This window comes from Bufo bufo, chromosome 4 (genome assembly GCF_905171765.1).
Source record: "Bufo bufo chromosome 4, aBufBuf1.1, whole genome shotgun sequence".
Taxonomy (NCBI): Eukaryota; Metazoa; Chordata; class Amphibia; order Anura; family Bufonidae; genus Bufo; species Bufo bufo.
In genome coordinates, this window is record NC_053392.1 from 478,009,506 (window position 1) to 478,147,599 (window position 138,094).

Consider the following 138,094-nt stretch of genomic DNA (forward strand, 5'->3'; position numbering starts at 1 on the left):
TTAATACACTTTAGAAGACCTGTACTGTCATATATACCTAAATATGCTTATTGGGCCTGTCAGTGTCCCTTTAAAATTGTTGACTGTTTCCCTAGGATATTATCTTACGCTGATAAAGGGTATGCGCTTTTTTGTCACCTGACTTATTCCCATTGTGTACACACTACATAAGCAAAGTGCAGCAGAAAAGAGCTGCCAGTCCTCACCTGAACTCACACTGGTAAAAGATGACTGATTCTAAGCAAACAGGTAAAAATGATCATCAAATATTGATGGATCTGAGGCATTCAACTACCAAAACTTCAGCTGAAGACTTGCTGATGAATTACAATGGGGTTCTGTATCCAAGTGTTCTTTGCAGTGTGGAGATGTTTCAAGCAGTGGACACTTTTGAAGCCAGAGAAGATGATTTATTGATCGCGACCTATCCCAAAAATGGTAAGTGGTAGAATAGTTGTGATACTAGGAATTTGTTTCCAGCTAAAGAGCATTTTCTGATAATAACCTGTTATTGTGTGATAAGCACATGTAAGCATAAGGCCTCATGCACACGACCGTTGTTGTGTTCCGTGTCCTTTGTTCCGTTTTCCGTGATTTTCTGCGGACCCATTGACTTTCAATGGGTCCGTTGAAAACTCGACTAATGCACAGTTTGTCATCCGCGTCCGTGATCCGTGGTTCCAGTCCGTCAAAAAAATATAACCTGTCCTCTTTTTTTCACGGAAAACGGTTCGCGGACCCATTTAAGTCAATGGGACAGTGAAAAAACGCGGAGGCACACAAGATTGTCACCCGTGTCCGTGCGTCCGTGTCCGTTTTTTACATATCATTTGCATGGCAAACTTGACTTAGACTTTTTTTTACTTTCCTTCATGTCTGGTGATCCTCCAAAAATAAAGGAAGACACACGGAAATAAAAACGGAAACGGATCACGGAACAACGTAACTCCATTTTACGGAACACAACAACGGTCGTGTGCATGAGGCCTAAGTGTTATATTTACAGTAATGCCACACATATGCACTGCTCAAAAAAATAAAGGGAACACTTAAACAACACAATGTAACTCCAAGTCAATCACACTTCTGTGAAATCAAACTGTCCACTTAGGAAGCAACACTGAGTGACAATCAATTTCACATGCTGTTGTGCAAATGGGATAGACAACAGGTGGAAATTATAGGCAATTAGCAAGACACCCCCAATAAAGGAGTGGTTCTGCAGGTGGTGACCACAGACCACTTCGCAGTTCCTATGCTTCCTGGCTGATGTTTTGGTCACTTTTGAATGCTGCCGGTGCTTTCACTCTAGTGGTAGCATGAGACTGAGTCTACAACCCACACAAGTGGCTCAGGTAGTGCAGCTTATCCAGGATGGCACATCAATGCGAGCTGTGGCAAGAAGGTTTGCTGTGTCTGTCAGCGTAGTGTCCAGAGCATGGAGGCGCTACCAGGAGACAGGCCAGTACATCAGGAGACGCGGAGGAGGCCGTAGGAGGGCAACAACCCAGCAGCAGGACCGCTACCTCCGCCTTTGTGCAAGGAGGAACAGGAGGAGCACTGCCAGAGCTCTGAAAAATGACCTCCAGCAGGCCACAAATATGCATGTGTCTGCTCAAACGGTCAGAAACAGACTCCATGAGGGTGATATGAGGGCCCGACGTCCACAGGTGGGGGTTGTGCTTACAGCCCAACACCGTGCAGGACGTTTGGCATTTGCCAGGGAACACCAAGATTGGCAAATTCGCCACTGACGCCCTGTGCTCTTCACAGATGAAAGCAGGTTCACACTGAGCACATGTAACAGACGTGACAATGTCTGGAGACGCCGTGGAGAACGTTCTGCTGCCTGCAACAGCCTCCAGCATGACCGGTTTGGCATTGGGTCAGTAATGGTGTGGGGTGGCATTTCTTTGGAGGGCCGCACAGCCCTCCATGTGCTCGCCAGAGGTAGCCTGACTACCATTAGGTACCGAGATGAGATACTCAGACCCCTTGTGAGACCATATGCTGGTGCGGTTGGCCCTGGGTTCCTCCTAATGCAAGACAATGCTAGACCTCATGTGGCTGGAGTGTGTCAGCAGTTCCTGCAAGACGAAGGCATTGATGCTATGGACTTGCCCGTCCGTTCCCCAGACCTGAATCCAATTGAGCACATCTGGGACATCATGTCTCGCTCTATCCACCAACGTCACATTGCACCACATACTGTCCAGGAGTTGGCAGATGCTTTAGTCCAGGTCTGGGAGGAGATCCCTCAGGAGACCGTCCGCCACCTCATCAGGAGCATGCACAGGCGTTGTAGGGAGGTCATACAGGCAAGTGGAGGCCACACACACTACTGAGCCTCATTTTGACTTGTTTTAAGGACATTACATCAAAGTTGGATCAGCCTGTAGTGTGTTTTTCCACTTTAATTTTGAGTGTGACTCCAAATCCAGACCTCCATGGGTTAAAAAATTTGATTTCCATTTTTTTATTTTTGTGTGATTTTGTTGTCAGCACATTCAACTATGTAAAGAACAAAGAATTTCAGAAGAATATTTAATTAACTCAGATCTAGGATGTGTTATTTTTGTGTTCCCTTTATTTTTCTGAGCAGTGTATAAAGTCATTCACTGAGTTATAGTACACTAGCAGAATGGCCTGGCTTCGCACAGGTACATTTCGACTAATTAATTTAATGTTTGTGTGTATGGTTAAGAGATATCCACATGGGGGACCATAACAGTGACCTCCAAAGTGCCTTGCCCCTCCACAGAGGCCCACCCCTTTAACAGTGACATTTACAGTGGTCCGCCCCTTAACCACCTCCGGACCGCCTAACGCAGATTCGCGTTCCGGAGGTGGCAGCCCTGCGCTCAGCGACGCATATACGCGTCATCTCGCGTGAGCCGAGATTTCCTGTGAACGCGCGCACACGGGCGCGCGCTCACAGGAACGGAAGGTGAGAGAGTGGATCTCCAGCCTGCCAGCGGCGATCGTTTGCTGGCAGGCTGGAGATGTGATTTTTTTAACCCCTAACAGGTATATTAGACGCTGTTTTGATAACAGCGTCTAATATACCTGCTACCTGGTCCTCTGGTGGTCCCCTTTGTTTGGATCGAACCACCAGAGGACACAGGCAGCTCAGTAATATGTTGCACCAAGCACCACTACACTACACCCCCCCTGTCACTTATTAACCCCTTATTCACCCTTGATCACCCTTGATCACCCCTGATCACCCCATATAGACTCCCTGATCACCCCCTGTCATTGATTACCCCCCTGTCATTGATCACCCCCCTGTAAAGCTCCATTCAGATGTCCGCATGATTTTTACGGATCCACTGATAGATGGATCGGATCCGCAAAACGCATACGGACGTCTGAATGGAGCCTTACAGGGGCGTGATCAATGACTGTGGTGATCACCCCATAAAGACTCCCTGATCACCCCCCTGTCATTGATTACCCCCCTGTCATTGATCACCCCCCTGTAAAGCTCCATTCAGATGTCCGCATGATTTTTACGGATCCACTGATAGATGGATCGGATCCGCAAAACGCATACGGACGTCTGAATGGAGCCTTACAGGGGCGTGATCAATGACTGTGGTGATCACCCCATATAGACTCCCTGATCACCCCCCTGTCATTGATCACCCCCCTGTAAAGCTCCATTCAGATGTCCACATGATTTTTACGGATCCACTGATAGATGGATCGGATCCGCAAAACGCATACTGACGTCTGAATGGAGCCTTACAGGGGCGTGATCAATGACTGTGGTGATCACCCCATATAGACTCCCTGATCACCCCCCTGTCATTGATCACCCCCCCCTGTCATTGATCACCCCCCCTGTCAGGCTGCATTCAGATGTCCGTATGATTTTTACGGATCCACGGATACATGGATCGGATCCGCAAAACACATACGGACATCTGAATGGAGCCTTTTAGGGGGGTGATCAATGACAGGGGGGTGATCACCCCATATAGACTCCCTGATCACCCCCCTGTCATTGATCACCCCCCTGTCATTGATCACCCCCCTGTCATTGATCACCCCTCTGTAAGGCTCCATTCAGACATTTTTCTTTGGCCCAAGTTAGCGGAAATTATTATTTTTTTCTTACAAAGTCTCATATTCCACTAACTTGTGTCAAAAAATTAAATCTCACATGAACTCACCATACCCCTCACGGAATCCAAATGCGTAAAATTTTTTTGACATTTATATTCCAGACTTCTTCTCACGCTTTAGGGCCCCTAGAATGCCAGGGCAGTATAAATACCCCACATGTGACCCCATTTCGGAAAGAAGACACCCCCAGGTATTCCGTGAGGGGCATATTGAGTCCATGAAAGATTGAAATTTTTGTCCCAAGTTAGCGGAAAGGGAGACTTTGTGAGAAAAAAATAAATAAAATCAATTTCCGCTAACTTGTGCCAAAAAAAAAAAAATTCTATGAACTCGCGATGCCCCTCATTGAATACCTTGGGGTGTCTTCTTTCCAAAATGGGGTCACATGTGGGGTATTTATACTGCCCTGGCATTTTAGGGGCCCTAAAGCGTGAGAAGAAGTCTGGGATCCAAATGTCTAAAAATGCCCTCATAAAAGGAATGTGGGCCCCTTTGCGCATCTAGGCTGCAAAAAAGTGTCACACATCTGGTATCGCCGTACTCAGGAGAAGTTGGGCAATGTGTTTTGGGGTGTCATTTTACATATACCCATGCTGGGTGAGATAAATATCTTGGTCAAATGCCAACTTTGTATAAAAAAATGGGAAAAGTTGTCTTTTGCCGAGATATTTCTCTCACCCAGCATGAGTATATGTAAAAAGACACCCAAAAACACATTGCCCAACTTCTCCTGAATACGGCGATACCACATGTGTGACACTTTTTTGCAGCCTAGGTGGGCAAAGGGGCCTACATTCCAAAGAGCACCTTTAGGATTTCACAGGTCATTTACCTACTTACCACACATTAGGGCCCCTGGAAAATGCCAGGGCAGTATAACTACCCCACAAGTGACCCCATTTTGGAAAGAAGACACCCCAAGGTATTCCGTGAGGGGCATGGCGAGTTCCTAGAATTTTATATTTTTTGTCACAAGTTAGCGGAAAATGATGATTTTTTTTTTTTTTCCTTACAAAGTCTCATATTCCACTAACTTGTGACAAAAAATAAAAACTTCCATGAACTCACTATGCCCATCACGAAATACCTGGGGGTGTCTTCTTTCCAAAATGGGGTCACTTGTGGGGTAGTTATACTGCCCTGGCATTCTAGGGCCCCAAATGTGTGGTAAGAAGTTTGAAATCAAAATGTGTAAAAAATGACCGGTGAAATCCGAAAGGTGCTCTTTGGAATATGGGCCCCTTTGCCCACCTAGGCTGCAAAAAAGTGTCACACATGTGGTATTTCCGTACTCAGGAGAAGTTGGGGAATGTGTTTTAGGGTGTCATTTTACATATACCCATGCTGGGTGAGAGAAATATCTTGGTAAAAGACAACTTTTCCCATTTTTTTATTCAAAGTTGGCATTTGACCAAGATATTTATCTCACCCAGCATGGGTATATGTAAAATGACACCCCAAAACACATTCCCCAACTTCTCATGAGTACGGCGATACCACATGTGTGCCACTTTTTTGCAGCCTAGGTGGGCAAAGGGGCCCACATTCCAAAGAGCACCTTTCGGATTTCACCGGTCATTTTTTACACATTTTGATTTCAAACTACTTACCACACATTTGGGCCCCTAGAATGCCAGGGCAGTATAACTACCCCACAAGTGACCCCATTTTGGAAAGAAGACACCCCAAGGTATTCGCTGATGGGCATAGTGAGTTCATAGAAGTTTTTATTTTTTGTCACAAGTTAGTGGAATATGAGACTTTGTAAGAAAAAAAAATCAAAAAAAATAAATCATCATTTTCCACTAACTTGTGACAAAAAATAAAAAGTTCTAGGAACTCACTATGCCCATCAGCGAATACCTTAGGGTGTCTACTTTCCGAAATGGGGTCATTTGTGGGGTGTTTGTACTGTCTGGGCATTGTAGAACCTCAGGAAACATGACAGGTGCTCAGAAAGTCAGAGCTGCTTCAAAAAGCGGAAATTCACATTTTTGTACCATAGTTTGTAAACGCTATAACTTTTACCCAAACCATTTTTTTTTTACCCAAACATTTTTTTTTTATCAAAGACATGTAGAACAATAAATTTAGAGCAAAATTTATATATGGATGTTGTTTTTTTTGCAAAATTTTACAACTGAAAGTGAAAAATGTCATTTTTTTGCAAAAAAATCGTTAAATTTCGATTAATAACAAAAAAAGTAAAAATGTCAGCAGCAATGAAATACCACCAAATGAAAGCTCTATTAGTGAGAAGAAAAGGAGGTAAAATTCATTTGGGTGGTAAGTTGCATGACTGAGCAATAAACGGTGAAAGTAGTGTAGGTCAGAAGTGTAAAAAGTGGCCTGGTCTTTCAGGGTGTTTAAGCTATGGGGGCTAAGGTGGTTAATGCAGCGACCAGGCCGCAGGGGCCTACGTGAGTGTAGGTGGCAGGATGGATGCAGTAGTCGTACTCACGGTTTACCGAAGCTCCCTGGGCCAGCGTGCAGTGTTCTCCTTCAGGTCACGCTCTGATTCTGGAGTTCTCCTTCCTGATGACGGTTGAGGTGCCCTTGATGTTGCTGTTTTAAGGTGAGAGGCAGGGTCCCAGTTGTAGTGACACCAGCACCTTGTGGTGCAAATGTAGTGCAGTTTAATGATGAGACTGGTGTTGGTATAACAAATCCACAGTACTTTACTGAAGCAGGTGATCCACACAAGCACTATCCACATGAAATGCAGTCTTTACAGTTGAATCAAGTAGTTCCCAAAGGTTGTATATGGAGGCTAGCTTCTCTCTCTCTCTCAATCAGACTGGTCAATCTCTACTTTTCCCAGCCTAAAGGGATGCACTTTCTCTATCATCAGATATATTTCCTCAGTATCCTCAGAGGAATACAGTCTTTGAACAGGGGGCCATCCTGTCCTTGGTTATGGTGGGCAGCTTTAGCTTACAGTGTTTCCACTACATGCAGAGGAGGCTATAACTAGATTAGTGGCGATTACCTTCTTGCCAAATTCTGCAATCCCATTCTGTTGGCTACATTTTCTGTAGATCTTTCCCCTTCTGAGGGCTTGTACATAACTTTCTTGTGGGCCGTAAGGGAATGCTCCTTGCTTCTCTGATATGTCCCCCATAACTGTGACCTTCAGAGTGCTCTGCCCCCTTAACAGTGGCCTCCACTGCACCCTGCCTCCTTAACTGTGACCTTCACATCGCCCGATCCCATCACAGTAAACCCCACAATGGCCATCCCTTTAACAGTGACCTCCAAAGTTCCCCAACCACTTAACAGTGATCACTCACTGTTACTTCCAAAGTAAGTCTGTCCCCTTAACAGTGACATCCACAGAGGCCCAACCCTTTACCCTTTGACATTCACAGTGGTCCACCCCTTAAGTGACCTTTACAGTGCCCCACGTCCTTAACAATGACCTCCACAGCACTCCGACCCTTAACTATGACCTCCACAGCGCCTGCCAGCTTAACAGTGACCTCCACAGCAGCTGACCCCCTTAACAGTGACCTCAATAATAGTAACCTCCACAGCACTCTGACCCTTAAAATATGACTTCCACATAGGGTTTCCACCCGGCTGGTAACTGACAGGTCAAGCCGGTAATTTAGTGCCCTTGCCAGTGCCGGTAATTTTTTTCTACCAGCAATAATAATTGCCGGTATTTTCCTACATGGACTGTTACTAATAAGCGTTTCCATTGTGGAGCTCTCATTAGTGTATCCTATAACTCTCCCACTTGTGTTAAGAAAAAAAAACTCACCTCATCCATTTTATCATGTTGCTGTGAGCACTCACTGCTGACTGGTAGCTCAGGACATGACGCCGGTATGGGTTATCCCGCTCACTTCAGGACCTCCCCTCCCACTTCCACCATTCCCCAGAATAACGACAACTACGCCAGGTTCGATTGAATTGGCCACAGCAGCCGTTTTATTAAATACATATTTAAACTTTCCTTGAAAATGTAATAACCAACCCATATGCCACAGCATATGCCAACAACCCCCAACATATGTATAACATATATGAACATACTAACGACGAGGGAGGTCCTCGAAGCCCCAAATGAATTATTATTAAAACCTTACTCCGCAGGGTACTCCATCTTTTTGCCCCCAGCCGATGAGCGCCAGCTCGGCGGCACCACTGATGGACCTACAAACCCTGCCCCGAAAATACCAACCATGGGAGTCCAGCCCCAACCATACAGTAGAGCCCTCCCATCCTCCAGAACCTGTTATTCCACCAGCTCCGAGGACCTCCCGCCGCCTTGACTGCCGTGGCAGAAACTTTTCTCCCTCGTAAGCTGTGACCTGAAAACAAAACAACCTGTCCCACATACCATTCCAAGTTACCAACTAGAAAAAATGGGGAGGGTGGGTGGAAGCTGCCTATCGAAATTACCCCCTGCCTGCTTCTATCCCTTCTTAAAATGGCTACCTCTTCTTCTCCTGCCACCCTATTTAGGGGCCCCCTTTTACTCCACCCAGGGCCGGATTAAGAGCATCATGGGCCTGGTGCAGAAGATTTTAATGGGCCTTTTTATAGAAAATGAAAACGCAAAGCAGAGCAACTTTTTATAGCACAAATAAAGTGTGAATTTACGCAAAATTACACATGTGAAAATACGCATGCATAAAGTTTGAAGTGTGAACGGGTCTGCGTAATCCCATTCAAGTCTATTGGACTAAAGTTCATGCGTAATTTTGAAGCAGATTTACGCACCGGTTTGCGTGTGAAAAATCTGCTGTGTGAACTTAGCCTAAGTGTACATCTCTGGCCACAGTTTAAATATACAGCCATCTATATAGATGGCTGTATTATGTATAGCCACCCCCCAAGGAGTTAACTAGTGCTGCTGGATATGTCATTCAGGAGCATGAAAAAGCTATTCACGTCTAGCTTTTCTATGCTCCTGAATGGCATATGTGTTTATAAAAGCTAATCTATTATAAGCAGATATGCCATTGAGGAGCTTGGAAAAGATAGGTAGGCAAGAAATAGTCACCTAGCTTTTCCATGCTCCTGAATGGCATATCTGCTTATATGCATACATGTTTATAATAGCCAAGCTATTATATGCAGACCTGCCATTCAGGAGCATGGAGAAGCTAGGTGAGAAACAGTCACCTAGCTTTTCCATGCTCCTGAATGGCAGATCTGCCTTTAGGCATATCTGTTTGTAATAGCTGAACTATTATAAGCAGATATATCATTCAGGAGCATTGAAGAGCTAGGTGACAATTTCTCACCTAACTTTTCCATGCTATGCTCCTGAATGGCAAATCTGCCTTTAGGCATATCTGTTTATAATACCTGATCTATTATAAGCAGATATACCACTCAGGAGCATTGAAGAGCTAGGTGACTATTTCTCACTTAGCTTTTCCATGCTCCTGAATGGCATATCTGTTTATAATAGATCAGGCTTGTTAGGCCTAATTTACTTTAATTTAATTTACTCGCCTAACGTGTGTCCCTGACACATGATTTCAGTGGCCAGCTTGAATTAAGTCTTACCGGTACCGGGAGAATGAAGAAGATAGACCACATGAACACATGTCTATTTCCAATCCATTCTGGTTTATTCACAGCTGGCAAACAGTTTTAATAGAGGGGGTTGAGCTTCCTTTACATCCAATCATATGTTAGCATTAGTATTTGACCAATAGTATGGTCACACATAAGCTCTGCATTAACATCATAGCTGACTCATAGTAACAGCATTTGACCAATCAGGTATATACACATAAGCTAGCAGACACTTGAGCCAGATGTCCTTTTATGGCTAGAAGGCTGTTCATACTTTCAACATGTATGGATTTCCTGAAACAGTTTAAGGAAGTGTCTCACATTCCATAGGGGGAAGGGAGGTTTTGTAGTGCACTAACCAAATGTAATACACGTGGCTAAATGAGACAAAATGGAGTCACATATATCCCATCAAATCCCCTCTTAGAACCTTATATATATATATACTATATGGTTCTTTCTCTGCTCTTCCTTGGTTTGCTTATAAGCCTTTAGGTATTCCATGTACCCTTCAGGAGTATAATCCTCAGGCTTTGTTGAGGTTGGGTTTACCTCTTCTACCTCTACCGGAGTATAGAGGGATGTTGAGTGTACCCCTCTTTCGGCCACCTTTTTTGACATATGGTAAGAAAGGAGGGCACACACTGTAGACAACAGCAGAGACCCACTATTGCAGCGACCACGGCGAGTACCACTCCTAAAACATATCTTATTTGACCAAAGTCAGGTATTCAGCCAAAAAGCCAGTCCCACCAACCTTGGTCAACATCCTGTTTTATATGTTTTCTCATCTCCTCTAATTGGCCTATTTTATCTTTTATTCCACGGGAGTGATCTAATAAATTGAAACAGCACATCCCTGCGAACGCTGAGCATCCTATACCATGCTGGAGCAATAAATAGTCAATAGTTGCCCTATTCTGCAAGATAGCCTTTTCATACGATTGTATATCCAGCAGCATATCTTGCAGAACTGCACTAGTGACATTTATCTGTTTTATCATAAAACAGGCAAGTTTTGATATTGTCCTGTGGTTATATATGGCCAACCCTGGTACTCCTATCAAAGATACCCCTAAACTCATATATTCTGATCTAGAGAGGAGATTCACATTATAATCACAATTTTCTGGTAACTGTAGGGAAGTGTCTCTCGTGTGTCGTATCTGCATTGCTGGGAATAGTGGTATCATTGCTAATGTCAACCTAGCTATTGTACAGGGTCCCTCTGTAATATTGGCCGGTATGTATGTGTAACTAGTATTCCCACAGGCCAATACCCATCCTGCTGGTAGAGGTACATGTTTGTCTAGGGATGGTAATGTTTTAGTAATATTACATTGCATATTCTTTCCTGATATTATCTTTTTACAACTACCTAAATCTCTATCACAAATATTTGGCTTAATCTTATTCTGCATTTTTGCTTGTATGCAGGGAGGCAATAGTGTCTCATCACAGGTGAAGTTATAACATATTTCTGCTGCTGTGACAAGACCTGTAATTACTTCTATCATATTACTCTGCAGATTCTCATATGTAGGACAGTCATAACAAGCATGATAAGGATTTACATATCCATATTTAACATCATGATCCTCCAAGTCTGTGTCGTTCCATTGGGAACGTAGGAGCTCCGTCCATACGTCTAGTGGGGTGGGGACTGCTACCAGACATGTCTCCAAAATGTTAGATGCCGATAAAGTGGTTTGGAGACAAAAGTCAGTTAAGTTCAGAGTTTTGGCCAGGTACAGCCATAAGTTCTCCTTTGTCTTGCATAGACTGTCTTCCCCTCTGCATTCTGTTTCCAGGTATATCTGTCTGTTCCACAGCCATGGGACAGTAAGTAGGAGACACAAAATTACAATTATTAAGGCACTACATCTCAGCCATCTCGAGGAATTTCCCGACTGCGTCATCTTGTTGGGGGTCAAGGCTGTCTGCCTCCGTTAGTACCCCTTCTGTATCTTCTTCGAGGTCAAGGCTGTCTGCCTCCGTTAGTACCTCTGGGCCTCGTTGGAGGTCAGGGCTGTCTGCCCCCGTTAGTACCTCTCTTTTCTTCACCAACTAAATCCTTGTGGCGTGGATCCACGTGGGCGATTGTTCAGTGAGGACCGCTGTTCTGGTGATCACGACTACCTCGGTGGGTTGTCCGTAGGTGAAACTTCCTGGTTCCTTTCCCTTCTTTAAGATCTTGATCATCACCTGGTCGCCTATCCGGAATGGACGGGTTGATTCCTGTGAAAGAGAAGGAGACTTACAAGCCACTTTTTCTTCAGTTTTACTGAGGACTTTGATCAGATTAGTACTTCTCTCTGATCAGGTCCAAGTCCCCTTCCTTCACCACCAGGGGGCGTCTTGCCCATGGTGTGGGGAAAGGCCTACCCATGAGTATCTCAATGCTGTTTATGTCCTACTCTGTGGAATGTCCTACTCTGTGGAAATGTGCTACTTAAGATAGAAGCACTGTGTTGGGGAATGCATAACTTCCCCTCTTCGCAGACTAATCCTATCTCAGGATTTTTCTGCAATACTGGATAACACCAGTCTTGCTGTTCCTGTTCAGTGGCATACCACTGAAGATCAGTAAGCATGTGCAACATCTCAGGGGTTGGAGATGCCAAACATGGCATCTCCCAATGGTTATACAAACCTGTGAGGTTGCTTTTGGCAACTCATTTCGCCATCTTAACTGCCAGCGCATTGCCCTGTGAGACATGATCCTTACCATCTGCTGCCGTAAATCCTCTCCTCTGCCAGATCATACCATGGTCCCACACTACCCCATGTGTGTACCTACTCTCAGTATGAATGGTGACAGGTCTATCAGCATGTAGAATACATGTCCTAGTGAGTGCAATAAGCTCAGCTGCCTGCTGTGTTGAGTGCGGATGTCCTTGAGTAGGCCTACAACATCATGAGTGGTGTGCAAAATGGTGTAATGTCACATTGTGAAAGAATTTGCCGACTCTACCATCATAGCACAGGCTGCAAGAGAACGCAGACATGCCGGCATCCCCTGGACAGAGGTGGGCATTACCTTTGAGAAAAACACACAAGGACGCAACTTGCCTCCGTTTTCTTGTGTCAGTACACCCGCCATGGTTTTACAATTTTGGCGTGCAAACATGTGGAAGGGCATATTATAGTCAGGGAGGCCCAGCCCTGGACTCGACATGAGCGAACATTTCAGATAATCAAATGCATTGTACATTTCAGAAGACCATTTAATCAAATCTGGATTTCCATCCAGAGTGGCTTGCCTCAAAACATTGTCAATAGTGGGAGCAACCAGTAATCCATTGTCTACCGTTTATCATACCAAGGAAAGATAACATTTCTTTCTTGGTGTGCGGGGCGACCAAACCCGCAATAGACTGGACTCTTTCTGCGCTGATTCTCCGTTCACCTTTTGTGAGGACAAAGCCCAAGTATTCAACCTGCATTTTACACCATTGCATTTGCTTAAGTGTCACTTTGTGACCACATCCTGACAACCATTATAACAGTGATAAACCATCCTGAATGCTGGCCTCCGCTGACATGCTACAATGTAATAAATCATCGACATATTGCAGCAGCACAGAACCTTGGGGGGATGTACCATGACTCTAACATCGCTCGGAGGACTATGCTGTACACTACAGGTGAATCAGCATATCCCTGGGGCATCTCTGCACCAGGTCAGTTGGCGTCTGTCAAAGGAAAAAGCAAAAAGTAGTCTGGTTATCTTATCAACTGGGATAGAAAAGAAAGCATTTTTCAGATCTATCACACTGAACCAAACAGCGTCTGCTGGAATGGCAGATAATAATTAAGTGACATCAGGTACAACAGGGGCTATAGGCACAATGATGTTGTTGATGGCCCTTAAATCCTGTACAAAGCGGGCAGCACCATCTGCCTTTGTCACTGGATTCACGGGCGTGCTGTAGGGTGAAATCACCTCTGCCAGGATTCCCTTTTGTAGGAATTCCTTTATCATTGGCCTAAGTCCATCAAGTTTCTCTTTTAACAGCAGGTATTGTTTCTGGAACACTGAGATGACACCTGGTTTCACAGTAGCTTTGTAAGGTGTGCAATCTATGAATCCTGTGTCATATTCATTTGAGGACCATAATGCAAGGTTAATGTTATTCTGGGTGGTCCTGTATGTTTGCAAGAATCAGTGGCACTGGTGTAGAGACTGGAATGAGACCTGAGTGTACTCTTATGTCCTGATTCTTTGCTGATACCTGCAAGTTAAGCCTAATGAACAAATCTCTCCCTAATAGGCTGACTGGGTAATCTAGTATAATGCTAAATACATGACATGATGTATTCCCTGTCCATGGTTTCTACTGGTAAGGAATCTGTTCTGTATGTCCTTGTCAGTACCCCATTTATTCCCATAGAGGGCTCACATTTCCTTCCTGACACTCTGAGTCACCTAAGTCCGCCCCTTTTGGTGGACGCTTTGGTCTGTCTTCTGTTCTGCCATTAGTATCTTAGCTGTCCATACGAGCAGAGCTCTGATGTTAAGCACAACACTGAACATGTAACATGTAACTGCAAACATTGAAACAAACAGATCTGACAATACAGACATGAACACACAAAGGGCCCATAAAAACTTTTCATTGAAATAAAAATGTACAGCTTGATCAATGCTGTTGGTACCAATAAAAAACCAAAAAACTTCCAATAAAATAAAATTCTTAATGCGCATATTTAAAAACAAATACCGTATTCCATACGCATTCATATACATTTTCATGTACTCATCTTCACAAACCAGCTCATAACCACGCCCTTATACATAAAATATGAATTGCACACACACAGCTCTGCTACGTACATACAACTCAGAGCCACACCCATTCACATTCCACTGAATCATGTATCTTTCACCCAATCACACAATCTCTTTGTTACATCCCAAAACTTGCAGCACAGACAAACACAGCAATTGCTGATGGTCTGTCGCTGTAAAACAATATACATGTTAATCATACAGTCATTTTGTTAAAATTAACAAATCATCTTATATGCCATGTCGTTTTTTTGTTTAGTGTTACACACATCGTTACTTATTCTATATAACTAACCCTTCCCCCATTTCCTCTGCCTTGCGTCTCCTATTTCAGGAGTGTTCAAACAGGGGAAGTAAAGCAATACATCAAGACGTTCAGCTGTACCACATGTTCCTCAAACTTTTACTCACATCTGAATAAGGACTTATTGGGTGCAACCTTAGATTGATACGAGTGGACACTTCCAATTAGCATCATCACTGCAGGCACATTTTAAACCATCGGAACATACAATTGGGAAAGATCTAATCCAATACTGGAGCCCTGTCTGGAATATCTTATAGATAACACAGGTTAGTATCTTCACATTCTGCTGATGCATTCAACAATTAGCAGCCCCCCTCCCCCCTCAACCCCCATATGAAATTCCTGAGCAGAGGAGAGGGGTGAGATGGGAGGGAGTTCTCTCTGAAAACACATCTCAAACAGGACAGGAAGAAGTTTTTGTAGGACTACAAGTGACATTTTGGAATGTGGTGGGGGGGAGGGATGCCTCATGGCAACCTTTGTTCTCTATAGGATTCAAAATCCTCCATCTTGAAATAAGAAATGCTGCTCATTTCATTTCTCTAACTTCAAGTTCTCTCAGTCACTTCCATATACACTTTTTCACCATTACTCAGCTTGCACCAGGCTATTATTATCCTTTAACAACTTCTCTCTTCAACTATCAATACACTTATGCATTAACTGTCCATCTTTTAGTGCTGTAATCTCTAATTCCAGGGACTATAAATCGTCACTATTTAAACACACACAGATCATTAGGGCAACAAAACTTAACCAGTTCATTTCTGAACGTTTAACACAAGCCCTTTCTAATTGCAAACACTGAGACACTTTGTCCCTTGCCATGAATTAACTTCCTGACTCTGCTGTGTCTTGTCACTCACTATAGCCCCCCTTCACAATCACAGGAGCTCTGATGTAACCAGTCTGTAAGCTTCTAACAGCTTTTTGCAGCCTTTCATCCCTGCCAGCCTGGCATAACATTCTGTTTCACATTTTAACTGTCAATTCTCACATCTTGCCCAATTGTCTACTCATGTGTTAACTAGAAAATAATTTGTGGGACTAGACCGTGCAACAAAGTTTACATGTTGGCAGTGATGGAAACAGAATGATTTCAAAGCGGGATGCGACCGTAAACTTACCACCCGGCCAACATCTCACACAGACAGATAATCTTAATACTTCTAAAATACTTATACTATATATACATAAGAGTTAATTCAAGCTTGTATCCTTCTGTTCCCGGAACAGATATCCTTATATAGTGCACTATCTCTTAACGATACGGACTCAAATGAGCCTCTTACAATCAACATTTTATAACGATATGGACTCAATGATATGAGCCGCTTACAATCAACATTTTATAACGATATGGACTCAATGATATGAGCCGCTTACAATCAACATTTGCGTGTCCCAGACATCGCAGTCCACTGAAATCATAAATAGATGGTTCGACTTACTTGAATGGGATTTTTGGTCATTGCTCCAGGTCCAAGAGGACAAAAATTGATGTCCTTCACTGTAGACCTGAAGAGGACCCTCCCAATCCCGGAAACCGAGCCCCCAAAGCTGTTAGGCCTAATTTACTCTCTCGCCTAACGTGTGTCCCTGACACATGATTTCAGTGGCCAGCTTGAATTAAGTCTTACCGGTACCGGGAGAATGAAGAAGATAGACCACATGAACACATGTCTATTTCCAATCCATTCTGGTTTATTCACAGCTGGCAAACAGTTTTAATAGAGGGGGTTGAGCTTCCTTTACATCCAATCATATGTTAGCATTAGTATTTGACCAATAGTATGGTCACACATAAGCTCTGCATTAACATCATAGCTGACTCATAGTAACAGCATTTGACCAATCAGGTATATACACATAAGCTAGCAGACACTTGAGCCAGATGTCCTTTTATGGCTAGAAGGCTGTTCATACTTTCAACATGTATGGATTTCCTGAAACAGTTTAAGGAAGTGTCTCACATTCCATAGGGGGAAGGGAGGTTTTGTAGTGCACTAACCAAATGTAATACACGTGGCTAAATGAGACAAAATGGAGTCACATATATCCCATCAAGGCTCAGCTATTATAAAGATATATATATGCCTATAAGCAGATATGCAATTCAGGAGCATGGAAAAGCTAGGTGAAAAAAATCATCACCCAGCTTTTCCATGCTCCTGAATGACATGTATAAATTATACAGTATACAGTATAATAGGTGAGGTGAGCCAATGCTGATTTACTTACCGCCTATGAGTTGTTTCCTGGGCAGTACACGGAAGGCTGCTGAACGCGACTCACCGCTGGCAGCACCCCTGACTCCACGCAGGAAGAATTTTGAACTTCCCGCGCGCAATAGCCGTCACGGTCTTTCACTTTACGGCATGGCCTAGGCCCCAGGGGAGGAGTCTGACGTGACAACGCAGCGCGGCGTGCACAGCTGACCTGTCACCTGACCTGATCTGTCAGCTGTCACTGTCCTGGTGAGTTCTGTAAAGGGCCGGCCTGGGAGATTTCTCCTTGCGCGGCACAGTCGGCACGGTTCGGTCCTACTAAAGGGTAGCGAGGCGGCCGCCAGGCAACCTCAGCGAGGCGGCCTATGCGGGCCTAGCTCCGGTTGGCCTATGCGGGCATGGCCGGACTGGGGATAAAAACCAGCCCTGGAAAAAGTTGCACACCAGCCCCACAGCATTATGTCCTTATTTACTTGTTTATAAAAGGCGAAAGCATTCATTTTAAAACACGAATATGAACTTTGCCCCACGATAGCTCTTTTGTAGAACCCCCATTGTTTATATTATCACAGTAGACCAGCTTTTCCCAAACAGGATGCGATAACGATATGCGATGCAATATTTTAAGGGAATTGTGCTAGAGGTCTATTTGCACTGTTATGGGGGATCTGTGGATGACACTGTTATCGAGGGGATCTGTGGATGACACTGTTATCGAGGGGATCTGTGGATGGCACTGTTATGAAGGATATCTGTGGATGGCACTGTTATAGGGGATCTATGGATGACACTGTTATGGGGGATCTGTGGATGACACTGTTATGGAGGGGATCTATGGATGGCACTGTTATGGGGGATCTGTGGATGGCACTGTTATGGAGGATCTGTGGATGGCACTGTTATGGGGGATCTCTGGATGGCACTGTTATGGAGGAAATCTGTGGATGGCACTGTTATGGGGGATCTGCGGATGGCACTGTTATGAGGGATCTGTGGATGACACTGTTATGCAGATCTGTGGATGGCACTGTTATGGGGGATCTGTGGATGACACTGTTATGGAGATCTGCTGATGGCACTGTTATGAAGGATCTGTGGATGGCACTGTTATGGGGGATCTGTGGATGGCACTGTTAAACAGGATCTGTGGATGGCACTGTTATGAAGGATCTGTGGTTGGCACTGTTATGGGGATCTGTGGATGGCACTGTTATGGAGGATCTGTGGTTGGCACTGTTATGGGGATCTGTGGTTGGCACTGTTATGGGGATCTGTGGATGACACTGTTATGGAGATCTGTGGATGGCACTGTTATGGGGGACCTATGGATGATGCACTGTTATAGGGGATGTGTGCTATGACACAAAGGGCCATGAGGGGGGCCTGCATAAGATGCTATATGTGTGAATGTCACACATATAGCATATTATGCTGGCCCCTCTCATGGCCCTATGTGTCACAGCATTACTTTATTAATGTCTCCTCATGTGTCCTAAACCACACACATAACTGTCTTTGTATGCAAAGTCTTTCTTTACTGCTGAAACAATCGCTCTCCTATTGAAACTCCTATTGATATTAAAAATCACCAGCCTCTGTACTCAGCCTCCTACCTGATACACAGCCCTGAACAGCCGGATGACAGCTCTGCACAAGCAGCAGCTAGCAGGCTAAAGGACCTTCCGTGATGTCATGATCATGTGATCAGTCACATGTGTGGGAGGAGTCAGGCTCTGGGCAATGTCCGTGCTGGAGCCTGCTGTTGGGGGCGGGGCCGGGGGATGGGCTCCTCTCTCTGTCAGTCACTCTGTGTAATATACTGCATGCGGGCTGCTGGGCCTATTTTCATGCAGGGGCCTGGAGCTGCAGCTCCATCCGCCCCTACGTTAATCCGGCCCTGACTCCACCCCTCTCCTTTAAACCCACCTCTCCCTGCCTAGCAACGTTCACTGACGCCCCCTCTTCGTCATGCTGGCCTACATCCAGGCTTTGCCCTCTAGTCTGGCCACACTTGACACAAGTATGGGTTATCCGGCTCACTTCAGAACCTCCCCTCTCACTTTTACCATTCCCCAGAATAATGACACCTACCCCAGGTTGGATTGAATTGGCCACAGCAGCCGTTTTATTAAATACATATTTAAATTTTCCTTGAAAAATATAATAACCAACCCATATGCCACAGCATATGCCAACACCCCCTCAACATATGTATAACATATATGAACATACTAACGACGAGGGAGGTCCTTGAAGCCCCAGATGAATTATTATTAAAACCTTACTCTGCAGGGTACTCCATCTTTTTGCCCCCAGACGAAAAGCGCCAGCTCGGAGGCACCACTGATGGACCTACAAACCCTGCTCTGAAAATACCAACCATGGGAGTCTAGCTCCAACCATGGAGCCCCCCATCCTCCAGAACCTGTTATTCTACCAACTTTGATGACCTCCCACCGCCAAGAACGCATGTGCTTGAGCCCTTAAGCTTGTGTGTCCCTCCAAAGGCAGTCTCAATGCCCCCTTGCAATCCCAGACTCGACAAATCCATACCAATCGCATTGAGATGCACCCCATTACTCTGCCAAAATGCCCCGGAGCCTTGCTCCAACTCTGAGTGTCTCATAGCTATGGCCCCATTCCGCAACATAAATCTCCCAACTGCCCTATTCACTTTTATCCTGGCTTTGTTCAAGCGATCCACTGACCGAGCCCCACGCCACACATGCCTATAGACCACATCTGACGGTTACTAATCCTGAGAATAATGACCAAATTCACAATACATCGAATTTAATATCCCTGATCAGCTCCCTGAAAGGCCTTGCCCCTAGGTCATTACCACCTACGTGTAATACTAACACGTCGGGAGGTCTATCCAATCGCACCAGCCTGTGTATCTCTGGCAACACACTACCCCAAACTATACCTTTCTTTCCTATCCAGCAGATCACTGCAGCATCCCCTGCAAAACCTAACTGCCGCCCGTCCTGTCATACTGCTGCTTTCAAAGCTTCTCAAAAAACAAACGAGTGGCCTAGGATCCACAATAAGGCCGGTGTAATGCCCTGCTCAGGCTATGTGCGGAGGGGTCTGCCAGGTTAGCAGCACATGTGTAGCCTTTTGTTTTGTTTTGGAGTTGAGCCGTGTCCGCCTCCCTTCAGGTGCACTGGGTGGGGTCAGTGGCGTAACTACCAGGGAAGCAGGGGAAGCAGCTGCTTCGGGGCCCGTGCTGCCAAGGGGGCCCCGGAGTCCCGGCAGCGTGTGTGACAGTTTATTTTCAAGTTCGTTAAATATCGATGTCTTACTGTTCAGGGATCCCTCACTAATGTGATCTAATCTTACTGTCTCCTAAAGTCTTCTGATGTGTCTGGGATTCGAACCCACAACCTCCAAAGTATCAGTGTATCAGAGGCAAAGCATTTACCCTCACAACCATAAGGCTGCATTACAACTGATTGAAAAAAAATTAGACTTGTACTGTTATAGCTGGCTAAGTGTTCATCTATACACATGACAGCTGCCCCAACACACCCAGCACTGCTATATCTCTATATGACAGCTGTCCCAGCACACTCAGCTCTGCTATATCTCTATATATGAGCAGCTGTCATGTGTATAGATGTACACTTAGCCAGCTATAACAGTAGAAGTCTCATTTTTCTTCAACCAGCAGCCAGGCTTTTCTTATGGTCTAGAGGTTAGGTGCTTTGCCTCTGATACAGAAGGTCGTGGGTTCGAATCCCAGCAAAAACCTTTTCTGAAATACAAGCACTGACTCCATATATGGACATACAGGGCGGGACACAATACAGGGTGGGACACAGGAAGAGGCTGCATCGCATCGCATCGCTGACATGGAGGTAAGTAGAAGTGTTTATTTTTATTTTTTTTAATACCCGACTGTTACTGCCATGGGGGGAGCGGGGGGGGCACTTGATACTGGCACATGGGGGGAGGCACCTGATACTGGCACCTGGGGGGGGGGGGAAGAGAGGCACCTGATACTGGCACATGTGGGGGGGGGAGAGAGGGGTTGGCACCTGATACTGGCACATGGGGGGAGGCACCTGATACTGGCACATGGGGGGGGGAGAGGGGTTGGCACCTGATACTGGCACCTGGGGGGGAGGGGGGAGAGAGGCACCTGATACTGGCACATGGGGGGGGGGGGGGGAGAGAGGGGTTGGCACTTGATACTGGCACCTGGGGAGGGGGGGTTGGCACCTGATACTGGCACATGGGGGGGGGGGAGAGGCACCTGATACTGGCACCTGGGGGGGAGAGGGGTTGGCACCTGATACTGGCACCTGGGGGGGAGAGGGGTTGGCACCTGATACTGGCACCTGGGGGGGGGGTTGGCACCTGATACTGGCACATGGGGGGGGGAGGCACCTGATACTGGCACATGGGGGGAGGCACCTGATACTGGCACCTGGGGGGGAGAGAGACACCTGATACTGGCACATGGGGGGGAGAGGGGTTGGCACCTGATACTGGCACATGGGGGGGAGAGGCACCTGATACTGGCACATGGGGGGAGAGGCACCTGATACTGGCACATGGGGGGAGGCACCTGATACTAGCACCCGGGGGGAGGGGGGTTGGCACCTGATACTGGCACATGGGGGGGGGAGAGGGGTTGTCACCTGATACTGGCACATGGGGGGGGGGGTTGGCACCTGATACTGGCACATGATGGGGGGGCATTATGGGGGACACTAGGCCGGCAGCCTATCAGAGGCCGGACACTGAGGGGAATCTACTGGGGCACTATATATGGGGCATTTTATACTGGTACATTATGGGGGGCACTAGCAGGAAGGGGGGAGAGGAGCACTATGGAGGCATTTGCTGGGGGCACTATATAGGGGTATTTTATACTGGGACATTATGGGGGCACTATGGGGACATTAGCTCAACTGGGGGCATTACAAGGGGGTATTTTTGCACTGTCACATTATAAGGAGAATTATTACTACTTGGGGGGGGCATTATGGTGGGCTTTTTTACTCCCCCATGGTATGATCCCCTAGTAGCAGCACCAGCCTCTCCCTGCTCTGCTATCCCCCTTGCCCCTTCTCCAAATCCTTATTATGAAATCTTTCTCATTAGGATAAAACACAACATCAGCTCCGCCGAGCCCCCGGCCAAGTGTGGAAGTGGCGTCCGAGATCCCCAAGGGTCAAGTAACTGTAAGTTTTCATGTGAAATATGTTTATGTTATACACATATAGCATCCACTGTGCCCCACAATATACAGTATACCGCTACACTGTGCCAAAGGAGTGGGGTTTACACAGGAGGAGGGAGGTGCGAAGCGCGCTGGGGGGGCCCTTACAAATATTTGCTGTGGGGCCCAGTCACTTCTAGTTATGCCCCTGGGTGGGGTAGTTGGTTTGAGTTTAAATTACACCCACTCCAAGTGTCCTGTGTGGGTTATAGCTTCTGTCTGGCTCTGTGAAAGGAAGGAAGGAAGGATTTGCTGTTCCTGCTCAGAAAAGATAAGTTGTTTTTTGTTTTCTTATGGTTGGCTGTCTAGGCTGTTAGAGAGACGCCTGCCCCCTCCAGGTTCTGAGGTAGCAGGCTACCTCTATCCCCCTTTCACCATCTTAGGGATTTTAGGGAATTTTCAGCCCAGGCACGAGGACACGTTATTCCCACCTTCAGGGTCTGAACGTGGGCTTAAAAGTATAGGGAGAGCTAGTAGGGATTTGTCAGGAGGTGACCTTGATCCCTAGCTTCTCGCCTAGACACTTGTTTGTTTATTTTTTTGTGTATCTGGTATCCTGTCCGCCGTGACATTATAACCCGCCAATACTTTGACTGCCATTGCTCAGCGGTTTTGATATGGAGTCAATTGATGGGCTAGTTGATCGCATGCAGGGATTATCCCTAGAGGTTGCGGATCTGCGTAATTCGTTCACATGGTGTCAGAATGCTCTGGCATCAGGTGGAATAGGAGGAAGTCAAATTTATGGGGAGATTTCTCCCGTACTTTAGGCCTAAGGTTCCTTATTTCCAGAATATCAACCAGGTGATATCCCTCCCGGTTCTTTCTAGACCTTCTACCTCCTCCGAGGAACCTGCTATACATTATTTGGATGTCTCGAGATGCCTCCGGATCTATGTGGATAGATCAAGGAGTTCAGGAAAGATGAAAATATTCTAATCCTGTTTGCCGGTAAGTTTAAAGGCCGTAAGGCGTCTAAACCATCCATCAGTCGTTGGATTAAGGAGGCTAATGGGGAATCCTTTGTTTCCCAATCTCTAGACCCTCCGGGGTTTGTAAAAGCCCATTCTACTAGGGCTGTAGCTACTTCTTTTGCCGAGAGGAGTCTTCCTCCGCTTGACATGATTTGTAAATCTGCCTCCTGGAGCTCTGAATCAACATTTATCTCCCATTATAGACTAGATGCCAGATTAGCTGAGTACTCGACTATTCTTAGTTCTGCCAGGCATGATGGCCCTCCCTAGGGGTTCTTCTTGCTATCTCCCCATCTGTGCTGCTGGTAGGACGTAAGGGAATCGTTAATTTCTAACGATAATTTGTTTTCCCTTAGTCCTAACAGCAGCACACAAATTTCCCACCCTAGTAAGACTAGTTTTTTCTTGCTATAACACAATGGGCTGGAGGTGATTCCCTCCTTTATAGGGGAGGTTTAAGTGTTTAATTATTACTTGGGCTCATTAAAATTCCGCCGGTCCTACCAGTCCATGGGGGGTGGTTAACCCCATCTGTGCTGCTGTTAGGACTAAGGGAAAACAAATTATCGTTAGAAATTAACGATTGGCTCCATGTCCTCCCCCACAGGAAGTGCATTCGTGCTTAAACTTGCACTTCGCCCCATACTTACACCCTCCCTCATTGAACAAAAAACAGTTCCCTGGCCGATGCTAAGGTAAACGAGGAATGACCGGATCCCCCGCAAAAGGACTGAACCAATCTAACCGGCGCCGTAACTTTTAACCATAATGCAATATATTTGTGGACCCAACGAATGTCTTCCACTGGCATAATTGTTCATCATAGCGGAGCCAAGCTTGCCTGCCATAAACCCGGTATGTCTAGGTAATCGTGTCAAAGTAGCAAAAAAGTAAGCCGAGCAACATTCAGGTGCTTTTTCACCAATGACACTGGCTAAAATAGTAAAAGCTTGCAGCCAATTAACAAAAGTGTGCAGGATTAAATGGTACCTGCGCTTCTCTTCTTCCTCTTATTTCCCATCGTACTTTCTGTCCCTATACAAATTAAAACGTTCGAGGAGGAGTAGTGAAAATATATCAACATACTCCTCTTTTCCAATCCGATCCCTAACGTTTTGTTTCAAATGTGCTCCTAAAGGGCCCTCAAAGCATACATAAACTTCCCTCTTTGAAATATCATCCATCCTAACTGAGTCTTCCTCAACCGAACCCCCAGCCTGCGTCTGTATCGATACAGAACTCGCTCCCGATGTTCCCGCAGACTGTACCTGGGCTGCCCTTGCCTCCACACTATTTAAAGGGGTAAACCCGGTCCCGGTTAAACCCCATGCCGGAGCGGTGACCCCCCTCCGGTACCCCATCCCGCTGCTAATGACGTCAAACTCCCCAATACATTAACCAACCCCCGCCCTAACTCCCCAGAAGGTCCCTTACCCCCTTATCCCCCAAGAACACTGATATTAGATAGGAAAGGTCCCCAAGGGAACTCACCAGTCTGCCTGGGCGCTGTGTTCCCAGCAGCTGTCAATCCTGCCTCCCGTCCTGATGCCTCTCCTGGAAACAAATGATAAAGCCCTCCTCATTGATCCCACGCCGGGCAGCCTCCCCTGGGACCTCCAGGGGATCTGCCAAACCTGGGTATGTTTCAATAGGCTCATCATCAAGGGGAGTGTTGGTTGCCTTCGGCTGCCTGTCGGAGTCCCGCTGTGCATGTGGATTCCTCCCACAACGGGACAGCCGAGCAGAAGGCTGCTGCTCAGCTGCCCGGCGTGCAGGGTCCCTGGTGGGGCTCTGGACCCGGCGTGGACTTTAGGTATTTGTACCGGGCTAAGGTGCACCAGTGGCCGTGAGCGCCGTGGCTGGTGCTATTCCTGCTGGAGGGAACTGCTCTTAGCCTCTGTTTCCACCAGCAGTCCGTGCAGCTGAGTGCGAAGCCAATTCGGACTTTGAGCTGTGGCTCCCTCACGCAGCTGGCGAAGTAAAACTTAGATTTCAGCCATGTCAAAGGTAAGCAGAGCTGCATATCAAAATTACCCCCTGCCTGCTTCTGTCCTTTCTTGAAATGGTTACCTCTTCTTCTCCTGCTTCGTCATGCTGGTCTCCCCCCAGACTTTTCCTTCTAGTCTGGCCACACTGGACCTGAGCTCCAGCATGATGACGTTTCGCAGGTCCTGCTGCTTCCAGTCAGCAGTGAGTGTTCACAGGGAAACGATCAAATAGATAAGGTGAGTTTTTTTTTATTTTTGTGCACAAGCAGAGAAGGCGGCATTATTCATTATGGGGTGCACTAATGGGGGAATTAGTAGTTATGGGGGGCACTAATGATGGCATTACTATAACTGGGGATGCTAATGGGGGCATTATTAATTCTTGCGTGTTAACAGCATTTGTGGTCGTGCTCATTACCACGATTAAGTAAAATACAGTTTTGGCAAAAACTTGTGTTGGGGTTGCTTTCCACGTTCGTGACTTTGCAGTATCCTGGGGAGCCCACCCTGGTACATGGCTTAGAATTTGGCATAGTCGGCAGGATACAGCGACCATTATGGATGGGAACGCGGCGGGAGACCTCCCCCAGGACCCAGCCCAGGGTGCACCAGTGCAAGGCCAGCTTACCCCAACACTGCTGGAACAACCGGCCGCTGTGCCGCCAATACAGCCTGTCCCCACCATGCCATACGTCCCCATGGGTGCGCTATTGCGTCATCTGTCCAAATTTGACTGTAAAACATGACGTTGTAGGACTGGACTAAAAACTTACAGAGTGCAGTTAAAATGTGTAATCTGACCACGAGCTGTGGGCACAGGTTGTTTTAGGGGCTCTAGAGGGTGACGTCAGATGGACAGTGATGGTAAGGCTCGAATCTGAGAGGGACACCCTAGAGAATATATTCTCCCGCTGAAGGGAGCCCAGAGGGGACGTGCTAAAGTAGTACAGTTGCGGAGCCACTTCTTCAACCGACCACAGCGAGAGGGCGAGACCCTAATGCAATACTCCAACACCCTACAAGAGATGTTAAATGAAATACAGCGGCGAGACCCAGAGGTCATGGGAGCCTTCCGGCTGGTGGACCAGCTACTATGAGACCAGTTCATAGTGGGGCTCTCCAAGTTCTTACAGGACAATTGCAATTGATGACCCGGACGACGGCTGACATGACTACCTAGCTGCCGTGGAGAAAGAGGAAGAGCACATGCCCTTGGCTGCAAAAATAGTGAGTAGCACCCATGCAACAGGAGTCCTTAAAAGATGTGTTCCAGGCCCTGCGGACAGAATTGAGAGAACTTCAGCTGGAAGTGTCCCAGATGAAGGCAGGATCACCCAGGCCTCCAGAAATGACCCCAACAACCTGCACCACTCCACCCAGGATAACTCAGCTGCGGGGGCTCAACGAAAAAAGGCCCCTCTGCTGGGCTCGTCGACAGTACGGCCATATTGCCAGAGAGTGCCCGGTACAGATAAAGTCCCAGCCACCATTATGGAAGCCAAGTTCGAAGGCCAAAAGGTACACTGCCTAGTTGGTGGGGTTGGAGAGCACCCTTATGCCTCTGGAGTTCTTCGAGAGACTCTTTGGGCATATGATGGAGCCAGAGGACGGGAGCACCATCAGGCTGACAGCTGCCAATAACAGAGATATGGACGTGCGAGGGATAGTCTGGATGTGCATCCGACTGTTTGGGCAAGACATCGGCAAGAAGGGGGTCGTGCTGGTGGAGCATTCGTCCCGGAGAGGAATGGACGTGACACTAGGTATGAATGTGCTGAGAGACCTAGGCCATCAACTCTATGCCAAAGAAGGGACAAAGTATTGGCAATGGGCCACCATACACTGGCCGACCCAGAAGGTTCTACAGCAGATGGTGAGGAGCTGTAGTCTGTGAAAGAGCAACGCATCCGGTCGGCCCATTGGACACATGATTGGGCCGCTGAGGACCCCGGTGAAGATCCCACCACAACAAGAACAAGTATTAATGCTGAGGGTGGGGACTGGATGGAAACTGAATGGACTGGAGGTCCTGTTAGAGCCCACTTACCAGGAGGAAATGCAGACTCGTCCACTGGTAGCCCGGGCCCTTGCTATTGTGAAAGATGTGTGCCTGTAAGCTGCCTCAATGCCGACCACTGTGAATTAACCGTTCCTGGGAACACCCTGCTGGCAAAAGATTATGTGTCCGAGGGGTACATCCTTCGACGAAGGAGCTTCATGCTACAGCCAGATAGGAGATCAGCCAGAGGTCCATCAAAGGGAGACACCGACAGCAGAGTGGAACGGCCGAAAGATCATGGCCTGGAAGGGGGTGGACCGCATGACCCTGACTCCAGGTTAACAGAAGTTGCTGGTAGACACCCTTTGGGAATTTCAGGAGGCATTCTCGAGTCAGGAGGCATTCTCGAGTAATTATGAGGACTTTGGGTGTACTTCCGCCATTGTGCACGAAATCCTCACTGGGGATGCTACGCCGATCAGGGAACGTTACTGGCAAATCCCACCCAAAATGTACCAGGAGGTGAAGGACATGGTGGCCAGAATGTTGGAAAATCCAGTGATCCAGGAGAGTCCCTGGGCTGCTTCAGTGGTCTTGGTGCAGAAGAAAGATGGGAGTCTCCAGTTTTGCTTGGATTATTGAAAGCCGAATGCCCAGGCTGTCCAGGATGCCTACCCCCTTCCATGGATTGAGGAGTCATTATCTGCCCTGAGTCATGCAAAGTTTTTCTCGACTCTTGGTCTGGCCAGTGGGTATTGGCAGGTACCGATGGCCAACAAGGACAAAGCGAAGGCAGTCTTTATCCTACCTATGGGACTCTACAAGTTCAACCGGATGCCGTTCGGCCTGTCCAATGCCCCAGGAACATTGCAGCGCTTGATGGAGCACTGTCTGGGGGACCTCAACTTCGAGTCGATATTAATATACCTTAATGACATATTAGTGTTTGCGGCCTCCTCTGAGGATCACCTCCAGAAGCTGCGCAGGTCTTGGGATGGCTGCAAGACCATGGGCTCAAGATCAAGTGCCAACTGATCCGACAGCAGATATAGTATTTGGGACACTTGGTCACCCCGGACCGGATAAAGCCGGCCCCCAGCAAGGTGGAGGCCATCCAGAAGTGGCCACAGCCACGTACACTACAAGAGGGGCGGGTATTCATGGGACTGGCCGGCTACAAGAGGAGGTTTATACCCAAGTTTGCTCATTTGGCAGGCCCATTAAGCGAGTTATCAAGGCACACTGCGGGGGGCCCAAAGAATTGTCCCATAGAGTCAGGATCCGGCAACAAGAGGCCTTTGAAGCAGTGAAGGCGGCGCTGACCAGTGCCTCGATTCTGGCTTATGCATGGTTTGATACCCCCATTCCTGCTGTACACTGACGGATGTCTACATGGTCTGGGGGCCGTGTTACCCCAAGTCCAGGACGGATGTGAGATGTGAGTCATTGCCTACGGCAGTGGGTTTCTGAGGGAGTCGCAGCACAACCCTGACAACTTCATAGCTCCTTTAAATTGGAACTACTGGCACTGGTGTGGGCCATGACAGAAAGTTTAGCAGAGTACCTGACAGGTGCAGAGGTGACCATGATAATGGACAACAACCCGTTAGCATATCTGGAGAATGCCAAGCTCAGTGCTCTTGAACAGAGGTGGATGGCACGCCTTTCTAAGTACCAATACCGCATCAAGTTCCGGTCAGGGAGGGAGAACGGCAACACCGATGCACTCTCCTGAGTCACTGTAGGGTTGTCGACTCAGAGTGCGTATGAGGAGCTAGAGGATACTGAAACTCCTGACCTTGGTCGAATACCCATGTTCAAGGACGTGGCACATTAAAGTGGGATGGCGTCCGGGATGCCAGTGGTACTGGGAAAGATGTGGCCTTATTGGGAGAGGGTCCAGAATGGCTGCCCGGGCCTATGGAAAGTGTGGGTCCGGACCAGTCTGACTCTGGAGGGCCAGAAGTTGTTGAGGTAGTGGGATAAGCTGACTGTTACCCAGGGCCTCCTGTGTCAGACCATATACTTGCAATCAGAGCTGCACTACCGGTAACTGATTGTCATCCCCATGTCATTGGGACCGGAGTATTTTTTATGAGTTGAAATACCTCAGATGTGTGTGTGAAATTAGCCCTTTATGTTTGTTTCTATGTCCATTGTATTATACAGTACGTTGAATGTTATCGTTGTTACTCAGTATATATTACCATTGATCTGACCTCATACAGTGCTAAGGAGACAATGACTGGTAAAGGAAGGGTCACACAGTGTAAGGCCTCCTGCACACGAACGTAGGTGTCCCGTTGTCGTATTGCGGACCGCATATGCGGATCCACAATACACAGGCACCGTTCCGTGTGCATTCCGCATCACGGATGCGGACCCATTGACTTGAATGGGTCCGCAAATCCGGAGATACAAAACGGTGCGAAACGGAAGCACGTAACGGAACACTACAGAAGCACTACAGAGTGCTTCTGTGGGGTTCCGTTCCGTACTTCCGTCCTGCAAAAAGATATAACTTGCTCTTTATTTTTGCGGAAAGGACGGATGCCGACCCATTCAAGTTGAGTGGGTATGGATCTGTCACGGCCGCCGCACAGAGGTTGCTCGTGCATTGGGGACTGCAAATTGCGGTCCCCAATGCACGGAACGGAACAAATATGTTTGTGTGCAGGAGGCCTAACCAGGAGGATGAGATGACATAGAGGGGAGGGAGGAGAAACAATGGACAACACAGGACCCAAATACCATGCCTTCTGCTGCTCCCTTAACTACAAGCCACCCCCATAAAGAAAGAAGTTTTTTGTTTTATAGGATGTGTCTTCACAGAGCTTGCACCTGATATGGTATATACACCCAGTATAAGTGTGTCAGGTGTATAGTAAGTATACATATTATAATGATATAACTAGGGATGAGTGAACTCAGACCAGTGGCAGATCCAGAGCCTGGTCTCAGGAGGGGCACTTCCAGATTATTTTCTGTCCGCCGCCACAAAACAATGGTGCTTATAGAACAGACTACACAGTGTAGAGGTACAGTGGGATGCGAAAGTTTGGGCAACCTTGTTAATCGTTATGATTTTCCTGTATAAATCGTTGGTTGTTACGATAAAAAATGTCAGTTAAATATATCATATAGGAGACACACAAAGTGATATTTGAGAAGTGAAATTAAGTTTATTGGATTTACAGAAAGTGTGCTATAATTGTTTAAACAAAATTAGGCAGGTGCATAAATTTGGGCACCACAAAAAAGAAATGAAATTAATATTTAGTAGATCCTTCTTTTGCAGAAATTACAGCCTCTAAACGCTTCCTGTAGGTTCCAATGAGAGTCTGGATTCTGCTTGAAAGTATTTTGGACCATTCCTCTTTACAAAACATCTTTAGTTCATTCAGGTTTGATGGCTTTCGAGCATGGACAGCTCTCTTTAAGTCACACCACTGATTTTCAATTATATTCAGGTCTGGGGACTGAGATGGCCATTCCAGAACGTTGTACTTGTTCCTCTGCATAAATGCCTTAGTGGATTTTGAGCAGTGTTTAGGGTCGTTGTCTTGTTGAAAGATCCAGCCCCGGCGCAGCTTCAGCTTTGTCACTGATTCCTGGACATTGGTCTCCAGAATCTGCTGATACTGAGTGGAATCCATGCGTCCCTCAACTTTGACAAGATTCCCAGTCCCTGCACTGGCCACACAGCCCCACAGCATGCTGGAACCACCACCATATTTTACTGTAGGTAGCAGGTGTTTTTCTTGGAATGCTGTGTTCTTTTTCCTCCATGCATAACGCCCCTTGTTATGGCCAAATAACTCAATTTTAGTTTCATCAGTCCACAGCACCTTATTCCAAAATGAAGCTGGCTTGTCCAAATGTGCTTTAGCCCACCTCAAGCAGCACTTTTTGTGCTGTGGGCGGAGAAAAGGCTCCCTCTGCATCACTCTCGCATACAGCATCTCCTTGTGTAAAGTGTGCCGAATGGTTGAACGATGCACTGTGACTCCATCTGCAGCAAGATGATGTTGTAGGTCTTTGGTGCTGGTCTGTGGGTTGACTCTGACTGTTCTCACCATTCGTCGCTTCTGTCTATCCGAGATTTTTCTTGGTCTGCCACTTCGAGCCTTAACTTGAACTGAGCCTGTGGTCTTCCATTTCCTCAATATGTTCCTAACTGTGGAAACAGACAGCCGAAATCTCTGAGACAGCTTTCTGTATCCTTCCCCTAAACCATGATGGTGAACAATCTTTGTCTTCAGGTCATTTGAGAGTTGTTTTGAGACCCCCATGTTGCTACTCTTCAGAGAAAATTAAAAGAGGAGGGAAACTTACAATTGACCCCCTTAAATACTCTTTCTCATAATTGGATTCACCTGTGTATGTAGGTCAGGGGTCACTGAGCTTACCAATCCAATTTGAGTTCAAATAATTAATTCTAAAGGTTTTGGAATCAATAAAATGACAACAGTGCCCAAATTTATGCACCTGCCTAATTTTGTTTAAACAATTATAGCACACTTTCTGTAAATCCAATAAACGTAATTTCACTTCTCAAATATCACTGTGTGTGTCTCCTATATGATATATTTAACTGACATTTTTTATCGTAACAACCCAAACTTTCGCATCCCACTGTATAATGTATATTGTGTGGCACAGTGTATGCTATATGTGTATAACAAACATATTTCACATGAATAGTAAAAAGATACTGGGCACTCTCTCTATATAGGAACCTCACAGTTTATTAAAGATATAGTATATATAGACAATTCATAAAATAAACATATTACATTAAAACAATACGTCATAAAATCCGGATGTTAAAACGAGACTCCTAAATATCTGTTATAAACACTCTAAAATATGACAACCTCTGATTATTGGGGATAAAAGTCTTTTGAACAGATGTCCGTCCAACTTTGGTTGGAATACGCTCTTCAGGGTATATGGCAACCCCAGTAAAAAATCTCCTCCAAACGGAATAGTATGGAAAAACAGCTATAAGATACAGTGATTTACTTATGCGGCGTCACGCTTTACTCACTGTTCAGCTGCAATAATGTGCTCCGCTGCTGTGCCGGTGCTATGAATTTTCGTATTCGGGTCTATGTTGTAATAGTCCCGTTCCCCTCTCTGTCTCTCAGGCGCCGCTCCGTGAATATAAGAGCCGGCGCTTGGTAGGTTTACAGACTCCCTCTTCCGCACTGGACCTTGTTTGTAAGTGAGCGTAGTATGCTCCGATAAAAGTCCTGTTGGGATGCGCGTCGGGTCTCTGATTTAGACGGGGTTAGTCCGGGTATATGCAGTCCTTCAGCAGATAGATTCAATATCCATCGGGAGGGGTCTTAGCACCAAACGCGTTTCGGGGTCTGTTATCACCCTTTCTTCAGTGGTAATGAATCCCCCTTCTAGCTTTCTTTATGTAGTCTTTAGTAATTAAATTACCATCACCTGCTGTGTAGTTTGGTCTTGTTTCGCAAGACCTGATGTGGATTTAGGAAACGCCCAACTTCTCTATATATTTCGTTTTTATTCTCCATGTTGTATTTATTTGTATGTGCGTTTTTTTCTTATTCATCTACAAGCTAGTATTTTCAATCCTGATGGCAACATTACATATTTATCTAACATTAGCAATATACCAACAATCTGTTTCAATATATCTAATTAGGTATGGATGACTATTATAGGATGACTTATTCTTTATAATAACAGTGAGTCTGAACAAAACCGCATGAATGCCACGGGAAAAACTGTGTTTTTTTGTTTCAGACAACAGATTACATTAATGTAGACATACCTAATTAGATATATTGAAACAGATTGTTGGTATATTGCTAATGTTAGATAAATATGTAATGTTGCCATCAGGATTGAAAATACTAGCTTGTAGATGAATAAGAAAAAAACGCACATACAAATAAATACAACATGGAGAATAAAAACGAAATATATAGAGAAGTTTGGCGTTTCCTAAATCCACATCAGGTCTTGCGAAACAAGACCAAACTACACAGCAGGCAATGGTAATTTAATTGCTAAAGACTATATAAAGAAAGCTAGAAGGGGGATTCATTACCACTGAGGAATGGGTGATAACAGACCCCGAAACGCGTTTGGTGCTAAGACTCCCCCGATGGATATGGAATCTATCTGCTGAAGGACTGCATATACCCGGACTAACCCCATCTAAATCAGAGAACCGACGCGCATCCCAACAGGACTTTCATCGGAGCATACTACGCTCACTTACAAACAAGGTCCAGCGCGGAAGAGGGAGTCTGTAAACCTACCAAGCGCCGGCTCTTATATTCACGGAGCGGCGCCTGAGAGACAGAGAGGGGAACGGGACTATTACAACATAGACCCGAATACGAAAATTCATAGCACCGGCACAGCAGCGGAGCACATTATTGCAGCTGAACAGTGAGTAAAGCGTGACGCCGCATAAGTAAATCACTGTATCTTATAGCTGTTTTTCCATACTATTCCGTTTGGAGGAGATTTTTTACTGGGGTTGCCATATATCCTGAAGAGCGTATTCCAACCAAAGGTTGGACGGACATCTGTTCAAAAGACTTTTATCCCCAATAATCAGAGGTTGTCATATTTTAGAGTGTTTATAACAGATATTTAGGAGTCTAGTTTTAACATCCGGATTTTATGACGTATTGTTTTAATGTAATATGTTTATTTTATGAATTGTCTATACAGTCAGGTCCATAAATATTGGGACATCAACACAATTCTAACATTTTTGGCTCTATACACCACCACAATGGATTTGAAATGAAACGAACAAGATGTGCTTTAACTGCAGACTGTCAGCTTTAATTTCAGGGCATTTACATCCAAATCAGGTGAACGGTGTAGGAATTACAACAGTTTGCATATGTGCCTCCCACTTGTTAAGGAACCAAAAGTAATGGGACATAATAATAATTATAAATCTAACTTACACTTTTTAATACTTGGTTGCAAATCCTTTGCAGTAAATTACAGCCTGAAGTCTGGAACGCATAGACATCACCAGACGCTGGGTTTCATCCCTGGTGATGCTCTGCCAGGCCTCTACTGCAACTGTCTTCAGTTCCTGTCTGTTCTTGGGGCATTTTCCCTTTAGGTTTGTCTTCAGCAAGTAAAATGCATGCTCATTCGGATTCAGGTCAGGTGATTGACTTGGCCATTGCATAACATTCCACTTCTTTCCCTTAAAAAACTCTTTGGTTGCTTTTGCAGTATGCTTTGGGTCATTGTCCATCTGCACTGTGAAGCGCCGTCCAATGAGTTCTGAAACATTTGGCTGAATATGAGCAGATAACATTGCCCGAGACACTTCAGAATTTATCCTGCTGCTTTTGTCAGCAGTCACATCATCAATAAATACAAGAGAACCAGTTCCATTGGCAGCCATACATGCCCACGCCGTGACACTACCACCACCATGCTTCACTGATGAGGTGGTATGCTTAGGATCATGAGCAGTTACTTTCCTTCTCCATACTCTTCTCTTCCCATCACTCTTGTACAAGTTGATCTTGGTCTCATCTGTCCATAGGATGTTGTTCCAGATCTGTGAAGGCTTTTTTAGATGTCGTTTGACAAACTCTAATCTGGCCTTCCTGTTTTTAGGCTCACCAATGGTTTACATCTTGTGGTGAACCCTCTGTATTCACTCTGGTGAAGTCTTCTCTTGATTGCTGACTTTGACACACATACACCTACCTCCTGGAGAGTGTTCTTGATCTGGCCAACTGTTGTGAAAGGTGTTTCTTCACCAGGGAAAGAATTCTTCAGTCATCCACCACAGTTGTTTTCCGTGGTCTTCCAGGTCTTTTGGTGTTGCTGAGCTCACCGGTGCGTTCCTTTTGTTTAAGAATGTTTCAAACAGTTGTTTTGACCACGCCTAATGTTTTTGCTATCTCTTTGATGTTTTTTTTTTTTTTTTAGCCTAATGATGGTTTGCTTCACTGATAGTGACAGCTCTTTGGATCTCATCTTGAGAGTTGACAGCAACAGATTCCAAATGCAAATAGCACACTTGTAATGGACTCTGTACCCTTTATCTGCTCATTGTAATTGGGATAATGAGGGAATAACACACACCTGGCCATGGAACAGCTGAGAAGCCAATTGTCCCATTACTTTTGGTCCCTTAACAAGTGGGAGGCATATATGCAAACTGTTGTAATTCCTACACCGTTCACCTGATTTGGATGTAAATACCCTCAAATTAAAGCTGACAGTCTGCAGTTAAAGCACATCTTGTTCGTTTCATTTCAAATCCATTGTGGTTGTGTATAGAGCCAAAAATTTTAGAACTGTGTCGATGTCCCAATATTTATGGACCTGACTGTATATGCTATATCTGTAATAAACTGTGAGGTTCCTATATAGAGAGAGTGCCCAGTATCTTTTTACTATTTTTTACTGAATTGAAGGAAGGGTGATTCCTTTTTACTGAGAGCACCTCCTCCGTGGTCTTGCGCCATTCCTGTGCGTCACTCTTTTTTGCTTAAATATTTCACATGAAAACTTAGAATTACTTGGCTTGGCCCTTGGGGATCTGGGAAACCACTTCAACACTTTGGCCAGGGGCTTGGTGGAGCTGATGTTGGGTTTTATCCTAATGAGAAAGATTTCATAATAAGGATTTGGAGAAGGGGCAGAGGGATAGCAGAGCAGGGAGAGACTGGTGCTGCTACTAGGGGGCTCATGCCATGGGGGAGTAATAAAGCCCACCATAATGCCCCCCCACCCAGCAGAAATAATTCTCCTTATAATGTGACAGTGCAAAAAATACCCCCTTGTAATGCCCCCAGTTGAGCTAATGTCCCCATAGTGCCCCCATAATGTGCCAGTATAAAATACCCCTATATAGTGCCCCCAGTAAATGCCCCATAGTGCTCCTCTCCCCCTTCCTCCTAGTGCCCCCCATAATGTACCAGTATAAAATGCCCCAGTAGATGCCCTCAGTGTCCCCCATAATTTGCAAGTATAAAATACCCCTTCTTAGTGCCCCCGTAGATGACCCCATAGTACTCCTCTCCCCCTTCCCCATATTACCCACCATAATGTGTCCCAGTATAAAATTCTACTGTACAGAGCCCCCCATATAAAATACCCCTTCTTTGTGGCCTCAGTAGACGCCACTATATTGCCCCCAATAATGCGCCAGTAATAAGAGCCCCCCCAATCATGTGCCAGTAACAAGAGCAACCCCCCCAATCATGTGCCAGTAATAAGAGCCCCCCCATCATGTGCCAGTAATAAGAGCCCCACCATCATGTGCCAGTAACAAGAGCCCCCCCATCATGTGCCAGTAATAAAAGCACTCCCCATCATATGCCAGTAATAAAAGCACTCCCCCATCATGTGCCAGTAATAAAAGTCCCCCCAATGTGCCAGTAATAACAGCCCCCCCAATGTGCCAGTAATAAGAGTCCCCCATCATGTGCCAGTAATAACAGCCCCACCATCATGTGCCAGTAATAACAGCCTCCCATCATGTGCCAGTAATAATACTCCCCCAATGTGACAGTAATAACAGCCCCCCCCCCCCAATGTGACAGTAATAACAGCCTTCCCCCCAATGTGCCAGTAAAAGTATTGTATGTATAAAAAAAAACAAAAAAAAAACACTTATACTTACCTCCATGTCAGCGATGCGATGCAGGCCTCTTCCGGCCTCCGTCCCGAGCTGTACGGCTCAGGCGGCAAGATGACATCATCGCGCCGCCAGCACCGGCCTCTGATAGGCTGCAGGCACTAGACTGGCAGCCTATCAGAGGAACGGAAAGGGACACACCTCTCCCTCCATCGCCGCAGCACAGCCATCTGTATCGCTGTCCTGAGGACGGCGATACAGATAACTAGCTTTTAAGCTGTGAGCACTTGGAAGCCATCACAGTCATGCCTAGTATTGGCATGGCTGTGATTGGCCTGCGCACCATGTGACCCTTCATGCATAAATGCTGGATCACGTGTTGCGCTGCCATTCTGCTCTGACTAGTGTAGGGACAGGCTTTTATTGTTTTTAATAGCTCTATGGGTGACCTATAGGCATTTATATGGGTGCAATACAACACCTTTGCACCAGTGACACAGAAATACAATAGTTAATCGGGCTGTTAAATCTGTGGGTGACCTGAAGCCATTTTTGCGGTTCAAAACTCTGCATTTTCATCCTTCTTACTGTTATTGGAGATTTAATCAGTCTGTTATTTGTGGCGGTGACATAACGCCTTTTTTGGGAGTGAGATATACCTCATCTTCATCCATGACATGGAAATACAATAATCAGTCTGTTAATTGTGTCGATGGCATAAAAAATGTTGGGGGTTCTTTCACCCGTCTTACTGTTCTGTTAATTGTGGTGGTGACATAAAGCAATTTTGGGGGTTCAGAACATTCCATTTTCATCCTGTCTTACTGTTATAAGAGATTTAATCAGTATGTTAATTGTGGCGGTGACAAAGCCTTTTTTTGTGGTGGGGGGGGGGGGAGGAACACCTCACCTGCATCCGTGACACAGAAATACAATAGTTAATCTTTCTGTTAATTCTATCGTTGACCTATAGCCATTTTTTGGGGTGCAAGAAACGTAATTTGCACTCGTGACACAGAAAGTGTTCATCTGTCAGCCAATTTGGTGGGTGACTGTAAAAAAATTAGATGAGCATCAAATACGGGACGTGGGCGTGGTGCTGCTGATGTTGGTGGAGCTCCTGCTGTAGCGAGAGGACATTGTCGATCTGTGCCAGCTACGCCCCCAAATGAAACACCTTCCTCTGGTGCACGCAGGCAACAGGACGTTCTGCGTCATTTTGTAGGCCCGAATACCGCTCTACGAATGGTGAGGCCAGAACAAGTAAAGGCGGTAAGAGATTAGATGGCTGACAGTTTCTCCAGTTACTTCACATTGTCTTTCACCCAGACCCCTTCTGAAAGCGCAGAGTTGGGTTGAGTTCCACCTCAACCCCTTGCACAACAGTCAAGCAGTCTGAGTCCCAAGTTTTGCAGCAGTCACTTATCCTTTTTGATAACTCTGCTGGTGGGGTTTCTGTGGGCCATCCACCTATCCCTGCCCCAGAATTGAAAGAGATTGAGTGCACTGATGCCCAACCACTTATGTTTTGCTCATTATGTTTGAGGATGAGGACGCGGGAGGACCACTGCAGTTCGTCTCTGATAATGATGACGATACACAGGTGTCAACTGTTGCGGCTTTCTGCACTGTGCAGACCGGCCAGGAGGGCAGGGGTGATGAGTGGGTAGAAGATGATGATGAAGATGAGCACTTGGAACTAGAGATGGCCTTGCAGTTCTCCCATTATAGTCAATGGGGATGGAGCGGCGGTCCGGCGGCATGGGGAAATAGCAGCAGGACGGATCCGACAGGGTGAACAGCCTGTCGGATCCATCCTGCCGCTAGTGTGAAAGTACCCTAATTGCAACGGGTGTGATGTACCTATTGCCAAAAAAAAACTGATTGAGGGGTGTGATATACCAATAATATACTTTCTAACATAGAACGTATATAGTGCATTTGTATTGTGCAGCAGTTGTATGCGGTTCTGCTGCGATACCGCAGCTATATAGAGGGATAAGCGCTATAGGAACAACTAATTGCAATGGATGTGATATACCTGTTGCCCCCCTATAATATACTTTCCAACATAGAAAGTATATAGTGCATTTGTTTTGTGCAGCAGTTGAGCGTAGTTCTGCTGCGATACTGCAGCTATATAGAGGGGCAAGTGCTATTGAAACAACTATTTGCAAGGGGTGTGATATACCTATTGCCCCCAAAAAAACTGATTGAGGGGTGTGATATACCTTCTTCCACAAAATACTGATTGAGGACTGTGATATACCTGTTGCCCCAAATAAATAGGGTGGTGTGATATAACTGTTGTGGCAAATAAAATAATTGAGGTGTGTAATATACCTGCTTCCAAAAAATACTGATTAAGGGGGTTGATATAACTGCTTCCACCAAATATTGATTGAGGCCTGCAAGATACCTGCTAACACAAAATACTGATTAAGGGGTTTGATATACCTGCTTCCACAAAATATTGATTGAGGAATGCAATATACCTGCTTCCACAAAATATTGATTAAAGGGATGGATATACCTGCTTCCACAAAATACTGATTGAGGGCTGCAATATAGCTGCTTTCACAAAATACTGATTAAGGGGATTGATATACCTGCTTCCACACAATACTGATTGAGGTCTGCGATATACCTGCTTCCAAAAAATACTGATTAAGGGGTTTGATATACCTGCTTCCACAAAATATTGATTGAGGCCTACGATATACCTGCTTCCAAAAAATACTTATTAAAGGGATTGATATACCGCCTTCCACAAAATACTAATTAAGGGATTTGATATACCTGTTTCCACCAAATATTGATTGAGGCCTGCGATATACCTGCTTTCACAAATACTGCTCTTCTCTAGAGACTTAGGCACAGGGTCATTTTGAAAATGACAGCAGAGGAAGAGGCAGGCCATTCCGCAGGAGTGGTAGGGGTCGGGCAGGTGCACCAGGCTGGAGCCTAAGCGGGAAGTTGGAGAAGGCGCGTGTGATTACTTCAAAGGACGCACCAGAGTTGGTTAAGTGGTTCATTCAGCCTTCTGCTTCTGCACCCTTTTCATCCTCTGTATCTGCACCCTCCTCACTCTCTGCTGTGTGCACCATCAAACACACCACCACCACCATAGCCCCTCCACTCGAGTCAGAGGAATTATTTTCACATCCATTTCCAGACCTTACCGATGGGCAGCCATTCTTGACATCAGATGAGGAAGAGGAGGTAGCAACGGCCGTCACCCAGCGGTCTGAAGACAGTACCCAGCCCAAGGAAGGAGGTCCCCACTGTTGCTGCCTACTCCGAGATCTCAAATGTCAGTGGTGAAGGTGACGATGATGATGTGTCGATGGACGTCACGTGGGTGTCCACAAGAGAGGAAGAGGAGGGGAGTTCAGAGGGAGAGATGGAGCAGCAGAGAGGGAGGAGAAGGAGGAGAAGCAGGCAGAGCTCGCAGGGCAGAGGAGGCAAAAAGCAGACTGCAAATGTATGTGGAGCAAGCCATTCACCATGCACGGTCACTTCTGGCGCTCCCAGGATGCCAGCACATGGCTCCGCAGTGTGGGCTGTTTTTAACGTGTCAGCTGCTGACAATAGTGTTGCTATCTGCAACCTGTGCTGTCAACGCATAAGTCGCGGTAAGCCCAACACTCACCTAGGGACGACCGCCTTAAGAAGGCACCTGGCCTCCCATCACCGAGCCCAGTGGGAGCAATGCCGTCAGAACCCACAAAGCCACACTCCTGGCTGTCCATGTCCTGCTTCTTCTTCTTCTCCTCTCTCCTCCCATTTGTCCTCCACTCCACCTTCCACCGTGCCGTCATTGCATTCATATGGCAGAAGGCAGGCTTCCATGGCCCAAATGTTCGAGCATAAAAAGTTAATGACGCCGGATAACCCTCTTGCCCAACAGCTGACCGCTGGCTTGTCGGAACTGCTGGCCCTCCAACTACTGCCATAAAAACTAATGTACTCGAAGGCCTTTCTAAAATTTGTGGCCATTGGCACACCACAATGGGAGGTCCCCGGAAGGAAATATTTCTCCCAGAAGGGCATCCCTGAGCTATATGGCCATGTTCAGCGGCAAGTGAATATATCTCTGGCACACAGTGTCAGGGCCAAGATACATCTGACCACAGACACGTGGTCTAGCAAACATGGGCAGGGAAGGTACATAACTTTTACTGCCCACTGGGTGAACTTCTGATGACCGTCCAGCATATAACCCGTGGCTCCCGTGTGGATTTAGTGTTACCGCCATGGATTTCATGCGGGCCTGCCTCTTTTTCTCTCCCTCCTACTCCATCCTCCGTCTCCTCCTCGGCTGACTCCTCCTTTTCCACTGCTACCCCCAAGCTCTCCAGAACCTATTCAACATGCCAGGTGAGACGTTGCCATGCTGTGCTGTGGCTGTTGTGCCTGGAAGCCAAGAACCACACCGGTCCTGCACCCCTTTCAGCTCTGCAGTCAAAGGCCGATCAGTGGCTAACCCCGCTCAATTTGACAGTTGGTAAAGTGGTGTGCGACAACGGTGCCAATCTGCTGAGCGCGCTGAAACAGGGCAAAATAACACACGTGCCTCGCATGGCACACGTCCTGAACTTAGTCGTGCAGCGATTTGTTGCCAAATACCCCGGAGTCCAGGATGTCTTGCGAAAGGCCGGGAAAATCTTTGGCCATTTTTCATCCGAAGTCAATTCGCTCGTCCCTAGCAGACAGTAGTGTTGAGCGCGAATATTCGTATTACGATTTTTTATCGTGAATATCGGCACTTTGAGAATTCGCAAATATTTAGAACATAGTGCTATATATTCGTAATGACGAATATTCTTTTTTGTTTTGTTTTTTAACACAGTACACATCAGGTGATCATCCCTCCCTTCTTCTAGCTTGTGGGCCAATGAGAAGGCTTTGTCACAGCTTAGCAACATCCCTAGCAACCAATAGAAAAGTTGCCTATCCCTTCACTATATAAATTAAGACACTCTCCAGCAGCCATTTTGTGTAGTTTCATGTGAGAGAGAGAGGAGCTTGAATACTGTGCTGTACTTTTTCAAATTACATTCCAAATCGCATATAAATAATCCTGATAGTTCGTGTTAGATAGTAATAGGGAATTGTGTAGCTGAATAGGTGATAGGGTCCAGTGCAGGGTGTAGTGTAGGTTATAGAGATAGTTAGCTGAAATATATAATCCATATAGTTAGTGTTAGGTAGTATAGGTTATAGGGTGTGGCAGGAAAATAAATGTGCAATGTGAATGCTGTCCGTACATACATGCTACAGAAATAGTGCTGTGATGTCACAACAATACTAAGTTCAACAATCAGTATTATGTTGTCTGACCTAATTAAATGGGAAGTTGTATGTATTGCGCTAAAATAATGGAATCAAATGCATTTGCGCAATCTTGAATACTTTGAAAAACTCTATCTGCATATAAAGCTATTGTTATGACATGCATGGAATTTTGATCTAAAACAGTGCTGTAATGAACAATTACTTACCGTGATCAGGAGTTCTTCCTCACTATCTCGAAAGTTGCTGCCAACCATTTTCATCACTTATGTAGCCAATAGTGCGTGCGTGTGTACATGCGTGCGCGCATAATAGCGCAATCGAAAAGAATATCACGAAAATTTGGAAAATATTCGCCTAAATATTTGTGATATATCGTGAATTCGAATATTGCCACTGCCGTTCATCACTAGCCTGACAGGCGAGCAGTAGCGTAACTTCTGCCTTTCTGCTCACTGCCTGATATGCGATGTACCGACAAGGTGGAACTCCACCATGCACATGCTGCAGCACGCATAGGTGAATCGCTCTGCGGAACAGCACCATTTCACCACCAATGAGTGGGACTCCATGCGGGACGTGTTGCGCTGTTTCGAGTACTCCACCAACATGGCCAGCGCCGATGGCACAATCCTCAGCGTCACTATCCCACTTCTATGTCTCCTTGAAAAAACACTTCTGGCGCTGATGGATGAAGATGTGCACAGGAGGAAGAGGAGGAGGAACAGGGATCGTTCCCACGCGTTTCAGCAACATGGTGGAATAGTACATGTGCACATGCAAGTACTGACTGATGGGTTATGCCCCATTTAACTTCTGGGTCTCCAAATTGGCACATGGCCTGAACTTGCCCTTTACACCTTGGAGGTGCTGGCCTGCCCTGTGGCAAATGTATTGTCCGAACGTGTGTTTAGCATGGCAGGAGGGGTGATCACGGACAGGAGCATCCACCTGTACCTGAACCTAGACAAGCTCGCGTTTAATAAAATGAACCAGGCATGAATTCCACGGGACTTGTCCATACCTTGGGCAGATTAGAGAGGTATAACGACCTCACCCACCCATTGTTATACACCAGCGCACTTTGTGTGTTCTCTTTCCTATATTGTGTGTTCTCTTGCTATACACAAGCCCAAAAAAAAAAATTAACGTCCGCCTCGTCTGCCTCTTCCACCTACATCAACACTTCTGCCTCCTCCTCTACTCGGACCTCCATCTCCTGCCTCAAGATTATTATGTCTAATATTGGCAGAGTACAGAAGTATACTGGCCGCACCCCAAAAAATGGCTATAGGTCACACACAGAATTACGGTAACAGACAAAAAAAAATAAAAAATTTAAGACAAAACCCCCACAAAAACAGTGTTGGCTTTCTCCTCCGCTTCTTCCACCTACACCACCATGTCTACAGCCTCCTCAACTTCCTACTCCACTTGGACCTTCGCCTCCTGGTTCAAAATTATTATTTTTTATTTTTATGTATTTTATGTCATTTCCATATCCACATTGGTTTGCAGGGCAATTGTACTGCTCTTACGCCTATTTTGGTTCCATTTGCAGCCCTCTAGCCCTTTCTATGACTAATTTACAGCCATTTTTAAGCCCCAAATTTCACATCCCCATTGGCTTCAATAGGGTTCGGGGTCAAGTTCGGGACCCGAACCAAACTTTGAAACAAAGTTCGGACAAATGCATGAAACTCGAACATCCACAAATTTGTTCATCCTTAGACATTAATAATTCCACTTCACTAGTTTTATTAGTCATGCTTCTTCTTAGCATGGCGCTCCGTGCCGGCGCTCCTGCTACTACATGCCGGCACAGACGCTGGGCTTCTCACCTCCTTCTGTACTGAGCTCCGTACCGGCTTCCCTTCTCTTGTGCGGCAGCTCCGGCCTCCAACATCACCCCTGCTCTTATGTAGTTTGCCAGAGGCGGTTCCTGCCGCTGGCATCCTCCTCCTGCTCTGGCTCTCCGTGCTCAGAGCTTTCTGACTGTGTACAGGGCGCGCGCATGTGCTTCTCCTCCTTATGTGGGGCAGCGTGCGCACACCCTTAATCTTACCCCAATGGCTGGGGATCAGTATGTATAAATAGGCGCCTTGTTCACCGGAAAAAGGCCAGAACAATATTGGTTCTGAGCTTATCTAGTTCCAGTGTGAAGGTGTTCCATTGTTCTTGCTATTACTGTGTACCAGACCTCGGATTACATTTGACAGACTTTGCCATATTGCCTCCTGCCCTGACCTCGGATCTTGTTTACGGACTTTGCTATATTGCCGCCAGCCCTGACCTCGGATCTTGTTAATGGACTTCGCTATATTGCCGCTTGCCCTGACCTCGGACCATGTGCACGGACTTAGCCTTACTTCTGCCTTTCCCAACACTTCAGATGAGCCATTGGCCACCTAGCACCTCTGGGTGTCTCGTACCATCTGGAGGTCAGTTCAGTGGGTCCACACCTTGTCCCGTTTCTCTCGTGTTCCAATCCGCCTCAGAGGTAGCACCTGGTGTACACATCTGAAACTCTACCCTCCTCATCAGAGGTATAGTAAAGAACGAGGGGTTCGCTTAGATATCGCCTCTGAGGAGATTGGTCACGTGGGATAGCAGGTTCACACCCGCTGCTCTGTTACAGTTTGTTCAGGCCATGCACCCCGCTGATCAAAATTCCCCCAGCCTCACTGAATTATATCAGGAGATGACCCTACAGCATAAGTTCCATGAGCAAATTATTTCCTATCTCCTCAATGTTAATGTTTGGCTAAATGACCTGACCTCTGACAATCCTACACCACAAGGTCGCGCTGCAGTGGCAAACCCATCTCCCACTCCGCCATCTTTCTACATGCCAGGATCTGGACCTCATTTGTCTGCTCTTTCACACCTCAATGGTGAGCCCAAGCAGTGTTGGGGGTTTAATAATTAATGCACCTTGCATTTTGAACTTGCATTTTTGGACAAGCTGGCTGTACAGGATTTTCTTTCTACTTTGGATGACCTCGTCTCCCTGGCCACTAGAACTGGTGTGCGGTTCCAGGAATGTGCCAGAGTGTTGGTACGTGAGAGGAGACCTTTTTATTCGGTCTCTTCCCTTCAGTGAGCTCCTACCCCTACTCCTGACAGAACAGGAACGTGACTACCACTGTGCTAAAGGACTTTTTTTTTATTGTGGTGGTTTCGATCATCTTCTCTGGGCCTAGGGTATGTTGGAGAGTCAGCCCTAGGTGAAGACAGTTTTTCTCTACTTCTTACTCTGCCGGTAGCGGTGTCGCTTGGAGATATTCGATACACGAAGACAACGCTTCTGGATTCTGGATCAACATGAAACTTCCTGCAGCAAGCCCTAGTGGATTAATATCAAATTCCAGTCCTACACCTGCAGAGACCGCTGATGGTCTCGGACCATCGATGAAAGGGCTCTGTCTGAGTCCATACAATTTTCTACAGAACCTGTTTTTTGATACTCCCGAGTCTGTCTCATCCTCTCCTTTTGGGACTACCTTGGTTCCAAACCCATAAACCAGTCCTTGATTGGAAGTCTGGAGAGGTGCTTCGTTGGGAACCATCCTGCCTAGGAAGGTGTCTTTCCTCTGTTCAGCCTGCTCGGTCACCACATGTACCACCAAATCTTCAGATTGTGCTGCAGCTTACCACTCTTATGTAGACATCTTCCATAAAAAGGAGGCCGAGATGTTACCTCCACACAGGCCGTATGATTGTTCAATTGACCTGGTTCCTGGTTCTATGACTCCTCGTGGCCGTATTTATCCCCTGTCGCCAGCACAGACTCAAGCCATGCTGGAGTATATTAAAGAAAACCTGACAAGGGGTTATTTCAGAAATCCAGCTCTCAGGCTGGCACTGGTATCTTCTTTGTGAAGAAAAAGGATGGATCACTCCGTCCCTGTATCGATTACTGGGGTCTCAATAAAATCAGAATCAGGAATAATTTTCCTCTACCACTTAATCCAGGGTTGATGATCGTCCAAGAGGGGCTAAAATCTTTTCCAAGCTGGACCGCAGGGGTACGTACAACTTGATCCGTATTCATCAAGGAGACAAGTGGAAGACTGCATTCAATACTCATGACGGTCACTATGAGTACCTAGTAATGCCCTTCAAGCTAAACATTGCCCCTGCAGTATTTCAAGAATTTGTCAATGACATCTTCTGTGACCAGCTCTATTCCTGTATTGTAGTTTAACTTGACGATATTCTCACCTTTTCCTTGGTTTAGGATTCCCACCGAAAACAAGTCCATCTGGTCCTAAAATGACTGAGTGAGAATTGCCTTTGAGCAATCCTCGCTTTCTTACCTTGTATACATAATTTCGGATACTGGCCTGCAAATAGATCCCAAGAAACTGTCTGTGATTCGAAAGTAGCCTCGTCCACTGGGGTTTGGAAATTACTACCACCAATTCATTCCACACTTCTCTTTCTTGACAGCTCCCATTTCCACAGTGACCCGCAAGGGAGCAAATCCCAAGAATTGGACAGCTGAAGCGGAATCTGCCTATCATTCCTTGAAACAGGCCTTCTCCTCTGCTCCAGTACTTTATCATCTGGATGCCAGTAAACAATTCTATCTTCAAGTAGATGCATCATCTACTGGCGCAAGGGCAGTGCTTGCTCATAAATCTCTGTCCGGAAAAACAAGAACATGCGGCTTCTTCTCTAAAGCCTTCTCAATTACTCGGTTGGTGACAGAGAGTTATTGGCAATTAAAGTGGCTCTGGAGGAATAGTGATACTTTCTAGAGGGAGTGGCTAATCCAGTGGTGATTTATACCGATCACAAAAATCTCATATACCTGCAGTCTGCACAGAGACTTAATCCTCACCAAGCAAGATGGTCTCTGTTCTTCGCTCATTTTGATTTTGTCCTCCATTTTCATGCTGCTGACAAGAACTTCAAGCCAAATGCCCTCTCGAAAGCCTTTGATCCCACTGACTAAGAAGAGACTCCTCAGCATATCATCGATCCTGCCCAAATTATCGCCTGTCCTGTCAAGCAATCCGAGATCCCACCAGGAAAGACTTTTGTTTCAGAATTGGTCAGGAAGCAGGTCTTGCTCTAGGGCCATCCCTCTAAAATGGCAGGTCATGCTGGTTAACAAAAAAAAACTTCAGATTCATCTCTTAACATTACCAGTGAACATCTATGCGGTGAGATGTTCAGGAATTTGCCCCTCATGTGCACAGAATAAGACTTCCAAGCAATATCCAGGCCTTCTGCTTCCTGTTCCTCAGGCTCCCTGGCAATAGATAGCCATAAACTTCATTACTGATTTGTCCACTTCTTCTGGTTGCACCTTTATTTGGGTGGTAATGGGTCGCTTCTCGAAAATGGCGCATTTCACTCCTCTGCCAGAACTCCCATCTGCTCCTCAGCTTGCCAAGAAATTTATCCAACATATTTTCCATCTTCATGGATTCCCTCTTCGTACTGTGTTTGACAGAGGGGTATAGTTTACATCAAAATTCTTGAGAGCTCGCTGCAAGTTGTTGAATGTGTCCCTGGATTTCTATTCAGCATACTGTCTATAATCCAATGGTCAAGTGGAATGTGTCAACCAAATTTTACCAACTTTTTGCACTACTTCACTAATCTTCATCATAACAACTGGGTCGAACTTTGGCCTTGGTCAGAATTTTCTTATAATAACCATGTCACCAAAGCTTCCAAGAAGTCACCATTCTTTGTTGTTTATCGCCAGCAACCTAATATTCTACTTCCAGTGTCGTCTAGTTCTAGTATTCCTGTGGCGGATGCAGCTATTAGAGATTTCTATAAGATTTGGAATTAGACCGAGACCTCTCTGAAGGAAGCATTTGTACAGATAAAGGGGATTTCTGATAGAAGGTGCAGCAGTTCTCCTCAGTTTCGCCCTGGTGATAAGATGTGGCTTTTGCCCAAGTACATGAGGCTTAAAGTACCCTCCTACAAATTAAGTCCACGGTTCCTTGGTTAATTTGAAGTCATCAGGAGTAGGATTGAGCGAACCCAACCTGTACAAATTGGGTTCGTACCGAACTTTAGGATTTTTTGACCCCGGACCCGAACCCGAACATTTCAGTAAAAGTTTGGGTTCGGGGTTCAGTGATTTCTCAGCGCTTATTGAAATGCTGCAGAGCAGCCAATCAACAAGCGTTTAACTCTGTGCACTTAGAAGCCATCACAGCCATACCTATTTATGGCATGGCTGTGATTGGCCAGTGTAGCATGTGACCCAGCCTCTATATAAGCTGGAGTCACGTAGCGCTGCACGTCAGGCTGCTGTGCTTAGTGTAGGGAGAGGATGCTGATGGTGATTTCAGGGAGAGGAGGGAGAGAATCTTTGCTCAAAAGGTGAATCTAACTCAGCGATCTACATACATTGTGTTGTGTGGGTGCAGGGCACAATTTTTTTGTTCTGCCCTGAGCCCAGTGACCGAAAAAAAATAACTTTTATAAGTCAGTTAGGTGGGCGGTGGCCATTTTATGCAAGCTCAGTGCACCAGCACTGCATCTGAGCTTTTGGGACATTGAAATCCAAGCTTTAAAAACAGAACAAGTAATCTGTTTGTAAAAAAAAATCTAATTTACAACATCTGGTGCATTTGCAGGCTTAGTCATTGTGCAATTTAAGCTAGAAATACAGCCATCATTTTCTGGGTTTTTAAAAACACACTTTTTTTTGCCAAAAACCACTATTTTCTAGATCTGCAAGTGTTAAATTCAGGTTTAATATATACAGCTTTCATATTCTGTTACCAAAAAAACACTTCATTGGCAATATACAACATCTGCATTAGTCAGTGTGCAATTTAAGCTAGAAATACAGCCATCATTTTCTGGGTTTTTAAAAACACACTTTTTTGCCAGATTCCACTATTTTTCTGGCCTTGCAGCATCAGCACGTGTGAAATTCCAGGGTTATATACTGCTGTCAAATTCAGTTATTAAACAAACACCCGTTTGGGCAAAAAAAAATTAGTTGGCAGCCTTTGCTGCAGATGTCATTGTGAGATACCGCCTTTACATACTGGCCCAGATTCAGGTAGATTTGCCCATTACTTACACCTGAGCCGCTCAGCTGAATTTCTCTGCGCTGGAGCAATTTTGCCAAATTGCCACCTGATTCAGGAATCGTTTGTTCATTTAATTTGCTCCTGTTTAAGGCAAAGCTGAGGGCGCAAGGCCGTGCAAGTCAAAGTGGGTGTGCCCCTATGTAAATGAGGAATTTTCGGCTCAGCAGAGGTTTGCTAGCATAATTTCAGGGCAAATCCTACTCAGCTGCTTGCACTGAGCAAATAAATAGGAGCAGACTTGCGCTGGTTCTTTGCTGAATTTCATCCTGCTTTTTCCTACCCCCCCTGAGCAAGGAAATTCAGCCCTTTTGCAAGACATGGCACCTCCCAAAGGGACCAAAATATTTTATATTACTGTATAAAGAATTTAAATTATAAAAGAACAGAAATAAACATACATAGCCTTTATTTTATTGGTGCAGCTGTTTTAGTGTAGTACTTGAATGAGATAAGTAAATTCTAGAAACATCTGAAAATGTCATTTTTCATTTGAAGAGCACAAGGAACACTTGTTTTTGTGTTTTATTCTCATAGGATAAAAAGGTATAAGAACAAACTGCCATCTAGAATAACTATTTAGATGTTCTTTAGATGTATTTCAAATCTGCTTGTTCAGATCGTCTGTCTAGGTGCTGCTGAAGTTGCGCGCTCCTTCAGATGACATTTGGCCATCTTTTGCTAACTTGCCCCTGCTTTTAACAGGAGCAAGTTTGCCCAGGGAAAAAAGCTTGCACGCTTCCAGCGCAAGATGCGCATCACACGCGCATGTTTCTGAATCATCGGCAGTACCTAATTTGCATATTCGCTGAGGGAATTCCATGAAGGCGCAACTTACACCCCGCGCAAAATTGCACGCAAATTGCGCAGGAACAGCTAGGCTGCGTGCGCGGGAAAATGGCAGCATTTCAGGCTTAACTGGTTTACAGAATCAGCCGCAAATTTGCATAGGAGCAAATCAGTACTTGCGCGGCGCAAATCACACTTGTTCCCGCGCAAGTGCTTCTTGAATCTGGGCCACTGTCTTTCTATTCAGTTATTTGAAATAAAGCCATTTTGGGCACAATGCTTTGATAGTGTCCTAGTGTGGATCAGGGTGTGTGAAATACACCCTTTAAATACAGGGCTTCTATTCAGGTATTTGAAATACAGACATTTTGGGCAAACAAAATTAAAAGAAGGCCTAGTCTGGTTCAGGGCGTGTGAGATACACCCTTTAAATACAGGGGTTTGATTCTTTTATTAATAAAACCCCCTTTTTGGGGCAAAATACACAATATTTCAGGCCTTGCAGCATCTTGACATTTGAAATTCCAGGGTTATATACTGCTGCCATATTCAGTTATTAAACAAACACCCATTTGGGCAAAAAAAAGTTTATTTGGCAGCCTTTGCTGCATATGTCATTGTGAGATAGACCCTTTATATATTTGGGATATATTCAGATATTTGAAATACCGCCATTTGGTGCACAAATCTTTAATTGAGGCCTAGTCTGGTTCAGGGCGTGTGAGATACACCCTTTAAATACAGGGGTTTGATTCGGGTATTTGAAATACAGCCATTTTGGGCAAACAAATCTGTAATTGAGGCCTAGTCTGGTTCAGGCCGTGTGAGATACACCCTTTAAATACAGGGGTTTGATTCGGCTATTTGAAATACAGCCATTTTGGGTGTATATGTCATTGTGAGATAGACCCTTTATATATTTGGGATATATTCTGATATTTGAAATACCGCCATTTGGTGCACAAATCTTTAATTGAGGCCTAGTCTGGTTCAGGGCGTGTGAGATACACCCTTTAAATACAGGGGTTAGATTCGGGTATTTGAAATACAGCCATTTTGGGCAAACAAATCTGTAATTGAGGCCTAGTCTGGTTCAGGCCGTGTGAGATACACCCTTTAAATACAGGGGTTTGATTCGGCTATTTGAAATACAGCCATTTTGGGCAAACAAATCTGTAATTGAGGCCTAGTCTGGTTCAGGCCGTGTGAGATACACCCTTTAAATACAGGGGTTTGATTCGGCTATTTGAAATACAGCCATTTTGGGCAAACAAATCTAATTGAGGCCTAGTCTGGTTCAGGCCGTGTGAGATACACCCTTTAAATACAGGGGTTTGATTCGGCTATTTGAAATACAGCCATTTTGGGGAAACAAATTTAATTGAGGCCTAGTCTGGTTCAGGCCGTGTGAGATACACCCTTTAAATACAGGGGTTTGATTCAGGTATTTGAAATACAGCCATTTTGGGCAAACAAATTTAATTGAGGCCTAGACTGGTTCAGGCCGTGTGAGATACACCCTTTAAATACAGGGGTTTGATTCAGGTATTTGAAATACAGCCATTTTGGGCAAACAAATCTGTAATTGAGGCCTAGTCTGGTTCAGGCCGTGTGAGATACACCCTTTAAATACAGGGGTTCTATTCAGGTATTTGAAATACAGCCATTTTGGGCAAACAAATTTAATTGAGGCCTAGACTGGTTGAGGCCGTGTGAGATACACCCTGTACATACTGTCGTTCTATTCTACTATTAATTAAACACCCATTTAGGGCAAGATACTAAATTCGAGAAATATGAGGAGAGCGTCAAATAAGGGACGTGGCCCAGGTCGTGGTGCTGCTGGTGGAGCTCCTGCTGCAGGGAGAGGAAATAGTCGATCTGTGCCAGCTACACGCACAAGTGAAAACCCTTCTTCAGGTGCGAGTAGGCGACAGAAACTGCAGCGGTATTTGGTCGGGCCTAATGCGGCTCTACGAATGGTGAGGCCTGAACAAGTACAGGCGATAGTAGATTGGGTTGCTGACAGTGGATCCAGTTCCTTCACACTGTCTCCCACCCAGTCTCCTGCTAATAGACCACAGTTGGCACCTGCAGCCGATGTCCATCAGTCTTTCACCTCACCCCCTTGCAAATCAGCCAAGCAGTCTGAGCCCCAAGTCATGCAGCAGTCTCTTCTGCTTTTTGATGACTCTGTTAGCAGGGTTTCCCAGGGCCATCCACCTAGCCCTGCCCCAGAAGTGGAAGAGATTAAGTACCACTAGCTTTGCCCAACCACTTATTTTTCAAGATGAGTACATGGAAGGACCATCGCAGCACGTCTCGGATGATGACGAAACACAGGTGCACTGCTGGGGCTTTCGAAAGTGTGCAGGGATGAAGACTGGGTGGAAGATGATGTGGAGGACGATGAGGTCCTCGACCCCACATGGAATCAAGGTCATGCGAGTGACCTATGTAGTTCGGAGGAAGAGGCGGTGGTCGCACAGAGCCACCAGCACAGCAGAAGAGGGAGCAGGGTGCAAAAGCGGAGCAGCTGTCCTCTAGACAGTACGCCTGCTACTGCCCACCGCAGCAAGGGACCGAGCACACCAAAGCCAGCTCCAAGGAGTTCCCTGGCGTGGCAGTTCTTCAGACAATGTGCTGACGACAAGACACGAGTGGTTTGCACGCTGTGCAATCAGAGCCTGAAGCAAGGCGTAAATGCCTGAAGCGAGGCATACACGTTCTCAACCTGAGCACAACCTGCATGACCAGGCATTTAAGTGCTAAGCACGAGCTGCAGTGAAGTAGACACCTCAAAATCCAAGAAAGGTCTCTGGCTCCTCCTGCTTCCTCTTCTGCTGCAGTCTCGGCCTCTTCATCCACCTTTGGAGTGACAGTGCCACATGCCAGCCCGCAAACAGAGGATCTTCCAGCAACACCACCACCTGGATCACCAAGCATCTCCACAATGTCCCATGGAAGCGTTCAGCTCTCCATCTCCCAAATGCTGGAGAGGAAGAGGAAGTACCCCCTTACCCACCTGCGATCACTAGCCCTGAATGCCAGCATTTCAAAATTACTGGCCATTGAAATGCTGTCATTCCGTCTAGTGGAGACGGATAGATTTAAAGGCCTTAAGGTGGTGACTGTCCCACAGTACGTCGTGCCCAGTCGCCACTACTTTTCCAGGCGAGCCATCCCTTCCCTGCACAACCAAGTGGGGGACAAAATCAGGTGTGCACTGCGCAACACCATCTGTGGCAAGGTGCACCTCACTACGGATACGTGGACCAGTAAGCCCGGTCAGGGACGTTATATCTCCATAACGGCACACTGGGTAAATGCAGTGGCGGCTAGGCCTGAGGCGGATAGCAGTTTTGCGCATGTCCTTCCACCACTGAGGATTGCAGGGCATATCAGTTTGCCTCCTTTGCTTCCTCCTCCTACTCCACTTCCTCATCCTCTACCGGCTCCTCATCCGGTCAGCGTAACACATTCACCACCAACTTCAAAACAGCCAGGGGTAAACGACAGCAGGCTGTTTTAAAACTTATCTGTTTGGGGGACAAACCCCACACCGCGCAGGAGCTGTGGACGGGCCTTGAACAACAGACCGATAAGTGGTTTGTGCCAGTCAGCCTCAAGCCCGGCCTGGTGGTGTGCGATAATGGCCGAAATCTCGTAGCAGCTCTGGGACTAGCTGGTTTGACGCACATCCCTTGCCTTGCGCATGTGCTGAATTTAGTGGTGCAGAGACTCCTTAAAATTTACCCCGATATGTCAGAGCTGCTGCATAAAGTGCGGGCCGTCTGTACGCGTTTTCTGCGTTTTCACCCTGCTGCTGCTCACCTGTCAGCGCTGCAGCATAACTTTGGCCTTCCCGCTCACCGCCTCATATGCTGGCCAGACTGGGCGAGCAGCAGCAGGCGATAGTGGAGTTTCAGCTGCAGCAGGCACGGGTGAGTCGCTCGGCGGAACAGCACCACTTCACCACCAATGACTGGGCTCCATGCGAGACCTTGTTGCGCTGTTTCGAATACTCCACCAACATGGCCAGCGCCGATAACGCCGTTCTCAGCGTTACTATCCCACTTCTATGCCTCCTTGAAAAAAGTCTCCTGGCGATGATGGAAGAGGATGTGGCACAGGAGGAGGAGGAGGAAGAGGGATAATTTTGTAGGGTTTCCGTCCAGTCATTCAAAAGTGGCTCCGAGGGTGGTTTCCTGCACCCACAAACGCCAGGTACACAATTGTCCAGCCAGGGCACAGTTCTGGAGGATGACGGGGTGGAGAATGAGGAGATGGAGGAGGAGGAACCATGTTTACAGCAGGGTGGCACCAAGACCAGCTCATGGCCATCACTGGTGCGTGGCTGGGGGGATACAGAGGACACAGACGATACACCTCCTGCAGAGGACAGCTTTTCGCTGCCTCTGGGCAGCCTGGCACACATGAGCAATTACATGCTGCAGTGTCTCCGCAACGACTGTCGAGTTGCCCACATTCTAACTTGTGCTGATTACTGGGTGGCCACGCTGCTGGATCCCCGTTACAAGGACAACGTACCATCCTTAATTCCCTCACTGGAGCGTGATCGTAAGATGCGCGAGTACATTCCCACCTGACAGCGGGGGCACAGTGGAAGCACAAGGCAAAGGAAGAGGAAGAGGTCGCCAACGCAGCTGTGGCACCGCCAGCACCTCAGAGGGCAGGGTTAGCATGGCCGAAATGTGGAAAAGCTTTGTCAGCACGCCACAACAACCAGCACCATCAGCTGATATGGAATGTCTTAGCAGGAGGCAGCATTTCACCAACATGGTGGAGCAGTATGTGTGCACATGCCTACACGTACTGAATGATGGGTCTGCACCCTTCAACTTCTGGGTCTCCACATTGGGCACATGGCCTGAGCTTGCCCTTTACCCCTTGGAGGTGCTGGCCTGCAGCCAGTGTATTGTCTGAACGTGAGTTTAGCACGACTGCAGGGGGTTATATTTCCCAATGTTTTGGGGTGTACCCTAATTTAAAAAATAAAATTTAAAACCGAAAAGCAGTGTAGGCTACCTCTTCCTCCACCGCCGCTTCCACCTACACTACCACATCCACCGCCTCCTCAACCTCCTACTCCATATGGACCTCCTCCTCCTAGATCAAGATTTTTTTTTTTACGTATTTTATGTTATTTCAAGTCATTTCCCTATCCACATTTGTTTGCAGAGCACGTGCCATGCTCTTAACCACATTTTGATGCCATTTGCAGCCCTTTAGCCTTTCCATGAGATTTTTACAGCCATTTTAGTGCTCAAAAGTTCAGGTCCCCATTGACTTCAATGGGGTTCGGGTTCGTGGTCAAGTTCGGGTATTGTGAATAACAAGGGGTGCACTTAGACGTCGCCCTCTGAGAAGATTGGTCATGTGGGACAGTGGGTTCACACCCGCTGATCCGTAACACCTCTGGCATTAATTTGTATGCAATTAATAGTCTTTTGCATATTTTTTACCCTACATATATCCTTATGAACTGTTCTAGTCCCTCTCTCCATTCCACCCCCAGTTCCATTACCTCACCCCAATTCTCAGCACTATTTCCCTTCCTATAATGTAATTACCCCCCGGTCCCTAGTTTAAATACTCCTCCAATATTCTAGACACCTTCTTCCCCAAAACAGCTGCACCTTCTCCATTAAAGTGTAGCCCATCCCTACGATAGAGCCAGTAGCCAACAGGGAAGTTGGCCCAGTTTTCCAGGAACCCAAACCATTCTTTCCTATACCAGTTCTTGAGCTACTTGTTGCCTTTCTGGTGTGGCTAGTGGTACTGGTAGTATTTCAGAAAGTGCTACCTTGCTCAGAGATTGCAACCGAAATTCCTAAATCTCTAAAATAATTTTCAAGGATACTTTATCTACCACTAGCTTTGCCATTGGTTCCAATGTGGACCATGGCGTTTGGATCTTCACCAGCCCCTCCCGGTAATCTATCATTAGATCCGTGATATGTCGAACTCAAGCACCAGGAACACAACACACCGTTCGACGATCCCGGTCTTTGTGACAGATCGTCCTGTCTGTACCACTGATGATAGAGTGTCCCACTAACAGAATCTGTTTGGTCTGCCCTGCTCTCCTGGTCCCCTGCTTACTAGAGCTGACATTTCCCTTACTGGAAGAGGAAGTGTCTTGCTGCAGCAGTGCCATCCCTGAACTGACATTCTTCTCATGTCAGGGACTGTGTTAGACCAAGTCGCAAAGACTGGACTTTTAGTAAGAGTGGCTGAAAACCAGGAAAGTTAACATCTATATCCTGGTTTGAAATGCCACACAGTCTGGTACACAGAGCACCGAGAAATTGAGAATTGACTTTGATACTTGTGAGTTCTGGGAGAACTCTTTAATGGCATGGGCTAACACCACTGCCTTTGTTGAAAAGACAACATTAATGAGAGAAGGATTCTAAAGATAAGATCAACAAACAGCACCAGAGACTGAGCATTTAAGAAGATCAGAACCAAAGATCCTTACTAAAGTAACTCTTCTTAGGCTGCTTTCACACCTGCGTTAGGTGCGTATCCGTCTGGTATCTGCACAGACGGATCCGCACCTATAATGCAAACGCTTAGATCCGTTCAGAACGGATCCGTTTGCATTGCATTGCATTGTTCATGATAATGCAAACGGATCCGTTTTGACTTTACATTGAAAGTCAATGGGAGACGGATCCGTTTGAAAATTGAGCCATATAGTGTCAAATTCAAACGGATCCGTCCCCATTGACTTACATTGTAAGGGTCCATTCATACGTCCGTTTTTTCTTTCCTGATCTGTTCCGTTTTTTGCGGAACAGATCAGGACCAGATCTGGACCCATTCATTTTCAATGGGTCCTGGAAAAAATCGGACAGCACAATGTGTGCTGTCCGTTTCCGTTGTTCCGTTCCGCATGTCCGTTTAAATATAAAACATGTCCTATTCTTTTCCTGAAAAATCGGATCCTGATACAATACAAAGTCAATGGATCCTCAAAAAACGGATGACATTCGGATGTCATTCCGTATGTCATCCGTTTTATACGGAATCCGTTCCTGGAAATTAAATCCTGCCCACAGAAACCAAAGGGGAAGGGCTTGGCAGAGCTGGATCCTGTTTTTTGGTAATCAGACTGGAATAAGTTGTCAGGATGCCACTGTATGATGTGGAACGATTGATTACACTAATTGAAGAGCGTCCCAATCTATGGGATACACGACTGGAGTCATACCATGACCGAGTGCTGAAGGAAAGGTCCTGGGAGGAGATTGCCAAGGAAATTGATGGGGCAGAATTTGCGAAAGCAGACTCCAAGAAGCGTCACATCATCAGTGAGTAATTTATATATGTATATATGTCTGGTCATATTTCTTGTATGAAATGCATGTATTCAGGAATGTGTAAACTATGGCTCTCCTAACTACTACTCCTCCTATGACGTGCTGTCTAGAGTAGTCGTTTTTCAGCATTTGGAGAGCAGCAGGCTGACCATGCATTCCATATAGAATAAATATCCAGTTGCATATTCATGCTTTGTTTTGCTTTGCAAACTTTTAAAATCCTTACGTATAAGATTTTTACTTTGCAAACCTGTGCATAGCAAGGCATTCATATACATCTGCATATGCATGCTTTTTGAACTGGTTTGCCAACATTTGAACCCCACCGTCTAAGATTTTTACTTTGCAAACCTGTGCACAGCAAGGCATTTATATACATCAGCATATGCATGCTTTTGGAACTGGTTTGCAAACATTTGAACCCCACCGTCTAAGATTTTTACTTTGCAAAGCTGTGCATAGCAAGGCATTCATATACATCTGCATATGCATGCTTTTGGAACTGGTTTGCAAACATTTGAACCCCCCAGTCCCAAATTTTTTCTTTGCAAACCTGTGCATAGCAAGGCATTATTAATACAGCTGCATATGGCTACTTTTTTTTTAGGCCTTGCAAACATGTTAACTCCTTATAGCATGGCTGCTCAAGCTGTGGCCATCCTGCTTCGGACAATCTACAACACCTAACATGCCATGCTATAGGCTGATAGCTGTAGCCTGTGCAGAAATGATGGGAGTTGTAATTTGGAAACAGCATGAGGGCCTGAGGTACTGCATGCCAGCCTTACAGCTAATACTTTAAATTGAGTAGATTAGTGTTTGGATAGTGTGTAAATCTCAGATATGTTTTTTTTTTTTTTATGATTGCAAATTTAAAATATATGTCTGTTTTTTGTTTTTTTGTTTTTATCCTAGTCAGCAAAATTAAAAACCGCTGGTACTCATGTCGTGACCAGTTCAAGCGGGAAATGAACCTGCGGCATAAAAGTGGCGATGGATCGTTGGCCAAAAAGCCATACCTATATACCGAGAATTTACAATTTCTAAGGCCAATAATGGAAACTAGACCGTAAGTAATGTTTTATTAATATTATATTTCAATGTCATCTTGATGAGTATAGTTTGGTTCCTTTCAGACTGGCGTTTCTCGGTCGACCTGTGAAATCAGTTTTCAGGCTCTCGCAAGCGGCCCAAAAATGAACAGTTATGGACCAATGCATTCTGATTGGATATGGATCCATTTAGAATGCATAAATTTGCCGGCATCATGCCTTTTTTACGATCAGGAGGCGGGCATCTAAATGATGTATGACGAATTTAGGTGTGCTCCAGGAGGTGGCGAACCAAAGGGATCCGTCCTGAGGTACAATGTAAGTAAATATGAACGGATCCTTTTACAGTTACATAATATGGTGAAATTGTAAACGGATCCATTTCCCATCGCCTTTCATTGTAAAGTCAGGAGTCCCTATTAATATACCATTGGATCAGAGTTTTCTCCTATCCAATGGTATTTTTTATCTTGAAACGTCCCCATCACCATGAGAAAGCCTCTATGTTATAAAATACCAGGCATGCTCAACCTGCGGCCCTCCAGCTGTTGCCAAACTACAACTACCATCATGCCCGAACAGCATACAGCTATCAGCTTACAGCAGGTCAACGTAGGAGTTTTAGTTGGACAACACACATTGAGTGAGGAATCCTGTGGGTTTAGTTGAACTAGATAGTCAATCTATCCAGACAGAATCAGTTATTCTCGTCTGCAGTGGGCCTATGGTATTTTCATATCCAATAGCTTGGATAGTGACCCTGCGTCATTCATAAAACTGTTGGCGACTAGCAACTCCCACAATGGTCCTATTAAGAGGATTTCTGTATGCCGTTCGGAAATGATGGGAAATGTAGTTCTGAAACTGCTTGACGTTTTCCAGATCTGCATGTCTGTCAAATAATAATCATATTTACTTTTTTGATTTTCTTGAATAATTAACTTTAATAATACTTATGAAAATATTTTTCAGGACCGTTGATAACCTCAGCAACGCTCCGGAGGATGTCCAAGCACCATCTGGGCCATCTTCCCTAGAAAATCCATCTGCCCCTCCATCCACGGATGAAACTCCGCTATTAGAAACGGTCATGGAGGATGTCCCTGAAAATCTCACAGTGCCACAGCAGATAAGCACCCAGCGTCGTTCCTCGGGTAGACGTAGGGGTCCCCCTTCCCACAATTCTGGTTTAGATACTCGAGCCATTGTTGAAGCAAGGGTTATGGAGTATCTAAACCAGAATCGTGGTGAGAGTGCGGACGAAACCATGGTTAAAAGTTTGGTGCCCTTACTTAAAAAAATACCCGAGGAACGAAAAGCTCGGTGTCTATCTGCTGTGGCACTTTTAATGGACCTATTTGCAGGTCCACAAGAACCCATTGAAACTGTTCACAATTTGGAGCGCGATCGGGATGCTATGCTGAATTGGAGGCCATATGCTCCAACGTATTCCCATAATCCACCCCCATCTCGTTTCCATCATGGAGAAGTCTCTACCCAGGGGAGTTTTCAATTCGAGGCTGGACACTCCAGGTCTTCACATGGAACTCGTCTCCCCAGTTCCAACCCTGGCCCTTTTACAAGGGATCTTTTTGAGCTATAATTTTTTCCTTTACTAAAAAATTGTTTTCTGAAATAAATGTCATTTTTCATTTAAATATGTCTATTCATTTTTATTTATAGAATTAACGTTATAATAACATATAGATAATAAAATTTACGGCAAACACAAAATTTAAAAAAATTTATTGGTTTAAAAAAAAAAAACTTTTGGGGTTACAAAAGCACAATTCCAAAACACATTTCGAACATTTTTTGATTAATGTTATTTAGAGGTATTTGAAGGTATTTAATAGCAAAAAAAAAAACACAAAAATTTAAAACACTATCACCAAATTTTGAGAGAATGATAGTCATTTGTCAAATATTAAATACCTCAGCTCGCAAGCCCACGTCAAGGGTCCTCTTTATCTTGCGAGTCCCTAAACTAAACTAAGAACAGGGGATCTAACTAAACTAATAAATTGAAAATTTGGATAGTAATTTGGAAACCAGATTCAAGCTGAAATCAACGACTTCCACGGATGGCTTCCAATTGCCACGGTAATGCCCCCTCTGGACTGCTGAAAAAGTCGGCATAGAATTCCCGAACAGCTAGCCCAGCCGTTCCCGGTCGTCCAGTCCGACTGAGATCAAAATTGACAGAAGATGGCACATTTTGACCAATATCAGCATCAGCGGAGGCATCATGTATCCTGGTGAAGTTGTGCAGCAGTACACAAGCCTGTATCATCAGGGTGGCATTGTCCGGATTCATTTGTATGGATGACATGAATACTCTCCACTTACTCGACAGTATTCCAAAAGCGCACTCCACATACCGACGGGCGCGAGTCAATCGATAATTGAAGATGCGCTTCCTGTCATCCAGATCGCGTCTAGGGAAGGGCCGCATCAGGTGATGTGACAATGCGAATCCTTCGTCTGCCACGATCACAAATGGAGCCGGCGGACCTGCAGATCCGGGTAGTCTTCTTGGCTCTGGCAGGGCAAGCTGGTTTTCACGAAGCTGTTCACCCATTCTGGAAACACTAAGGATGCGGCTGTCTGAAGTGCTCCCGTAGGCCCCGATATCCACAATTACAAACTTGTAGTTACTGTCAACCAAGGCCATCAGCACTACAGAAAAATATTGCTTGTAATTGAAGAACCGGGACCCTGATTGAGGCTGTTTCTTTACACGGATGTGCTTTCCGTCCAGTGCCCCAATGCAGTTTGGAAACTGCGCGGATTGGTAAAATCCCTCGGCGATACGAAGCCAATCTTCCGCCTTGGGGGTGGGCATCACCGCATCTCTGAGTCACTGCCATATGACTTTACACGTATGGCAGACAATCCCAGAGATAGTTGAGATCTCTAGCAAAAATTCAAAGTGCAGCGATGCAAACGAATTTCCAGTTGCAAGGAATCTGTGGGAAATTTTTTTTTTTTCGTTTAGTTCAATTAAACAACTCAAAATATTCACATTACCGATAAAAACTTACCTCAACGTGACAATAAGCCTTTGTTCGGCAGAGATGCTGCGCCGCATGCTAGTGTCCATGAAGTTAAGGTCTGGGTGGAGAGACGACAAAAGGTGATCAAATGACTCCATGGACATACGGCAAAAATTTTGAAACTTGAAGGGGTCTTGATGCAGATCATTATAAAGTGTATGAAATTGTCCCTTCTGAAGTCTGCGCAACAATGGGATGAATCCACTGTCTCCTCCTCCTCCTCTCCGGTTCTTCTTCCAACATTGCTGCTTGTTGTCCAAATAAGCGAAATAGGACCCAATGGAACAGAACTCCACAAATATCCTTCGGCATGTTATCGCAGTAGAGTATGCACGGAAAAATGGCTATACAGCAAAAATTCCACACAGAGCTCTTTACCTCACGATGAACCAAAGAAAATGGCACCTGAGGTAACACATATCTTGTCTTTTATTCACTTTTTTTCAAATTTTTTCAAAGAAATCCAAACAACTTTATTTGCTTCTTTAAATTTATACATCTTTCCGTTTTTTGCGGATCCGCAAAAAACGGATGACATACGGAAACATTTTCAGGAACAACGGATCCGCAAAAAACGGACCGAAATTCGGATTATAGAAAAATACTGACGTGTGAATGTAGCCTAAGTCTGGACGGATCCGTTTGCCTCCGCACGGCCAGGCGGACACCGGAACGCTGCAAGCTGCGTTCAGGTGTCCGCCTGCTGAGCGGAGCGGATGACAAACGGTGCCAAACTGATGCATTCTGAGCGGATCCGCATCCACTCAGAATGCATTAGGGCTGGACGGATCCGTTCGGGGCCGCTTGTGAGAGCCTTCAAACGGAACTCACAAGCGGAGCCCCGAACGCTAGTGTGAAAGTAGCCTTAGTCTAACATACATAAAGTTTTTGTTCTTTTTTTTTTTTTGAGAAGCCCAGTGGTGCCAAGGTGATTTCCTGTTAAACAATGAAGGGCAGTATTCTTTAATGACTAGTGTTGATACATTTATGTAGAATAGGTCACTTATTCTGTAGATATCTTTATAGATGGTGAATCCAGAGGAAAGCCTTCGAATCCAGAGAAAAAAAAAACAGGCTGGTTTGAGATCTGCATTTATACAAGCAGGCAAATAACGCGAGTTTGTGAGCATTCGAGTGTTCGATTTCAAGTGTGTGTTTGTATTAAGTGTGTGACTTTAGATTACGTGATTTCAGATTCAGAGACTTTAGGAGGGGACTACAGTAAGTTAGATTGTTATCACTGCACTATTTTGTTTTTTTCTCTTTTCTTGCGTAATCCCCATTTATTATGTGTTCCATTATTGACAGCACAGCCCAGTGCACATCTTGTCTAATGTATGCAGTCCTGGAACAGCCTTTCGAGGGTGCATATCTTTGTTCAAAATGTGAGCAAATTGCCCGTTTAGAATCGCATATCGAGTATCTAACAGTGAGAATTTTAACACAGAGAATTTGACAATTTGGAAAAGAGTTTGCTACTCGCTGAGCAAGCACTCTGTGGGGTATATGTGGAGGAGGGTGGTAGCGAGGAGGCTCAGTAAAGTGAGGTAGCTAGCTGGATAACAGAAAGCGGGGTAGAGGGAAGAGTGCCAGAGAGGCTAGCCCTGATCTGACATTCCCCAACAAGTTTGCACGGTCGGCAAATGAGGGGGATATCAGTTCAGGGAGAGCACTGCTGCAGCCATACACTTCCTCTGCCAGTCAGGGGAATGTCAGCTCTAGTGCAGGGGACCAGCAGAGCAGGGCAGGCGAGATAGGTGCTGGTAGTGAAAGACTCAATTATTAGGGGTACAGATAGGGCAATCTGTCACAAAGACCAGGATCGTCGAACGGTGTGTTGTCTTCCTGGCGCTCGAGTTTGACACATTGCGGATCGGGTTGACAGATTACTGGGAGGGGCTGGAGAAGATCCAGCAGTCATGGTCCATATCAGAACCAATGACAAAGTTAGAGGTAGGTGGAGTGTCCTTAAAAATGATTTTACGGTTTTAGGTCAAAAGCTTAAGGCAAGGACCTCAAAGGTAATATTTTCTGAAATACTACCGGTACCACAAGCCACACAAGAAAGATAGCAGGCGATTAGAGAGGTTAACAAGTGGCTCAAAAACTGGTGTAGGAAGGAAGGGTTTGGGTTCCTGGAGAACTGGGTCGACTTCTCTGTTGGTTACAGGCTCTATCAGATGGATGGGTTGCACCTCAATGGGTAAGGGGCAGCTGTGTTGGGTGAGAAGATGGCTAGAAGGTTGGAGGAGTGTTTAAACTAGGGACTGGATGGGAGGGTAATTACGTTATAGGATGGGAAGATAGTGCAGATAGAGACTGGGGCAAGGTAATGGGACTGGGGGAGGAATGGAAGGAGGGACTAAAACAGCTCAGAAGGAAAAGTGTAGCGTAACAAATATACATAAACCTCTTAAATGTATGTATACTAATGCCAGAAGCCATGGCTGGATGATAGCTATGACCAGGGCTTTTTTTCTCAGAGAAAAGGTGGTGGAACTCACCCCCCCCCCCTCCCCTGGCCATGCCCCTACCCACCCCTAGGACCGGCCCCTAAAACCGCCCCTTTAGAGATCAGGGGCTGACTGATTCACGCGCATAACAAAGCACAAGGTGCATATTAAAATATATAACACTATATAACGACTATATAAACTGACTATGGTCTCTGCTGCACTGGTCTCTGCTGCACTGGTCTCTGCTGCACTGGTCTCTGCTGCACTGTACCGTATTTTTCGCCCTATAAGACGCACCTAGTTTTAGAGGAGAACAATAAAATAAAAAAAATTTATTACACCTCAGGTCAGACCAGCAATCAGACCCCCAATGTTAATCAGACCTCAGATCAGACCACCAATGGCTCAGATAAACCCCCAAACCTTTAGCCATCTATCAGCCCCCAATGTCAACCATAAACCCCCCCCAATGTCAGCCATAAGCCCCCCCAATGTCAGCCATAAGCCTCCCATTAGCCCCTCATGTCAGCCATAAGCCCCCCATTAGCCCCTCATGTCAGCCATAAGCTACCCCATTAGCCCCTCATGTCAGCCATAAGCCCCCCATTAGCCCCTCATGTCAGCCATAAGCCCCCCATTAGCCCCTCATGTCAGCCATAAGCCCCCCATTAGCCCCTCATGTCAGCCATAAGCCCCCCATTAGCCCCTCATGTCAGCCATAAGCCCCCCATTAGCCCCTCATGTCAGCCATAAGCCCCCCATTAGCCCCTCATGTCAGCCATAAGCCCCCCATTAGCCCCTCATGTCAGCCATAAGCCCCCCATGAGCCCCTCATGTCAGCCATAAGCCCCCCATTAGCCCCTCATGTCAGCCATAAGCCCCCCATTACCCCCTCATGTCAGCCATAAGCCCCCCATTAGCCCCTCATGTCAGCCATAAGCCCCCCATTAGCCCCTCATGTCAGCCATAAGCCCCTCATGTCAGCCATAAGCCCCCCATTAGCCCCTCATGTCAGCCATAAGCCCCCCATTAGCCCCTCATGTCAGCCATAAGCCCCCCATTACCCCCTCATGTCAGCCATAAGCCCCCCATTACCCCCTCATGTCAGCCATAAGCCCCCCATTAGCCCCTCATGTCAGCCATAAGCCCCCCATTAGCCCCTCATATCAGCCATAAGCCCCCATTAGCCCCTCATGTCAGCCATAAGCCCCCCCATTAGCCCCTCATGTCAGCCATAAGCCCTCCCATTAGCCCCTCATGTCAGCCATAAGCCCCCCATTAGCCCCTCATGTCAGCCATAAGCCCCCCATTAGCCCCTCATGTCAGCCATAAGCCCCTCATGTCTGCCCAATGTCCCCCAGGTCAGCCATCAGCCCCAGGTGCAAATAAAATAAAATAAAAAAAACACTTACCTCTCCTGCTCCTAGTCACCATCGCGATCCTCTTCATTCTGCTGTCGGCTGGCTGTGTATAGCGGCGCACAGTGTGAGGTCACAGAGCGACCTCACGCTGTGCGCAGCCATGCACAGCCGATAGCCGAGCCGTGGACCAGGAAGTGGTGAGTACAGATCCTTCACCGCTTCCTGGTCCTTCTGTACTAATGAAGCGCTTCCATAATGGAAGCGCTTCATAAGTACAGCGTTAAAGACTGCCCTGATCGCCGCGGCCCGGCAAACCATCCTCCAGGGCCCGGTCCTGGGCCGCGGCCCGGCGGTTGGGGACCACTGATGTAAACTGTCTCTACTAAAGCGGGGCAGGGCGACGAAAATAGGTGGCGGAACGCTGTTCTTGGCAATAACCAAAGACAATTACCTTTCCCAACTGGTTCAGGTCCCGACATAACCAATAGACCTGACAGAACAACAGATGTGCAGGTTGGGGGACACCTGGGAAATAGTGACCATAAAGTAATAACCTTCCAATTATCCTTCAGAAGACGTCAAAAACACTGAATTTAGCAAACTAAGAGAGGCCATAGGCCTAACTAACTAGGACAAAATCCTAAAAAATAAAAATACAGCCACAAAATAGGATATTTTTAAAAGCATCCTAAAATCTAATTGTGAGAGGTACATACCTTATGGGATTAAAAGGTTAAGGAACAAGAAAAAACCAATGTGGATAAATAGAACTGTAAAGAAAGCAATAAATGACAAAAAGAAAGCATTAAAATCACTAAAATAGGAGGGTAGCGAGGAAGCACTGACAAACTATAAGGAAAAAAATAGAATATGTAAAAAACAAGAAAAAGCAGCCAAACTAGAGACCGAGAGCTTTAATTGCCAAAGAGAGCAAAACTAACCCTAAAATGTTCTTCAATTATATAAATGGTAAAAAGTATAAATCTGAAAGATGTCGGCCCTCTACAGAGTAATGAGGGGGGAGTTGCAGAGAGCGATAAGGAGAAAGCAAAGCTATTAAATATTTTTTTCTCCACTGTATTCACTGGAGAAAATAAACTGTCAGATGAAATGCAGAATGTAAAATTTAATTCCCCATTAAAAGTGTCCTGTCTGACCCAGGAAGGAGTACAGCGGCATCTTAAAAAGATTAAAATAGACAAATCGCCAGGACTAGATGGCATACACCCCCTAAAAGAATTAAGTAATGTCATAGCCAGACCCTTATTTCTGATATTTAAGGACTCTATACTGACAGGGAGCGTTCCACAGGATTGGCGCATAGCATATGTAGTGCGAATATTCAAAAAGGGTCCAAAAACAGAGCCCGGAAACTATAGGCCGGTAAGTTTAACATCTGTCGTGGGTAAACTGTTTGAAGGTTTTCTAAGAGATGCTATCTTGGAGTACCTCAATGAAAATAAGCAAATAACGCCATGTCATCAGGAGGGATCGGTCATGTCAAACTAATTTATTCAGTTTCTATGAGGAGGTAAGTTCTAGAATTGACAGCGGCGAATCAATGGATGGCGTATATCTGGACTTCTCCAAAGCATTTGACACTGTACCACATAACAGGTTAGCATATAAAATGAGAATGCTCGGACTGGGAGAAAATGTCTGCATGTGAGTAAGTAACTGGCTCAGTGATAGAAAACAGAGAGTGGTTTTTAATGGTACACACATTCAGATTGGGTCACTGTCACTAGTGGGGTACCTTAGAGGTCAGTATTGGGCCCTATTCTCTTCAATATATTTATTAATGATCTTGTAGAAGGCTTGCACAGTAAAATAAAAAAATTTGCAGATGCCACTAAACTATGTAAAGGAATTGACACGGAAGAGGACAGTATACTACAACAGAGGGATCTGGATAGATTGGAGGCTTGGGCAGATAAGTGGCAGATGAGGTTTAACACTGACAAATGTAAGGTTATGCACATAGGAAGGAATAATGCAAATCACCAGTACCGTATATGCCGGCGTATAAGACGACTTTCTAACACTAAAAATTATTTTCAAAAGTCGGGGGTCGTCTTATACGCCGGGTATACTCAGATCCGATGGTATATTCTAACCCCCAGGCGTTCCCATGGGGATGGGGACGCTTGCCTGGGGGTTAGAATACACAGGGCCCCGCCGCTCAGAGGAGTATACATTTTTTAACTGTAATCTGTAACTTTAACTTTAAATGAGCGCTCATCTCTTTACTAGGGTACCTTACTCTCAGCTCCGCTAACAGGCAGTGCGGGCGGCGCTCACTCACTGACGTTACGTGCCTGCTCCTCCCACTAGGCGGCACAGGCGCATGACGTCAGTAAGTGAGCGCCGCCCGCACTGCCTGTTAGCAGAGCTGAGAGTAAGGTACCCTAGTAAAGAGATGAGCGCTCATTTAAAGTTAAAGTTACAGATTACAGTTAATAAATGTATACTCCTTTGAGCGTCGGGGAGGGGGATCTGTGGATGGCACTGTCATGGCGGGGTGGGGGGATCTGTGGATGGCACTGTTATGGGGAGGGAGATCTGTGGATGGAACTGTCATGGGGGGATCTGTGGATGACACTGTTATGGGGAGGGGGATCTGTGGATGGCACTGTCATGGGGGGGATCTGTAGATGACACTGTTATGGGGAGAGGGATCGGTGGATGGCACTGTCATGGGGGGGATCTGTGGATGACACTGTTATGGGAAGGGAGATATGTGGATGGCACTGTTTAAGGGGGATCTGTGGATGGCACTGTTATGGGGAGGGGGAATCTGTGGATGACACTGTCATGGGGTGGATCTGTGGATGACACATATAGCATAAGATGCTATATAGTGTCATCCATAGATCCCCCCATAAGCAGTGTCATCCACTGATCCCCCTCCCTATAGCAGTGTCATCCACTGATCCCCCTCCCCATATCAGTGCCATCCACAGATCCCAGTCAGTTCCCTAGAGTGGAGAAGATCGTCTTGAAGACAGGGAGGGCTGGGCATTCAGGGGTAGTCTTATACGGCAAGTATAGCCCAAACCCTATATTTTAAATGGAAAAGTTTGGGGTCATCTTATACGCCCGGTCGTCTTATACGCCGGCATATACGGTACATACTAAATGGTAAAACACTGGGTAACACTGAGATGGAAAAGGACCTAGGAATTTTAGCGAACAGCAAACTAAGCTGTAAAAACCAGTGTCAGGAAGCTGCTGTCAAGGCCAATAAGATAATGAGTTGCATCAAAAGGGGCATAGATGTCCATGATGAGAACATAGTCCTACCACTTTACAAATCACTAGTCAGACCACACATGGAGTACTGTGTACAGTTCTGGGCTTCTGTGAACAAGGCAGACATAGCAGAGCTGGAGAGGGTACAGAGGAGGGCAACTAAAGTAATAACAGGAATGGGGGGACTACAGTACCGTGAAAGATTATCAACATTAGGGTTATTCGCTTTAGAAAAAAGACGACTGAGAGGAGATCTAATTACTATGTATAAATATATCAGGGGTCAGTACAGAGATCTCTCCCATCATCTATTTATCCCTAGGACTGTGACTATGACAAGGGGACATCCTCTGCATCTGGAGGAAAGAAGGTTTATACTAGAGTTAAGCGGACACCTGGATGTTCGGGTTCAGCCGAACTTCGCAAAAAAGTTTGAGTTTGAGACCCGAACTTGACCCCGAACCCGAACCCCATGGAAGTCAATGGGGACCCGAACTTTGGAGCACTAAATTGGCTCTAAAAAAGTCATGGAAAGGGCTAGAGGGCTGCAAAAGGCAGCAAAATGTGGTTAATAGCATGGCAAGTGCTCTGCAAAACAATGTGGGTAGGGAAGTGACTAGCGGCTGTGCTTGTCTGTGATAACCCCCCTCCTTCCGTGCTAAACAAACGTTCAGACAATACACTGGCTGCAGGGCAGGCCAGCACCTCCAAGGCGTAAAGGACAAGCTCAGGCTATGTGGCTATGTGTCCAATTTGGAGACCAAAAAGTTGAAGGGTGCAGACCCATCAGTCAGTACGTGAAGGCGTGTGCACACATACTGCTCCACCATGTTGCTGAAATGCTGCCTCCTGCTAAGACGTTCCATATCAGCTGGTGGTGTTGGTTGTTGTGGCTTGCTGACAAAACTTTTCCACATTTCGGCCATGCTAACCCTGCCTTCTGAGGTGCTGACGGTGCCCCAGCTGCGTTGGCGACCTCTTCCTTCTCCTCAGTTTTCGCCTTGTGCTGAGCCCCCACTGTCAGGTGGGAATGCCATCAGCTGAGCATCTACCAGCGTGCGCTTGTGGTCGCGCATCTTCCGATCAGTAACAGACATTTTTACTAAATTTAGGTCCCTGTCACCTATGCAGAGCAGGGGTTAATTCACGGCAAAACTGGGTTCATGTCACCCACCAATGGAACAGACGATTTTACAAAAATTAGGTCCCTGTCACCTATGCAGAGCAGGGGTTTATATACGGCAAAAATTGTAAAATGTTACCTGAGAATGTAACAGACGATTTTTAGAAATTTAGGTCCCTGTCACCTATGCAGAGCAGGGGTTTATTCATGGCAAAAATGGTAAAATGTCACCCAAGAATGTAACAGATGCTTTTGCACTCTGCTCCCTCTTTTGCTGTGCTGGAGTCTCTGTGCGACCACTGCCTCTTCCTCCAAACTGCACACGTCACTCGCATGACCTTGATTCCATGTGGGGTCTAGTACCTCATCATCCTCCACATCATCTTCCATCCACTCTTTACCCCTGCCCTCCTTGTCGGTCTGCAGACTGCAGAAAGCCGCAGCAGTTGGCACCTGTGTTTCGTCATCATCAGAGACGTGCTGCGGTGGTCTTCCCAGGTCCTCATCCTGAAACATAAGTGGTTGGGCATCAGTGCACTCAATCTCTTCCACTTCTGGGGCAGGTCTATGTGGATGGCCCTGGGAAACCCTGCCAGTAGAGTCATCAAAAAGCAGAAGAGACTGCTGCATGACTTGGGGCTCAGACTGCTTGCCTGATTTGCAAGTGGATGAGTTGAAAGAAAGATGGCCATGAGCTGTAGGTGCCAACTCTGATCTTTCAGCAGGGGACTGAGTGGGAGACAATGTGAAGGAACTGGAGGCACTGTCAGCCACCCAATCTACTATCGCCTGTACTTGTTCTGGCCTCACCATTCGGACTGTCATAAATGCAGCGCAGGCCGCAAATGCACTATCTAGCACAAAAAGGGTGTTTTTTTTTCAAATAACAATATAACAGCAGTATTTACCGGTTTTATTGGACTGTCAGAAATTCAGCACAGGCCGCAAATGTACTATCTAGCACAAAAAGTGATTTTTTTTCAGCCGACAATGTAACAGCAGTATTTAACGGTTTTATTGGACTGTAAGAAATTCAGCGCAGGCCGCAAATGTACTATCTAGCACAAAAAGTGAGTTTTTTTTCAAATAACAATGTAACAGCAGTATTTAACGGTTTTATTGGACTGTCAGAAATGCAGCGCAGGCCGCAAATGTACTATCTAGCACAAAAGTGTGCTTTTTTTCTACCAACAATGTAACCGCATTATTTAACGGTTTTATTGGACTGTCAGAAATGCAGCCCAGGCCGCAAAGGTACTTTATGTTTTTTTTTTATCCACAATGTCCCAGTTGTATTCACTGATTATATCTCACCATCATATTTGCAGTGCAGGCCGCAAAGGTACTTTCTGGAAAAAATTATATTATTTTTTTCACCCGCAGTGAAACAGATGGATTTAACTAACTTTCTTTCACTATCACAAATGCAGTGCAGGCCGAAAATTTACTTTTTAGCAAAAAAAAATTAATTTGTCCCCCAGAATCTAACAGATGGATTTACTGAATTGATTACACTCACATATGCAGCACAGGAGTACTGCCCTGCAGCCTTTCAACACGTGCCATTAAATCGCCAAACACCATACTCGAACCCGAACTTTTACTGAAATTTTCGGGTTCGGGTCCGGGGTCCAAAAATCTTAAAGTTCTTTACAGTTCGGGTTCGCTCAACCCTAGTTTGTGCACAAACCTAGAAGAGGATTCTTTACAGTAAGAGCAGTGAGACTATGGAACTCTCTGCCTGATGAGGTGGTGATGGTGAGTTCACTAAAAGAGTTCAAGAGGGGCCTGAATGTATTTCTGGAGTGTAATAATAATACAGGCTATAGCTACTAGAGATGGGCCGTTGATCCAGGGAGTTATTCTGATTGCCTGATTGGAGTCGGGAAGTAATTTTTTCCCCTTGAGTGGGGAAAATTGGCTTCTACCTCACAGTTTTTTTTTTTTTTGCCTTCCTCTGGATCAACTTGCAGGATATACTATGTTACTATGTTACTTTGTTACTAGAATTTGGTTTGAAACAAAGGCATAGTGTAATAGCCATTGCATACAGTTATACATATATTGATTTATTTCTTTTTTTAACGGGTTGAAATGAATTAAAGTTGAAGACCCAGGGGTGGCATGTAAAGCAAGATTTTAATGAATCCTCCCCTTTTAATTCCTTGTAATGTAAATGGTTAGAGATGTCCAATACCTGACCGCATTCCTGGTGACCTTTAGGCCCCTTTCAGATGAACGAGTTCCACACTCCGGACTCGCAGCATGAGTATAAGACAGCTCCCATCCTGACCTCCTAGCACTGATGGGGTCGCATAGCATTATATTGATTTATAATGCTATGTAACCCATTATTCATTATTGCTGTCTTTACAAAAATAAAAAAGAGAATTGACAAGCAAGAAAGAATATGAGTCCTGGGAGACCTCATAGTGTCATACACGTTTCAGGCACCAGAACAGGCTTATTGGAGCACTTCTCATTTGGGTAGAGTTGATAGCACTATATATGATATGCAAAGTCATATATAAAATAACTTGAAAGACAAAATTTATAAAAATAAATTCTTACACTAAATATACGTTATTTGCTTCAGGAACAAATTGGCTGACCCAGATACTGTATGAAATGGTGTCCTTAGTTCACAATAGAGAACCATTGCTAGATGCAACAATGATTGAATTTGGAAATCCAGAAATACTTGCGGTGAGTGAAACATCAGTCAATGTCAGTCATGTTGATGTTAGGCTTTATAATGCTGATATTGGTTTGATATAATGTCAGCACAGAAAGATAACTATATAATGTAATGGCAATGAACAGTGACATAGCTAGAAATGTGTGGGCCCAACAGCGAATTTTTGAGCGTGCCCCCGCAGCAACTTCTTCGCAACCCCCTTCTCCCATGAAACCCCCACTCCTAGTGGCTTGTTAAGGCTAGTCAAGATCGCTCTCTCAAACCAGGCCTGGCAGCTGCTCTGTACATTTCCTATGTAAATGTACAGTAGGTTATGATTCTGTATATACTGTCACTGTATATAAGGTCATTGTATAATACTGTTGAGGGGGCCCTGACAAAACAATCTTTTGGTCCTCCTCCTTCTGAGTTTAGGCCTTGTAGTAGCTAAGGCCCCAGACAATGAATCATCACTGGATTCGCCAGCTCAGAAAAGATAGGAAATTGTTGTACATTGTAACTGCAAATGTCAAAAGTTGTATCAGAGGCGTTAATAAGCTGCAACCAGTAGCGGTCACACCTTCTCTGTGCATTATGGTGACATCTGTTGCAATGTAATCTCAATGGACTACTTACATATACTGCCAAGCTGAAATCACCAGGCAAATAAAGTACATATATATCATGAGAAAAATTAACATGAACTCAGGTAATTTGGATCCAGCAGTAAGCTATCTTTCTTATGCCATGTCATAGCTGTCATGCATGCACATTAATAATCTGTGCAAAAAAGAGCATATCATTAATAAATTTGGTTCATTAAAAGGGACAATACCATCAATCAGACCATCATCATCATCATCAGTTAGATCATTCACTCTGACCTCAAGAGAATAGAGTTGTCTTACTGTTATCCCAGTTCTACTAATCGACTATTATACTATCGGATAGCATCTTCCTCACAGCAGCAGTGAACTGACAAAGGGTTTTATCTCTCTATGCTGATTGCAACAGAAGGACAAGATTTTGTAGTTCAATTTTATTGGTATATACTGCTGAAATGAAAGAGAAAAATGTTTTCTATGAATATCGAGTAAAAAAAAAAATCTCATTCTGAACAGTGTCCCTTTAAGAATCTTCACTGTGGTTCCTATTTCTAGACACTTTTCAAAATTGTCAAGGTAGGTGTAAAAATTGTCAAAGAGCACATAAATTTGGCACATGCCATATACTCTATTTTAATGTTTTCCTGCAATATGCTAAAGATTTCTGACACATTTTGCATAGTAAATATTTCCCAGTATTTCTTAAATTTTTTTTTTAGAGATTTAAAGACCGACCTTCACCAAGAATCCTATCAACACATTTATGCTTCAAAAATATTCCAAAGTCTATTTTTGAAAAGAAAGTTAAGGTAGGTGCTGAAAGGTGGAATCTGATTGGTTACTATGGGCTATATTTCACACCAGTTTGATAAATCTCCTCCACATTTCTTCTCTAGTTCAGAATCTGCTGATAATACTGTTAGCAAACAATGGTTATTCCTTAGATAATAAAAAGTTATATAATTTTCTAATATACTGTACTTTTGGTATCAGTTCCACCACTTCAAGATCTCTGCTTCTCGACATTCCGCAAGAACCTTTATTGTTTACTTCTCGTGGATACAAATCTATCTTGTTATGTGATGATCACACGGGCGATCAGTTGCATTGTGACTGCAATGAACTGTCCACCTGTGTTTGTCACACGACCAGGGCAGGTTTTTGTCCACTGAAAGTAAACAATAAAAGTTCCTATTGTATGACAACAAGCGGAGATCTTAAACATTCCTACAGCAAATACCATACTAAACAAATACTCTTAAATATACTGCTTTATGTTAAAGATTGTTTCCAGTTTTATATAAATAATGCTTAAAGGCTATGCACACCTTTGGGTAAATTTTTTAATTATTGCATTGTACTTATTTTAAGTTAAAAATCTTTTTTTCATTTGGTCTTTATTAAAAATATGGAATCCTTTTTTCTGTACATACGCTGTAGCTAAGGTGCTGTACCAACAGCCTGTGGATTGTTAGTCTTTTCTGTCATCTGTAGAGCAGGCAGAATCCTTATCTCTGCTCTCTGACATTATAAACCCTCATTAAGGGCTCATTCACACGACTGTGTGAAGCCTGTGCCCGTGCTGTGGTCCGCAAATTGTGGTCCACAATGCACGGGTACCGACCGTGGCCCAGCAGCATGGGGTTCGCGTACCCATTCACTTGAATGGGTCCCCGATCCATCCGTTTCGCAGAAAGATAGAGCATGTTCTATCTTTTTGCAGTGCGGAGGCACAGAACGGAACCCCAGGAAGCACTCCATAGTGCTTCCGTAGTGTTCCGTTCTGTGATTTCGTTCCGCATCTCCAGATTTGCGGACCCATTGAAGTGAATGGGTCCGCATCCGTGATGGAACGGTGCCCGTGTATTGTGGATCCGCAAATGAAGGCCGCAATATGGCAACGGGCAGTACACGTTCGTGTGAATGAGCCCTAAAGCTCAATCCTTATCTTACGGATGTAAGACAGCTAGGAAGTAAGCCTCGTTCACACATCAGTGTATTGGTCAGTGATTGGAACCTCCGCAGACATAAGATATAAGGCCTCATGCACACGACCGTATGTATTTTGCGGTCCGCAAAAAATGGATCGGCAAAAAATACGGATGACGTCCATGTGTATTCCGTATTTTGCGGAACGGAAAAGCTGGCAACTGATAGAACAGTCCTATCCTTGTCCGTAATGCAGACAATAATAGAACATGTTCTATTTTTTTGCGGAACGGAAATATGGACATACGGAAACGGAATGCACACGTAGTAACTTTCGGTTTGCTTTGCGGACCAATTGAAATGTATGGTTCCGTATACAGTCTGCAAAAAAAAAACGAAACGGACACGGAAAGAATATACATTCGTGTGCATGAGGCTTTAGGCTGGGTTCACACCAGAGCGTTCTGAAAGGATCGCTCTGTATGCGCGATTGTACGGGCGTTTACAAGCGCGCATACAGAGACAAGCAAACACACATTGTCGCGCGTTCCCGAAAGTCTATGTACGGGAACGCGCGACAAACGCCCGAAAAAACGCTCATGCACTTGTTTGAGCGTCGGGCGTTTTACAGCGCGATCGTACGCGCTGTAAAACGCCCAGGTGAGAACCATTCCCATAGGGAAGCATTGGTTTCTCCTTGTTGAGCGTTTTACAGCGCGTAGGAACGCGCTGTAAAACGCTCAGGTGTGAACTGAGCGTAAGGGAAAGGTCTGCACCTGTTCTCTGTTTAGAGCTGCACCTGGTTTTGGCTCACAATCATTGATGGAAATAACTGACTGCGCCTCTTCACCGCCAGATATATAAATATATAAAACACTGGTCTTAATAAATTACCCCCTATATGTTCAACATCAGTGGCAAACATTTCAGAACTAACTAAGCAAAATAACTTTGTCATCACAAGAGCTCATAAAATATGCTGTAACAACATCTGAATTTTTTTTTTTATGTTTTGCTATTTTGACAGATATTGCTGCTTGTTCGAAACCCAAAAGACACGGCTGTCTCCTTTTATAATTTTTATAATAGCATGCCTGCTCTTCCTTCCTATAACTCTTGGGACTCGTTTTTTAAGGATTTTGCAAATGGAAGAGGTATTTATCCTGCATTTAGACAATGATAAAGCTCTAGCAGTACACACAGTGTGTAGTTGTGTTCTTCTAAACACAACTGTCTAAGGTCCCCATGCATGAATAGAAATTAGTGTTATGTAGCTGTAGTAGTGGAGACCTGGTTGTCACAGATGGGCTCCGTATAGAGAAGGCAGAGATGGTTTTTTTTCACTGTCCCTGTCATTGCCATCATTGCAGTCATGGTACTTCCGGCTCCAGTCCTAGCGGTTATGTGATTGCTAACTGCAGGAGCTGATCCAGAGGCTGCATTCCTCTTGTAACTGAGACTAATATATCAGCCATAGTTACAGAAGAAATCAGCAATTAAAAAAGGGTGATGCTGTGTGCCCCCTATAGGTCTAGTATGTCTTGTATGTAAAAAACATAAAACCAAAACAAAAAAGTATTAAAATAATAATAAAATGATCATAATGGAAAGTGGACACAATATAAAAATGTATTTAGCTGTACTTTGTGCTACTAAAAAAACAAAAATGTAAAAAAGACAGCTTTTTTTTGTTTACATTTCCCAAGCTATAAAAATTGAAAGCAAAAATTACTAAAATAAAAATATCATAAATCCCCATGTATTACAAAAAATCATTGAAAAAAATAATGACTTTTAAAGATACACATGCTAAAACAATTGAAAAGTGTCTGGTCATGATGGGAGGAAAATGGCCCCGGTCTTGAACTCATTAAAGGAGTTGTCCCAAGTTTCCCTGTAGGATACAATACATAATTGGAATAAATAAAGACAATGTACCCAAATATTGCTCATACATACTTGCTATGGTGCTCCCTGGTGTTCTTTTGATTCACATTCAGAATGTCCATTTTTTTTGTAACTCTTGACACACAGACCTGCCATGATGTGCCAAAATAATTTTTTGCTTCTTAACCATTTTGGCACATTTCACATGCCACTGGTGTTAGAAGCGCCAGTCTTTATGAATTTCCCCCAACCTGTCCAGTGTTGTTGGACCTATCTGACAAGTAGCCTATTCAGACCTCCTGGATTCTCTAGAATACAGGCAGCAGAGTGATTTCTTCTACTGTGCGCTAGCAGCATCTTCTCACCACCACTGAACAAGTGGATGTGCTAAGATGGAATAAAAAGAACACTAGAGGGGGACGGAGCCTCACCGCTGTGTGTGATGGACACGTGAACCTGCAGCTCCTCCACGAGTGCACCCCAGACCCACCCTTACAGCGAGCTGACAGCCTTACAAGATGGTAAAGACTACCAGAGAACGTACTGGGGAGTTGCTGAACACCCCAAAACTGATTGCCTGCCAGATGGATATACAAAAATGCTGGAAAAAGCAGAACTCACAGCCCACCGGAGATTTGTCCAAGATGGCGGCGGCAGCTGCAAGCACAGGAGACCAGGCTGCTGACTCAGACAGAGACAGTGTAGCTGTGAGTGACTGTGGTGAGCCTGCCTCCGCCGCTATCACTAAAGCCTTTCTTAAAAAACGATCCTCCAGGCCATGAGACCAGTGATGGAGGAATTGGAAGACATAAAAGCACATCTGAGACAGATGAGCCAAAGAGTAGAGGGCCTGGAAACGGCGCAATCCAGCATAGTGGCCTTCTCAGAGGCCGTAGCGATGCGCTCCTCCCAACATGCTGAATTTATCAACAAGGCACTGTTGCTCATAGAAGACCAAGAGAACCGGAGCCGAAGAAGAAATATCAGAATCAAGGGCCTAACGGAACAGTGTGCACCATGGTCCCTGCGGAAGGCAGTTTTAGTAAACTACTGGGCCCAGAGAGGGCCGCGGGAATAGTCATAGAACGCACACATAGAGCATTACGTCCCAAGCCAAAGATATATTATTTGCGGACTGCTATCATTTGTGGATACGTCACAGATATTAATGGCAGCCAGAAAGAAACAGCCCACCCTATATGCTGACTCTTCTCTACATTTCTACCAAGATCTAGCTCCAGCCACCCTTGCTAAGCATCGAGTACTGCGGCCACTGCTTAAAATCCTGCGGTAAAAGAATATACAGTATACTGTACGTGGCTTTTTCCTAGAAAAAGTGTGTGGTGCGCCTTGAGATTTCACCGCTGACAATCCAATCCTGGATACTGATTCTGGATGACCAGGATCTACCACAACTTCCCAAAGTTGAACCATGGAAGGTGGCACTTAGGAACCAATCTCCGGGGGCTAAGAAGAGACAACCCAAGACGACTGCTTCAATTACCTGACTTTCCTAGTTTGCAAGGATCTAGATACATGTATCTCAGGAGGGTCGCTAGGTGACATGAGTTGGTATGAAGGTTTGAGATCAGGGACCCAAAGGTTTCCTTAGCAGACTCACTGATGTGGACACCTGCTCTTTTTTTTTGTTCCTTTAACTACAGTTACTAGTTACCGCATCTATGAAGTTTAAGTATGTTATCAGGTTTAACCCTAGACACAGGAGCAAGAGTAATTGGTTTAGTGTGTCTCAGCGGGCAAGACACACACAATTCGTCTAGCTTTATGCTTAATTACATCATCTTGAACTATAGTGTATGTTGTAATTGTTATATGTTTGCTAGAGGTTTTATTCTTTGACAGCCTCTTATTTGTCTCGTATTGTCCAGAGTCTTCCCCTAAGTCCATTGGTCTTCTATCCCTTCCCCCTCTCCTTCCTACCCTAATCCATCACATTGATTGTTGCTTATTGGTAGCGGTAAACCTTGTCTTCACTCTTTCTTTCTTCCTAGAATAAACAGGTGTTGACATCAGATTGATACTGTGTGCTATGACAGATTTTACCACCACCACCTTTAATATAAAGGGTTTAAACTCAACTGATAAGAGACATCATACCATTTTTTTACTACGCAAACTCAAGACCAGTATTGCTTTCATACAAGAAACCCACTTTAGAAAAAACGAAATACTTACTTCAATCGATGGTTCCACAGCTGCCAGGAGACCTCCTGTACGAAAGGGGTAACAAATGCAATTCATAAATCTGTACTATTCCAGGTCTCACAACAGTTCTCTGATGCTGAAAGTAGGGTTACTTTTCTTAAAGGTTCAATAGCATCCATGAAATACACTCTAGCAAATGTCTATGCCCCAAATACAAAGCAAATATTGTGGTTGTTGCAAGTTTTGGAGAATCTAAAAATGTTCGCTCACTAGCAGCTACCATTGGAAATATTACCATTTACGACCACGCACCATGTTCCATTATACTATCCATGAAACAATTACCCAAAGGAGAATGGTCGTGGAGACTAAATGAATCCCTCCTTAGTAATGATAATATTTGTGAGTAAACACCTACAGGAATATTTCGCTTTAAACTCAGTAGAGGAGATGAAAGCACCAATTGTCTGGGAGGCACATAAAGCATACATTAGGGGAATCTTTATAGCCCTGGGCTCCAAACTAAAAAGAGACAAGCAAAAGGAGGTGGATAGCATACTGCAACAGTTTGCACCAGTAGAGAAAATCCAGAAGAGATCTAAATCTCTCCCTCTTCAAGAGGAATTAGTGATCTTGAAGGCCAAACTCAAAATTTATCTATCAACACAATCAGCAAAGAAATACCTATACTTCAAATACCTTATATATGCACATGGGGATGGGGGGGCCGACTAATGTCTTCTCTCCTTAAGAAAGCCAGAGCTAAATCCTTTATACACAAAATCAAAACTGAATCTGGTAAATTAGCTACAGCTACAGAGGAGATTGCGAGGGCTTTCCATCTCTTTTATTCATAACTATATAATCTCAAAGATCCAGACACTGAACTGATTGCTAATGGAAGCAACTCAGAAGTTTTTGCATGCCTTAAAACTTCCCACTCTAACCCCTTCAATGGCCTTGGACCTCGTCCGACCAATCTCGGAAGAGGAACTCAAAGATGTTATCTGTAACTTCTCTCCCAAAAAAAAGTCCAGGACCAGATGGTTTTCCCCTGCATTACTTCAAAACCTTCCAAGAGATTTCTAGTACCCCATCTGACAAAAGTATGTAATGCTCTTCTCTCTGGGAGCACCCTACCTAGACAAACCCAAGAGGCTTTTATCACCTTTATCCCCAAAGAAGGAAAGGATCCCACAGAATGTGGCAATTATAGGCCAATTTCCTTATTAAATCAAGATCTGAAAATTTGGGCCAAATTGCTCGCTAACAGACTCAGAGCTATTATCTCCTCCCTAGTAGGCCCAGAACAAGTTGGTTTTGTCCATGGGAGAGAGGGAAAGACAAATTCTGCCCAGCTGTTTCATGCCATACATACGGTCCACATCTCCAAAATACCCCTAGTTCTCCTCGGCATTGATGCCGAGAAGACTTTTGATAGAGTCAAATGGGCATTTATGGAGGCGACACTTCGTAAATTTGCCTTTGCACAACCATTGATACACGCAATCTTTTCACTATACCAGTCCCCTAATGCCCGACTCAACATAAATGGCACATTGTCTCTCACCTTTGAAATAACAAATGGAACAAGACAGGGGTGCCCACTATCTCCCACCCTGTTTGTTCTTGTAATGGAAACTTTGCTTCAAGCTGTCAGGGACCAAGAAAACATACAAGGCTTGACTCTAGGCGAAAGACAGCTGAAATTTCTAGCTTTTGCAGATGATCTATTGTTTTTAACAACAAACCCAATGGTTAATCTCCCGGGGATCTCACAGTTATTGCAGGAATTCGGTATTGTGTCTAATTATAAGGCCAGTTTAACCAAGTCAGAGGTACTGAACATACCAGTCTCCCAGTCACTAGTACCCAGCTTAAAGTCGAGCACTAATTTTGCGTGGGCCCCTACTTCCATTTCCTGTCTAGGAGTACGTCTCTCAAGAGACCTTTCAGAGCTCTATCACCTGAAATACTCCCCACTATTAAACAGTAGTGTTGAGCGCGAATATTCGAATTGCGAATTTTTTTCTCGAATATCGCAATTTAGAGATTTCGCGAATATTTAGAATATCGTTCTATATATTCGCGAAATAGAATATTCTTTTTTTTTCTTTTTTTTTTTATTATATTTTTTTCTTTCCCACTTCCCTAAAGTTGTTCTTACCTGTCCTTTGGATTCCTGGCTTCCTGGCTGCTCCAGTCAGTGGCGTTTTCAACTTACTGCTATATTCCATATTAGCTAAATTACAATCTAATCTATATGTGTATTTTACGAAATTTCGCAATAGTCGCAATTGCGATGCGAGTAATATAACATGAAATATTCGCATGAAGATTTCAATTTAGCACTGCTATACTCCATATTCTAGCCTAATATGGAATATAGCTGTGCTAAGTTAGCACTGCTATATTCCATATTAGGCTAGAATATGGAGTATAGCAGTGCTAAGTTGAAATCTTCATGCGAATATTTCGTGTTATATTAGTCGCATCGCAATTTAGACTTTTTCAAATGTTCTTAATATTGCTCTAACTTCGTCTTTTAGAAATTTCGTAATATTGCTCTAACTTCGTCTCTTAGAATATTACGAATATTCTAAAAGACGAAGTTAGAGCAATATTACGAAATTTCGTAAAATACACATATAGATTGTAATTTAGCTAATATAGTGCTATAATCCATTTTTTTTCCTGTAATTTTTTTTTGCCTCTTCTGAACTTAAGTTTTGTAAAATATGTACACTATTAAAAATTATTACTATAGCAGTATATTAGCTTAAATACAATCTATGTGTATTTTACGAAATTTCGTAATATTGCTCTAACTTCGTCTTTTAGAATATTACGAATATTCTAAAAGACGAAGTTAGAGCAATATTAAGAACATTTGCAAAAGTCGAAATTGCGATGCGAGTAATATAACACGAAATAGTCGCATGAAGATTTAAACTTAGCACAGCTATATTCCATATTCTAGCCTAATATGGAATATAGCAGTGCTAACTTAGCAGGGCTATATTCCATATTAGGCTAGAATATGGAATATAGCAGTGCTAAGTTTAAATCTTCATGCGACTATTTCGTGTTATATTACTCGCATCGCAATTTCGACTTTTGCAAATGTTCTTAATATTGCTCTAACTTCGTCTTTTAGAATATTCGTAATATTCTAAGAGACGAAGTTAGAGCAATATTACGAAATTTCGTAAAATACACATATTAGCCTAGCCATAGTCATTTATTAGTTGCCTTATACTATCAAGATAAATTTTCGCAATATGCGAAAAAATATTTTCGCGATAATTGGAATAATTGCGAATATTCGATTTCGACGAATATAACACAAATATTCATGCGAATATTCGCGAAATATCGCGAAATCGAATATGGCACCTCCCGCTCATCACTATTAAACAGTCACGGATAACAGAAAATGGAAGGTATTACGTCTCAGTACAATAAGGAATTCACGGGATATAATAGAGACGCTAAAACAACAACGTTTATTAAATATGTATTAAAAGGGGCAGGGAAATAAGCCCTATCAAAAAAACTAAAACAAACAAAAAGACCCCCTATGAACTGTAGAAAAAACGTAAACTATGCCCAGAGGGCTTTGAAAAATAGGTCATGGGCATGGGGGGTAGACCACACTAGCGTCGGAAGGCTGTCACCACGCCAGTGGTACAGCCGCAGCTCAGCATTGCGACATTATACTTGGCATTTTACCTTGCTACTGATGACTCTACATTGAAGAAACGCGTAGAGACTCCACGCACTGCCTCTCCTGCCTATGAAGCTGAGCTAATTTCATTAGCTCGTCAGTAGTGTCTGGAGTAGCCTCAGTCATCACTTCACTATAATTGATGTACTGGGCTCTCCTTTTCTGATCCACATACAGGGACATTGATTTAAATCGCCCAGTTTATGGTGGGGACACTGGTGGCATTTTACTACTGCCTCTAACTGATCACTGAACTGGTCCGGTCATAGGTGTCTAGTCCCATTTTTCTGGACACCGCTGTTTTACCCTGTGATATTGGGGGATACATCCGACCTGGCCATTAGTGACACTGTTTACCTGGCTGTTATCTAACACTGTGACTATTGTATGGGACCAAACTCATATATTATGTGCCTCGAGTTCAGTGTCATAAAGCAACAGCCACTTGTCTCTGACTCAGACAAATGCTGGAGATGTCAGAGGTCCAGTGGATCTTACCTGCACATCTAGTGGACATGTGATACCATAAAAGCATTTTGGAAGCAAATTAAATCTGTCATTCAGAAGATATATAAGACACCCCTTCAACTTTCACCAGAAATGGTCTTTCTGGCCAGACCGAGCAGCATGTACTGCCCCTCTAAGTCTAACCTGATTACGCATTTGCTGGCAGCAGCAAAGGCACTAATTCCACTCCATTGGTTACAATCAAGCCCTCCCTCTCTGGAGGAATGGTGTGCAAAGGTTGACCAGATGTGCAACTTTGAGGAGCTCATTAGCTGGACTGAGAGGAGACTTGATGGCTTCCTGAAAATTTGGAACCCCTGGAGGCTTTGTAGAGGCCTAATATGAGGAGGCTGCTCCTCTGTGCACTCTTCCAACTAGAGGAGGAAAGATACTGCTACCTGCCTGGGCCTGGTTTGGACCCTGTCATACGGATTGTATGTACATCCAACTGCATACTTCACCCTGGATATTGTCTTCCTTTCAGGCAAAATTTGCTGTTATACCTTTATTTGTAATAACAACGTTTATCCAACCATCTTGATGTTTTCTGGAATTGTAATATACCTTGTATTTGTGATAAAACCAATAGAAGTGAATTTAAACAAAAGAACACTAGGGGGCAACATACAAAGTGTGTAACAGCAATATCTAGACTTGCTATTTTTTGTGTGATATGACAGAGAATGGTAATATTTATTCATGGTACAGTCTCTTTAGTCTGCAAACAAAATCTAACTTATTTATATGGACAACTACTGGTTTTCTTCTGCCATCCTTCAGTGGGGAGTTGTGTATGCCGCTGACTGGCCAAAAATCCTTTCATTAAAGAACTGACCACCCTTATAAGCTCAGCTCTATTGCAAAGAATGAAGTTAAGCTGCAATGCGACCAGGGTTGCCAACTGTCCAGATATTTCTGGACAGATATGTACAAACCGGATTCCAAAAAAGTTGGGACACTATACAAATCGTGAATAAAAACTGAATGCAATGATGTGGAGGTGCCAACTTCTAATATTTTATTCAGAATAGAACATAAATCACGGAACAAAAGTTTAAACTGAGAAAATGTACCATTTTAAGGGAAAAATATGTTGAATCAGAATTTCATGGTGTCAACAAATCCCCAAAAAGTTGGGACAAGGCCATTTTCACCACTGTGTGGCATCTCCCCTTCTTCTTACAACACTCAACAGACGTCTGGGGACCGAGGAGACCGGTTTCTCAAGTTTAGAAATAGGAATGCTCTCCCATTCTTGTCTAATACAGGCCTCTAACTGTTCAATCGTCTTGGGCCTTCTTTGTTGCACCTTCCTCTTTATGATGCGCCAAATGTTCTCTATGGGTGAAAGATCTGGACTGCAGACTGGCCATTTCAGTACCCGGATCCTTCTCCTACGCAGCCATGATGTTGTGATTGATGCAGAATGTGGTCTGGCATTATCTTGTTGAAAAATGCAGGGTCTTCCCTGAAAGAGATGACGTCTGGATGGGAGCATATGTTGTTCTAGAACCTGAATATATTTTTCTGCATTGATGGTGCCTTTCCAGACATGCAAGCTGCCCATGCCACATGCACTCATGCAACCCCATACCATCAGAGATGCAGGCTTCTGAACTGAGCGTTGATAACAACTTGGGTTGTCCTTGTCCTCTTTGGTCCGGATGACATGGCGTCCCAGATTTCCAAAAAGAACTTCGAATCGTGACTCGTCTGACCACAGAAGTCTTCCATTTTGCCACACTCCATTTTAAATGATCCCTGGCCCAGTGAAAACGCCTGAGCTTGTGGATCTTGCTTAGAAATGGCTTCTTCTTTGCACTGTAGAGTTTCAGCTGGCAACGGCGGATGGCACGGTGGATTGTGTTCACTGACAATGGTTTCTGGAAGTATTCCTGAGCCCATTCTGTGATTTCCTTTACAGTAGCATTCCTGTTTGTGGTGCAGTGTCGTTTAAGGGCCCGGAGATCACGGGCATCCAGTATGGTTTTACGGCCTTGACCCTTACGCACAGAGATTGTTGCAGATTCTCTGAATCTTCGGATGATGTTATGCACAGTTGATGATGATAGATGCAAAGTCTTTGCAATTTTTCGCTGGGTAACACCTTTCTGATATTGCTCCACTATCTTTCTGCACAACATTGTGGGAATTGCTGATCCTCTACCCATCTTGGCTTCTGAAAGACACTGCCACTCTGAGAAGCTCTTTTTATACCCAATCATGTTGCCAATTGACCTAATTAGTGTTAATTGGTCTTCCAGCTCTTCGTTATGCTCATATTTACTTTTTCCAGCCTCTTATTGCTACTTGTCCCAACTTTTTGGGGATTTGTTGACACCGTGAAATTTTGAATCAACGTATTTTTCCTTTAAAATGATACATTTACTCGTTTGATCTGTCATCTACGTTCTATTACAAATAAAATATTGACATTTGCCATTTCCACATCATTGCATTCAATTTTTATTCACAATTTGTTTAGTGTCCCAACTTTTTTGGAACCCGGTTTGTACAAATAGGCAATTTTTTTCCTGTGTCCGTGAAAAAAATTGATGTGTCCATGATTTTTTTGATGCTGGTGGTACTTGACTAGATTATTTTGGTGGTAATTATTATCATTTTACAGTTCACAGTAAATGCTGATAGTGAGTTTCATTCAGTATATTGAGCGATAGACATGTATTACTCTTTGAATCTTTGTAATTCATTATGGTTTTCCAATTTGTCCATAAAAAATGTTGGCTGTCCGTGATTTTGGGATAAGTTGTCCAGAAAAAAAGAAAAATTCTGGTTGGCAACCCTGACTGGGACACACAACCTTTGGACAGCTGTGGCACTGTGGAAAACCCTTTTCCTGTATAATAGAGTTAAACATGTCAAAAGTAAAAGCAAAACTTTACTTACCTAGAGGTGCCAGGCCTCTGTGGTCTCTTCTGAGCTACATTGTTAATAGGGCCCTGCAGGATGCACTAACTTCTAATATTAGGGATCAGTCTCTAAAGAATGCCTCTTTCACACGACCGTTGTGTGCACCCGTGGCCGTTGTGCCGTTTTCCGTTTTGCAGCCGCATCCGAGATCCGTGTTTCCTGGCCGTGAAAAAAATATGACCTGTCCTATTTTTTTCACGGCCAACGGTTCACAGACCCATTCAAGTCAATGGGTCCGTGAAAGAACACGGATGCACACAAGATTGGCATCCGTGTCCGTGATCCGTGGCCGTAGGTTACTTTTTATACAGACGGATCCGAAGATCCGTCTGCATAAAAGCTTTTTCATAGCTGAGTTTTCACTTCGTGAAAACTCAGAACCGACAGTATATTCTAACACAGAGGCGTCCCCATGGTGATGGGGACGCTTCTAGTAAGAATACACTACAAACTGTGTACAAGACTGCCCCCTGCCGCCTGGCAGCACCAGATCTCTTACAGGGGGCCGTGATCAGCACAATTAACCCCTTCAGGTGCGGCACCTGAAGGGGTTAATTGTACTATCATATCCCCCTGTAAGAGATCAGGGCTGCCAGGCAGCAGGGGGCAGCCCCTCCCCCCCTCCCCAGTTTGAATTTCATTGGTGGCCAGTGCGGCCCCCCCCCTCTATTGTAATAATAGGTTGGTGGCCAGTGCGGCCCCCCCTCCCTCTATTGTAATTATTCGTTGGTGGCACAGTGTGCGCCCCCCCCTCCCTCCCTCTATTGTAATAATTCGTTGGTGGCACAGTGTGCGCCCCCCATCGGCCCCCCCTCCCTCTATAGCATTAACAACATTGGTGGCCAGTGTGCGACCTCCCATCTCCCCCCCCCCCATCATTGGTGGCAGCGGAGTTCCGATCGGAGTCCCAGTTTAATCGCTGGGGCTCCGATCGGTAACCACGGCAACCAGGACGCTACTACAGTCCTGGTTGCCATGGTTACTTAGCAATAGTACAATAGTAGAAGATTCATACTTACCTGCTGGTGGCTGCTGCGATGTTCGTGTCCGGCCGGGAGCTCCACCTACTGGTAATTGACAGGTCTGTGCGGCGCATTGCTAAATGAACTGTCACTTACCAGTAGGAGGAGCTCCCGGCCGGACACAGACATCGCAGCTCCCAGGTAAGTATGAATCTTTTACTATTGTACTATTGCTAGTAACCCGCTGCCACCAATGATCGGGGGGGGGGGGGGAGATGGGAGGCCGCACACTGGCCACCAATGTTGTTAATGCTATAGAGGGAGGGGGGCCGATGGGGGGCGCACACTGTGCCACCAACGATTTATTACAATAGAGGGAGGAAGGGGGGGGCGCACACTGTGCCACCAATGAATTATTACAATAGAGGGAGGAAGGGGGGGGGCGCACACTGTGCCACCAACGAATTATTACAATAGAGGGAGGAAGGGGGGGGGGGCCGCACTGGCCACCAATGATATTCAAACTGGGGAGGGGGGGGGGGTCTGCCCCCTGCTGCCTGGCAGCCCTGATCTCTTACAGGGGGATATGATAGTACAATTAACCCCTTCAGGTGCGGCACCTGAGGGGTTAATTGTGCTGATCACGGCCCCCTGTAAGAGATCGGATGCTGCTAGGCAGCAGGGGGCAGTCATGTAAACAGTTTGTAGTATATTCTAACTAGAAGCGTCCCCATTACCATGGGAACGCCTCTGTGTTAGAATATACTGTCGGAAATGAGGTTTCACGATCTAACTCATATCCAACAGTATATTCTAACATAGAGGCGTTCCCATGGTGATGGGGACGCTTCAAGTTAAAATATACCATCGGATTGGAGAAAACTCCGATCCGATGGTATAAAAGGGACTCCAGACTTTACATTGAAAGTCAATAGGGACGGATCCGTTTGAAATGGCACCATATTGTGTCAACGTCAAACGGATCCGTCCCCATTGACTTGCATTGTAATTCAGGACGGATCCGTTTGGCTCCGCACGGCCAGGCGGACACCAAAACGACTTTTTTTTTCATGTCCGTGGATCCTCCAAAAATCAAGGAAGACCCACGGAAGAAAAAACGGACACGGATCACGGAAAAACGGGACCCCGTTTTGCGGACCGTGAAAATATACTGTCGTGTGCAATAAGCCGAAGTGGTTTACACCTACCGCTGTGTTACATGGAGGAAAGTGATAGTTTGAAATTATGATGTCATCCATCATAAATATCACTATAAACAGTATTTTTTATAGAAATTTTACAGAGATAATGGGGCAGATTTATGAAAACTATTGATAATCTAAACTTAGATAGGCTGTCTAGACACACCCCAGATTTATCACAGTGGCTCAGGCTGGACAAATGTGATGAATTTCTAATACACGGCTAGATTGCTTTGAGTAACTTTATACCAGCTGTTGGTTTGTTTATTTTGAGACAGAATTTTACCCTAGAAGTGTTGCATATTACGCCATGCCCATTTTTTTGTGAACCCTCAACTTTTTTCTGGTAAGCCACACTTCTTGTTGAGAGGATTTCTCAAAAATCACACTGTATGAGAGCAGAAGGTCCCTAGTAATTGTTGCTAGGTTGGGCTGGCACCACTCCTTTGGGATAGGAAGTTGCATCAGTTCAGTTTATGTGCCATCTTTGAGGGAATGTCTATTGTGCATATTGCCCTCCATACACAGCCTAAGGAAACTGCATCTGACAACTATGAAGATTGCACTTTATGTATTCAGTGCCTGTGTGAACCATGTGCTGAACTGCTGCCGTAATGTACAGTCAACCTGTTGCACTACAACCTGTCTCATCATTGTCGCCCAAGACCTGTTCAAGGAACCTCTGCCTTGCACCCCCAAAACTTGCTAATACCAAGGGCACCTTTACTACTACAAAGCCGTAGAACCAGACAATGCCTTGAGGGGAAGAAGGGTTGTACCCCTCCCATCACTGCATGGCCCAGGGAGTCTCAGAATTTGAGGCGCCACTGTAAGTATGACTACTCTCATCCTCTCCACTGTCCCTGTGCTCTGTTGCAGATGTGCCAAATTATACCATAAATATAATTTCTAGGTACACTGACATTAGCAAATGTGGACCAATGTGTCATGGCTAAATACTGTAGATCTATGGAGCCCCTGTTTTTTTTATAAAATATGTTCTTATGATCTGAGGGTTGCTTGTAATCAAATATTCCATCTTTACTGTTAATGATCATAATCAGTCTTGATTGCAGGCCACTAATGAATATTATTTTTCTTTTGTGCTTTACAACTCATCTCAGGAATAACATGGGTTTTTATATTTCTTCTTTAGTGGTTTTTGGACAGTATTTCGATTTTTTTGCAACTTGGGAGAAGCACTTCGATGACAAGACTATGATGGCAATTACATATGAAGAAATGAAAATGGTAATTGATACGCTCTGTCCTTTAAAGGGGTTGTCTGAGTAATTAAAACCTTGGACAGCCACTACAATGTCTTAAAAAAATATCATATATATTAACCCATTACTCCATCACCATTCTCTGTGGTACTCCTCCAGTCCTCACTCTGCACTTTGTTTTCAAACAGCAGCCATGACGTACCTGGATACGGTAAGTATCCAGGTATGAGCGGTCTACTGCTGAGGCCATTAATTGACTGCAGCAGCAAGGTGCCAAATCCAGGAACATCACTGTAAGGGTCCATTCACACGTCCGCAATTATGCGGAACGGGTGCGGACCCATTCATTTTCAATGAGGACGAAAAAGATGTGGACAGCACACAGTGTGCTGTCCGCATCCGTATTTCCAGACCACGGCTCTGCAAAAAAATAGAACATGTCCTATTCTTGTCCGCAGCTGCGGAGAAGAATAGGCATTTCTATTGGGGTGCCGGCCTGGTGTTTTGCAGATCCGCAGAACTCTGCAAACGTGTGAACGTGGGGCACTGCGAACGTTAACAATTACTGACTGTGATGTGCACAGTGATGTGCCTGAGGACATCATTGCTGCTGTTTGGAAACAAAAAGCAGCAAGAGCACCAGAGTAGAGCAGAGAATGGCGCTTGAGTATATGATGTTTTTTTATGATGTTTCAGACGTTGAAGTAGTTGTCCGAGATATTTAATTCAATTCATATGTATCACATAATGAACCATGCACTTGTGTCAGTTGGACATGACCAAGGAGGGTTTTAAACCTCTGGATCTACCGTAAATATTTTTATTTCACTAACTGCAAGGAGAGATCTTGAAAACGGTAAGGAACACTGACATTTTATTTATATAGTGATTAACCTTTTTCCCATAAACCCAGAAAAGTCCTTTAATTTCCTGTTTTGTAACATGCACAAACTCAATTTTGACGTTTTAGTTATTATCTAATACCCTTTTCCCCCTAAAAATAAGGCTTTACCTTACACTTTAGATAGCTCTCAATCAAACACTGAGTTGGCCAACAGCTTATCCTCCTGACTTTTCTATACACATGCATGCTCAGATTGAACAGAAGTGCATATGTTTTCAATATGAAGCCACCTCTGGCAGCTACTTATCTCTCATGAGGACAAAGGATTGGCCATGTTGAAATCCAATATGCCTGACCCTTTTTATCACCTTCAACTGCTGTTAGAGGACAATGATCACAAGTGTCCCAGGGGCGTTTGTTTTTCTATTCTTAATGAGCCCCCACTAAGAGTCCAGCGGTTTTGGATATTGCTCCGATGATTACGGCTTTTGAGAGCTGCGAATTCTAGTTGAGTTTATGAAGTCACAGCTGGCGGCATTTGAGTACAGCGGAGATATGGTGGTAGCAGATGGCGTAACTGCCCGCTGGGAGTCCAGCGGTTGGCACACCGCTCTGATGATTACGGTTTAACTTGCCCGCTGGGAGTCCAGCCTTTGGCATACTGCTCCGATATTATGGTTTATTAAGGTTTGCCGCTTTAATAAAGAAGCTGTGGCCGATCACCACCCAGCAATAAAATGATACAGCTGTCGGTGTCTTTTGTTATGGGTCAAGGTTGGGTAAAGGGGCCAAGGATGAGTTAAAGGTTGTACCCCCTCCCCTGTTTCCCTGAATACCAGCAGTCTGAGTTAACAGCGGAAGTGCTAACCATGGTACATCTTGTATGTCTTTTTTATTTTTATTTATTTCGGTTTTACACAATAAAATCATTTTAGAAAAAAATAAGGTTTTTGTGTCTCCATATTCTAAAAGCCATATTTTTTTTTCATTTTTTGGCCGATTCTCTCATGTAGGGGCTTATTTTTTGCGGAATGAGGTGACGGTTTGATTGGTACTATATTGTGTTACATACAAATTTTTTGATCACTTTTAATAACTTTTTTTTGGGAAGTGAGGTGGGCAAAATTTCAATTCCATCATAGTTTTTCTTTTTTTTTATGGTGTTCACTGTGTGGGGAAAGTAACATGATCCTTTTATAGATCAGGTCGTTACGGACGTGGTGATACCAAACATTTGTAGTGTATTTATTATTTTTTTTTTTTTCATCAATTATAAATATTGGGCTATAAGAAAAAATTTGATTTTATTTTTAACTTTTTTTAAAACTTTTTTTGGGAAGATCCAGTGGGCCTGATGCCTCTACAATACACTGCAATACACTGTATAGTGTACTGCAGTGTATTTTCCTTTATACTTAGCCTGATCAGGCTTAGATATACCATGGCAAGCCGGATGCCTGTGAATGTGTCTGGTTGCCATGGTAAGCATCTGGACGCTACAATACCAATGCAGTGGCCCGATGGGGGAGGGAGCTCTATCCCTCTGTTAACCCATCAAGCATCGGGTCGCTGCCCTTGCACAGCAGCGGCACTAATGGGAGAGAGAGGGAGCTCCCTCCTTATTAACCCCATCCATATAGCGGTCCCTATGGACAGCACCATGAAAGGGGTTAAACGGCTGACATTGGTGCCGGTATGTTACAGCTGACACCCTGCTAACACAGCTCCGGCCATCCTAAAAATGGGGGGGGGGGGTGAGTGGCCTGCTCAGCCATCCTGTACTATACTTGGTGCACATCGGGAGCTGCAAGGGGGGGGAGGGTTATAACGTATGTGTGTATATATATATACATATATATACACTATACTGATCACCACAGTCACAGACTATTGTACAGACTAGCCAATCAGAGCGCTCACCGGCCCGGGACCGCCCTCATTGGTCCCGGGCCAGTAAGCTGAGATTCCTGGCTGTATGTAACCTGGGGTCTCAGCCATGTCACCAGACATGGTGACAATTTAGTGCTATGACGAGTATGCTCGTCATGGAGGACTACATAGCAATGTTTCATGACGAGTATATACATCATATACTGTAGCACTAAGGGATTATTCCTTAATTGTGTAATTGGGGTGAAATTACAGCCTGATACTACAGATTTTAGGGTGTTCACATTATTTTATACATAAGTACAGTACATCCATTCATACTTGATTCTGGGGTGAAATAGCGGCCTGATACTATAGATTTTAGGGTGCTCACGTCCTTTTATTCATAATTCAATCCAATAATCCTTAATTGTGTAATTGGGGTGAAAGTGCATATTTCTACAATGCACAGTGTTGTACACCGATATACAGGCTCTCTGCATTTGGGAAATAGTTGATTTGTGCTATATCAAATAAATTTCATCTCCAATTGTATGCAATAGTAAATCATGCCATTAAATAGTATCATTTGTCAAAAAAAAAATGTGACCGGAAAAATAAAAAGTTATGGGAAGACAGAGAGTGAAAAACGAAAACTCAAAAACAGAAAATCGCAGAGCCCTAAAGATTTTAATAACAGATGATATTTTGTTAACCTGGAGTAAGAATCATTACATTTCTACCGATTCCACCTAGGACTAGCTTCAACTCTGTCTCTACGACACTGACACCACAGCCCTGGCTAAACCTTTGAATTGCAAGAGTGAATACAGATAAACAGGCAATATAAGGCAGACAGTATTTTTACTACCAGTATCGTTTTGCTGAAATGACATGCAGTATGAAGCAATAAATGTTGTTTTGTTTTTTTAATTAAGGACTATCTGACAGCACTGAAAAAAATATCTGAATTCTTTCAACTTTCATTGAATGAGGAACAAATTAATTTGGTAGCAAGCCGTACATCTTTTAACTCTATGAAAGGCAAATCTGAAAATACTCATGGAAAAGTAGGTGACTCCTTCTTCAGAAAAGGCAAGTCAAAAACAAAATATACAAAAAAAATTAAATAATTTAATTATAAGAAAAGATAGAAAGTTACACACAGCTTAGCATATACATAAAATATCACAGACCTGAATCACTAATAAAAACAGTATATAGAGTATAAAATTGATATCATGGTAAAGTAGCTGATTTAAAGAAAATGGAGAAAACACTCAATAGATTCTTAGAATTTTATGGGGCTATAATAAAGCCCCATAAAGGTCTATAGGAACCCTCATATGAATCTGAATGCATCTAAGGCCGAAGAGATCATGTGAAGGGGGACAGAATGTTATCACTTCAATCCAGTAGGGCTGCAGTGCAGGAAAGGTAGAGCTTTCAAAAGGTGAGTGATGTTTTTTACGCACCCACCAGCTAGTAATAGTGGCTGGTCAACCCCTATAATGACTAATCTATAACCAAAACACATCACTCTTCTGATCTACCTGAAGAAGGATTAAAGTGCAGATTCCTATTTGAAGTCACTAGAGCATATTTTATGGGCTTTAAAGAGTTCTCCACTAATATATGATATTGAGGATTGTCGAGCTGCTCACACTTAATCTGGATACCCAGTGTTGGACTTAGGTTCCTGGGGCCCATCATGGGGGGTTCTTCAAGAGGTCCAACCCTCAAATTATTAATAAAGTTTTACAGATTTTGAATCAAAGAAATAGACCCTATAGCAGGGATCAGCAACATTCAGCATTCAAGCTGCTCTGAAGCTACAACCCCCAGCATGAAAACATGCTCGGCTATTCTTCTAAGTCTCACAGAAGTGAATGAAGCATTCTGGGAATTGTAGTTTCTGAACAGCTGGAGTGCCAGAGGTTGCTTATCCCTGCTCTAGAGGCAAGTGATTGGCTCCAAAGTCACGTGGGTTTTTCTCTTTGGGGCCCACTATGAAATTAGAACCTGGTCCCAATGGAGGATCACCTGGTAGTCTGGTGGGCCTGTCCAACCCTGTGGATAGCAGTCATCATAATACAAGTTGACTTTTTCTTATTACTGTTCATTTTTTAGACTTGCTAAAATGTACGCTATTGTGTATGCAAATTCACTAGTAGTTTTGCTGGCTGTCACATGGAAGATGACACTGTGCACCTTTGTTTATCTAAATAGGAGAGATTGGAGACTGGAAGAATTATTTTACTGAAGATCAGAGCAAAGAGGTGGATGCAATGTTTGATAAATATCTTGCAGAAACTAAACTGGGAAAGTTGCTAAACTATGACAAGTACTGCAAGTTCTAGAAACATTAGAATATAGCAGTAGCCCTTAACTGAAGTTATATTTGATCATTACTCAGAGTGTTTAGGTCAAAAAAAGTTTGCCTTAGTTAAGAAGATCTCCTTTTTTTTTTTACAATTTAAAACTGAGCTGTAATCAAAGAAGCTGCTGTTTATGTTTCTTCACAGCAGAATGTTAAATTCTAGTAGTCTGTAATGACTTTAGCCTCAGAGCACTCCGGCTGACAGTCTATATTTTCCCTCATATTCTACTATAATTCAACTCCTATTACGGAGCTCCCTGCCTGCCTACCACTGAATCTAAAAACACACACACGCATACATCCTGCATCCCGACATGTTTTGCTGGACACATAACCTCTTCAGGGGATAATGCAGGTATGTGAGTTCGGGGCGGAGACCATCTTTTAACAGTTCGGTGTCTGGTATGGCCACCTATCATATTACGTTTTATCTGTGAACTCCCCCCATCATCACTCCTTCTTCCGGCTCTGAGAGGCTTACCTTCCTCTGGGTTACCGCCTATTATTTGGGTCACATTGCCACTAATTCATTACGCATGCAGGCATTCATACTGGAGTATGAAAAGAAATTGCTGAATAAAATCTCAGCTCAACTAGAAAAAGAAACACAAGATATTCAAATCTTTCGTTCCCAGCCTGAATTCAGTAATCTAGAAATAAAATTGCAAAGAAATTAAAGAGAGAAAACATCGGAAGTATATAAGAGATAAGAGGGATTTTGACACAGGGCACATATATATTAAACCAACAAACAGATCACCACTAACTAGGAGGCCAGATTTGAAACAATATACATACGTTTCTGAATCAGAAATATCAGAATTTGAAGGAAGTACCTCTAACCAAAAGTAGGTACCAAAAGAAAAGCAAAAAATAGAGGTGGATATCAACAAAAGAAAAATACTCCAATTTCAAATACTAATCAAGGATGGCAACAATCAATTCCTGAATCAAAATCCCCACATGCCAAATGCAGTCTCGCAGCAATCATTATCGTATACGCACTCTGCCACAGCGCCAGTAACATCACTTGGTACCCAGGCAATTATACCCCAAGTGATGACACCTAATACATCTTCTTTTTTAGCGCCAGGCCTTCAATTGAGAGATCGAGACAAGTGGGAATACAATCAGAAAACGTAGAAAGTGACTCAGCCATGCAGATTATTAATTTATCCCAAGGGACACTAAAACCTGAGCATAAAAGCTTAACATCAGGTTTTGGCCATTTTTTATGGATTAAAGACAAACGTATTCGCTAGAAAACTAGCATTACATAAAGAATTTAAGACTAGGGAATACAATAGTGGAGAAATAGAAAAGAGAGAAACAGAAGCTTTTGAGATCTTAGAGCAATTATTTAGGGAGGGGGCAGTTTTAAGCCGCAAGCACCCTTTAGTAATATACGTCCAAAATCCAAATTCACTCCACCGTTTACTTGTTTTGCCAATATACAGACATTTGTGATTTTGGTGACTGAAGATCTTCAAAAAATAAAAAAAGTGAGGTGGGTTAAAATCTCACCACAGAAGAGAGGATAGCTGTTAGAGAACTTACAGAGAGAGAGATGATCTAGAGATAAAATCGTCTGATAAAGGAGGGAATGTGGTGTTGATGAATAAAGAAGATTATGTTGCGATGGTTATGAGACTATTAAGTGACAATACTACTTATAAAAAAACTAGAGTATAATCCTACAGAAAAAATACAATAAGGAATTAAAAAGCATTTTAGTAAAAGCGAAAGAAAAATAACTAATTACAAAAAAAGAATTTAAGGTTCTCTACAAAACACATCTAACCATCGCAACTTTTTATGCCTTGCCAAAGGTCCATCAAAAACGTGAGCCTATCCCAGGAGGACCTATAGTCTCAGGGAATGACAATCTATGTGAGGGAATAAGTACCTATGTTGATATCATCATCAGACCGTTTGTACAAACACTTCCCTCCTTTCTAAACGATACTAGTGACACTGTCATCAAACTAAGGGATATATATGTTAATGAGAACACCTTTATAGCCAGCCTAGATGTTGAGGCTCTGTATGCGAGTATACAGCATGAGATAGGCATTAACCCCTTAGTGACCACCCATACGTGTTTTTACTGACGTAAACAAAGGGGGTTTTAGCTAAACGGCTGGCTTTGATCAATCATTACATGTACTTAAAATGGTGCATTAAAAACTATAACTTGTCCTGCAAAAAATAAGACCTCATACAAGTACATTTAAAAAAAACAAAAAAAGTTCTAGCTCTTGGAATGCAATTTTTAAAAAATGTGCTTGGTCACTAAGGGGTTAACCCCTTAGTGACCAAGCACATTTTTTAAAAATTGCATTCCAAGAGCTAGAACTTTTTTTGTTTTTTTTAAATGTACTTGTATGAGGTCTTATTTTTTGCAGGACAAGTTATAGTTTTTAATGCACCATTTTAAGTACATGTAATGATTGATCAAAGCCAGCCGTTTAGCTAAAACCCCCTTTGTTTACGTCAGTAAAAACACGTATGGGTGGTCACTAAGGGTTAAAGCAGTAGAATCGTTCCTATACACGAAGGGTACTCAATTTCATGAACACAATCATTTTGTTATTACACTTTTACGTTTTTCACTCACTCACAATTTTTTCACGTTTGACGGACAATATTATTTACAGATAAATGGCACCGCTATGGGCACGGTTTGTGCACCAAGTTTTGCTAATTTATTTTTAGGGTGGTGGGAGGATAAATACGTTTTCACAGAGCACAATACACACTATACGGATCACATTTTATTTGGGGGAAGATATATAGATGACATTTTAATTTTTTTGGGATGGCACGGAAAGTGATTTTTCTCAATTTACCAAGGACCTCAACAAAAATTATATAGGCTTGTCATTTACTGCAGAGATTCAAAAAGAAATTTTGAATTTCCTTGATTTGAAAATCAGTTTTGGATCTGATGGCAGGGTCACAACTGAGGTATATAGAAAGCCCACTGCAACTAATAGCTTCCTCCATTGGGAGAGTTTCCACCCACGGACTCTTAAAGCAGGTATTCTGGTAGGTCAATACCTTAGAGCTAAAGTGGCCTTCTCTACCACAGATTTTTAATTAGAGGTTACCCAAAAAAGACACTTCATAGAGGCTATAATAGAGCAAAAAATACTGATAGAGACAGCCTTTTACAGAAAAAAGAATCAATAAAAAATGAAATAATACGCTGCATAGGCACATATGACATACAACATCAAAGAGTGTACCAAATCCTGAGACGACACTGGCACATTTTACGGTCAGATAAACTGAGAGAAGTGATTTAAATTAATCCTTCAATAACATACAGGAGAGGGAAAATTTTTATGGAATGATGGTACACAGCCACTTTCAGAGACAACAAAAATGTACAAAAAGTTGGCTGACAACAAAAGGATCATATCCATGTATTGGATGTATTTTCTGTAGGTTTATGCCTCCCAAAAATGAATTCACAAACCCAATTGATGGGAAGACATATACCATAAAGGAGTATATCAATTGTAGAACAATAGGAGTGATATATGCAATTCAATGTGAGTGCCTTAAATTGTATATTGGCAAAACGGCTCAAGAGTTGAGGAGAAGGATATCCAAACACTTCAGTAATCTGAATACAAATGAAGAAACACCACTGTCAAAACGTCTAAAAAATTATCACAAAGGTAGCACTTCAGGCCTAAAAATATAAGGGATACAAAGAGTTAAGGCATGCCCCAGACAAGGAGATATCGACAAGAGACTACAACAGGAGGAGACCAAGTGGATCTACCACCTTAAATCTCTCTCACCAGGAGGAATAAATGAGGGTTTTACTTTTGCCTCATTACTGTAATAATAATAATAACTACTGTCTAGTAACAGCATCCCTTTTTGAAATCATACATAAAACACAAAGTACCTATGGTGGCACATGAAAACACCCTGTTTAGGTGAGGATAAAATAAAAGAAGCTACAGACAGATTAGGGACCCCAAAACAAGTGGATTTGAATAAACAAATAAATATACAAAAGAAAAAAAGACAATCTGAAAAATAATGATGTAACTCTTTTATGTAAAAAAGAATGACAACCGCCATGATGAAATATTGATATGTTTCCTCCCCTCGGACATATCCGGCCTCTGGAAAAATAAATAAAAAAATGTTAAATTTTTATTTTTTTTTAAATGGAAGGGATGCCAAAAAGAAAGACAAATGGAAGGATTCAACTTATAAGAATATTATTCCATTATTCATGAGTACATTCACCCCTAAGTAATGCTCTCAATTGCATGTTCACTAGTCTAATATACAGTACAGACCAAAAGTTTGGACACACCTTCTCATTCAAAGAGTTTTCTTTATTTTCATGACTATGAAAATTGTAGATTCACACTAAAGGCATCAAAACTATGAATTAACACATGTGGAATTATATACATAACAAACAAGTGTGAAACAACTGAAAATATGTCATATTCTAGGTTCTTCAAAGTAGCCACCTTTTGCTTTGATTACTGCTTTGCACACTCTTGGCATTCTCTTGATGGGCTTCAAGAGGTAGTCCCTTGAAATGGTTTTCACTTCACAGGTGTGCCCTGTCAGGTTTAATAAGTGGGATTTCTTGCCTTATAAATGGGGTTGGGACCATCAGTTGCGTTGAGGAGAAGTCAGGTGGATACACAGCTGATAGTCCTACTGAATAGACTGTTAGAATTTGTATTATGGCAAGAAAAAAGCAGCTAAGTAAAGAAAAACGAGTGGCCATCATTACTTTAAGAAATTAAGGTCAGTCAGTCGAAAAATTGGGAAAACTTTGAAAGTAAGGGCTATTTGACCATGAAGGAGAGTGATGGGGTGCTGCGCCAGATGACCTGGCCTCCACAGTCATCGGACCTGAACCCAATCGAGATGGTTTGGGGTGAGCTGGACCGCAGAGTGAAGGCAAAAGGGCCAACAAGTGCTAAGCATCTCTGGGAACTCCTTCAAGACTGTTGGAAGACCATTTCAGGTGACTACCTCTTGAAGCTCATCAAGAGAATGCCAAGAGTGTGCAAAGCAGTAATCAAAGCAAAATGTGGCTACTTTGAAGAACCTAGAATATGACATATTTTTTGTTGTTTCACACTTGTTTGTTATGTATATAATTCCACATGTGTTAATTCATAGTTTTGATGCCTTCATAGTCATGAAAATAAAGAAAACTCTTTGAATGAGAAGGTGTGTCCAAACTTTTGGTCTGTACTGTATGTGTATATATGTATAAGATAATGTCAATTATAGATATGAGATCTATATAATGGTGATCTGATCATGTAAATAAATGAAATAATAATTAATATAATAATGCATCTCTTTCTCATATAAATAAATATATATATATATAAAGTGAAAATAATATAACAAAAACAAAGACCGGTGCACTCTGCGGTCTTACTAACCCTCGTACTGGTGTAAAATTGAGAATTAGCCAACATATCCTGCTTGGAGGACATGTCTGAGCCGAGCACCGCGCCAAGGCTTCTCAAGTAGCTCGGGACCTAACGCTAAACCTACCTGGGCCGTATGTGCAATACCAGGCAGAATTCTGGTGCACATGTGAGGCTCGGGCTATATCAGCCAGTCTTGGGTGGGGCTCAGAGCTCTCTGCCTCCTCCCATTGTATGCATGGTCACATGCTGGAGGTTACTGGGAGATTGCTTTGAGTCAGACCTTGCACTCCTGTAATTCGCCCACTGGCTCCTGGTATTGCCCATACGGCCCAGGTAGGTTTAGCGTTAGGTCCCGAGCTACTTGAGAAACCTTGGCGCGGTTCTCGTGCTCAGACATGTCCTCCAAGCAGGATATGTTGGCTAATTCTCAATTTTACACCAGTACGAGGGTTAGTAAGACTGCAGAGTGCACCTGTCTTTGTTTTTGTTATATTATTTTTACTATTTATCACATCCACACATTTGCTATCCTGTGCAGGATGTCCATTGTAGTACTTGTGGTCCGCTGCAGGCATCCTCCATTGTATGCATTTTTGCTGGGGATTGCCATTAGCAGCGGACCACAAGTGCAGGATCTGCCCCCCGAGTATAGATGCACCATTGCATATGGGGTTGAGCACTTCCTGCTTTTTAATACCACGCCAATTTGTAGTTTGTATATAGAAAGTGAACCACTATTGTTAAGGTGTAAAAGATCAGATAAAATCACTAGAATAATATAGAAGAAGAAAATAGAGCTATGATAAAAGTAAAAACGAAAATTACAAACTGATCTCAATATCTAGATAAGTAGACATGACATGAATGTAATAGCAGAACTTTGAGAAACCTGAGACTAAGTGGCGATACTTGCACAGTGTTGATCAAGGGGAAAACTCAATGCAAAGTTGACGCGCAGGCGCGGTCCTTCCTGAGCATCGCGAGAGCGATAATGCGGTATGACACTACTAATAGGCAGTAGCCTAGAGGAAGGTAAGCCTCTCAGAGCCGGAGGAAGTAGTGATGATGGGGGGAGTTCACAGATGAAACGTAATATGATAGGTGGCCATATGAACGTCACCAGACACCGAACTGTTAAAAGATGGTCCCCGCCCCCAACTCACATACCTGCATTATCCCCTGAAGACACTGGGTGTCCAGTGAAACATGTCGGGATGTAGGATGTACGTGTGTGTGTGTTTTTAGATTCAGTGGTAGGCAGGCAGGGAGCTCCGTAATAGGAGTTGAATTATAATAGAATACGAGGAGAAATATAGACTGTCAGCCGGAGCGCTCTGAGGCTGAAGTCACTACAGACTACTAGAATTTAGAATACTGCTGTGAAGAAACATAAACAGCAGCAGCTCACAGTTTGTGAGAGGGAGCCAGCCTGCAAACCACTGATAATTTTAGTTTGTCATAGTAATTAGTTTGTGAAGTGTGAGAATCTGTTTTTAGGCAAATAAAGAAATAAAAGTGAAGTCTTAATAAAACAGCATATGAAAAATACAGTGGGATGCGAAAGTTTGGGCAACCTTGTTAATCGTCATGATTTTCCTGTATAAATCGTTGGTTGTTACGATAAAAAATGTCAGTTAAATAGATCATATAGGAGACACACACAGTGATATTTGAGAAGTGAAATGAAGTTTATTGGATTTACAGAAAGTGTGCTATAATTGTTTAAACAAAATTAGGCAGGTGCAGAAATTTGGGCACCACAAAAAAGAAATGAAATCAATATTTAGTAGATCCTCCTTTTGCAGAAATTACAGCCTCTAAACGCTTCCTGTAGGTTCCAATGAGAGTCTGGATTCTGGTTGAAAGTATTTTGGACCATTCCTCTTTACAAAACATCTTTAGTTCATTCAGGTTTGATGGCTTCCGAGCATGGACAGCTCTCTTTAAGTCACACCACAGATTTCCAATTATATTCAGGTCTGGGAATGAGATGGCCATTCCAGAACGTTGTACTTGTTCCTCTGCATAAATGCCTTAGTGGATTTTGAGCAGTGTTTAGGGTCGATGTTTTGTTGAAAGATCCAGCCCCGGCGCAGCTTCAGCTTTGTCACTGATTCCTGGACATTGGTCTCCAGAATCTGCTGATACTGAGTGGAATCCATGCATCCCTCAACTTTGACAAGATTCCCAGTCCCTGCACTGGCCACACAGCCCCACAGCATGATGGAACCACCACCATATTTTACGGTAGGTAGCAGGTGTTTTTCTTGGAATGCTGTGTTCTTTTTCCTCCATGCATAATGCCCCTTGTTATGGCCAAATAACTAATTTTTAGTTTCATCAGTCCACAGCACCTTATTCCAAAATGAAGCTGGCTTGTCCAAATGTGCTTTAGCCCACCTCAAGCGGCACTTTTTGTGCTGTGGGCAGAGAAAAGGCTTCCTCTGCATCACTCTCACATACAGCATCTACTTGTGTAAAGTGCACCGAATGGTTGAACGATGCACAGTGACTCCATCTGCAGCAAGATAATGTTGTAGGTCTTTGGTGCTGGTCTGTGGGTTGACTCTGACTGTTCTCACTATTCGTCGCTTCTGTCTATCCGAGATTTTTCTTGGTCTGCCACTATGAGCCTTAACTTGAACTGAGCCTGTGGTCTTCCATTTCCTCAATATGTTCCTAACTGTGGAAACAGACAGCTGAAATCTCTGAGACAGCTTTCCGTATCCTTCCCCTAAACCATGGTGGTGAACAATCTTTGTCTTCAGGTCATTTGAGAGTTGTTTTGAGACCCCCATGTTGCTACTCTTCAAAGAAAATTAAAAGAGGGGGGAACTTACAATTGACCCCCTTAAATACTCTTTCTCATAATTGGATTCACCTGTGTATGTAGGTCAGGGGTCGCTGAGCTTACCAAGCCAATTTGAGTTCAAATAATTAGTTCTAAAGGTTTTGGAATCAATAAAATGACAACAGTGCCCAAATTTATGCACCTGCCTAATTTTGTTTAAACAATTATAGCACACTTTCTGTAAATCCAATAAACTTTATTTCACTTCTCAAATATCACGGTGTGTGTCTCCTATATGATATATTTAACTGACATTTTTTATCGTAACAACCAACGATTTATACAGGAAAATCATGACGATTAACAATATAAAAGAAATTAATCACCAGTCCGCAACAATGCTGTGCTGCAGGTCCTAAAAGTGTTGTGGGGTCAGTCACGCTTTAAACAGGTAAAAATATAGAGTTCGGACAGCGCATATCACAAGGCCAGTATGCAAACAATTTTTCTTTCTTCCTTCTACCTGGGGTATATCTGAATTAAGTCCGTGGGCAGATCCTGCGGGATTGCATGGGAACGTGGATCTCCGTCAGAATAAAAACAACTAGCTACGGAGGGATCATATACACGCCTTGGTTGACATAGCGCTGTGTAAGTATAATCTGTGCAGTGCAGGTTACCTAACCATACGGACTTACACTATCTTAACTTTTATTAGTTGCAGGATATCCATATATAGGATATTTGCAGCCCTCGGTTCTCTTTCAAAAGGGAGAAGGAAGAAAGAAAAATTGTTTGCATACTGGCCTTGATGATATGCGCGGTCCGAACTCTATATTTTTACATGACGATTAACAAGGTTGCCCAAACTTTCGCATCCCACTGTATGTAATCAGGTCTCAAGGACCATATTTTTAAGAGGTACTAATTAAGTAAACGTCATACATGTGCTGTGTGGTCTAAAATAACTTGTACAATTGCTGAAATTAAAGAAGCACTCTTTTAGACATTTTACATTTTGTACTCTTTCATTACGGGCACATGGTTCATGTGATCTCCAGTCTGATAACCAGCCCCAAGCTTGTTCCCAGTGTACAAGTCAGTCTCTCCTGTGTGGCTTACTTCCTGTGAAATACAGGATTACATCATCATCTACTGTATCATATAGACAATCTCTGTACATTCTTCCCTGTATAGTGTGCTGCCCTACCTAAGACACCAGGAGAGAAGATATATAGTAGCTGAATCCATACAATGATTAGCTGCAGGGGAACGCTTGATTGTATCCCCAGTTCTTCTAGTACCCTGTGGACTGAAAGTATGAGGTATCATCTGTGCGAGTAGGCGACAAAACCAGCAGCGGTATTTGGTCGGGCCTAATGCTGCTCTACGAATGGTGAGGCCTGAACAAGTACAGGCGATAGTAGATTGGGTTGCTGACAGTGGATTCAGTTCCTTCACATTGTCTCCCACCAGTCTCCTGCAGAAAGACCACGGTTGGCACCTGCAGCCAATGTCCATCAGTCTTTCACCTCACCCCCTAGCAAATCAGCCAAGCAGTCTGAGCCCCAAGTCATGCAGCAGTCTCTTCTGCTTTTTGATGACTCTGTTAGCAGGGTTTCCCAGGGCCATCCACCTAGCCCTGCCCCAGAAGTGGAAGAGATTGAGTGCACCGATGCCCAACCACTTATTTTTCAAGATGAGTACATGGGAGGACCATCGCAGCAGATGACGAAACACAGGTGCCAACTGCTGGGGCTTTCGAAAGTGTGCAGACAGACAAGGAAGTCAGGGGTGAAGACTGGGTGGAAGATGATGTGGAGGACGATGAGGTCCTCGACCCCACATGGAATCAAGGTCATGCGAGTGACCTATGTAGTTCGAGGAAGAGGCGGTGATCGCACAGAGCCACCAGCACAGCAGAAGAGGGAGAAGGGTGCAAAAGCGGAGTGGCACTTTATGTCAGAGCTGCTGCATAAAGTGCGGGCCGTCTGTGCGCACTTTCGGCGTTCTCAGCCTGCTGCTGCTCACCTGTCAGCGCTGCAGCGTAACTTCGGCCTTCCCGCTCACCTCCTCATATGCGATGTGCCCACAAGGTGGAACTCCACCTTGCACATGCTGGCCAGACTGTGCGAGCAGCAGCAGGCGATAGTGGAGTTTCAGCTGCAGCACGCACGGGTGAGTCGCACGGGTATTATCTGAATGTGTGTTTAGCACGGCAGGGGGCGTCATCACAGACAAGCACAGCCGCCTGTCCACAGCCAACGTGGACAAGCTCACATTCATTAAAATGAACCAGGCTTGGATCCCACAAGACTTGTCTGTACCTTGTGCAGAATAGACATTTATACCACCATCAAACATACATTCTTGTACTCAAGTCAAGTGCAATGATTCTTTGTTGTCTTTTTTTTATTTCTCCCAATATTTTAGGGGCTACCTACCCCAATAAAAAAAATAAAAAAAAAACATTGTTGGCTACCTGTTCCTCCTCCATTGCTGCCTCCACATACAACACCACATTCACCGCCTCCTCAACCTCCGACTCCATATCCACCTCCTTCTCTGAGTTGCAGGTTAATAATTTGTAATTTTTAGTTATTTTATTTTATTTTAAGCTATTTCCCTATCCACATTTGTTTGCAGAGCAGTTGCCATGCTCTTAAGCACATTTTACTGCCTTTTACATCCCTCTAGCCTTTTCAAGGACTATTTTAGAGCCATTTTAATGCAAAAAAGTGCCAATTTTAGTGCCCTAAATTGAAAAAACTCTTATTTTCAATTGTCGGGTGACATTTTACCATTTTTGGCGTATACAAACCCCTGCTGTGCCTGGGTGACAGGGGCCTAAATCTCTCAAAATCCTCTGTTTTATTGCTGGGTGACAAGAACCCACTTTTGCCGTGAATGAACCCGTGCTGTGCCTGGGTGACATGGGCCTAAATCTCTCAAAATCCTCTGTTCTATTGCTGGGTGACATGAACCCCCTTTTGCCATGAATGAACCCCTGCTGTGCCTGAGTGACAGGGGCTAAATCTCTCAAAATCCTCTGTTCTATTGCTGGGTGACATGAACCCCCTTTTGCCGTGAATGAACCCCTGCTGTGCCTGGGTGACAGGGGCCATAATCTCTCAAAATCCTTTGTTCTATTGCTGGGTGACAAGAACCCACTTTTGCCGTGAATGAACCCCTGCTGTGCCTGGGTGACAGGGGCCTAAATCTCTCAAAATCCTCTGTTCTATTGCTGGGTGACATGAACCCCCTTTTGCCGTGAATGAACCCCTGCTGTGCCTGGGTGACAGGGGCCTAAATCTCTCAAAATCCTCTGTTCTATTGCTGGGTAACATGAACCCCCTTTTGCCGTGAATGAACCCCTGCTGTGCCTGGGTGACAGGGGCCATAATCTCTCAAAATCGTCTGTTCTATTGCTGGGTGACAAGAACCCACTTTTGCCGTGAATGAACCCGTGCTGTGCCTGGGTGACATGGGCCTAAATCTCTCAAAATCCTCTGTTCTATTGCTGGGTGACATGAACCCCCTTTTGCCGTGAATGAACCCCTGCTGTGCCTGGGTGACAGGGGCCATAATCTCTCAAAATCCTTTGTTCTATTGCTGGGTGACAAGAACCCACTTTTGCCGTGAATGAACCCCTGCTGTGCCTGGGTGACAGGGGCCTAAATCTCTCAAAATCCTCTGTTCTATTGCTGGGTGACATGAACCCCCTTTTGCCGTGAATGAACCCCTGCTGTGCCTGGGTGACAGGGGCCTAAATCTCTCAAAATCCTCTGTTCTATTGCTGGGTAACATGAACCCCCTTTTGCCGTGAATGAACCCCTGCTGTGCCTGGGTGACAGGGGCCATAATCTCTCAAAATCGTCTGTTCTATTGCTGGGTGACAAGAACCCACTTTTGCCGTGAATGAACCCGTGCTGTGCCTGGGTGACATGGGCCTAAATCTCTCAAAATCCTCTGTTCTATTGCTGGGTGACATGAACCCCCTTTTGCCATGAATGAACCCCTGCTGTGCCTGAGTGACAGGGGCCTAAATCTCTCAAAATCCTCTGTTCTATTGCTGGGTGACATGAACCCCCTTTTGCCGTGAATGAACCCCTGCTGTGCCTGGGTGACAGGGGCCATAATCTCTCAAAATCCTTTGTTCTATTGCTGGGTGACAAGAACCCACTTTTGCCGTGAATGAACCCCTGCTGTGCCTGGGTGACAGGGGCCTAGATCTCTCAAAATCCTCTGTTCTATTGCTGGGTGACATGAACCCCCTTTTGCCGTGAATGAACCCCTGCTGTGCCTGGGTGACAGGGGCCTAAATCTCTTAAAATCCTCTGTTCTATTGCTGGGTAACATGAACCCCCTTTTGCCGTGAATGAACCCCTGCTGTGCCTGTGTGACAGGGGCCATAATCTCTCAAAATCGTCTGTTCTATTGCTGGGTGACAAGAACCCACTTTTTCAGTGAATGAGCCCCTGCTGTGCCTGGGTGATAGGGGCCTAAATCTCTCAAAATCGTCTGTTCTATTGCTGGGTGACATGAACCACCTTTTGCCGTGAATGAACCCCTACTGTGCCTGGGTGACAGGGCCCTAAATCTTTTAAAATCGTCTGTTCTATTGCTGGGTGAGAAGAACTCACTTTTGCCGTGAATGAACCCCTACTGTGCCTGGGTGACAGGGGCCTAAAACCCTCAAAATCATCTGTTCTATTGCTAGGTGACAAGAACCCCCTTTTGCCATGAATGAACCCCTGCTGTGCCTGGGTGACATGGGCCTAAATCTCTCAAAATCCTCTGTTCTATTGCTGGGTGACAAGATCCCCCTTTTGCCGTGAATGAACCCCTGCTGTGCCTGGGTGACATGGGCCTCGTTCTCTCAAAATCGTCTGTTCTATTGCTGGGTGACATGAACCACCTTTTGCCGTGAATGAACCCCTGCTCTGCATTGCTGACAAGGAACTAAATTTTGTGAAAACATCTGTTACTGATCTGAAGATGCGCGACTACAAGCGCACGCTGATGATGGCATTCCCACCTGACAGCAGGGCACAGTGGAAGCACAAGGCGAAGGCAGAGGAGGAGGAGGAGGTCGCCAACGCAGCTGGGGCACCGCCAGCACCTGAGAAGGCAGGGTTAGCATGGCCAAAATGTGGAAAAGCTTTGTCAGCCTTGGAGGTGCTGACCTGCCCTGCAGCCAGTGTATAGTGTGAACGCGTGTTTAGCACGGCAGAGAGCATTATCACAGGCCGCAGCCAATGTGGACAAGCTTACGTTTATTAAAATGAACCAGGCATGGATCCCACAGGACTTGTCCGTACCTTGTGCAGAATAGACATTTATACCAGCCTCAACCATCCATTCTTGTACTCAAGTGCACTTATTCTTTGTTTTATTTTGTTATATGTCCCATATAAAAATAAAGGTTAGACTGTCCTCTTCCTGAGCTTTTCATGACCAGGCATATTTTCCATGTTTTTTATTTTTTATTTATTTATAGTACACTGCTCCAAAAAATAAAGGGAACACAAAAATAACACATCCTAGATCTGAGTTAATTAAATATTCTTCTGAAATACTTTGTTCTTTACATAGTTGAATGTGCTGACAACAAAATCACACAAAAATAAAAAAAATGGAAATCAAAGTTTTCAACCCATGGAGGTCTGGATTTGGAGTCACACTCAAAATTAAAGTGGAAAAACACACTACAGGCTGATCCAACTTTGATGTAATGTCCTTAAAGCAAGTCAAAATGAGGCAGTAGTGTGTGTGGCCTCCATGTGCCTGTATGACCTCCCTACAACGCCTGTGCATGCTCCTGATGAGGTGGCGGACGGTCTCCTAAGGGATCTCCTCCCAGACCTGGACTAAAGCATCTGCCAACTCCTGGACAGTCTGTGGTGCAACGTGACGTTGGTGAATAGAGCGAGACATGATGTCCCAGATGTGCTCAATTGGATTCAGGTCTGGGGAACAGGCGGGCCAGTCCATAGCATCAATGCCTTCGTCTTGCAGGAACTGCTGACACACTCCAGCCACATGAGGTCTAGCATTGTCTTGCATTAGGAGGAACCCAGGGCCAACTGCACCAGCATATGGTCTCACAAGGGGTCTGAGGATCTCATCTCGGTACCTAATGGCAGTCAGGCTACCTCTGGCGAGCACATGGAGGGCTGTGCGGCCCTCCAAAGAAATGCCACCCACACCATTACTGACCCAATGCCAAAACGGTCATGCTGGAGGATGTTGCAGGCAGCAGAACGTTCTCCACGGCGTCTAAAGACTCTGTCACATCTTTCACATGTGCTCAGTGTGAACCTGCTTTCATCTTCGAAGAGCACAGGGCACCAGTGGCGAATTTGCCAATCTTGGTGTTCTCTGGCAAATGCCAAACGCCCTGCACGGTGTTGGGCTGTAAGCACAACCCCCACCTGTGGACGTTGGGCCCTCAATTCACCCTCCTGGAGTCTGTTTCTGACCGTTTGAGCAGACACATGCACATTTGTGGCCTGCTGGAGGTCATTTTGCAGGGCTCTGGCAGTGCTCCTCCTGTTCCTCCTTGCACAAAGGCGGAGGTAGCGGTCCTGCTGCTGGGTTGTTGCCCTCCTACGGCCTCCTCCACGTCTCCTGATGTACTGGCCTGTCTCCTGGTAGCGCCTCCATGCTCTGGACACTACGCTGACAGACACAGCAAACCTTCTTGCCACAGCTCGCATTGATGTGCCATCCTGGATAAGCTGCACTACCTGAGCCACTTGTGTGGGTTGTAGACTCCATCTCATGCTACCACTAGAGTGAAAGCACCGCCAGCATTCAAAAGTGACCAAAACATCAGTCAGGAAGCATAGGAACTGAGAAGTGGTCTGTGGTAACCACCTGCAGAACCACTCCTTTATTGGGGGTGTCTTGCTAATTGCCTATAATTTCCACCTGTTGTCTATCCCATTTGCACAACAGCATGTGAAATTGATTGTCACTCAGTGTTGCTTCCTAAGTGGACAGTTTGATTTCACAGAAGTGTGATTGACTTGGAGTTACATTGTGTTGTTTAAGTGTTCCCTTTATTTTTTTGAGCAGTGTACATACATTTTTGAAAGCCATAAGCCACTAAGGTAGCATTTTACTATGAAGGGAGAACTAAGGGGGCAAAGGTACTGTGTGGTGGCAGTAAGGGGGAATAACAACTGTGTGAGGTCACTGGAGGATGCCAGATGACTGATTTATTTTTATAGTAATGTTTTTTTGTCTGTGTTTCTGCTTTACAGATCTGTTGTTTGGACTGCAATAAATTTGGTGACTACTGTAAGATCCTCACCTGTCTTTCACTCCGCTATGACCAAAAAAGGTCCTCGTGGAGCTGCGGGACAGGTTACGCGTGTCTCCATTGATACACCAGCTCCGACCCCCTTTGCGAACTGAACGGGTATGCGTTCACATGTGCGCCGGAGGGGAAGACGCATGGCTTTCGGGGACAGCTTGGCCAGGCTAGTGGCACTGCGCTGCGGCCGAGCTTGTCTCCGGTGCCTATTGCGGATTCCATTCCGGTGTTCATGTCGACGCGCTCGCGCAATCTCGTAGAGCCTATCGTGCATCCGCATGTACATTTTGAAAACGGGTTCGCAAGGGGATACGCGGTCGCGCGTACGCGCTTCTTATGCGCATCGCCGACCAGCGAAGGGAATAGCACCTGGCTGCAAGTTCAAAGTAGATTAGGGTGCCAGTGTTGGTCTAATTGACTAATGACCGACCAAAGCCTTGTACACAGGTGTAGGGCAGGATCATGACCTATGGGGACTGGACATTTGGCGCCCTGGGATTTGTTAGCAGGTACATAAAAGGTGGCCTCCCAGGTTGGTTAGTGCCCACTGTTTTCCTTCCTTATCCAGGTGCAGGTCAGTACTGCTTGCCAGTTCGCATTGTTCGCCCGCGAACATATGCGGGCTGCCATCTTTTTAAACAAGTCCGGCGAGGCACAGGTAAGCCCTTACCTGTGCCTGTGCCGGGAGCCAATCTGAAAACAAATGCGGTCACCGGGAGCAGGCAGTTCCAAGAACAGCCCGATGAAGGCCCCCGGTGGCTGTTCTCGGAACTGCCTGCTCCCGCTGACCGCACTTGTTTTCAGACCGGCTCGCGCTTACCTGTGCCTCGCCGGACTTGTGAAAAAAGATGGCAGCCCGCATATGTTCGCGGGTGAACAATGCGAACTGACCATCACTGCTGCTAGCTACTGACTGAAGATTGCTGGAACTCCGTCCGTCTGTCCGTTCCAGTGGGACCCGGGACTTTCCGTTGCGCATCCGTTTACCTGGCAAGTTGCACAGAGACTTATGCACAGATCGGAACTACTCCTGGCTTTCCTTTGTTTTTTGTTTGCCTGATATTTGCCCAGTGAAGTTTACCTGGACTTTGTTTATTTTGCTAATAAACCCCTTTGACTTCATCCTCACTGGTCTGTTTCGTTGGTGCCTTGCATTACAACTACCTTAAAGAGCCGCTGTGAAATTTATTTAATAAATAAAATGGTTAACCCCTTAACCACTTAAGGACCACAGGTTTATACCCCCCTAAAGACCAGGCCCTTTTTTACAAATCGGCACTCCACAACATTAGCCGTTTATTGCTCGGTCATGCAACTTACCACCCAAATAAATTTTACCTCCTTTTCTTCTCACTAATAGAGCTTTCATTTGGTGGTATTTCATTGCTGCTGACATTTTTACTTTTTTTGTTATTAATCGAAATTTAACGATTTTTTTGCAAAAAAATGACATTTTTCACTTTCAGTTGTAAAATTTTGCAAAAAAACCGAGATCCATATATAAATTTAGCTCTAAATTTATTGTTCTACATGTCTTTGATAAAAAAAAAATGTTTGGGTAAAAAAAAAATGGTTTGGGTAAAAGTTATAGCGTTTACAAACTATGGTACAAAAATGTGAATTTCCGCTTTTTGAAGCAGCTCTGACTTTGTGAGCACCTGTCATGTTTCCTGAGGTTCTGCAATGGCCAGACAGTACAAACACCCCACAAATGACCCCATTTCGGAAAGTAGACACCCTAAGGTATTCGCTGATGGGCATAGTGAGTTCATAGAACTTTTTATTTTTTGTCACAAGTTAGCGGAAAATGATGATTTTTTTTTTTTTTCTTACAAAGTCTCATATTCCACTAACTTGTGACAAAAAATAAAAAGTTCTATGAACTCACTAAGCCCATCACGAAATACCTTGGGGTCTCTTCTTTCCAAAATGGGGTCACTTTTGGGGTAGTTCTACTGCCCTGGCATTCTAGGGGCCCAAATGTGTGGTAAGGAGTTTGAAATCAAATTCTGTAAAAAATGACCAGTGAAATCCGAAAGGTGCTCTTTGGAATATGGGCCCCTTTGCCCACCTAGGCTGCAAAAAAGTGTCACACATCTGGTATCTCTGTATTCAGGAGAAGTTGAGGAATGTGTTTTGGGGTGTCTTTTTACATATACCCATGCTGGGTGAGATAAATATCTTGGTCAAATGCCAACTTTGTATAAAAAAATGGGAAAAGTTGTCATTTGCCAAGATATTTCTCTCACCCAGCATGGGTATATGTAAAATGACACCCCAAAACACATTCCCCAACTTCTCCTGAGTACGGAGATACCAGATATGTGACACTTTTTTGCAGCCTAGGTGGGCAAAAGGGCCCATATTCCAAAGAGCACCTTTCGGATTTCACTGGTCATTTTTTACAGAATTTGATTTCAAACTCCTTACCACACATTTGGGCCCCTAGAATGCCAGGGCAGTATAACTACCCCACAAGTGACCCCATTTTGGAAAGAAGAGACCCCAAGGTATTCGCTGATGGGCATAGTGAGTTCATGGAAGTTTTTATTTTTTGTCACAAGTTAGTGGAATATGAGACTTTGTATGAAAAAAAAAAAAAATCATCATTTTCCACTAACTTGTGACAAAAAATAAAAAATTCTAGGAACTCGCCATGCCGCTCACGGAATACCTTGGGGTGTCTTCTTTCCAAAATGGGGTCACTTGTGGGGTAGTTATACTGCCCTGGCATTTTCCAGGGGCCCTAATGTGTGGTAAGTAGGTAAATGACCTGTGAAATCCGAAAGGTGCTCTTTGGAATATGGGCCCCTTTGCCCACCTAGGCTGCAAAAAAGTGTCACACATCTGGTATCTCCGTACTCAGGAGAAGTTGGGGGATGTGTTTTGGGGTGTCATTTTACATATACCCATGCTGGGTGAGAGAAATGTCTTGGCAAATGACAACTTTTCCCATTTTTTTATACAAAGTTGGCATTTGACCAAGATATTTATCTCACCCAGCATGGGTATATGTAAAAAGTACCCCAAAACACATTCCTCAACTTCTCCTGAATACAGAGATACCAGATGTGTGACACTTTTTTGCAGCCTAGGTGGGAAAAGGGGCCCATATTCCAAAGAGCAAGTTTCGGATTTCACTGGTCATTTTTTACAGAATTTGATTTCAAACTCCTTACCACACATTTGGGCCCCTAGAATGCCAGGGCAGTAGAACGATCCACAAGTGACCCCATTTTGGAAAGAAGAGACCCCAAGGTATTCGCTGATGGGCATAGTGAGTTCATGGAAGTTTTTATTTTTTGTCACAAGTTAGTGGAATATGAGACTTTGTATGAAAAAAAAAAATAATCATCATTTTCCACTAACTTGTGACAAAAAATTAAAAATTCTAGGAACTCGCCATGCCCCTCACGGAATACCTTGGGGTGTCTTCTTTCCAAAATGGGGTCACTTGTGGGGTAGTTATACTGCCCTGGCATTTTCCAGGGGCCCTAATGTGTGGTAAGTAGGTAAATGACCTGTGAAATCCTAAAGGTGCTCTTTGGAATGTGGGCCCCTTTGCCCACCTAGGCTGCAAAAAAGTGTCACACATGTGGTATCGCCGTATTCAGGAGAAGTTGGGCAATGTGTTTTGGGGTGTCTTTTTACATATACCCATGCTGGGTGAAAGAAATATCTCGGCAAAAGACAACTTTTCCCATTTTTTTATACAAAGTTGGCATTTGACCAAGATATTTATCTCACCCAGCATGGGTATATGTAAAATGACACCCCAAAACACATTCCCCAACTTCTCCTGAGTACGGCGATACCAGATGTGTGACACTTTTTTGCAGCCTAGATGCGCAAAGGTGCCCAAATTCCTTTTAGGAGGGCATTTTTAGACATTTGGATACCAGACTTCTTCTCATGCTTTGGGGCCCCTAGAATGCCAGGGCAGTATAAATACCCCACATGTGACCCCATTTTGGAAAGAAGACACCCCAAGGTATTCAATGAGGGGCATGGCGAGTTCATAGAGATTTTGTTTTTTGGCACAAGTTAGCGGAAATTGATATTTTTTATTTTTTTCTCACAAAGTCTCCCTTTCCGCTAACTTGGGACAAAAATTTCAATCTTTCATGGACTCAATATGCCCCTCACGGAATACCTTGGGGTGTCTTCTTTCCGAAATGGGGTCACATGTGGGGTATTTATACTGCCCTGGCATTCTAGGGGCCCTAAAGCGTGAGAAGAAGTCTGGAATATAAATGTCTAAAAAATTTTACGCATTTGGATTCCGTGAGGGGTATGGTGAGTTCATGTGAGATTTTATTTTTTGACACAAGTTAGTGGAATATGAGACTTTGTAAGAAAAAAAAAAATAATTCCGCTAACTTGGGCCAAAAAAATGTCTGAATGGAGCCTTACAGGGGGGTGATCAATGACAGGGGGGTGATCAATGACAGGGGGGTGATCAGGGAGTCTATATGGGGTGATCACCCCCCTGTCATTGATCACCCCCCTATAAGGCTCCATTCAGATGTCCGTATGTGTTTTGCGGATCCGATCCATGTATCCGTGGATCCGTAAAAATCATACAGACATCTGAATGCAGCCTGACAGGGGGGGTGATCAATGACAGGGGGGTGATCAGGGAGTCTATATGGGGTGATCACCCCCCCTGGAAGGCTCCAGGGAGACGCCTGTATGTGTTTTGCGGATCCGATCCATCTATCAGTGGATCCGTAAAAATCATGCGGACGTCTGAATGGAGCTTTACAGGGGGGTGATCAATGACAGGGGGGTAATCAATGACAGGGGGATAATCAGGGAGTCTATATGGGGTGATCACCACAGTCATTGATCATGCCCCTGTAAGGCTCCATTCAGACGTCCGTATGCGTTTTGCGGATCCGATCCATCTATCAGTGGATCCGTAAAAATCATGCGGACGTCTGAATGGAGCTTTACAGGGGGTTATCAATGACAGGGGGTAATCAATGATAGGGGGGTGATCAGGGAGTCTATATGGGGTGATCACCACAGTCATTGATCACGCCCCTGTAAGGCTCCATTCAGACGTCCGTATGCGTTTTGCGGATCCGATCCATCTATCAGTGGATCCGTAAAAATCATGCGGACGTCTGAATGGAGCTTTACAGGGGTGTGATCAATGACAGGGGGGTGATCAATGACAGGGGGGGGGTGATCAATGACAGGGGGGTGATCAGGGAGTCTATATGGGGTGATCACCCCCCCTGGAAGGCTCCAGGGAGACGCCTGTATGTGTTTTGCGGATCCGATCCATCTATCAGTGGATCCGTAAAAATAATGCGGACGTCTGAATGGAGCTTTACAGGGGTGTGATCAATGACAGGGGTGTAATCAATGACAGGGGGTGATCAGGGAGTCTATATGGGGTGATCACCACAGTCATTGATCACGCCCCTGTAAGGCTCCATTCAGACGTCCGTGTGCGTTTTGCGGATCCGATCCATCTATCAGTGGATCCGTAAAAATCATGCGGACATCTGAATGGAGCTTTACAGGGGTGTGATCAATGACAGGGGGGTAATCAATGACAGGGGAGTGATCAGGGAGTCTATATGGGGTGATCAGGGGCTAATAAGGGGTTAATAAGTGACGGGGGGGGGGGTGTAGTGTAGTGTAGTGGTGCTTGGTGCTACTTTACTGAGCTACCTGTGTCCTCTGGTGGTCGATCCAAACAAAGGGGACCACCAGAGGACCAGGTAGCAGGTATATTAGACGCTGTTATCAAAACAGCGTCTAATATACCTGTTAGGGGTTAAAAAAAATCACATCTCCAGCCTGCCAGCGAACGATCGCCGCTGGCAGGCTGGAGATCAACTCTCTTACCTTCCGTTCCTGTGAGCGCGCGCGCCTGTGTGCGCGCGTTCACAGGAAATCTCGGCTCACGCGAGATGACGCCAATCGGCGTTAGTGTGACCTGGGAGCGCCACAGAAATGACGCCTTTCGGCGTTAGCGTGACGGTAAGTGGTTAAGGACCGGGCTCATTTTCACCTTCAGGACCAGGCCATTTTTTGCAAATCTGACCAGTGTCACTTTATGTTGTGATAACTTTAAAACGCTTTGACTTATCCAGGCCATTCTGAGATTGTTTTTTCGTCACAAATTGTAGTTCATGACACTGGTAAAATGGAGTAAAAAGAAATTCATTATTATTTATAAAAAAATATCAAATTTGCTAAAAATTTGGAAAAATTTTAAAATTTCCAAGTTTCAATTTCTCTACTTCTATAATACATATTAATACCTACAAAAATAGTTATTACTTTACATTTCCCATATGTCTACTTCATGTTAGGATCATTTTGGGAATGACTTTTTATTTTTGGGGAACGTTACAAGGCTTAAAAGTTTAGAAGTAAATCAAGAAATAAAGAAATTTTCAAAAACCAACTTGTTAAGGACCAGTTCAGGTCTGAAGTCACTTTGTGAAGCTTACATAATAGAAACCACCCAAAAATGACCCCAGTCTAGAAACTACACCCCTCAAGGTATTCAAAACTGATTTTACAAATGTCGTTAACCCTTTAGGTGTTCCACAAGAATTAATGGAAAATAGAGATACAATTTCAAAATTTCACTTTTTTGCCAGATTTTCCATTTTATTATTTTTTTCCAGTTACAAAGCAAGGGTTAACAGCCAAACAAAACTCAATATTTATGGCCCTGATTCTGTAGTTTACAGAAACACCCCATATGTGGTCATAAACTGCTGTACGGGCACACGGCAGGGCGCAGAAGGAAAGGAATGCCATACGGTTTTTGGAAGGCAGATTTTGCTAGACTGTTTTTTTTTACACCATGTCCCATTTGAAGCCCCCCTGATGCACCCCTAGAGTAGAAACTCCATAAAAGTGACCCCCATCTAAGAAACTACACCCCTCAAGGTAATCAAAACTGATTTTACAAAGGTCGTTAACCCTTTAGGTGTTCCACAGGAATTAATGGAAAATAGAGATACAATTTCAAAATTTCACTTTTTTGCCAGATTTTCCATTTTAATATTTTTTTCCAGTTACAAAGCAAGGGTTAACAGCCAAACAAAACTCAATATTCATGGCCCTGATTCTGTAGTTTACATAAACACCCCATATGTGGTCGTAAACTGCTGTACGGGCACACGGCTGGGCGCAGAAGGAAAGGAATGCCATACGGTTTTTGGAAGGCAGATTTTGCTAGACTGTTTTTTTTTTACACCATGTCCCATTTGAGGCCCCCCTGATGCACCCCTTAGAGTAGAAACTCCAAAAAAGTGACCCCATTTTAGAAACTACGGGATAGGTTGGAAGTTTTGTTGGTACTAGTTTAGGGTACATATGATTTTTGGTTGCTCTATATCAGTGGTCCCCAACCTTTTTTGCACCAAGGACCGGTTTCATGCAAGACAATTTTCCCAGCGACCGGTTGGGGGGGGGAAGGGGGCGGAGTTCTGGGGCGGGGCTTAGGGGGTGGGCGGGACCGACTGATTCACGCGCATAACAAAACACAAAGGTGCATATTAAAATATATAACGCTATATAATGACTATATAAACTAACTATGGTCTCTGCTGCACTGGTCTCTGCTGCACTGGTCTCTGCTGCACTGGTCTCTGCTGCACTGTACCGTATTTTTCGCCCTATAAGATGCACCTAGGTTTTAGGGGAGAACAATAAGAAAAAAATATTTTTCATTGCACCTCAGGTCAGACCAGCAATCAGACCCCCAATGTTAATCAGACCTCAGATTAGACCCCAAATGGCTCAGATCAACCACCAAACCTTTAGCCATCTATCAGCCCCCAATGTCAGCCATACACCCCCCCCCCCCAATGTCAGCCATAAACCCCCCCAATGTCAGCCATAAGCCCCCCATGTCAGCCATAAGCCCCCATTAGCCCCTCATGTCAGCCATAAGCCCCCATTCGCCCTTCATGTCAGCCATAAGCCCCCCATTAGCCCTTCATGTCAGCCATAAGCCCCCCATTAGCCCCTCATGTCAGCCATAAGCCCCCCATTAGCCCTTCATGTCAGCCATAAGCCCCCCATTAGCCCCTCATGTCAGCCAAAAGCCCCCCATTAGCCCCTCATGTCAGCCATAAGCCCCCATTAGCCCTTCATGTCAGCCATAAGCCCCCCATTAGCCCTTCATGTCAGCCATAAGCCCCCCATTAGCCCTTCATGTCAGCCATAAGCCCCCCATTAGCCCTTCATGTCAGCCATTAGCCCCTCATGTCAGCCATAAGCCCCCATTAGCCCCTCATGTCAGCCATAAGCCCCTATTAGCTCCTCATGTCAGCCATAAGCCCCCATTAGCCCTTCATGTCAGCCATAAGCCCCCATTAGCCCTTCATGTCAGCCATAAGCCCCCCATTAGCCCCTCATGTCAGCCATAAGCCCCCATTAGCCCTTCATGTCAGCCATAAGCCCCCCATTAGCCCCACATGTCAGCCATAAGCCCCCATTAGCTCCTCATGTCAGCCAGCCCCCCATGTCAGCCAGCCCATAAGCCCCCCATGTCAGCCAGCTCATAAGCCCCCATGTCAGCCAGCCCATAAGCCCCCCATGTCAGCCAGCCCATAGGCCCCCCATGTCAGCCAGTCCATAAGCCCCCCATGTCAGCCAGCCCATAAGCCCCCCATGTCAGCCAGCCCATAAGCCCCCCATGTCAGCCAGCCCATAAGCCCCCCATGTCAGCCAGCCCATAAGCCCCCCATGTCAGCCAGCCCATAAGCCCCCATGTCAGCCAGCCCATAAGCCCCCATATCAGCCAGCTCATAAGCCCCCCATGTCAGCCAGCCCATAAGCCCCCCATGTCAGCCAGCCCATAAGCCCCCCATGTCAGCCAGCCCATAAGCCCCCCATGTCAGCCAGCCCATAAGCCCCCCATGTCAGCCAGCCCATAAGCCCCCCATGTCAGCCAGCCCATAAGCCCCCCATGTCAGCCAGCTCATAAGCCCCCCATGTCAGCCAGCCCATAAGCCCCCCATGTCAGCCAGCCCATAAGCCCCCCATGTCAGCCAGCCCTCAAGCCCCCCATGTCATCCCCATGTCCCCCAGGTCAGCCATCAGTGCAAATCAAATAAAATAAAATAAAAAAACACTTACCTCTCCGGCTCCTGGTCACCATCGCGATCCTCTTCATTCTGCTGTCGGCTATCGGCTGTGTATAGCGGCGCACAGCGTGAGGTCACAGAGCGACCTCACGCTGTGCGCAGCCCTGCACAGCCGATAGCCGAGCCGAGGACCAGGAAGCGGTGAGTACAGATCCTTCACCGCTCCCTGGTCCTTCTGTACTAATGAAGCGCTTCCATAATGGAAGCGCTTCATTAGTACAGAGTTAAAGACTGCCCTGATCGCCGCGGCCCGGCTAACAATCTTCCACGGCCCGGTCCTGGGCCGCGGCCCGGCAGTTGGGGACCGCTGCTCTATATTACACTTTTTGTGAGGCAAGGTAACAAGAAATAGCTGTTTTGGCACAGTTTTTTTTTGTTATTTACAACATTCATCTGACAGGTTAGATTATGTGGTATTTTTATAGAGCAGGTTGTGAAGGACGCGGCAATACCTAATATGTATACTTCTTTTTTTATTTATGTAAGTTTTACACAACGATTTCATTTTTTAAACAAATAAAAAATCATGTTTTAGTGTCTCCATAGTCTGAGAGCCATAGTTTTTTCAGTTTTTGAGCAATTGTCTTAGATAGGGTCTCATTTTTTGTGGGATGAGATGGCGGTTTGATTGGCATTATTTTGGCGTGCATATGACTTTTTGATCGCTTGCTATTACACTTTTTGGGATGTAAGGTGACAAAAAATGGTTTATTTAGCACAGTTTTTATTTTTTATTTTTTACGGTGTTCATCTGAGGGGTTAGGTCATGTGATATTTTTATAGAGCCAGTCGATACGGACACGGCGATACCTAATATGTATACTTTTTTTAATTTATGTAAGTTTCACACAATAACCGCTTTTTTAAAACAAAAAAATTATGTTTTAGTGTCTCCATATTCTGAGCCATAATTTATATTTTTTTTTTGGGCGATTGTCTCAGGTAGGGGCTCATTTTTTGCGGAATGAGGTGACGGTTAGATTGGTACTATTTTGGTGGGCTTACACTTTTTTGATCGCTTGCTGTTGTACTTTTTGTGATGTAAGGTGACAAAATAATTTTTATTTAGCACAGTTTTTATTTTTTATATTTTACAGTGTTCATCTGAGGGGTTAGGTCATGTGATATGTTTATAGAACTGGTCTATACGGACACGACGATACCTAATATGTCTATATGTCTTTTCCCTATTTTTTACAATTCTTTTTTACTTACTTTAATTTTTTTTTGTAAAACTTACATTTTATGAACTTTTTTTTTTCACTTTATTATTTGTCCCACTCTGGGACTTCAACATTACAGGGTCTGATCCCTGTTTCAATGCAGCACGATACATCTGTATTGTGCTGTATTGAACTGTTAGTGTCTTACACTGTAAGACGCTAACATTTGCCTAGGAGACCCAGCCTGGGGGCTGGGCCTCTTAGGCTTCCGTACATGCCAGGAATGGCTTGGGGCTGCCATGGCAACCATCGAGTGCCCGCCCCAGCAGCGCAGGGACCGATGGATGAGGATGAGGTGAGGGAGCGCAAACCTCCCATATGCCGCGGTCAGCGCTGACCGCTGCATATGAGGGGTTAATCCACTGGCATCGGCGTTATCGCCGATGCTGGTGGATGCAGCAGGCATCCGGCTGTCAGTAACAGCCGGATCTCTGCCGCTGATCGTGGGACTGCACGCGGGGGAAAGGAACGACTGCAGGACGAGAACACTCCTCCTCTAGCGCTAAGAGCCGGCGATTTAGGACAAGCATTCTCGTCCTGGGTCGTTAAGGGGTTAAAGGGGTTATATGACATTAACCTATTAATGACCCAGGATGAGAATGCTCATCCTAAATTGCCGGTAGTTGGCGCCCCAGGACGAGCATTCTCATCATGCAGTCCTTCTCTTCCCCCACATGTGGTGCTGCGATCAGCGGCTGGGGACCGGCTGTTACTGACAGCCAGACCTCTGCTGCATCCACCAACGCCGATGAAAGTGGATTAACCCCTCATATGACGCGGTCATGATTTACCCTGTCAGGTGAAAACCGTTAAAAAAAAAAAATTATGAAAACCATGCCAAAACATAAATCAATTTTTTGTCACCATTCTACGGCCATGTGCATGAGCCCTGAATCAGCATTTCTGTATATGCAGACCGGCCATTTGCAGCTCGTAATTTGGGCACGAACAGCTAACGCCCATGTGTATGAGGCCTAAAGGGGAGTTCACATCACTGTTTCTTTTTCCGTTCTTCTGATCTGTCAGAAGAAGAGGAAAAAAAGTATCTTGTACAACATGGATCCTATTGCATTCGTCTTAGCCATTTGTGTCTGAGATCAGTTTTTTTCAGACTGAAAAAAAGCACTATATGCAGGTCTTTTGTTCTGTCTGGAGAAACTTATCTCAGACACAAATGGCTAAAATGGATGCCTAATGTGCAACTGGATCCGTTTTTGTTTTTTTAAGGATACCCATTTTTCTGTTCTTCTAATGGATCATAAGAATAGAAAAATAAAGGGTGATGTAAACGCCCTCTAAGTCATCACTATCTGATTAGAGAGGGTCCAACAATAGAGATGGCCTTGCGGTTCTCCCGGCGGTCGTTTCGCAGCAAACTTTGCTCGTTCGCGGTTCGTCAAACAGGCGAACATATGGAGATGTCCGCCGGCGCCATATTCCTTTACATTATGAAAAACTTTGACCCATGACACATCCATCAGGTGGTACAGGACAGCCAATTGAGATGTTTCAGCACATGGACATACCCCCTACTTTATAAATAATCCCGATCTGGCCGCCATTTTATATTCAGTCTTTTGCCAGTGTAGGGAGAGGTTGCTGTGTGGAGCAGGGACAAACTGTTATGGACACCAAACGCTAGCTAATAGGGACACAAAAGTCCTTTTAAGGAATGGTATAGGTGTGCTATCGATAGGTGTGACTTACTGAGGGTTGTAATATACTTATAATATACTTTCTAACATAGAAAGTATATTATAGTGCATTTGTATTGTGCAGCAGTTGTGTGCGGTTTTGCTGCGATACTGCAGCTACACAGAGTGCCAAACGCTATTGGAACAAATAATTTTTACTGGTGTGATATACCAGTTGCCCCCCCAAAAAACTGATTGAAACAGGAGTGTTATATACCAATAATATACTTTCTATATAGTGCATTTGGGTAGTGCAGCATTTGTTTGCGGTTTTGCTGCGTTACATCAGCTACACAGAGTGGCAAAAGCTATTGGAACAAATAATTTCTACTGGTGTGATATACAAGTTGACCCCCCAAAAAAGTAAATTGAAGCTGGGGTGTTATATACAAATAATATACTTTCTATATAGTGCATTTGGGTAGTGCAGCATTTGTATGTGGTTATGCTGCATTACCGCAGCTACACAAAGTGACAAACGCTTTTGGAACAAATAATTTCTACTGGTGTGATATACCAGTTTCCCCCCCAAAAAAGTGGTTGAAGCAGGGGTGTTATATACCAATAATGTACTTTCTATATAGTGCATTTAGGAAGTGCAGCATTTGTTTGCGGTTTTGCTGCGTTACCTCAGCTACATAGAGTGACAAACGCTATTGAAACAAATAATTTCTACTGGTATGATTTACCAGTTGCCCCACATAAAAACTGATTGAAGCAGGAGTGTGATATACTAATAATATACTTTCTATATAGTGCATTTGGGTAGTGCAGCATTTGTTTACGGTTTTGCTGCGTTACCGCAGCTACACAGAGTGACAAAAGCTATTGGAACAAATAATTTCTACTGGAGTGATATAACAGTTGCCCCCCCAAAAAAGGGATTGAAGCAGGGGTGTTATATATAAAAAAAATACGTTCTATGTAGTGCATTTGGGTAGTGCAGCATTTGTTTGCGGTTTTGCTGCGTCACTGCAGCTACACAGAGTGACAAACGCTATTGGAACAAATAATTTCTACTGGTGTGATATAACAGTTGCCCCCCCAAAAAAGGGATTGAAGCAGGGGTGTTATATATAAAAAAAATACGTTCTATGTAGTGCATTTGGGTAGTGCAGCATTTGTTTGCGGTTTTGCTGCGTCACTGCAGCTACACAGAGTGACAAACGCTATTGGAACAAATAATTTCTACTGGTGTGATATAACAGTTGCCCCCCCAAAAAAGTGATTGAAGCAGGGGTGATATACCAATAATATACTTTCTATATAGTGCTTTTAGGTAGTGCAGCAAATGTTTGCGGTTTTGCTGTGTTACATCAGCTACACAGAGTGACAAACGCTATTGGAACAAATAATTTCTACTGGTGTGATATACAAGTAGAGATGTCGCGAACATAACATTTTCCGTTTGCGAACGGCGAACGCGAATTTCCGCAAATATTCACGAACGGGGCGAACCGAGCGAACCGCCATAGACTTCAATAGGCAGGCGAATTTTAAAACCCACAGGGACTCTTTCTGGCCACAATAGTGAATGAAAAGTTGTTTCAAGGTGACTAACACCTGGACTGTGGCATGCCGGAGGGGGATCCATGGCAAAACTCCCATGGAAAATTACGTAGTTGACGCAGAGTCAGGTTTTAATCCATAAAGGGCATAAATCACCTAACATTCCTAAATTGTTTGGAATAACGTGCTTTAAAACATCAGGTATGATGTTGTATCGATCAGGTAGTGTAAGGGTTACGCCCGCTTCACAATGGCAGACCAAACTCCCCGTTTAACACACCGCAAACAACCGCAAACAGTCCATTTGCACAACCGCAAACTCCCCATTTGCACAAGGTTGGATACCAAGCTAGCCATGTCCCGTTCCTTGTCCTCACTGACTTTATTGAAGGTCTCTTCCTCCACCCAGCCACGTACAACACCAAGGGTCCCCGAAAGGTGACAACAAGCCCCCTGGGACGCCTGCTGTGGTTGGTCTTCCACCTCCTAAAAGCCACCTTCCTCCTCTGACTCCTCTTCTTCAGACTCCTCTCTCTGCGTTGCCGCAGGTCCAGCAATCGACGACGACAAGGCTGCTTCTGGTGGTGATGGTGACCACAACTCTTCCTCTTCATGCTCATCTACGGCCTGATCCAGAACTCTTCGCAGGGCACGCTCCAGAGAAAACGCATATGGGATGAGGTCGATGATGTTGCCTTGGGTTTGACTGACCAGGTTTGTCACCTCCGCAAAAGGACGGATGAGCCTACAGCCATTGTGCATGAGCGTTCAGTAACGCGACCAAAAAATACCCAGCTCCGCAGAGGCTGTCCTCTTTTTTTTTTATTAAAAAATCTGTTCTTACCAGATTTCTCTGTTTTTGTCCCCTATCAGGGGCCGGTGTGGTGTATGGAATAGACTTTAGGAACCGGGAGATGGAAAAAGATGCTTTTTTTAAATCAAGTCGTTTTTATTGAAACAATAAATACAGAGTGTTACAACAAACAATTCTTTGTTTTTTCTTTCTTGCTTTATCCACCATGTGGAGTCAGAGTACAACAGTAACCGTACCAATAACGACACACAGTTTATCCAATATCAGTACATAATGTGTATACATGTTAAAACAAGTATTTGAAACAAAGGATTGTACATATCAAATCCCCCCCAAATCCCTTCCCCCCCTCACCTTGCCTAACGCCCCCCTCCCTTATAACTAGTCTTGATTTTGACGAGCCTATATAACCACATGAGTGTGAGATAACCAATCACTCCACAATTTATCAAACTTTTGCGGACATCCTCTCTTCACATACACCCCTTTTTCAAGTATCATCAGGAAAAAGATGCTTGGTCGGTCCTCTTACTTCCAATCTGGGGCACTGCCCGTGCAATGTACTATGCAATCCCAATATGAGTGGTATGTTAAGTAGTACTATTCCTATCAGTTTAATCCCTGTTACGTCCCCTATCAGGGGACGTGTATGAAATAGAGTTTAGACAACCGCAAAGAGTTGTCAATAGTTGACACACTCATGACATAAATTTTATTCCTTTATGCGTCAATCTTGGTGTAGTGATGACTGTTCTCGTGCGCACATTTGGCAGATTGCAGGTGTAACATCCCAGAGTATGTCACTAAACTCTTTCTCCCTGCTGCATCATGTCAGGTGTGTATGTATATTGTCATCTTTTGTGATCTAACAATGCATTCTTCCATTATATGTATTTTCCAGGCCTGTATAATGAATTTGTTGTAACTTCCATGTACACCAGCAGGTGGCAGCAATATGTTTAGCAGACCTTAGCCAGTTTAGCACATCTAGACTGGAATAGTCCATTCCAGGCTAGCTCCCCCCTCTTTGAGGAGGAGTGGAATGTTCCCACATCCTACCTCATGGGGAGGAGAGGAAGTTAAGTTAGTGTGTGTTCCAGCTCTCCCTGCAAGGGGAAGGCTGTGTTGGTAGGAGCTCCCAGAAACAGGGATCCCAACCTAGGATCCAGCCTCGGCTGAGGCCAAGGATCACTCTTCCCAGCCTGAGTCTTCTACGTCAGCTGGTGACAAAGCAAGCAGCACCTCCAGAACTACAGACCTCCAGGAAGAACTATTCCCTGCGAGCAGTCCTGAGAGTACAGATCCAGAGTCCAGGAGAAGCCAAGTACCTCCTCAGCTAGTCAGGCCCATACTAAGCAGAAGACAGAGCAGAAGATAGATACCTGCCAAAATTCTCTAGGCATATGAATAGAAGCAGAATACATATTGCCAATACCTGCTGGTACCCAAGACCTATGCTGTAACTCGTATGGATTCAAGCTGCCATTAAGTAAAGACGAGTTGGATTATATCATCAGTCTGGATCTCATTCCTTACTACCAAAGTTCCTCAGTTACTCCTACTAACAACACTCATTTTATTGCAAGTGAGCCAGGATCCAGGAGTCCAGCCATACCAAGGTAGGAGACACCGTTGACACAATACCTACTACACAGAGACATTATCCCCCTCTGGCATTCCTCACCTGGTACGTGAGTTATTACATCTTAAAGTGCCCTGTTACAGTACCTGCGCAAGCTGCAATTGGCGTCATGAACTACTCATAGACTTATATGCACGTATCCTGACCCACTGCATCATTGGCCACCGTACCACGGTCCTGCTCATTGCACAGGCGATGGCGGTTTTTCAAAGCCTATGGTCGTGCTGAGGTGGTTCAGTGACAGTTAAGTGACCCAGAAAACAATGATTCTGCAATGTGGGCCCATTGTTGGCCTAGTAGGCTTTAATGATCACCTTAGATGATCACAAAGAAAATTTATGTTTTTTCTATGCAAAATTATCCAGCCGATCGCTTTTGGTCTGTTCACAATGAAGCAACGACCTTATCATCTGGGGTGTGCCAACATTGCCATTGCCAACACACTCATAGAGGTGGTCGCTTCATTGTGATACGCAAGCCCCTTCACCACAACAAGGTAACGATCACGAAGGGGAATTGACACATGTATGTGCCTTTTTTTTTTTTTTGGTTTTTGATGCCACAGTGCAACACCAGAGGCCAGAAAAACCAGAAAAATTAGGTATTGTTGCAGCCGCTGTAGCAGAAAGTGCACAAAAACATTTTGGCTTGAACCCTAGTTGGTGGCGGAGAAGTCACGCAAGTCATCCGGCATGCAGAGATAAAACACAGCAGCGTGTGGACCATTTTTAGCCCAAGGCAGCTCATCTCATCACCAGGGCTTTTTTAGTCAAATGTATCCCCCACTGTCAGTCCCTTCGGGATCCATGCCTCATTCATCTTAATAAAGGTTAGGTAATCTAGACTTTTTTGACCTAGGCGACTTCTCTTCTCAGTGACAATACCTCAGACCACAGGTCAAGCCTGCACAACCAGTAGTCAAGGGGTTCATCGCTCCTCAGAGTGTCGATATCTTCAGTTAAGGCGAGGTAGTCTGCTACCTGTCGGTCGAGTCATTCTCTGAGGGTGGACCCCGAAGGGCTGTGGCGATGCGTAGGACTTAAAAAGCTCTGCATGTCCTCCATCAACAACACGTCTGTAAAGCGTCCTGTCCTTGCCGGCGTGGTCGTGGTAGGAGGAGGATTACTTTCACCTCTTCCCCTGTTAGATTCCCGTTGTGCTGTGACATCACCCTTATACGCTGTGTAAAGCATACTTTTTAACTTGTTTCCGAACTGCTGCATCCTTTCCGACTTCCGGTAATTCGGTAACATTTCAGGCACTTTCTGCTTATACCGGGGGTCTAGTAGCGTGGCCACCCAGTACAGGTCGTTCTCCTTCAGCCTTTTTATACGAGGGTCCCTCAACAGGCACGACAGCATGAAAGAACCCATTTGCACAAGGTTGAATGCCGAGCTACTCATGTCCCGTTCCTCGTCATCACTGATCTCACTGAAGGTCTGTTCTTCCCCCCAGCCACTTACAACACCACGGGTACCAGATAGGTGACAACGAGCACCCAGGGATGCCTGCTGTGGTTGGTCTTCCTCCTCCTCAAAGCCACATTCCTCCTCTGACTCCTCTTCCTCAGACTCCTCTTCCAGCGTTGCTGCAGGTCCAGCAAGCGATGTTGATAACGCTGTTTCTGGTGGTGATGGTGACCACAACTCTTCCTGTTCACGCTCATATACGGCCTGATCCAGCACTCTTCGCAGGGCACGCTCCAGGAAGAAAACAAATGGGATGATGTCGCTGATGGTGACTTCGGTGCGACTGACTAGGTTTGTCACCTCCTCAAAAGGACGCATGAGCCTACAGGCATTGCGCATGAGCGTCCAGTAATGTGGCAAAAAAATACCCAGCTCCGCAGAGGCTGTCCTAGCACCCGGTCATACAAATGACTCGTTGACGGCTTTTCTTGTTGGAGCAGGCGGTCGAACATTAGGAGTGTTGAATTCCAACGTGTCGGGCTGTCGCAAATCAAGCGACTCACTGGCATGTTTTTTCGCCACTGAATATCTGAAAAGTGCGCCATGGCGTGTAGGAACACCTGAAATGGCCACACACCTTCCTGGCCTGCTTGAGGACGTCCTGTAAGCCTGGGTACTTATGCACAAAGCGTTGTACGATCAGATTCAACACATGTGCCATGCACGTCACATGTGTCAACTTGCCCAAATTCAATGCCGCCAACAAATTGCTTCCGTTGTCACACACCACTTTGCCGATCTCTAGTTGGTGCGGAGTCAGCCACTGATCCACCTGTGCGTTCAGGGCGGACAGGAGTGCTGGTCCGGTGTGACTCTGCTTTTAGGCAAGTCAACCCCAAGACAGCGTGACACTGTCGTATCTGGGATGTGGAATAGCCCCTGGGGAGCTGGGGGGTGCAGTTGATGTGGAGCAAGATGCAGCAGCAGAAGAGGACTCAGCCGAGGAGGTTATGGAAGAGGATGGAGTAGGAGGAGTAGAGGAGGTGGCAGCAGGCCTGCCAGCAAGTCGTGGCGGTGTCACCAACTCCTCTGCAAAGCCACGCATTCCATGCTTGGCAGCCGTCAGCAGGTTTACCCAATGCGCAGTGTACGTGATATACCTTCCCTGACCGTGCGTTGCAGACCAGGCATCAGTGGTCAGATGGACCCTTGCCCCAACACTGTGTGCCAGACATGCCATGACTTCCTTTTCCACAATAGAGTACAGGTTGGGGATTGCCTTTTGTGAAAATAAATTTTGGCCGGGTACCTTCCACTGCGATGTCCCAATAGCTACAATTTTTTTGAAGGCCTCAGACTCCACCAGCTTGTATGGTAAAAGCTGGCGGGCTAAGAGTTCCGACAAGCCAGCTGTCAGACGCCGGGCAAGGGGGTGACTCTGTGACATTGGCTTCCTATGCTCAAACATTTCCTTGACAGACACCTGACTGTGGGCAGATGAGCAGGAACCGCTGAAGGCGAGAGGCGGAGTGGCGGATGGTTGAGAGCGGGCAAGGAGGACAGCAGTGGTTGACGTGGCTGAAGATGCTGGACCAGGAGGAGGATGGCGGCTTTGAGTTTGTGTGCTGCTTGTACTCATGTGTTGATCCCATAGGCGTTTGTGATTTTAAATCATGTGCCTTCGCAAAGCAGTTGTACCTAGGTGGGTGTTGGACTTCCCACGACTTCCCACGTTTCTTTTGGCACAGGTTGCAAATGGCATCGCTGTTATCTGAGGCAGACACACAAAAAAAAATGCCACACTGCTGAGCTTTGCAATGACGGCATTCTGGTGGTGGCAACAGCATGCATTGATTGGCGTGCTGTCTGGCTGACCCCGGGTGCCGATACATGCTGTCTGACTGTGCCACTAGCTCCTTGCGACGATTTCCCCCTGCTTCCAACTCATCTCCTCCTCCTCTCTGTCTCCCCATCTGAACTTTCCCCCTGTTCTTCTTCTCTTTGAGCGGGCACCCACGTGACATCCACGAACACATCGTCATCATCAACCGCTTCACTTGTATCTGACAACTCAGCAAAGGAAGCAGCAGCGGGTACAACATCATCATCATCACACCGTACGTCCATGTGTGTAATGCTGCCTGACTGAGACATATCCCTGTTATCTACATCCTCTGGCAATAATGGTTGCGCATCACTCATTTCTTCCAACTGATGTGTAAATAACTCCTCTGACAGATCAAGTGAAGCAGCTGTGGTGCTAGTGTTGGTGGTGGCGGCAGGCGGGCGAGTGGTAACTTGAGAGGTGCGCTGGAGGAGGATGGTGCATCAAGGTTCCGAGCGGAAGTTGTAGAAGATTGGGTGTCCTGTGTTAGCCAGTAAACTATGTCCTCAGAACTTTTTCGAGTTCAGGGTACTTGGCCTCTGAACACTGGGCATTATTCTAGGGCCAAAGGAAGTCACAGCACCACGACCACGACGGCCCCTGCGGGGTGGCCTGCCTCTGCCTGTCATTTTTTTTCTGATTAGTTGTACTATGCGTGCAAGTTACTGTGACACCAGATATGAGTGGCACTGGTGGCACTGTGCACTGGCAGTAGTTGGCACAGTACACGCAGTAGGCCTGACACACACGCTTGCAGGCAACTAACTGCAATTAGGTTACAGTGAAAATTTTTTTTTTTTTAATGTAATCTACTGTGACAATGGTGGCACTGTGCACTGGCAGTAGTTGGCACAGTACACGCTGTAGGCCTGACACACACGCTTGCAGGCAACTAACTGCATTTAGGTTACAGTGAAAAAATATATATATATTTTTTTATGTAATCTACTGTGACACCAGATATGAGTGGCACTGGTGGCACTGCAATTATATTACAGTCAAAAAAGTTATTTTTTTCTTTTTTATGTAATCTACTGTGACACCAGATATGAGTGGCACTGGTGGCACTGTGCACTGGCAGTAGTTGGCACAGTACACGCTGTAGGCTTGACACACACGCTTGCAGGCAACTAACTGCAATTATATTACAGTCAAAAAATATATATATTTTTTTTTTATGTAATCTACTGTGATACCAGATATGAGTGGCACTGGTGGCACTGTGCACTGGCAGTAGTTGGCACAGTACACGCTGTAGGCCTGACACACACGTCTTTGCCACAGGGCAAAAGGGGCAGCTGCCCCGGGCCCAGTTGCTCCTGGGGGCCCAAGGGAGCTCCGTTTCCCGACTCCCATTAAAACATTCGGGGCCTGGGCCCCTGATGTTTTGTCCCAGGCCCCGCATGTCCTTCCTGCCTGCTAGATACAACTGTATTGCCGTACACAGAACGGCAATACAATTGAATCTAATATCCTGGGAAGAGGTGAAGGACCTGTGGTGACATCACAGGTCATGTGATCAGCAAAACAGGCTGTGATAGGATGACCTGGATGATGTCACCATCATGTGACCAGTGCAGGATTGGACGAGTGAAGAAGGAGAAGGAGCCTAATGCTGATGTCTGTACATGAGAAAAGGTAAGTTAAGGGAGAGGCAGATGCTGGGGGTTGTAGTTATTAAACTAGGATGTATGTTAGGGCTGAAGGGAGGGATGTTATTGACATGGGACTGTGTGCTTGAGGTGGCTGGGGGAGGGAGTGATGTTATTTACATGGGACTGTATGTTGCAAGTGGATGGTGGGGGGGAATGATGTTTATGTACATGGGACTTAATGTTTAGGCTACGTTCACACTTAGGTTTGGGGATCCGCTTGTGAGATCCGTTTCAAGGCTCTCACAAGCAGCCCCAAATGCATCAGTTTAACCCCAATGCATTCTGAATTGATGCGGATCCATTCAGAATGCATTCGTTCGGCTCCGTACGGCCCCCCGTTCCGTTTTGGAGGCGAACCCCAAAATGCTGCAAGCAGCGTTTTTGTGTCCGCATGGCCTTGCGCAGCCAAACGGATCCGTCCTGACTTACAATGTAAGTAAATGGGGACGGATCCCTTTGCATTGACACAAAATGGTGCAATTGTAAACGGATCCGTCCCCCATTGACTTTCAATGTAAGTCAGGACGGATCCGTATTGGGACTTAGAAATTCAAATCTAATACAAACGAATCGGTCCTGAACGGATGCATTCGTTTGTATTATCGGTGCAGATCCGTCCTGTACAGATCCGCACGAACGCAAGTGTGAAAGTAGCCTTAGGGGGGGATGTTTACATGGGATTGTGCGTTGGAGGCAGCTGGGGAGGAGGTGATGTTATTTACATGGGACTGTATGGTGGAGGGAGGATTATAACTGCAGGGGGCACTGCAGATCCAGGGGACATTATAGGTGGTCTTATTACTACTGGGGGCTCTATAGGAGGGTCTTATAGATCCGCCTTATTTCTACTAAGCGCACTATGGGGGCCTTATTACTACTGAGGGGTCTGTAGGGAGCTTTATTACCACTGGGGGAACAATAGGGGGCCTTATTTCTACTGGGGGGCTCTGTGAGGGTATTATTAATATGGGAGGGCTCTTCTAATAATGGGGGCATTGTTGAGGAGCATTATCACGGTTGGGGCAGTGTTACTAATGGGGGCATTCTAGAAGGGAATAACTATTGGTGCGACTATGAGGAGCACTATTACTATGGGGGGCAGTAATGTTTCTTCAGGATAGTATTTGGGGGTATTGGGGGGGGGGGGCAGGGAGGTAACTAAAGGCTCATGGGCCCCGGTGCAAGAGTTCAGTTTGGGCCCCCCTTCCCTCAGTGCTTTGTGTGTCTTATGTGGCACAAGGGTCTTTGGGCCCCTTCATGCTCCTGGGCCGTTAAAAAGATATATATTTTTTTTTAATGCAAGCTACTGTGACACCAGATATGAGTGGCACTGGTGGCACTGTGCACTGGCAGTAGTTGGCACAGTACACGCTGTAGGCCTGACACACGCTTGAAGGCAACTAACTGCAATTAGATTACAGTGAAAAAAGTTTTTTAGTTTTTTTTTATGCAAGCTACTGTGACACCAGATATGAGTGATGGCACTGGGCAAGTGGGCACAGTACACGCTGTGGGCCTGACACACACGCTGGCAGGCAGGCAACTGCAATTAGATTACAGAGGGGGAAAAAAAAAGCAGACTGATGTACTAGCCCTAAAAAGGGCTTTTTGGGGTGCTGTCAGGACGCTGTCCTTACAGCAGATCAGATGAGTCTTTCAGGACTGGAGTGGACACTGAATACACTAGCTTAGCTATCTATTTCCCTATTAAATCAGCAGCAGCTGCACTGTCCCTCCTCTCACTAAGACTGCAGCTTCCGAATGAATCTAAGATGGATGCTGTCCTTGCTTTTTGCTAGGAGGTGGGAGGGTCTGGGAGGGAGGGTATGCTGCTGATTGGCTGGAATGTGTCTGCTGACTGTGAGGTACAGGGTCATTAGGAACCCAGCTCTAAGTTGAATTCGCAATGCGATTAATATAACCTGCGATTACAACTTAGATCTGAGTTCCTAATGGTTGTATTGCTAGAATTGACGAATATAACGAATATAGCACTATATTCTCAATCTTCGTTATATTCTAGCAATACAACCATTAGGAACCCAACTGTACGTTGAATTCGCAATGCGATTAATATAACCTGTATTAATCGCATTGTGATCACAACTTAGTCAAATTTGTGACACTGCAGCTTCCGAATAAATCTAAGATGGATGCTGTCCTTGCTTTTTGATAGGAGGTGGGAGGGTCTGGGAGGGAGGGTATGCTGATTGGCTGGAATGTGTCTGCTGACTGTGAGGTACAGGGTCAAAGTTTGCTCAATGATGATGTATAGTGGGGGGACCGAACATCGCATATGTTCGCCCGCCGCGGTGAACGCGAACAAGCTATGTTCTCGGGGAACTGTTAGCCGGCGAATAGTTCGGGACATCTCTATATACAAGTTGACCCCCCAAAAAAGTAAATTGAAGCTGGGATGTTATATACAAATAATATACTTTCTATATAGTGCATTTGGGTAGTGCAGCATTTGTGTGCGGTTATGATGCATTTCCTCAGTTACATAGAGTGAAAAAAGCTATGGAAACAAATCATTTCTACTGCTGTGATATGCTAGTTGCCCCCCAAAAAATTGATTGAAGCAGGGGTGATATATACCAATAATATACTTTCTATATAGTGCATTTGGGTAGTGCAGTATTTGTATGCGGTTTTGCTGCATTACCTCAGCTACACAAAGTGACAAACGCTTTTGGAACAAATAATTTCTACTGGTGTGATATACCAGTTTCCCCCCAAAAAAGTGATTGAAGCTGGGTGGTTTTATACCAATAATATACTTTCTATATAGTGCTTTTAGGTAGTGCAGCAAATGTTTGCGGTTTTGCTGTGTTTCCTCAGTTACACAGAGTGACAAACGCTATTGGAACAAATCATTTCTACTGCTGTGATATACTAGTTGCCCCCCCAAAAAACTGATTGAAGCAGGGGTGATATACCAATAATATACTTTCTATATAGTGCATTTGGGTAGTGCAGCATTTGTTTGCGGTTTTGCTGCGTTACCGCAGCTACACAGAGTGACAAACGCTATTGGAACAAATAATTTCTACTGGTGTGATATACTAGTTGCCCCCCAAAAAAGTGATCGAAGCAGGGGTGTGATATACCAATAATATGCTTTCTATTTTGTTCATTTGGGTAGTGCAGTATCTGTTTGCGGTTTTGCTGCGTTACCGCAGCTACACAGAGTGGCAAATGCTATTGGAACAAATAGTTTCTGCTGATGTCATATACCAGTTTCCCCCCAAAAAAAGTGATTGAAGCAGGGGTGTTATATACAAATAATATACTTTCTATATATTGCATTTGGGTAGTGCAGCATTTGTTTTGCGGTTTTGCTGCGTTACCGCAGCTACACAGAGTGACAAACCCTATTGGAACAAATAATTTCTACTGGTGTGATATACCATTTGTCCCCCAAAAAAACCTGATTGAGGCAGGGGTGTAATATATCTTCTTCCTCAAATACTGCTCTTTTATAGGGACTTTTGTCACAGGGTCATTTTGAAAATGACAGGCAGAGGAAGAGGCAGGCGATTCTGCAATGGTGGTAGGGGTCGGGCAGGTGCACCAGGAGCCTAAGTGGGAAGTTGCAGAAGGTGCATGTGATTACGTCAAAGGACACACCAGACTTGGTTGAGTGGCTCACTCAGCCTTCCGCTTCTGCACTCTCCTCATTCTCTCTATCTGCACCCTCTTCACTCTCTGCTGTGTGCACCCGTAAAAACACCACCACCACCATATCCCCTCCACTCGAGTCAGAGGAATTATTTAGCCATCCATTCCAAGACCTTACCGATGCGCAGCCATTCTTGGCATCAGATCAGGAAGAGGAGGTATCAACGGTCGCCACGCAGCAGTCTGATGACAGTACCCAGATCGGCACAAGGAGGGTGGTCCCTGCTGTTCCCGCCTACTCCGAGATCTTTAATGTCACTGAGGGTGAAGGGGACGATGATGATGTGTCTATGGACGTCACGTGGGTGCCCACAAGAGAGAAAGAGGAGGGGAGTTCAGAGGGAGAGACGGAGCAGCAGATAGGGAGGAGAAGGAGGAGAAGCAGGCAGAATTTGCAGTGCACAGGAGGCAAAAAGCACACTGCTAATGTATGTGGAACGAGCCATCCACGATGCACGGTCACATCTGGCGCTCCCAGGACGCCGGCACATGGCTCCGCAGTGTGGGCTTTTTTTTAACGTGTCAGCTGCTGACAATAGTGTTGCTATCTGCAACCTGTGCTGTCCCAACACTCACCTAGGGACGACCGCCTTAAGAAGGCACCTGGCCTCCCATCACCGAGCCCAGTGGGAGCAACACTGTCAGAACCCACAAAGCCACACTCCTGACACTCCACGTCCTGTCTCTTCTCCTTCTCCTCTCACCTCCCATTCGTCCTCCACTCCACCTTCTACCATGCCGTCATCGCGTTCATCTGGCAAAAGGCAGACTTCTGTGGGCCAAATGTTCGAGCAAAAAAAGATGATGACGCTGGATAACCCTCTTGCCCAACGGCTGACCGCTGGCTTGTCAGAACTACTAGCCCGAAAATTTGTGACCATTGGCACACCGCATCGGAAGATCCCTGGAAGGAAATATTTCTCACAGAAGGGCATCCCGGAGCTATATGGCCACGTTCAGTGGCAAGTTAATGTATCTCTGGCACACAGTGTCGGTGCAAAGATACATCTGACCACAGACACGTGGTCTAGCAAACACGGGCAGGGAAGGTACATAACTTTTACTGCCCTCTGGGTGAACCTTCTGACGGCCATCAAGCATGCAACCCGTGGCACCCATGTGGATTTGGTGTTACCGCCACGGATTGCATGCAGGCCTGCCTCTTCTTCTCCTTCTCCTACTCCATCTTCCGTCTCCTCCTCGGCTGACTCCTCCTTTTCCACTGCTACCGCCTCTTCTGCTGCGCCCCTCAAGCTCCCAAGAACCTATTCGACGTGCCAGGTGAGATGTTGCCATGCTGTGCTGCGGCTGTTGTGCCTGGAAGCAAAGAGCTAAACCAGTCCTGCACTCCTTTCAGCTTTGCGGTCACAGGCAGATCAGTGGCTAACCCTGCTCAATTTGACAGTTGGTAAAGTGGTGTGCGACAACGGTGCCAATGTGCTGAGCACATTGAAACAGGGCAAAATGACACATGTGGCGTGCATGGCACAAGTCCTGAACTTAGTTGTACAGCGATTTGTTGCCTAATTCCCTGGGGTCCAGGATGTCTTGCGGCAGGCCAGGAAACTCTCTGGCCATTTTAGAAGATCTTACATGGCCATGGCTCGCCTTGCTGACGTTCAGCGGTGACAGCACCTGCCCATGAGACGTCTGATTTGTGACTGCCCGAAGCGCTGGAACTCCACCTTGTATATGCTTGATAGGCTGCTACAGCAGGAACGTGCAGTTAACGACTACCTGTACGAACTCTGCGGCAGGACAGGGTCTGGGGAGCTTGGTTTCTTTTCACCGCGCAAGAGGCTGCTCATGCGCGACGCATGCAGACTTCTGCAGCCATTTGATGAGATCGCCAAACTGGTCAGTCGCAGCCAGGGCGCCATCAGTGACATCATACCCTACGCCTTCTTTCTGGAGCGTGCATTGCGTCGTGTCATTGATCAAGCTGTCGAGGAGCAGGAACAGGAAGATGAGGAAGTCGCAATGCTGGATGAATTCCCAGGGGGGGCTACTCCATCTGAGACAAGTCAACAAGAGTCTGAAGAGGAGTCAGAGGAGGATGGTGCTGGTGCGGAGGAGGAGAAAGAAGAGCATACTTTAAACTTTTCTGGGATCCGTGGTGTCAGAATGTCAGAATGCAGCACTTCCAGACCTTGCTTCGAGAAATGCTGCATTCTGCTTTTGCGGGCGCTGGCAGAGGAATTTCCAATCACAAACAGTTGCGGGTACCAATCCAACATCACAAAGAAGAAGAAAGCGGTTTGAAGATGTGTTGGTCACTGCAGATATGAGACCATTCTTGCAGCCAACCCATTGACAGTCGCTCTCTGGATCCAGCCTCAGGAAACGCCTAGACCGCCAGGTGTCCGACTACATCGGGTTAACGGCCATTGTGGACGCTCTGAGAAGCGAGGAACCCCTGGACTACTGGGTGTGTAGGCTTGATCTGTAGCCAGAGCTGGCACAATTTGCCATGGAACTCTTGGCTTGCCACTCATCCAGTGTCCTGTCTGAAAGGACGTTCAGCGTAGCAGGGGGGATCGTGACTGATAAGCGCACTCGCCTAGCTTACAACAGTGTGGACTACCTCAAATTTCTAAAAATGAATGAGGCATGGATCTCGGAGGAATTCAACACATGTGACGAGTCGACCACGTTTAATTGAATTTCCTCATGAAAACCCACAAATATCCGCCACCACCCAGAATAAACAATGGTCCCTGTCTTAGGTAAATACAGCAGCATAAAAGGCTTTTTCTGTCCATTGAATGCCTAATGTTTTGAGCCTGTAGTCCACTGGCCTACTATAAAATTTATATCCAATGACCGTGTAATCTACCTCCAGCCACATACTTTCTGGTTCTTTTCTGTACGCTGAATGCATAATTTTAGGGGCCTGTAGTCCACTAGCCTGCTGTAAAATTGATATCCAATGACCGGGTAATCTGCCTCCAGCCACATACTTACTTGTTCTTTTCTGTACACTGAATACATAAATTTTGGGGCCTGTAGTCCACTGGCCTGCTGTAAAATTCATATCCAATGACCATGTAATCTACCTCCAGCCACACACTTACAGTTGCAATAAAAAGTATGTAAACCCTTTGGAATGATATGGATTTCTGCACAAATTGGTCATAAAATGTGATCTGATCTTCATCTAAGTCACAACAATAGACAATCACAGTCTACTTAAACTAATAACACACAAAGAATTAAATGTTACCATGTTTTTATTGAACACACCATGTAAACATTCACAATGCAGGTGGAAAAAGTATGTGAACCCTTGGATTTAATAACTGGTTGAACCTCCTTTGGCAGCAATAACTTCACCAAATGTTTCCTGTAGTTGCAGATCAGACGTGCACAACTATCAGGAGTAATTTTTG

General features: G+C 44.9%; 1 protein-coding gene across 1 annotated transcript; it reads left to right on the forward strand.

The window, feature by feature from the left end:
• Window positions 1-227: 227 nt before the first annotated feature.
• On the forward strand, window positions 228-94,498 carry LOC120999277 (sulfotransferase 6B1-like). Its single transcript, XM_040430148.1, has 7 exons — window positions 228-438; window positions 72,203-72,312; window positions 73,608-73,697; window positions 75,845-75,971; window positions 89,356-89,450; window positions 93,077-93,233; window positions 94,368-94,498. The coding sequence occupies exons 1-7, from the start codon at window positions 228-230 to the stop codon at window positions 94,496-94,498; spliced, it is 921 nt and encodes a 306-aa protein (XP_040286082.1).
• Window positions 94,499-138,094: the final 43,596 nt, after the last annotated feature.

What these genes read in the sequence shown, in the direction of transcription:
- LOC120999277 (XM_040430148.1), top strand. Translation starts at nt 228, where the DNA reads ATGACTGATTCTAAGCAAACAGGTAAAAATGATCATCAAATATTGATG. An exon ending in CGCGACCTATCCCAAAAATG is followed by an intron (nt 439 to 72,202) that starts GTAAGTGGTAGA and finishes TATTTGCTTCAG; the next exon opens with GAACAAATTGGCTGACCCAG. An exon ending in TTTTTGAAAAGAAAGTTAAG is followed by an intron (nt 73,698 to 75,844) that starts GTAGGTGCTGAA and finishes CTATTTTGACAG; the next exon opens with ATATTGCTGCTTGTTCGAAA.